Source organism: Glycine soja, chromosome 5 (assembly GCF_004193775.1).
Source record: "Glycine soja cultivar W05 chromosome 5, ASM419377v2, whole genome shotgun sequence".
Classification (NCBI taxonomy): Eukaryota; Viridiplantae; Streptophyta; class Magnoliopsida; order Fabales; family Fabaceae; genus Glycine; species Glycine soja.
This window is the reverse complement of record NC_041006.1, coordinates 6,920,554-7,064,732: the sequence shown is the minus strand read 5'-3', so window position 1 is coordinate 7,064,732 and position 144,179 is coordinate 6,920,554. Positions and strand designations below refer to the sequence as shown.

The 144,179-nt window shown below is 31.4% G+C and overlaps 5 protein-coding genes and 3 long non-coding RNA genes across 9 annotated transcripts; 1 reads left to right on the top strand and 7 right to left on the bottom strand.

The window, feature by feature from the left end:
- Positions 1–16,698: 16,698 nt before the first annotated feature.
- On the bottom strand, positions 16,699–17,479 carry LOC114411462 (putative invertase inhibitor). The gene has a single exon (XM_028375136.1). It carries the CDS (start codon positions 17,343–17,345, stop codon positions 16,794–16,796), a length of 552 nt encoding a protein of 183 aa, XP_028230937.1. The 5' UTR covers positions 17,346–17,479; the 3' UTR covers positions 16,699–16,793.
- A 5,547-nt stretch (positions 17,480–23,026) lies between these two features.
- Positions 23,027–33,501, bottom strand: LOC114412247 (lon protease homolog 2, peroxisomal-like). The gene is made up of 17 exons (XM_028376062.1): positions 33,237–33,501; positions 32,353–32,465; positions 32,004–32,103; positions 31,228–31,397; positions 30,390–30,481; positions 29,945–30,124; positions 29,778–29,861; positions 29,292–29,419; positions 28,913–29,114; positions 28,625–28,831; positions 27,741–27,871; positions 26,936–27,149; positions 26,235–26,537; positions 25,855–26,049; positions 24,639–24,884; positions 24,030–24,131; positions 23,027–23,736 (listed from the first exon to the last, which is right to left on the bottom strand). Exons 1-17 carry the CDS (start codon positions 33,341–33,343, stop codon positions 23,653–23,655), a joined length of 2,658 nt encoding a protein of 885 aa, XP_028231863.1. The 5' UTR covers positions 33,344–33,501; the 3' UTR covers positions 23,027–23,652.
- A 28,155-nt stretch (positions 33,502–61,656) lies between these two features.
- Positions 61,657–63,017, bottom strand: LOC114412246 (FCS-Like Zinc finger 2-like). Its single transcript, XM_028376061.1, has 2 exons — positions 62,469–63,017; positions 61,657–62,343 (listed from the first exon to the last, which is right to left on the bottom strand). The coding sequence occupies exons 1-2, from the start codon at positions 62,783–62,785 to the stop codon at positions 62,145–62,147; spliced, it is 516 nt and encodes a 171-aa protein (XP_028231862.1). The 5' UTR covers positions 62,786–63,017; the 3' UTR covers positions 61,657–62,144.
- Positions 63,018–89,014: 25,997 nt separating this feature from the next.
- On the bottom strand, positions 89,015–89,396 carry LOC114411461. Its single transcript, XR_003666450.1, has 2 exons — positions 89,336–89,396; positions 89,015–89,254 (listed from the first exon to the last, which is right to left on the bottom strand). It is a non-coding gene; the product is annotated as an uncharacterized LOC114411461 (long non-coding RNA).
- Positions 89,397–89,728: 332 nt separating this feature from the next.
- On the bottom strand, positions 89,729–91,043 carry LOC114411460. Its single transcript, XM_028375134.1, has 3 exons — positions 90,110–91,043; positions 89,861–90,028; positions 89,729–89,788 (listed from the first exon to the last, which is right to left on the bottom strand). Exon 1 carries the CDS (start codon positions 90,831–90,833, stop codon positions 90,183–90,185), a length of 651 nt encoding a protein of 216 aa, XP_028230935.1. The 5' UTR covers positions 90,834–91,043; the 3' UTR covers positions 89,729–89,788; positions 89,861–90,028; positions 90,110–90,182.
- A 599-nt stretch (positions 91,044–91,642) lies between these two features.
- On the bottom strand, positions 91,643–94,210 carry LOC114411459. The gene is made up of 4 exons (XR_003666449.1): positions 93,914–94,210; positions 93,722–93,823; positions 92,363–92,440; positions 91,643–91,808 (listed from the first exon to the last, which is right to left on the bottom strand). It is a non-coding gene; the product is annotated as an uncharacterized LOC114411459 (long non-coding RNA).
- A 7,075-nt stretch (positions 94,211–101,285) lies between these two features.
- LOC114411458 lies at positions 101,286–102,011 on the top strand. Its single transcript, XR_003666448.1, has 2 exons — positions 101,286–101,608; positions 101,720–102,011. It is a non-coding gene; the product is annotated as an uncharacterized LOC114411458 (long non-coding RNA).
- A 17,510-nt stretch (positions 102,012–119,521) lies between these two features.
- On the bottom strand, positions 119,522–121,668 carry LOC114412244 (BOI-related E3 ubiquitin-protein ligase 1-like). 2 transcript variants are annotated; one of them, XM_028376059.1, is made up of 4 exons: positions 121,223–121,668; positions 121,020–121,129; positions 120,552–120,919; positions 119,522–120,349 (listed from the first exon to the last, which is right to left on the bottom strand). In XM_028376059.1, exons 1-4 carry the CDS (start codon positions 121,267–121,269, stop codon positions 119,819–119,821), a joined length of 1,056 nt encoding a protein of 351 aa, XP_028231860.1. In that variant the 5' UTR covers positions 121,270–121,668; the 3' UTR covers positions 119,522–119,818. The 2 variants fall into 2 exon arrangements, with proteins under 2 accessions (XP_028231860.1, XP_028231861.1); XM_028376060.1 differs by having other exon boundaries at positions 121,020–121,126; positions 121,223–121,657.
- Positions 121,669–144,179: the final 22,511 nt, after the last annotated feature.

Here is a 144,179-nt window from a genome sequence, read left to right as displayed (position 1 = left end):
GATGAGGGGAGGCAGGTGGAGAAGCCATGATCCTGTTTGATAAGCTTTGCTAAAATAACTTACATCAGCTTTGAAAAAAATCAATTTTTGAAGAGGATAAGTCATAAGTGACTGGCTAATCAGCTTTACACATATACATGTATATATAACAAGTAGTAACAATGTGCTTTACCTGGACTATATATAATGAAATAGCTTCCATAACAACGCCAATGGACAAACCAAGTTCAACTACAACAAACTAATTCAGCTTCACCTGGAGTTGATATAATGAGTAATGGCATTAGAAGAACTGAAAGCCAAACCAATTTCAAGTACAACAAACTAATTCAGCTTTTTCTCAACCAAAGTATGTCAAACTAGTTGTTAGCTATTAAAAGTGTTAGTTATTAATGTGTCTTGACTAATTCAAAAATTTATCCTTCTTAATGTTACTAGATTCAACTAGGCTTTTACTACTAAGTTAAGAAAGTAAAGAACAAAAACAATAACTTAACCAAAAGTAAAAGTGGCAATTAAAAGTACACAGCAGAAATTAAAAAGTGTAGGGAAGAAGAAGACAAACACAAGATTTATACTGGTTCGGCCACAACCTGTGCCTACATCTAGTCCCTAAGCAACCAACGGTTCTTGAGATTTCTTTCAACCTTATAAAATTCTTCACAAGCCAAAGATCCACAAGGGATGTACCCTCCCTTGTTTCTTTGAACAACCAAGTGGATGTATCCTCCACTTGAACTGATCCACAAGAGATGTACCCTCTCTTGTTCTCAGTATAACAACCCAAGTAGATGTACCCTCTACTTGTACCACAAAGGATGTACCCTCCAATGTGTTAGGACAAAGAATTCTTAAGCGGTTAGTCCCTTGAATTCTCTATGAGGGGGATACAAAAGATATCTCAGGCGGTTAGTCCTTTGAAATCTTTTGTATAAAGGGAAATGGAAAAAGATATCTCAGGCGGTTTGTCCTTTGAAATCTTTTGTCAAGAGGGAAAAGGGAAGAAACAAAAGAATTCTCAGGCGGTTAGTCCTTTGAATCTTTTGACAAGAGAAAGAAGTGAATGAAGAAAAAGAATAGCACAAGTTTTTGCTCAATGAAATTTTCTTGAAAGAGAAAGTATTGAACAAAAACTCTTAGAAAGATGAAGAGAAATGAATGAAAGAAATCAGTCTTTTTGAATGAAAGAAATCAGTCTTAGTTGTATTTGAAATTCGTGCCATGGTCACATATTTATAATCATTTGATGACTCAAGTTAAAGTTTGTGACTCTTGCCAATTTCTTTAAAACTAGTCACCTTTTAAAAATTGTGACTCTTTTAAAAACTAGTCACTTAAAAAGTTGTGACTTTTGAAAAAATCTTCAGAAACAAGTCACTTTAAGAATTGTGACTTTTGGAAATTTATTTTTCGAAATCAGTCACTGGTAATCAATTACCATTATAGTGTAATTGATTACACATCAAAAGATGTGACTCTTCTTGTTTAAATTTGAAAAACAAAATGTTTAGAAACACTGGTAATCGATTACAAGTATTGTGTAATCGATTACACAAGTTTAAAATGATTTGAAAATGTTTTATCACTAGTTGTGACTCTTGAAATTTGAAATCTAACGTTTTAAAACATTGGTAATCGATTACATGATTATGGTAATCCATTACAGCTTTGTAAATCAGTTTTGAAAACAATGCTGGCTACAGGTAACCAATTACTACCTTCTGGTAATCGATTACCAGAGAGTAAAACTCTTTGGTAAAAGATTTTGTGAAAAATTCTTGTGCTACTCAATGTTTTGAAAAACTTTTTTAGTACTTATCTTGATTGAGTCTTCTCTTGATTCTTGAATCTTGAGTCTTGAATCTTAATCTTGATTATTCTTGAATCTTGATTCTTGAAACTTGATTATTCTTGAATCTTGATTCTTTGAAACTTGATTCTTGAAGCTTTTTGACTCCTGATTCTTAGGAACCTTCTTAACTCTTGATTCTTTGGCATCATCCAAATAATCTTGGAAGTCATTGCTTCCACAGAATATGCCCCTATAAAAAGAGATGATGAGACAAAAAAAGACATGGTGGAAGACTATTTAGAAGGATGAGGGGTACTAGGGAGACCCTGAACACTTCTTTGATTATACAAATACCAAATGATCATGAATTCAGAAGTCACAATTATTTTTAACCAAATAACATGAAGGAATGAGCAATTGCTAGAAATTTTGTTAGAAATGATCATGGATTCATCAGTTAATTGAGCCTCTACCTCTACAAATTTCTGATCTGGTGCAGAGTAATAATGGAGCAAAGGAGCTGAGCTAAGCCTAAGTGACAAAGGGTGTGCTATTTTGGATTAAGAATAGGTGACTGTCATTTTTCCTAACCTGAAGCGAGTGAGTATTATTTACCCTTAAATAAAAGTTAACAGTTAATACTGCATTGGATTGATAGGCACTTTTAGAGGCAAGGCACATATACAAGTTGTCAACCATCTGCTATCTAACTAAATCATGGACAACTTAGTGAAGGAGTGAACAAAGTCTAGAAATTATTGTAGAAATTAATTAACACCGAAAGAAGTTAGAATCATGACTAACACTGAAAGAAGTTGCAAAGCTAGAAGGAAATATTAGAAGTGAAAACTCAAATAAGCTACTCATTTAGAGTTGATATGTGATGCCACATTTAGTGTTAGTCTGAGTTTTGAAGTACAGGATGTGGGCAAAAGATATTAACCAGTCCTACAACAAAATCCACAACTTGCTTTTTGATAAGCTACTCAGCCTTCCTAACCATGTATTCTAGTGGATATTGCCAAGCCTCCTTAACTAGATACCAGGATAATTACAAAACATTAAGCACTCAGAACAAGTGTTCTCCTTCTACATATTAAAATTTATTATTATTATTATTATTCTTGAGTTAAATTAGGTAAACAAAAATCACTACTTATAATCAAACAATTACGTATACCACTTGAAGACTATTCTACGCAGGACAACAATGCTTGAAAAAGAGGTGGACTTGTGAGCTGCAAAGAAGACTGCAACAGTTCCTGCAACAACAATGTTGTAAAATCTAAGGAGACAAACGAATACAAGAACTGATACGTAAGCAAAATAGGAATTCAATCAAAACTTTGTCTAAGTTAAGAAAATGCCAAATAATTTCCTAACTGTACTTCCTCACTCAAAACCTAAAAAGAGAGAGAGGGAGGGAGAGAGAGAAAGAAATAGTGAGTCCTCTAAAGGATAAACGCCCAAATCTACAGCATCTACTCCTTAGGAAATGCACTTAATGAATACACACAATAACTAGATACAGAATACTAGAGCAAATAAGCTTCAGTAGAACTTCAAGTAGAGAAGGAAAAATCCAATAATAAAGAGCAATTAGTAGCCTCTTTTATCTTCATGAGGAATTACTTCGGGTATAAAGAAATATATATTAACATTGATATTTAGTTACAGCAGGAGCACTACCATTTGTAACCAAGTCTAATTTACCCAAGGTTGTTAAAATCAAGAGGAACAAGGGGATGAAAACCTTTAACTCAAATGATAAGATCCTATAGTCCCCTGCCTAAAATACTTATATATAATACATTTTTTTATTACTGTCATTTAATTTATTATATCACATTATATGCTTTTTTTAGTTTATTATTATTTAGTTATTATATTATATGTTATATGTCATGCTTTAAATAGTTTATTATATTTGTAATACTAATATTTTTTATTACTGTTATTCTTCAGTTTATTATAGTAAATGTTATGTTTTACACAAAAAAAATTAAAAAAAATAAAAAGGAGAAGCTGAATTGAACTCAAGTCGAGGCCCAAGAAATCAAACCAACAAAAGAGAAAACAGAGAGAAACATATGGGGCAATATTCCCATGAAACCCTATGATAGGCCAAGCACGACTCAGACCAAGAACGAAAGACCCAAAAGGCGAACATCACGGGAGGCACAGCCAATGAAATGGGCCATTGGGTTGAGGGTGGCTTTCTACTTAGCTGAAGCTCTAGAATATTGCACTAGCAAAAAGGTATATAATCCAACATGCCAAAACTTGTGTAGGTGAGTACCTTATCAAGAGCCCAGCTTGCTTGTGACAACTAATAAGCCAGAATTGAAGAAATTTCTGCATATATAATTCAAATATATAAATAGAAAATTACATTAGACGATGTTAATTAATTCTCCTTCATCATGATCATTACGATTAGCATGAACGTCGTCAGCTTCTTCTTCTTCGACAACGTTAGGAGTGATTTGTGTGGACAAAGGACAAACATAGGTGTCCATGTATGAATCATCATCTTCTACATTAACACCAATTGTTCTGCCCTGCAGAACCACACACCACCTTTCATCACAAGGGTCTTTCACATAAAATACTTGTCTAGCTTGTTCTGTAATGATGAAAGGGTCATTGTGGTAACCAAGTTTCTTTAGGTCTACCAACGTAAATCCTATATCATCGGTGCGCACACCGGTGTTCCTGTCAACCCATTTACATTTGAAAACACAAACAGTAAATTTCACATAGTTAAGCTCCCAAATTTCATCAATGAACCCAAAGTAAGGGATGAAAGCTACACAGGGATTGGCGTCATGCACACTTGCAAAGTGTTGAGATTCAGCCCTTAGGGTGACCCCGCTGTTCTGCATTGTACTTTTGTCATCTTGTGCTTTTGTGTAAAATGAATACTTGTTCCTGTCGTATCCTTGTCAAGTTACAACATTTCTTTTAGGCCCATCTGATAGCTTTCTTAATGTTTCTGAAGCATTTTCATCTGCAAAGATTGTATCTTTAAACCAATCACAAAAAGTCTTGTTATGCTTTTTCAACACCCAATTCTTTGACATTTTTGGATTATTCTGTTTGACTAAAGCTTCATGCTTAAGTATGTATGGCAAAACTTTATTACTGTTGTTCAAGACATACAAGTGAGCTTGTAACAATTCTTCTAGACTTGGAGTGATCACATGCAGTCCTCTTGAACCCTTACCAACCACTTTGTCATCATGCCGAGACTCAAGAAGGCTAACAGGTTTAGCCTTCTCAATGTATTCTGAACAAAATTCAATGGCTTCTTCTGCAATGTACCTCTTAACAATAGATGCTTCTGGACGATATAGATTCTTTGTATATCCTTTTAAGATCTTCATGTATCGCTCAACCGGGTACATCCACCGCAAATAAACAGGACCACAACATTTGATTTCTCTAACCAGATGCACAATCAAGTGAATCATGATGTCAAAGAAAGCAGGGGAAAATACATCTCCGACCGGCACAGTATAATTGCGGCCTCATTTTCCAGCTCATCAAACTTGACAGGATCAACGACTTTGCTACATATGGCATGGAAGAAAAAGCACAGGCGAGTTATGGCTAACCTGACTTTGTTTAGCAAGATGTCTCGTATAGCCACGGCTAACAATTGTTGCATCAACACGTGACAATCGTGAGACTTTAACCCTACAAGCTTAAGCTCCTTCAACTGCACAAGGCTCTTAATATTTGAAGAGTATCCTTGTGGAACCTTCACTTGATGAAGACACTGACAAAAACTTATCTTCTCCTTTTTGGACAAAGTGTGACAAGCCTGGGGCAAGTAAATTTTCTTCCCATCAGACCTTGGATGCAACTGTGCTCGTATCCCCATGTCAGCTAGATCTTGACGGATATTCAAGCCATCCTTCGTCTTGCCTTGAATGTTTAGGAGCGTCCCAATCACATTATCACATACATTTTTCTCCACATGCATAACATCAATACAATGTCTAACGTCCAGATCAGACCAGTATGGGAGATCAAAGAAAATGGACCTCTTCTTCCATATGCAAGTCTTACTCTTATCCTTCTTTTGGGTCTTTCCAAATACAATATTCAGGTGTTGAACCCGCTGGTATACCTGTTCACCAGTCAACAGTATCGGTGCAATATCGTGCTCTTGACTTCCATTAAAAGCTTTTTTCAGTCGTCTGTAAGGATGATTTGGTGTTAGAAAAGGGTGATGCCTACTGTAGACTATTTTTCTGCCATGTTTTAGTTGTATGTAGCTTGTGTTTTCTTCACAGATAGGGCATGCATGATGACCCTTAACACTGTAACCGCTGAGATTCCCATATGCTGGAAAGTCATTAATGGTACAAAATAGCATTGCACGCATTTCAAATGTCTCTTTGCGAAACGCATCAAACACTAACACCCCCTCGTCCCACAACTTTCTCAGGTCTTTAATACTTGAATTTAAATGTGAGGAAATTTCACTCACAGGGCATATGATATTCATGCTTCAGCTTACAATTTATAGAGTACAAAGCATAAAAGAGAGAAAGGGGGAAAGGACAGCCTAGCCTAGTCAATGTGACAGCCTAGCCTAGCATATGTCTACTGACTTCTAAAACAAGGAAAAAATATTTAGTAATGATGCATACAAATCTAATTCATAAACCCCAAAATATATTCAACACTCCCCATCCGTGGAAGAATAGTACTGGTCACCTAAAAATTCAGTGGAAGAAAAAAGTAAGTGAAATATTTTGCAGATAAATTGATCTATCTAGTTTGGCATAAGTCAAATATTTGCACATGAAATTTTTCTGTTACACACATTAGTATACTAAGTAGTCTTGCAGATAAATTGATCTATCTAGTTTGGCATAAGTAGTTATGATATGACATTGATATATTTTTTCAAAAGTATAGGAAATTAGCTTTGAAATGGTATATATAGTTTACACATACATGGAATAAAAATGTAGTAATAGCTAGCTTACTCAGAATAGAACATCTTGTGAAGTGAGAAAGCAAGAGCAAAGCAAATAAAGAACCTAATAAATTAATTGTAATTCCAATTTGTCCTCAGACACAAAGTAAAGAATAACAAAAATCATCAGTCCCATTTTGCCCCAAAAAACTAACAGCACATAAGCTAAAGTTTCAGTTCTTGTATTGGAGACCGGAAACATGTCCTCTTATATCTCTTCGTCTTGGATTTTTCTTCTTAGCTGTCTTTCCCTTCCCATACTGCCTTATGACCAATTTGGATCCCTTCAATTACATCTTGTGTCTAATATTTTTAACCTTTTTTTAATAGAAGGTTAGTTGTCCATTTTTTTTTACTTCAAAATAGAAAGCATTAACACAAAATACTCTGCAGTCAAAGAAAAAAACAAGAAAACTATCATGACTGACAATTGCAGAATGACATCATTAAATTCTACTAATCTTAACCCCTTTGAACTTCCCTCTTTTATCTCTCATGGCTCTTTTTATATCAAGCATAATTTGGATTACTTGTTTACTGTTGTTTGAAGTATCAACCTCTAAAAAATTGAGTGCCTAAAATATCTAATTTGAGCCTTTTGTTTTGTGATAGAGTGAGACTCAGAAAGACCTCATACTCATAGACTCATAGTCACTCTCACATCTACTTTCCATTTCACACACAAACAAATAGGAAGAACTTTCACCCTTTAATTGAAAGAAATGTACATGCTTTAATAGCGGTATGTTATATATATGCCTCAACCAATTAATTGAATATACAATTATTTTCTTTATCCTACACAAGGACTAAAGACATTGCCGCTAAGTTTATACTGGAAACAGTATCAAGAAGAAAGTTAATAAAAGGAAAAGACATAAAAAGCACTAGACGATAGACATGGTTAATGTGCTCCATGGATAACTAATGCGCATGTTAGAAGCCCTCTTAGAATTGCATCCACCACTAACTCAAAACATTAACTAGCCAAAGGAATTGGAAATTCACAATATAATACTGAATATAACTATATTCACAACTTGACCAACACTTTTGTCAGCCTAAATACCCGAGTAACAACCTGAATGAAGACACAGAATGTGAAGGAAAAGGCCATTTTGATTCCCTTCTCACTTTTTGATTTTAGAAACCGTTCTCTAGAACAATTCCACACTACTCAACAATCAATTTTTCATCCAAAACCTATTTAAGTATTGAAAATTAGTTCCAGAACAAGTGTTCTTAAAAAAAACAGAAACAGCAGGCCACACTCTGTTATTTAGTTGCATTTTGAAAATAAAATTGAAAGACAGCCTAAGTGAAAGGCTATCTCATCCAGGCTCTAGAAATACTGGGTTGCATTAAAGCATTTGAGAAGGATTGTTTTTCATATGAATAAATATGTGCTTCTGAATAAAGAAATAAATAGTCAAGTTGTCAGAAGGAGGAAGATACACACAAACCACAAAGCAAAGAATTTGGAAAGAAACTATACCAAAAGTACATGAGATGAGTGATGTTCCTTTGTAAATTTGTTTAGATTAAATATCTTAAGGCAGTTTGTTATATATAATCATGCTCAAGAATGATAAGAAAAATCATTATGTGAAACCAACATGGACGCAGATGTTGGCCATGTTTAGTGGGCGCAACATAGGTCTTATGGGTATCCATTCATACTCGTGTATTCAATTGTTGTTTCGGCAACAATAATTAATGAATCTATCATGATTAATTAATCAAAAGATTTTGAATTATGGGGGAGCATATACCATCAACATAATTTTTACCAACAGAGTGAATAAAGAGAAAGGGAGAAAAGAAGGAAAGGGAAAGCACCTATTCAAATAGGTTTTAGTATCAAACAACCTTGCAACTTTCTCTTTGAGTCCAAAAAGTTGCATAATTGTCATGAATTTGAGTGCATTCAAGGAAGGGGAGGAATATCTAATCTAAAAAACGAGACACTCACCATATAGAATAAAATATTTGCCTCCAACAAAGAAATATATTAGTTCCTATTCTGCGACTCTAAATTAAGGGAACACAACCCACGAAGCTTAAAGGGAAGAGAGAAAAAAATCACCTTCCAAAAGACTGATAAAGGAGCCTAACAGAGCATAATCTTCTTCTGCTACTATCTTTAATGAAGTGGGTAGGAAGCTAAGAAGATTCTGTTTTACAAGTTAAAATGAACATTCGTTATTTTGGTTGGAAAGCCAGGTGCAGAAACGCCAATTACTATAGGGTCAAACGAGGGTTTTGAAAATTTTTAAAGTTGATTGATTGGATCACGTCTAATTTACTTGATTCCTTGTGGGTTTCACACCAACAAGATGTTACTCATTTTTTTTAGAGGTAATCGTTTAGGAAGCATTTTCAGTTTTGCATGGCTTTTAGTTTTTTGTGTGTGTGTGTCTGTGTCTATTTGTGTGTGTGTGTTTGTCTGTGTGTGTGTGTGTGTCTCTCTCTCTCTCTCTCTTTATATGTGTGTATGTGTCTCTATCTGTGTGTGTGTGTGTGTGTCTTTCTCTGTGTGTGTGTCTCTCTCTCTCTCCGTGTGTGTGTGTGTGTGTGAGTGGGTGTGTGCAACAAATCAGACACAATAAAGGTCAGAAAAGAGATGCTCAATCAAATCTTGCTTAAAAATAAATCTTAGGAGCAAACTCTAAACCAACACATCAGCAAAATTTTATATCTTCAATAAAAGAAAAGAATGGGAAAGGTCAGAAAAGAGATGCTCAATCAATGCAATAGCTCCCATCCATAAATCAGACACAATAGACTTGATAATAAAATGATTTTAAACAAACATATACTTTAGTAACATTCATTGTCAATAAATAATTAGAATAAAGTTCACAGTGACACATTTCATAAAATAGCGAAACAGAAAAATGCTAACCTTGTAAATGACATAATTAATGAGACGTTCAACCAGTTTACGAGTTTCAGAAGCATATAACTCCGTGAAAAACATAGCCTGCAAGTGATAAGAGGTCCCATAAACAGTAATAAATATATTAATTGATAAAAGAAATTAGCAGGATCTATACTATCATGGACACCCTAGCCTACAAGATTACTTAGAAAATAAAGAAGAAAGCAAAAGCAACATAAATTGAACAATGGGTAAATCATTGCTATTACACATTTCTAATATAAAAAATTATAAAAATAAAAAATGTTACCAAATCCTAGGCAGAAAAAGGATTGATTATAATTGACCACCACAATTTTCAGGAACTATATTACACTATCCTATTCTTGTATCAACTAACTAGTCCAAAATAGGAAAAACACCAACAACAACCTAGTTAAGACTTAAGAGCTACTTATATGGGCAACTTTAATTCATTGCATGAATATCATGACATTTTGAGGACTTCCTTGGTGCCTAAAATATGTAAGCCAGCATCCATGATGGGAGAATTTTCATGTTCAGACCATTTTAACTGGAAATATATGGGCTTTTGAAGCTAATAAAGGAATATCTTAAGGATGAATGATTTAAGTAAAAGATAAAAAGTGGTCAGGCATTGGATATGAAGTATAAGCTTAAGGTTAAATTAGACCAACTGTGGGGCAAAATAAAAATAGCAAGGGTTAAAAAATGACTACCATATAAGTAACTCTCCAATTCAATACAACTATTGAAACCCAGAGTATCAGACCTACCTGTTGATCAGCTACATTGCTATTGAAGCTGTTTTTGTCAGGTTCTATTAAAGATGGAAAAAAACCAGTGAGAATAGCAGACAACCTACTTCAAACAAATCAATGAGCTTCTGATTCACATTTTGATTTGTGACAGCTGAATCTAGTATTTCATCACACAAGCAAACTCTGAAAAATAAATTATGAGTAACAATCCAAAGTAAAAGCGAGTAACATTTAGACTATAATTAATACTCATAGATCATCCATGACAACATACATATTAAAACCACAAAAATACTATTAAATTGTGACAGTGCAACAATTAGTATAAAGAGTAAAAGTTTATAAGGATAAATGCAGATATTATTGATGCCATACCAGTAAAAATACACCCATGAAAAATACATTTTAAAATACTTGAAGTTTCAATTATTTCGTTTTTCGAATGAAGTTATAGCTTCATCAACTCTGTATGATTAAACATGAGGAGGCACTGAGGGGGGAATGAACTTTTTTGTGCATCTCCCAACATGAATTTAACCTCAAACACATCTCTCAACAAGTATAGTTCATCCCTCCTACCATGACTTACTGCTAATTTCACAAACTTAGAACAATACTATTCTCCTTTGAACCTTGCTTTATAGATCCAGCATATCTAGATGCTATTACTATTAGTACACATCATGCAACAAAGAGAATTATAACACTCCACCATCAAAGAGAATTATAAGTATCTATAACACTCCACCATCACTGCACTATGAAGGACAAGATGAAAAGGAAACAAATTGATTTGCAGTTTCACCCCTCCTACTTATCATCTTACGATGAAAAGAGCAAACCCACGAAGCCTAGGAATTTCTATGTGGAGAAGTTAGACAGGAAAAGGAGGTGAATGGTCTAATTAAATCCACCCACATGCCAATCTCCACTATGCATGCTCACTTACCATTTCCATTCGTAATTCCAAGTCAAGAACTCCTTCAACAATTAAAGCCACCAACAAGGTTCTCACCCTCTATAATACACCCAAACTTCAAAGCCATCATTTTCTATCACATTCAATTCAACACAACAACTAGTTGACTACTTCACAAGTACCCAACCAGACTATCCGGGCAGGCTGACCAATCATAACACCTAGGTTTAACCGGACAAGATGACATATCCCAGCTTCAATATGCAATCCCTTCAAACAGCACTAATCTTTATAATCCTTATCAATGTTGATTAAACATGTACAAAACTGCACTGGGCTCTTGAACCAAATACATTGAAAACAAAAAGCCAACTAGAGATTAAGTCCAAACAACTTGAACATGTACAAAGGCATAGGGACCAAGCTTACCTCGAAACCAAATAGTGACAATGGCAGTGAGATCTAAAACAATGGCGTGGAGACTTGAAGCTTTCCTCGTACCTCGATTAGGTCACCATGAAATGTACCTAGGGTTAACCGAAACAACACAGACCTAGTAGGTTAGACGAAATGAAGCTTAGACATCAAATAGTTTACCTCACTCAAAATGACACAATGCAAGCAAAAACCTAATCCTTGCAGCGAGCACGACTTCCACAAACCAACTCCTTGCAACACACACAAACAAACATCCTTACAGTGAGCACAAGTTCCCCAAATAAAGAAACAAAGAAGAAGAAGAGGAAGACAACAAAGACTAAGGTCCTTGCGGTTACAAAGAAGAAGAAGTTGTACCTAGGTAACGTGGCTACGTGTCACGGTTGCAAAGAAGCTGTACAAAGAACTTGAAGAAGTTGTACTCACGATCGTGAAGAAGAAGAAGCGAAGAAGAAGAAGAAGAAGAAGCGAAGAACAGAGCGTGAGGAAAGTAGCTAGGGGTTGGGTTCTGAAATTTTAAAATATGAGTCCAACATCGGTTTTCAATAACAAACCAATGTTAACCGAATGATGTTAACGTTAACATCGGTTTTCTGAGAACAACCGTTGTTAACACCATTTCGTTAACATCGATTTTCTGTAAAATTGATGTTAATTAAAAGACATTAACATCGGTTTTCTGAAAAACCGATGTTATCGTATGATATGTTAACATCGGGTTTAAAAAAATCGATGCTAACGAATGGTGTTAACATCGGTTTTACGGAAAACCGATGTTAAGGAATATACATTATTTACAAATATGCCACCGCATTTACCTTAACATCAGTTTTGTATAAAACCGATGTTAATTTGACGATGTTAAACGTGCTTTTTGTAATAGTGTTTCGTTTGGCACTCCTCTGATCTCACTCTTACTACCTACTCACCGTATTTGTGTGGTATGTATTGCTTTCACTCCCACTACTGATAATTACATTGTTATTTATATATAAAATTTGGTTTGTATAACCATTTATGTGCATTGTGAGTAAACCTTAGTTTCCCATTTGAGATTCTATACAGTGATTACTACGGATAGTTTGTATTAATCGCTGTATGGAATCTTGAATTGTCCGTTTGGACAGTTTGAGAAGACTCAATTTTTATACTAGATGAATATGTATATGTTACTTGTGTTTTCTAATATTTGTTAAAATTTCGGTTTACTTCATTTCACTTTGTTCTCTGAGTGCATATACGGTTAAAAGATTATACATCTGTGCAACACTTGTATTCATGAAACATCTGAAGGCAGAGATAAAAGATTCATCACTTATCCCTAATATGATTAAAAGATTTAGTGTGTGGCTTGCTTGTTGAAAAAGGTTACTCAAGAGATTGAGCGACGCATGTCAACTCAAGCAAAACATTTGCGAACTGTATGTTATGTTCATTACATTATTATTTTCAAAAGCTAGTTACTTAGTTACTTTTAGTTTCTCAATCATTTTCTTCATATCACTTTCTTACCCTATGACTTCAGCAAAACAATCTTTTCAAGGCTCGAGAAGAAAAATACCAATCGAGAATAAGAGTACTCAAGGCACTTTCATCTGGAACTATAGATGAGAGTGAGGTATCACAAATAATTTTGTCTAGCTATTTTGCTAGAAGTATACCAATTAACCATAACTATCAAATTTTCCATATTTGTACGAGATTTCTATTTATCAAAGGGAACTTTTGTAACAAATATGTCCTAGCCAGTTTCAGCAGTTGAAGGTAATGGTTTCTTGATTTGCACTATAAACAACATATTGATACACTTTTAATTGAATTATGTTCAAGCTATTTGGGTTTTGGGCTCTCTGTCCATTCAATACAGGGTGAGAAGATCAAAGAGAAAGTAAAGAAGGTAGATGAGAATGAAGTTGTTAGGTTGATATAAAAACCCATTGATTTATATAGAAAAAAATATAAAAGAATATTTAAGGGATCATTTGAATTTTCAGGACAAAAGCATAAATGTGTACTTCAATGGTCTGCTAGGCAAAAGATTGCAGTTGGAGCAGCTCGTGGCTTAAGATACCAAAATTCTCAGGTTGGAAAATTAATTCACATGCATTTTGCCTTTCTAATTGAAATTATCTTAATCTGTTGTAATTAATAGTGAAATTTATTTTCTTAATCTATTGTAATTAATATTAAAATTTAAGTGATAGATTAAATATAAATAATACATAAACCTCTTATTTTTATTTAATCTATCATCTAAATATTTATTTATTAAATAAATTTTACCATTAATATTAATTACAATCATGCTAATATATATTATTCTAAGACAGTGCTTACATCTTAGAATGCTTATTTTCAAAGACGTTGTTGAGGTAAGCACCGTCTTAAGTCTTAAAATTGTTAAGACGATGCTTACCTCAACAACGTCTTTGAAAGTAGGCAGTCAAAGACAGTGCTTATTTCAGCAACGTCTTAGAATGCTTACTTTCAAAGATGTTACTAGTTTGAAAGTTGTTCACTTTTAAAGACGGTATTTTGAGACCCATCATTAAAATTTTTAAGTTTTGATGACGTCACATTCTACGACGGTCGAAAAATATCATTGTATCTCCTATTTGACCATCGTAGAATCACTTTTTTCTAGTAGTGACATTAGTAAGAGGCAAAACCTTAAAGGACTTGCACTTCACGAAAAAAAAAAAATTTCAATGTTTTTATTTATAGTTAATGATTTGGTATTTTACATTTATATATGATAAATATAATTTACTAATTATATATATAGGAGTTTATTAATATACTCTCACCTCTTTTTTAGATAGAGTATCTTAGAAACCTACACCAAGATTAATAGACAAAACATCACATTTTATTTTCCTGAAATTAATGTATCTTAGGGACATTGTAATAATTTAAGCTTTAATTTAATAAAAAAAATAAAAACTAAATTCATTCTCCTCTATTTGGTCTCACCGTCTTTTCTTTGCTCCGTTTTTCTTCTCCGTCTTCTATAACCCACCACCGTAATAGTTGCAACAACACTACAACCCCAAGCACTTCCACCACTTCCTATAATTTTGCACGGCACTCCACATCGAACCAATCAATAAATTGGAAATAGTTCACGCACAAGAGTAGTTGTTGCAAGTGGGAAACAAAGCCAAAATCAAAACCAAGCCACTACTAGCAAATTTACACCAATTAATCAATAAAATAACTAATGTTTTAATTGATCTACAAACAACATCCTCCCAGTCCCCACCTTTTTAATGGAATAGGAATTTTATTCTCTCTTCGCCACAAGCTCTTGTCGACTCCCCCTCCCAAGTTACCTTTCTTCTACATAGACTAGCTGAAGATTGAAAGGAGTTTAGGGTATGCGGTTACAAGGTTTTTTTCCCACTCAACTAACAGTTATTCAGGACTTCTCCCGGTGATTGTGTCCGTCGACAATGGTAAGTGAGAGAAGACAGAAGAGAAAAATGGAGGAAAAAAATACCGTTGGATCAAATAGAGAAGAAAGAATTTAGTTTCTTATTTTTTTTATTAAATTATTATAATATTCCTAAGATACATTAATTACAGGAAAACAAAATGTGATTTTTTTGTCTATCAATTTTGGTGTAGGTTTCTAACATATTTAACTAAAAACGAAGTGAGAATATGTTAACAAACTATATATATATTTTAGATTAATGATATGGAGATAAATTATAAATATTTTATATAATTATATATATTTGGTAATCCTGCATGTCATTCATTTGAGTCTGGATTCACCCTTGGACTCACTGGTTCACCGTGAAAATTACCAACAAACACATGTAGTCATGTACATTGCTAATGCCAAGATGAAGAAAGATTAATTATCCAATTGTTTTTAACTGAAAGTAGCATATATCTATGTTGAAGAAATTTCAACATGAATTTTAAGAAAACAGGAGGGATTAACTTAGATTAATTCTTTCTCTTCATCATTCATTTTCTTTATATTTAATTATGTAGAAATCAATTTTTAAAAAATAGGTTTCCTTTAATATGTTCCGGAAATTATTAATTTTTCGATATGATTTCTTTACATTTAATTTCACTTTTAAAAATAGGTATTATATAGAAATCAATTTTTCCTTTCTTCTCTTTAATATGTTCCGGAAATTTTATAAAAAATTATAAATTAAAATATATATTTATTTTCATGATTCATTAATTATATTATGGTGAGAGATGCCAGAGAAGTGAGATTGTAAATTTTACGTTATGAGAGAAGAGAGTGTTTGAAAAATTTAATAGTGATAGGAGAAGAGAGAGAAATGATTATTTAAATTTAATAGTAAAATATATAACATCCTAGAGTTAAAGTCATTATAATAAAGAATTTCATTAATTTTTATGTCTAAAATTTATGATGTTAATTGTTAATTAATACACTCATATTTAATATATATATATATATATATATATATATATATATATATATATATATATATATATATAAAATGAAGTTAGGGGTGGGGAAAACTGCCGAACCCACGTTAGAAATGGGGTGCATGGTGTGGGGCTAGGAAAAGATCATGGTCTAAGTCACAATCATCCTCCATGAGTCAAATCAAGCTTAACTGTATAACTAGCCCTCACCAATTCCATGAGTCAGGATCACCATCCAAAAAATAATAGAAGGAATAAAAACCCTTATTCCCAATTGTGATCATCAGGCATCAACCAAAACCCAACAAATTAAAAAACAGAACGAATAACAAACTTTCGGGTGTAAAGTGAGAGGAAGGACTTCACTACTTCACAGCCATTCCAACATACGAAGGGCTTTAAATGCACCTCATAATTTCAATCTCAATAAATCATCATCACAAATTAAGAATTCTGCACACACTTCAATTATACGTAATACATGTATATAAATCTTATAAAATTAATTTCATGACTCACACAATTCAGAGTTTATAATTGTATATGACATACTCTAAATTTCCTCAATAATGTTGACGAAACATTTGGATGAAGGCCAGAGATATTACATTGAGTTGGAAGTACACGCGGTTCTCCATTGTTAAAGGAGAAGAAGTTTCACCTTTCTTATCCTTGAATTGATCTTCACATGTAACAGAATTATCGAAGGTAGCGCTCAAGTTTATAGCAGCCGTGTCCAAATCCTTGGACTTGAAAGCAACCACAGCATCATCTAAAGCCGAAAGCGAATCCGAGTAAAGATCAAAGCAATCTTTTAGGCAAGCTTTTGTGTATTGATCAAAACTTTTGTTCTCCAAAAGGTTTGAAATGATGGAAACCATGTTGGTTACGTTGGATTCTGTTAGCTGAATTGACATGCCCACAAGGTCTTCAAAGTTGGTGGGTGGTGGGTGACACTTGGAGGAGGCTTCTTCAAGGGATGCAACACAGAAATCATAGCTCAAATTTGGGTCATGCTTGGAGGCCTCTTTGCATGATTGAGGGATAAGATTGGAACCATTTGAGCAATGAAAGAGAAAGATCAAGAAAATCACTAGGTATGAAGCGAATTTCATTCTTGGTTTTCTATGTTTGTGAGAAATGGGGTTTAATTTAGACTTTATAATGTGATCACCACATTATTATATATTTTATTGAAGTTGGTGTTTCGGTAGGAATCTGATGCTACACGTTAATTAATGGATTGATGAAAACTTTGTCAAGGCTAAATTGAAGCTGAAATTCTGTTGCTTCTGTTTGCACTTCTGTTTTGATTGGGCTCTTTTTGGCAATATTTCTATAAGCGTCGTACTAGAAGCCACTGGAAATTGTCACGTAACGCATGCACAATTTTGTGGGCTCTTATAGTCTTATCATAAAACATCGAAGCCACATGCATAATTATATTAAAATAATGAATTAAAGGTTACGTAAAAGTTAAAATTATATAACGAGTCTGAAAGCTTTAAGACCACATACTTTTGATGAAAAGAGAATGAGTTACTCTACTTATAACATCCGTACGTCGTTTTTGAGCAAAAGAAGGATAATATATAGTATCGTGAAAATTGGGAAGTGGTGAGATGTATATTCTCCTTGCACTAGTGTGATATCGACCGATTGAAGTCCGTTAAAGTGAAGATATATCAAAAGTAAAAAAGTGAGAGCCAACATACATATGTGTGTGTAATTTTTTTAGATATCTCGATCGAAAGATAAAGATTAATTTTGTGATGTATTAAGATTTATTTAAGAGATTAATATGTTTTAGGGAAATATTTTTTCACACACAAGTTAGAGATTAAATTCATGAATGTTTAAGAGACAAGACTATTTTTCAAGCATGTGTATGTTTGGAAATCCAATTCAAAATTACTTTTAAGGCAAAAGTTAGTCTATTAAAGGATCAAAATCCTTACTTTTGCTTTTGTTTTACTTTTATCGATTGGATTTACATTGAAATACGCATCACAATAATTTAACAGTAAACCAAACATGCATTATACCACATTATATTAATAAAAAAATATATCAATTAAAATCATTAGTAAATAAAATTCTTCTTTTTTATTTTACATATTTTTCACTTTAGAAGAGTTAATATGTGATAAGATATATTGTTATTAAATTTCTCATGCAATTTTGGACTAGAGTTAGTTAAATTATTTTTAATTATAAGAAGGTTAAAATATATTTGTAATCCTCATAAATATGAAAATGTTTAAAATTCATTCCTATAAAATTTTTAATCCTCACAAAATGAAATGTGTCAAAATTTGACCCTAGGTCGAGGTAACAAACCTATATCCGAACATAGGTGTAAGCTGGTGTAAAAAAGTCAGGCTTTTAAAATTGCATCGGTTAAAATCATAACCGATGTGGAAATTCTTCTTAAAATCAAACTTTCTACATCAATTAATGCTATAACCGATGTAGCAATTCCTCTTCAAATCGTATGAACCCCATATTGCACCCCATCTGAAATACCCACCTTCGCCTGATGCATGATCATTACTATAATTTGTAATTAGATTGCAAATTAGTTGATAATAGGAGGCTGAAGGAGTTAGTTAGTAGTGCCACGTGTCATTAGGTAGTTAATTCTGTTAGGTTTTCCAATTGGGAAGTTTGTTAGGAGGAAGTTAGTAACAACTTGTTATATATATACCAAGTTGTTGTGAAGGCTCATTTTTTACGTTTTGAAAATCCCAATATCCTTGTAATTCTCTACATTCTTCATTCTATATCAATAATATCAAAATCTCTTCTTGTTTGGGATTCTCTTCTTCATTTCTAGTTCTTCAATTTGATCCAAAATCCTAGTACTATATCAATTGGTATCAGCTTGGCACCTTCCAGATTCATCTTGAAATGGCAGAAAACACCAGAAACCAGTCCCTTCTTCGTGAAGCAAAAGAACATTTAAGCTCGAAGTTGGATGAGAGGTTCATGCAGCTTGCGGGTTCGTTACGGCAAACGCTACGTGAAGACATGGATGAACTTCTGCAACAACAGGCAGCGGGGCATTCTCCTTCTTCCAACGCGGGAATTGCGAAACGTGGTGAGAAATCTTCTACCTATTATTGTTATACACGTCTTGCAAGACTGGATTTCCCTAGGTTTAATGGCAATGAGATTAAGAATTGGTTGGTTCAGTGTGAGACTTTTTTTTAGGTGGATAATACTCCAGAAGATTTCAAAGTTAGGTTGGCTGTGGTACATTTCGAGGGAAAAGCATTGTAATGGCACAATGCTTATGTTAGAACAGTGGGATTGAGAAATTTGCCTTCTTGGAAGGATTATTCCCAAATTTTATTGGATAGATTTGATGAAGTTTGTGAGGATCCTATGGCAGAGTTGATGAGGTTAAGGCAGAAAGGACCTGTGACTAAATTTCATGAACAATTTGATGCAATTGTATCAAAAGTTGAGCTGGCTGAGGAACATCAATTGAGTTGTTTCTTGGGAGGTCTTAAACAGGATGTGCAAATGATGGTGAGGATGTTCCAACCAGATTCAATTAGGAAGGCTTTTTCTTTAGCCAAAATGTATGAATCTGCTATTACTACTCACCCCCAACAAAAACTATTTTCTAAATCAGCCAAGACCATTCACTTCTCGAAACCACCCTTGTTCCCTACACCCCCTAACCCTGCTGAAACATCTAACCCAAAACACAAACTACAATAAATCTTACCTCTACCTATATGAGTGAAAGAAGAGCAAAAGGGTTGTGCTATTTCTGTGATGAGCCCTTTACACCAGAGTTTGACACATAAGAAATTGCAAATACATGTTATAGAGGTTGATGATAATTCAGATTCAAAAAGGGATGTTGTGAGTGAGGAGTTGGTTGTCTCTTCAGCTAGTGAACCACTAATATTAGTAAATGCTCTAACTGGAACTACTAGTTTCAGAACAATGCGAGTCACTGATTATTACAAAAAAAAACCCTTCATATCCTCATTGATAGTGGCAGTACACATAACTTCTTGGATGCACATGCGGCCAAGAAATTAGGATGTAGAATTGAGGTGATTCCCTCTTTAAATGTAGTTGTGGCTGATGGAAATAAGGTACAAATTTCGAATGTGGTTAAGAGTTTTACATGGGTGATTCAAAATACCAGTTTCTCATCTGATATAATGTTGATGCCCCTAGGCTGTTGTGATTTGGTGCTTAGGGTGGAGTGGTTGGTAACTTTGGGTGACATTACTTGGAACTTTGATAAGCTGACTATGGATTTTGTTACACAAGGAAGGAGACATGTGTTGAGAGGGGCTTCTAATGCTAAGCTGAAAACAGTGAAGAAGCAGTAATTGCACAAGGCAGTTTCTTCTGGTGTGCACATTTCTATGTTGCAATTGTGTGAAGGAGAAGAAGACTTATTGTTGAATTCACTTACTACTCATACACCTGCATTTGCCATGCCTACTAGTGTTGCAGAATTGCTATGCAGTTTTGATGATATTTTCTAGGAACCTACCAATCTACCTCCTGTTAGGCCTACCCATGATCACAAGATTCCTCTAGTCTCAGGCATTGTTCCTGTAAATAAAAGGCCATATTGATATTCTAAACACCAGAAAGACATCATTAATGGTCTGGTCAAGGAGTATCTGCATTCAGGCCTAATACAAAACAGTAGTAGTCCCTATTTTAGCCCAGTTGTATTGGTGGGGAAAAAAGATGGCAGTTGGAGGCTTTGTGTGGATTATAGGGAGTTGAATAAGGCTACAGTGAAGAATAGATTCCTAATCCCTCTTGTGGAAGATCTTCTAGATGATTTGCATGGTTCCAAGTGGTTCTCTAAGATAGACCTAAGATCTGGCTACAATCAGGTGAGAATGGATGAAAATGATGTGCACAAAACAACATTTAAGACTCATGCAAGTCACTTTGAATACCTAGTTATGCCCTTTGGTTTAACAAATGCACCAGCTACATTTCAAGGTCTTATGAATGTTGTGTTTCAAGAATATTTGAGGAAGTTTCTGCTAGTATTTTTTGATGATATTCTCATCTATAGTAAGTCATTAGAAGACCATGTGTCTCACTTACATACTATCTTTTCTACAATGAGGTCTAATTCATTGTTTGCAAAAAGGTCTAAATGCTACTTTCCTGTAGCTAGAGTGGAATATCTAGGTCATTTCATTTCAGGTGAGGGTGTTGCAATTGATCCAGCAAAAGTTGAAGCAGTTAAACAGTGGCCTCTGCCCCAATCTTTGAAGCAGCTGAGGGGATTTCTTGGACTTGTAGGGTACTATAGAAGGTTTGTGTTTCGATATGGGAGTGTGGCAAAGCCCCTTAATGACATGCTTAAGAAGGATAACTTCTGCTGGACTCAAGAAGCTAAGTTAGCCTTCCAGAAATTAAAGGATCTATTAGTCTCAACACCTATCCTTGCTCTACCTAATTTTGATAAGGAATTTGTAGTAGAAGCAGATGCCTCAGGTACGGGTATTAGAGTTGTCTTGATGCAAGACAATCATCCCATAGCCTTCATCAGCAGGAGCTTGAATGTGCAGCAATAGTCCCTATCCACTTATGAGAAGGAATTGCTAGTTGTTGTCTTTGCAGTGCAAAAGTGGAGACATTATTTGTTACCTAAGAAGTTTGTAATCAGAACCGATCATAGAAGCCTCAAGTATATTTTGGATCAGAGGTTAGCTACAGCATTCCAGTAGAAATGGTTAGTAAAACTCATGGAATTTTATTTTTGCATAGAATACAAGTAGGGTCAAGAAAATTTGGTGGCTGATGCATTGTCTCGAGGAAGTTTAGTTGAGTGTAATGTTGTTTTTGTGGTTCAACTTGAATCAGATATGCTCACCAGAATTAAAGCTTCTTGACAATCTGATCTAGATGTTCAAAAGCTAATTTCTAAGTTGCAAAGTGATTCAAACTCCCATAAACACTTTTCCTAGGTAAGGGGGGAATTGAGGACGAAAGGAAGGTTAGTAATTGGTAAAGATTTGGAATTAAGGAAAGATATTCTGAAGTGGTTACATTCTTAAGGAAAGATTCTAAAATGTTTTCCAAAATACCCATTTTGTAATACAAGAATGTTGATTTGTATGGCTTCTAAAATTGGTATCCTGGAACACATTTTGACTTTACAATTGTATTGCAGAGTATTCCATAATATACTTGTAAATCCCAAAATTTGTTTCAAAATACCCATTCCAAAAAAGTGTTTTGGATTTTTTTATTTTGGAATAGGTATTCCAAAATACTCATTTTGAAATGTGTGCCAGAATACCCATTATGAATTGCAAGTGTATTACGAAATACCCATTCCAAAACAACATTTGGGATAAGAGAGTGTTGAGACTCATTAAGGGTAATTTTGTACACACAACTTCAATACAAGTTTTTTGTATAGATATTAGTTCTACGAACCAATGCTTGTAAAATGTAAAGTGAAAGAAAGGAATGAGGATAGGTAGTTACATTAGAAAATAACTTTCATTCTTATGAACATTTTACATTCTTCTTTTTTATCAAAGAACATTTTACATAGAAGTCAACGATTCCTAAAAGCCTTATTCTAGTAAATTATAGTGATAGATGTACACATCATATAGCCTGAACATTTTATATGAGAATGCATTGATATCATGTATGAATTTTATTAATTGTATAGTGTTTCATTTTCGCAATTTAGAATTTCATAAAATGATTCAATCATTTATTTCTTATATGATCAATCAATAAATCCCAAGAGATTGGTCGAGTGAAACAAGATAGGATCTCGCGTGTAACATGTCGTGGATTTGAACCCTTACTCATCTCGTTGGAATGAGGTAAATGTAAGTACCTCTGTAATTTAAGTCCAGGTGTGTTGCATGAATAAGGTTAACTATGCAGTTGACACCATATTATGAAACTCGGCCTTACTGACTAAAACGACTAAAACATAAGGAAAAGGATTGGCAGGCAGGAAGAAGGAACCACATTAAAGAGAGGAAGCCCTCTCTTGTTATGATCTATGCGCAATATGTTAAAAGTGTATATATGTGGTGACAGGGTAAATAATTTACAAAAGTGTGACCCGGAGATGTTGTATGGAGAGCACTCAAAGGATGCAGTTGCTCACCTTCCACAATAGTTGGTCTCAAGCTAAAGCATTTACACACTATAATTGAGGTGGAGTGGATTCCCATTGATAAATGTAGATGTCAGCTCAGCTCCCATCCAAATTGTTGGTTTCTTGAGTTTTGCTTAATTACGATCAGTTGAAGTCGAAGTACTCGGACCCGATATCACGATGACAATGATAGATCAGGAGGGGACGGTATGTATGTTGAATTGATATAGAAGCCATTACTGATTGAAAGACAAAGGTTTACTAACTCGTCCTGCAAATCAAGGATGCTGCTATAACTTCGAGTGTTGCCTCCAAGGGCACCCACCATCAAAAGCATGTTCTAACACATCTTCCACTCGTTTAGCAAGCAGGATCTGTAAAGTTAGAAAAGGGAAGTGTGATTTTGTGCTTCATTTCAGTGATGATAAGAGATAATTTTTTTGTTACATTGGTGATAAGAGATACCAAGGAACTGATTGAGCCCCATAAAAATGTAGAAAATGAAAATAGGCCTATACAAGGCATACTGTAGATTTGAAAATATATTAGTTAGGAGTGAAATAGAGATTGAATTTTAAATACCAATTACCAAATACTTGTCTAGATTAGTAGGAAACATGACTATAAAACTGTGTAACAATGCTGCAAAACATGGAAGCAGAATTACCTCCAAATTGGATAGCACAGACGATGGTACTTCAACCAAGTCCTTCAAGTTCCTTTCAGGTAGAATAACTCTCTTAATACCGTAACGATGTGCAGCTAATATCTGTGAAACATTGAAAAAAGTCACTTCATACCACCTTTTACAGTCTTAATCTTTTACTGTCAGAAATATGTTTGATCATATGATTCATACATTAAAAGCCACAAATGACAAACTAACTCTGCAAAAACATTAATTCCATTTGCAATGGCAAACTGGGTTCGTATAATTCTGCTTGGTAATTGGTTAATTTCTTTTGGTAAAATATATATAAGCCTTCCCTTCATATTATCCCATCACAGGTATTTTACTTTTATTTCTTATTTTTCTTGTTAGAATTTCATTTTACTATATTTTCTGTCCTTATTATTATATTACTTAATTTAAGCCTAAGCTCTGAATTCATTCTACAAAAAGTCATTTATCCTGTCTCAAAAAGTTGACAAAGGTTAAAAAGATATATAATTTTACCTTATACTTGACACCACCTAAGCTCTGAATTCATTCTATTAAAAGTCATTTGTCCTGTCTCAAAAAGTTGACAAAGGTTAAAAAGATATAGAATTTTACCTTATCCTTGACACCACCAACAGGTAGAACAAGACCCCTCAATGTCATCTCTCCAGTCATAGCCGTGTCTGATCTCACCCTTTGCTGACTGAAAAGTGATACCAATGCTGTGACCAAAGTCACACCAGCTGAGGGCCCATCTTTAGGTACAGCGCCTGCAGGAAAATGTATGTGTACATCACGGCCCTCCAAAATATTAAATCCCTCTGTAGCACCAAGCCTAAGATCAGTTGTCCTTGCCCTTACCTACAAAATCATCCTTGATAGTAAAAAAGCAAGTAATGGTTCTTGATTTAATCCATGTGTAGAGCATATATAACAGTCAGATGGCATGTATTCAAAAGGATAAACATGACAGCCAATGTATAGTGACAAACATATAATGCAGCCTTGAATGTAAAAGACCAAACTAAGGCTAAAAATAAAAGAAAATGTTACTAGTGCACACCACGAGATAAATTAAAGGATTTTTATTTTATTTTATTTTGTCACACACACACACACTCTTAATGGGTTCCATCTTAAAAGATTAGAGTTACTTTAGACCTATTTCATCTTGTTGTCCTCAAAGGGAACTGATAAGAACCTTAGGAGAACCACATTACAAAAGCTAGTTGTTGTAGTTGAAGAGCCCAAGACCTTATAAACCTCCAGCCAGAATCCCATATTGCTAATGTAGAACTCAAGTCTCATACCTTGCAATTGGATCCTAACATCCCACCACATTCTATAACCCCAGCACCCATGTGGGCTTAACCATGCATTAACCCTTTGACTAGTCTCAACAAACACGGCAATGTTAGCTTCACCACCCATTCCACTCATTTGCAACTCAGAAACATTGTGGAAAGCTCTAAATATGATTGATATGAACATTTGGAGGATCACACCACAAAAGCTAACCATTATAGTTGCAGAGCTCACGACCTTATAAACACACACCTTGTAATTGTTCCATTATACTTGCAGAGCTCATGACCTTACAAACACAACACCTTGTAATTGGATCCAAACAGGAACAAAGCCTCAAGATACAATGCTTATTAGAAAACCACAACCCTAGATAATCTTATACACATAAGATGCTATAGATTTTTTTAATAAGGAACTGTTACACCCCTTATTCCAATGTTCCAATAAAACATGTCGAGATGCTAGTAAGATAAAACTAATCAAGATAGAAGGAGAATTAAGCCACTTAGATTTGAATGCTTACCCATGTTAGTGCAATCTGAGCTGATTCTTTTATTACATCACCAAGTTGTCCAGTGAGATGCAGTTCACCCTTCCCAACCATAGCTGTAGCCTCCACAAACTGAACTTCTCCACCAAAAGCAGTCCAAACTAGCCCAACAGTGACCCCAGGGGTAGCCACACGTTCTGCAGCTTCTCTGCCATCAAATCTTGGGGGCTGCATTAAATTACATCAAATAATTAGGTGTTACTCCTACAAGAGTATATCATCAAATTAATTTTCCTTCAAGATTTGCTTAAGAAAAATCTTTCATGATGACATCAGAACCAAGCCAATTCATTCACATGTAATATATTAAAAAAATTTGTAAACACACATTATAACATATCATTATCAATTACCCCAAGCACTTTTTCAAGCATAGTTTCATCAACAACAAATGGAGAGGCAATCCTAAACGTGTTAGAGATGTCCCGACTATTGACACCCATTGGTATCACTTCCATTTCAACTTCAGTTCCATCAGCAAGTCTGTTTTCCACAAGTGGTGTAGCAAGTCCTTGCATCCCTTTGTTTAATGGAACTACTTGTTCTTGCTCTAAAACTCTTACTGCAGCAGCTCGAGCCAAGGCAGCTAGATTCCTCTCCAAGTTTCGCACACCAGCTTCCCTAGTATATCTCTGAATAACAAGCTTCACCATTGCCTACATACAGTTCTTTATTAAAATTCTATACAAAATAGCTTTCTAAGAACACAAACAGTATAGAAAGTATTTCAGTTGAGACTAATATGCTTCATATGTTTTCATTAGTTTTATAGCATCTCTTTAGAACAATAACATGTAGAAGGAAAGAATGCAATCTTAAAGATTAGTAAAAAGAAAGACTTTTGATGTTCAATCAATATAATGTAAGACCTAACCAAAACACAGAAACCAGTAATTTTCCAAGATTGTGAAGACTGAAAAAAATATTTACAGTTATGGATAATTATAAAATTAATTGCTCACTCATAAATTATTCCATTTTTTTTCAATTTCCCTTAAGGAGCAGAAACTTTTCCGGTTTCTAAACTATTTTTATATAAAAATACATTCAGTACCTCAGGAATCTGAAGAAACTCAGAACTCAATCCATGCTGGTCTAAAACTCTTGGAATCAAATGCCGCATGGCAATTTGGAGCTTTTCCTCAGGTGTATATCCAGGAAGCTCAATTACTTCCATTCTATCACGAAGTGGTGGAGGAATGGGTTGCAACCTATTTGCTGTAGCCACAAAAACTACCTTGGATAGATCAAATGGAACATTCAAATAGCTACATAACATTAAGGAACAACTACAGATTATTTTTTGTTTTTGATTTTACAGTAGAAGAGAAATATTAGTAAATAGTAAAAGGAAAGATTTGATGTCAGTAATAAGGAGGATAAGACATCCTCCTCAGCAATGAGCATTAAAAGGGGGAAAAAAAGAAAAAATGAACAATTCTGGTCAAGTAATTGATATCAGGGTGTATATTAACACAATTCCCTTACTAAAAGAAGTCAACTAAAATTAAGATTAACTTATCCTTGACAATCAAATCATCAAAAAGGCAGATGGCGAAATCTTCACAAAAATAATTTTTTGGTTAGCTAGATCAAGATACTAATGTTGGTTACACTAGTAAAATCTCAAATGTGGGCTAACAACCAGATAGTAAAAATGCGAAACAACAGGTTTCCCCAACCAGGAAATAGCTATTGCATTGTTGATTATTTCAACTCAAGTCTTCGGTGTGTGGCTGGGTGGTGTGTGTATAAAGAGAAATTTATTCATCAGAAAGGATATCTATGTACATATATCATCACATCCAACAGGAGAGAAGAGCAAATTGAGGGAACACATCTTGAAGAATAAAGGATACTGATCATTGAACGATTTATTTTGTTCCGGATCAAGAACCTCTAGTAATGCTGAAGCTGGATCTCCACGAATATCAGAACCTGTCTTGTCAACTTCATCAAGCAACATGACGGGATTGCAAACGGCTACTCTCTGTAGGTCATGTGAAAAACATCAATCGGTCTAAGATTCCATGAGGGAAAAACACAGCAACAACTCTATTATATATATATATTCAATTTTGTCTGTTCCAATCTTAACTCTTGCCCTTAATGACTTCAAGTATGTGTTACAATTTTGTTTCAGCCACATGAATTCACTAACCAGCAATTACAACTGATTGTTAACCTCCGTATCAGCATTTTAATCCTTCAGCTTCAGTGGTCTCTAATATCATTGTTAGATGACGTTGCTTTTGTTTATTAATCTTTCTTTCCTATTGCTACTGCATGTATAAAACTCTAATTTATTCCAAATGAGAATGCATTGAAAGAAGTGAGAATTATCTGATCTAATAATCCAGTCATAATGTCATATGCATCAAATCCTCATAAACGTATTTTTCATTCTGTACAATAGGCCGCTCCAAGGTTTCAATTTAAAAATTACTGAATCTCCTGTTATCTTCTCCCTTTCTATTCTAACTGAATCAGCATTTTCTGTACTACAGTTTTGTATAAGAATTTTGGGAATCTCAGATTTAATCTCTATGGATCCTAATACTGACTCAGTTCTAGTCACATTCACTAGGACAAAATCAAATGACAAAAAGCAAACAAGAAAATGAAAGCATTCCATGTATCAAAATCCAAAATTATCAATAACTTCTCACATGTATTTGCAAATGTCATACAAATCAGAAGCTATTCATACTAGAGATGTTCAAAATTTTCAATGCAATTGAACCTTTAATCCATCTATAAGCCTCCCAGGCATGCTTCCCACATATGTTCTCCTATGTCCTCTAATATCAGCCTCATCCTTCACTCCACCAAGGGATATGCGTACAAATTTTCTTCCCAAAGCAGCAGCAATAGAAGATGCCAATGATGTTTTCCCAACACCTGGTGGTCCAACAAAGCACAACACTGGACCCCTTGCATCTGGTTTAAGCTGTAACGTATACATGCACTTAAATTAGTAACACATTAAATTTAGCAAACACTAGAAATGCATAGTAGCAGGTGTGACAACCTTGCGAACCGCCAGGTATTCAATTATCCGTTGCTTAACCTTCACTAAACCATAGTGATCACTATCCAGTCGCTTCCGTGCAGCTCTTAAGTCCAGATCAATCTCTTCACTGGCCTTCTGCCAGGGCAGATCAGCAAGAAGCTCTAGATAAACCCTTGAACTGTTATACCCTGGTTGCTGAGGCTGCATTTTTTTAAGCCTCCTGAGACAGAAATAATAGTAAAATAAATTGATTGTCTCTCCGAGGCTATAAAATCACTTGAATAATGACAATATCAGTTTGTTTTCCTTTTACAGAACATTTATAGAAAGTAATTCCCTGACAAAGATCCATTATCAGTTCAACACCACATCTAATTATGTTTCCATTGAAAAGTACCTCAACTCTCTGTGTCCATGCTTCCATATATTCTGTGGCATTCCTGCACTTTGCATCTTTCTTTCAAGGGCAGCCAGGTCATCCTCATCATCATCATTATCACCAAGTTCCTCTTTTATAGCCCTCATCTAAAATATATTTTACATTAAACAGATAACAATAACATTTCAATTAGATTAACACACAAACAAAGCAGAAAAATGCTCATCTGTAGCAAAGCCGGCGAAGATTTTCTTAACCCTTGACAAAATATATTGTTATTTACCTACATATCTTATATTACCGCCATTAAGGAAAGACAAAGCATTATCTACTAATGCATATTGTGCACACAGAGTTCATACTTGTCATAATAGTATGGAAAAACTATTGGCTTGAAACATGTTATTGAATTTTAACAAGGTATAACTCTTTTCTCAATTGAACACCTATAGCCTTGCATTTGTATTTGAGAAATATATCACAAAGAGGAGCAAGAAAACTAACCTGCTGGCGCAAAAGAAATTCTTTTTGAGATTTTGACAATTGTCCTTCAACCTTTTGTGTAATTTTCTCAGCTACACGTATTGACTGTTGACATAGACAGACACAAGTAGAATTAGAGATTATACAATACCAGAACCAGATCAAGCATCAGTAACCCTATCACTCACCTGTAAATGCCTGTCAACTAACTCAGTAGCTTTTGAAAGCCTCACTTTGGGGTCAATTAAATCCAGCATAGATAATTGTTCTTCAAAACTTATCTCAAAACTAGCAACAAATATATCAGCCAACTTGTGAACTGGAACGTTGTCCAAAAGGACTTTTGTCCTACCACCAGTTTTTTGTTTCTATAATAAAGCAAGGAAATGTAAGCAACTAATACAAATGCAACACAGAAAGGATGGCATTCCCAAAATCTTAAAAACTATAGTTTATCACTATAAAACAAAAAGTTCATATCTATAACACAAAATATTTTATTCAAACATGGAGTATAATGATATTATCCAACCAATCTTAAAAGAATACTAGAGTTTTTAAAGCTCAATGCTCAAATAGCATGTCATGTTTTTCAGTCAATGTTAGTAGAAGTGTTAAAGGTCAAAGCTTTACCAGCTCCAAAACAGAAATAAGCTCCATTGCAGTAGCTTTAAATTGGCGAGACAACATTATGAAATCTGGGTCTTGCTCCACTTGTTCCAGTTCTAGATTAGAAAAATGGAAGCAAGTCAGTGTCTTCAAAGATAATGAATTAAAGCTTATCAGTGATCGAATCATTAGGAAACTAATCTAAAATTCCCTTTTCCTTTTTTACCATAATGCTAAAATGTCCCAAAGTTGTTAAGCTGAAAACAACAACAAAAACCTTATTCCACTAGGTGTTGTCTACTATATGGATTACACGATGCCATTGGGCACAGTTAAAAACCATATCATTAGAGATATTATTATTTATTCACCATGAGATCCCTTTTAAAAACTTCCTCCAATGTTCTTCTTGGTTTCCCTCTCCCCCCTTCATAGGACTAAAAACCATACAATATACTCTCTCAACTGTTGCTTTCAGTGCCCTTCTTAGTACATGAAAAAATACTTCAAGGCCTTTAAAATTCACATGCCCTTTCCTCATTAGAAAGTATACAATAAAAAGTCAAAACATTGAATGTTCATAGGCAGGCAAAAAAACTGCAATATATAGCATTTACATCAAGAGGAAGGCATAGGTCTACAAATAATCATTCAAATGTTTATAGACAATATCACAATAAAATATCAAATCTTTGGCGGAGCACATCACTATCAGGTATACAACTCTTAAATAATGCGTATTATCATTAATATCCAAACTGCAGTTTTAATTAGTTATTAAATACCAAGAAAACCATAAGGGAATAAAAATATAGATTTCCTATACAAAAGCTAGTGCCAAAGAAAAAGATTAACAACTTACCAGTCTTGGTCATTTCAAGGGAAGTTATCCTCGCAGTATGGTATATTCCTCTCATGCTCAGTTCCTGGACACTAAATCTGCACAAACCTTCAAGAACAACTGTGTATGTGACCCTCCCACTTGGTTTCTCCACTCCCCTTGATAAATGTAATGGTCGAGCAGCTACCCCCCTGGAACCAAAGGTCAATTAAAATCAACCTTAATTTGCAGGGTTTTTTTTGCAAAGTTTGATCAGATAAGCAAGGCTAGTTTGATTTAAGAAAACACTTTTGGTTTTCATTTCCTGATTTCTCTAATAATTACACAAATTCCACCTAGTTTTCAATTTATTTCTTTTTTTAATAATTTGTACAGCAAATGATGAAAACCCCAAAATGTTGGCTACATAATTTTCCATACAAATATTTGAAAACATGAAACAAAGTGAAAATAAAGTGACGTTTTTATAAATATTAGTGAAAAAAGATAACATTTTTCAAACGAAACTGGCCATTATTTCACTTTATAGAATTAGAGAATTATTAGACTTTTATAATTGCGAAATCTGAAGGTAGAAATATAAAAGAAGACATCAGTTCAGCCAAAAAAGAAAAAGACAACAGACTTATGAACCGTTACAATGTATAACATTATTATCAATGTTTGACTAATACAACTTAATACAGATTGTAGATGGACTGATGAAACGTTATAATGTATAACATTATTATATTATTATCAAACAACTTGATCTGAGGTTCTCAAAATGACACAAAAGGTATTCACGAGAGCTATGCCTGTTATGCCAATGAACATCATTCTGCTTCTTTGTATCGAGCTTATGAGAATCCGATGAACCGCTCTGAACTTTTGAGTTCTGGTTTGTTGAATCAGCTCCTGCACATACAAGGAAGTGGAAGAATAAAAATTAGTATAGGCAAGCCAGACTTCTAGTGTATTTGGATAACACCAAGAATCAATTCAACTCTTCAAAATCATGGTGGTACCATGAAAAAGTAGGAGCAATTATTTTGTTGTTTTGCATCCACCATGAAAAATAATTTATTATTTCTCACCATAAATCTAATCCAAACACACTATCCATTTTCAAAAGGAAGAAACAAAAATAGAAGTCGAGTTTATCACCTTCAGATACAGTGGGACCCACTGGCTTAATTTCAGCGGCATCACGCACTGGAAGGATGCCAATCAACCCCTTCTCTTCTCGCTGCCAAAGTTCTTGTTCCACCAACTTCACACTTCAGAAAACCAAGGAAACAGTCACACGTAATGCTTAAAGACATGCAGAAATAAAAAAGGTTTAACTTTTTGGTACAGTCAATGCGTCACCTTTTGAGTAAACAACTATAGCCCAAAAATAAAAACTATAAATGAACTAGTAAATACTAAACACCAAAAAGTCAAAGCAATCCTTAGAAACATAATTTCAATGTCAGTTACATACTCTTCACTGTTACATGAAATTTACTCAAACTCACAAAAGTACTACGAGCTTGTGACAAATTAAATAGGAAGAGGAGCCATAACGTGTTAAAGAGGGACCCATAACTTTGTCAAGGGAGTAACAATAATAACGCGTTAAGGAGTTGAAAAGAGTGCATTGGAAAAAAAATATCTAGCGAATAGTTGTAGTACAATAGTATTTCTCTCATCATCCTGAAAACGGAAACTAAATTCAATCGTCCCTAAATAAATACACATTTATTTCAGTTGGTCAAATTAAAATTTGGAGGCTAATTTCACTATAAAAAAAATTCCTCGGATCATTATAACTTTCAGAGACTGTAAAATTTAACTATTTAGGGTAAATTAACCGGCGAACACCAAAGGAAATCAAATCAACAGAGACAGCAGCAGTTGCAGTTGCAGTTGCAGTTGCTTCAATTCAAAATTTCCACCGCAGATCAAACCAAACAAGAACATAAAACAAGAATCCGAGGTTGGAAATTTTATAATTTCGATTAATTAAAGAGGAATTTTGATGGGAATGAAAGGAGAGAGAGAGGTACCTGGTGGGGGAAGTGCAGCGGATTCTGATGATGGCGCCGGGCAAGAGGACCTTGTTCCTGAACGGGAGAATCGCCAAGCGACTCGGAAGCTCCACCGATTCGGCCATGGTCGGAACTCGGTGGGTGATTGATGAATTCGGAGAGAAGAGAAGGGTGAAAAAGAAGACGGGAACGAGGGGAAATAAATATAGAGAATCCAATTCGAAACAGACAAAGGAGTGGAACTAACTGCCTCTGTTTTCTTCCCACTTTTCCATTTGTTCTCTTTTTTAAGAGGTACTACTATATACTATATTATCTGTATCAGTCTTATACAAATATTAATTAATTAAATTTCAATATTTTAAAAAATTTATTTTACTCGTTCAATCACAACTTCACATAATTTTTAAATATCATCAAATTTTAATAAATTTATTATAAATGATGAACTGTCATAAAAGAATGATATAAAATAATTTTATACTAATATAACGTATTTTTTCTAATCAAATTAGTGTTTTAGTGTGTAAATGTTACTTGCATTAGATACTAAAAAAAGAAAGTTTTGTTGCCTATACCCGTTTTATCTAACTTTTGGCTTCAGCAGAATTACTTTCCTATTAAAGATGCTAATGGTATATTTATAACTATTAATAATAAAAAATATCTAATTTGGTGTATATATTTTTTAAACAGTTTTACTTTCTATCAATTTATTTATTTTTTAATAACTGTCTCACTATTTTTTTTTTGTTAGTAACTTCCTTTTCTTACTTTTTTTTTTTAACTTCTAAATCTTTCTTCTATTTTATTTTATTTAAAATATATAAGTTCCCCTGGTATTGTTATGAAGAAAAGTGTTGTTATGCCTTACTTCTAAAGGATTTATAATATTATTGATTCGATTCCAAAGACACCAACCGAAAATCGAACAAATTGATTTACTAAAAAATCAAATATAATCCAAAAAAATAATTTGCTTAAAATTTTGATTTTTTGAATATATTTTTATCAATTTGGATTTGAATACTTTCATTTACAATTAAATCCCTCTATCATGTGTGGTTAATGCATATGTTGACTTTACATTGACATGTTGTAGTGTGTTGACTTGACAAGTAAAAATAGTGCAAAATTTCTCAAAATCACTTTAATGGGTTCAAATGCTTTACCTCAAGTGAACAAACAACACTACAATCATTAGGCTAGTGAATTTGTTTGGTATGTAATTGCAAATTAGAATATAATATACATCCAAAAAATTGAATATATATAACTTAAACAATAAATCAAAATTTCTCATATTATTTAGCATTACAAAATTAAAAAGTATTTTACATTGGCATGACTATTAAACTCTTAAATAAATTAATAATATAAGTTACTAAGGATACACTAATAATATTAAAATTAATATTCATAAATACATACTAAATGTATAATATTATTATTAAAAATAATAAATATCAAATATATATACTCCTAATAATAAAACTAATATTATTCATAAATACTAATAATATATGCCAGTAATAACAACAAATTAAAATTAAAGAGTAAATAAATTATTAAATTTACAATGATAGTATTAGTTAATATTAATAAATTTAAATTACTAATATATACTAAATATCAAAATATACTAATTTATACATAGTAATATAGTTTTTTTCAGTATTCTTCTAGTCTGTCTGTTTTATATATTGTATTAAATTCTTTTGATCACACATCTTTCTTATGTGATTATCAACTTGCACGTGACTGTCACTGATACTTTTAAAAGGGTAGGATTGTTGCAGAGGCTCTCGTAAAATTTATATTTAGGGATCGAATTTAAAATATATAGTTTATTAATCATCTATTTCGTAGGAAAGAAAATGAGAGAAAAAAAATAAAAAAGAAAAAACACACAACTAATAAAAAAAATTGTTTGATTGAAAAAAATGGAACAAAAATAAAAGAAAAAGATGACTTATAAAAACAAAAGTTTAAATTTTTTCTTTCTTTCATTTTCTTTTTAATTTAAATTTAATTTTTTTTCTTTTTTCTTTATTTTCTTTTCACTCAATCAAACAGAACATAAATGTTACTTTATTTTTGTTATGATCCTAAAATCTAAAATTATTATAAAAAATTTATAATTTATTAATTTATCTTGTCTACCCAGTTCAAAATCCATCATTATTTTTTTTTATTAAATTTCCTTTGCCTCAGTCTTCCACGACAGTCGACAAAGCCTCACTGACATATAGGCCATGTGACTTTTACCTGATATTTGAAGCTTACCTCAACTCATTGTCGTCATCAGTGACATCGTCAATCAATACAAAAGAAAAGATAGTCCGAAAACTAAAAAAAAAAATTGGTCAAATTAAACATATTTTTATATGAAGTGATGTTTGGATTATCAGTAAAATTGTTGCTCACCTACCTTAATATAAATTCAACGGATAAAATAAAATAAAAATTATATTTTAATAAAATTGTTTTTGTCTCAAAAATATTTTTTTATCAATTTTCAAATAAAAACAAAATGTTTCAAATTATTTCCTACAATTGATTTTTTTTAGTAAAGTTTCTATGGTCTGGGGTAGTTACAAATTACAACACCATTGCCATCTGTTCATCTTGTGCAACTCACGAATTATAACCTGATTTCCAATTTATCTCTGATTAATTGTGTTATAGAATCTTTTTATCATGTTGATTTTAATTTTTAAATATGATACGTAGATGATTTATTTTTTTTTTTTGTATCATTCACTCTTTGTTTCCTGTAATTGGGATTAGTTAAATGAGAAAAATTAATATTATTTTTATCCATTATGGTTGTAAAAAGTAAAAGCATAGATCCGAATGAGCTAAAAACAAAAAAAAAACAAAACTCTATGCTTACTACTTACGTTGGGCAATATTAAAAAAAGTTCGATAATCACATCCTATGATTGATATTCATACGTTATTCAACCAAAACAATAGAAAGAAATAAAGAATGAAAAAGGTTGGTGATCATAGATGATGAGTTTTTGTCTCTTAGCTTGAAAATAAGCTCTTAATAGTCAATGGCACCAAATTTGAGTGGCATTGGCTTGTTAGGGTGGGCAAGGTGGAGTTGGCTCAAAGCAAATTTTTTTATAATTTAATTAATTGATTTGATTTAAATCGATATTTGTCTAGTTTGGATTTACAATTCAATCCAAGTCAATTTGATTATGATTATATTATATTGGATTAGGTTATCAAATTTATCATTAAAATAATCAAAAAAAATTGATGAAAAAAAGGAAGATGATTCTGATATTATGTAACTTTATATATTTAACTCTAAATTATTCTTCAACTATTAGTCAATATAGAACCTGTTTAATTTTCAGTTAAAATTGAATCATGTTTTACATTACAATTATAATAACCATTTATTAGTAGTTTTAAATAAAAAATAATAATAACAAAATTGGGTCGAACTAGAAAGCTAAAACTTTAAAAAGTTTAAAAAAAAAAACATACTAGTAAGTAACGGTGGATCTAATTGGATTCTCATAATTTAAATTTGAGATTCGATATAAGGTTATCATATTTGCATTTTTTTTTTTCAACTTAACCTGTATCAATGATGTAAATCAATCTGAATTTTCTAGTTTGAATTGATTTGAATTCACCACATTCATAAACACCCCTAATATCCGTATATTACTCATGTACGGGAGCATTTTCTAGTTCATCGCCAGTGGCATCCCATCACCTCTTCCATCCTATTAATACCTGCATGTTATAAGAAAATATATGAATACATAATACATGTATTTTTATGTTGTCAATTATTTATAAATTTTATATACGATAAATTTATTAATTTTTATAGTAAGTATCTTAAAAGTTATATTAAAAATAATTTATTATTGATAATATAAATTTTTTTTACATTGATAATGCATAACTATAAAACTTAAAATATATTTATTATTGATTAAAAATTAGTTATGAGTATACGTATATTACAATTACATTCAGCAAAAAAAATAAGTATTGTAATTAATTATTCATCATCTGTGACTATTTTTATTTTCCTACTGATATTCTTTATAATAGTGACCGAATTATTAATTATCACAATAATTTCATCATTAATAAAAAAAGTTAACCACTTCATAGTTTATTATATACGTACTAGATGTTGAAGTTTTGACCATGCATTGTACGGGTAATTGGTAAACAAGATATTTAACTTTATTTGAATTTTGTATACATATAATTTGTTAAATTTTTGTCTTTATATCTTCATAAAAAATATTCATTCTCATTATTATCCTTTTTCATATTTTACATGTTCGTAAAATAAAATGTTCAATAAATTATTTAAATCAGGAAAGAGAAAATCATAAAAATTAGATGTAAATTAAAATTATAATAAAAAAATATAAACTTATAATAATAATTTAGATATTAATGTGATTATCGACAAATTATTCATCTGTGAATTAAGTGAAAAAATTTACTTGCTTATGCTTTTATATATATATATATATATATAAAGCAAGACTATGTGTTATATTTTATATGTAATTTTTATTTTATATATTGGCATATGCATTTCAATGTATTAAAGAAAATTAAAATTTTTCTAGATAAAATAAAATCATGAATAATTTATTTGCTTAAAAATTAATTTAGACACTAATTTTGTGTGTAGAAAATCATAGTAATTATGTTTATTTATTTTGATTTTTTTATCTAATTAAATAAATATTAATTATGTAAAGTAAATTTAAACTTTGATTGGACCAAAAATCTTAATAAAAAAAATGTATTCCTTTCAATTTAGGGTAAATTTGTCTACCTGATTTTATATATAAAAAAAAAATATTCATCCATGTGTGTTGTATTTTATATTATTAGTCAAGTATAAATTTCTCTTTATACTTTCATGAAAAATATTCATCATCATTTGCTATATTTTTTAATAATTTCCATGTTTGTAAAACAAAATATTTAATAGAGTATTTAAGTTAAGAAATAAACAACCATAAAAAATAATTTTAAATTAAAATTATTATAATAAAAAATTCAACATATTAATTTAAATATTAATGTAACTTTAAGTAAATTTTTATTCCCTTGAATTAAGTGAAAATAAATATGTGTTATATTTTGTATATAATTTTTACTTTTAATTAGTGGAAACACAAGTGATATTGCACATATGTGTCCACATTTTTTCACTAAAATTGTAATATTTTTAGAATTTATTTCATAATTGGGGTGTACATAGTAATATTAGTTTAATATGATTTTTTATATTGTATGCATCCCAATAGTATATGATAGAAACAACTCGGTGTTGCGCTAATTCTTTTTTATTTGGCAAAATTGTAAAATTGGTCTCCCACTTTATTTTCAATTACGGGTTTGGTCCCCCTATAATTTAATTTACAAATTTGGTCTCCCAGTTTTATAAATCCCTGCAAAATTGGTCCTGGAAGCCCAATTTAGACATTGACCGTTAACCTCAGACGTTGACTGTCACGTGTCAATGTCATGTGTAACTGTCACGTGTTAATGTCATGTGTGGTTGTCACGTGTCAATGCCACGTGTCAAAGTCTGAGTGATTCCTTATAAAGGCTTCATTTTTTGTAGGTAAAGTTGTACTTTTGGTCCCTCAGTTTTACTCCAATTTCGATTTTGGTCCCCATATAATTTAATTCACACATTTGGTCCCTCAGTTTTATAAATCCCTTTTTCAGACCCAAGTTGGGATTCATGTGTCACTCTCCCAAGTTGAACAACCCCGGAAGTGGGAGAGAGACAAAGTGATTTTTCTCTGGATTCCAAGTGAGTGAAAAACTTGCAATGAAAAAGAAGTGTGAGATTTATCAAGACCTACCATGTCTCTAGCATCAATGGCTAAACCATTCAAAAGACCAATTCTGTAGAAACAATTTATAAAGGGATTTATAAAACTGGGGGGCCAAATGTGTGAATTAAATTATAAGGGGACCAAAATCGAAATTAGAGTAAAACTGGGGACCGAAAGTGCAATTTTACCTACAAAAAAATGAAACTTTTATAAGGAACCACTCAAACGTTGACACGTGGCATTGACATGTGACAGTCAACGTCTGAGGTTAATGGTCAACATCCAAATCAGACTTCCAGGACCAATTTTGCAAGAATTTATAAAACTTGGGAACTCAATTTGTGACTTAAATTATAGGAGGACCAAATCCGAAAGGGAACCAAAAGTGTATAATTTTTCCTTTTTATTTTGCGTTTAAATTCAAATCGATTCAAACTAAAAATTGAAAAGGATTAAAAAAACGAAAAACTAAATTAAATTGATTTTTTTATGTTTTTGAAACCAATCCAAATCACAACACTTGTACTAACACTTATATTATTTTATTTTTTATGTGTGTATCATTTGAGTTTCACAATATTTTAAAGTGTTATGTATAGGAAACTTATATAATATATATTATTTTCTTTTTTATATGATCATTTTAAGATATGTTTGGTTTAAAATAAATAAAATTTTATATATTTTTATTGCAGAAGATCTAACATATTAAATAAGTTTAGTAGATTATTATCAACAATTTTTTTAATATAATTTTATTTAAAATATGAAAAGAAAATATATAAAGTTTAATGAAATAATATTTTAATAAACGCTACAATAATCAAACCAAACCAAAAGTGTAAAATATTGATTTAATTTGAATTTTATTTTAAATGAAAATAAAATCGAACCGCATGTATTTTTAAATTTTTGTTTGGATCATTTTTCGAGAAAAATCAAACCAAACTGAACCACCAATACATCTGATTTTGGTTTTATATTTTTTTCTAAATACATGTTTATACATACACATTTTTTCAACTCTGTATGCCTCTATAGCTTATGGTAACTATTGGCTGTACAAGTGTAAACATACATAAAAAAAAGGATGAAAATAAATTAACCTAAAAAAGATTAAAATAAAATCTGATTCATGTATTGTTCGTTTTTTTTTTAATTTTAAAACTCAGTTTTATTATTATGAGAATGTAAAATCGAAAAAAAAAAAGTTGAATTTGATAACTGTAAATTGCGGGTAACTGCAGACTCATAAAGATACGGGGGTAACCTCATAATCACTCTCCGATCATATCACAATATTTTGTAACAGCACACTCTCCGATCATATCACAATATTTTGTAACAGCACACTCTCCGATTTATACGGTATTATTAAATTGTTTTTGTAGGCAGGCAACAAAGTTTTTAAAAGTGAATATTATAATTTTAAAAATTCCATATTTGGAGAAGATATTGAAAAAGATTGGACACTTTTTTAAAAATAATTATTTCTTTTTAAAAGTCAGTCTGGTTTTACAAAAGTCAGTTGCTTTTAAAAGTGAATATTATGATTTTAAAAATTCCATATTTGGAGAAGTTAAAATAAAAAAGATTGGACACTTTTTTAAAATACTGATTTCTTTAAAAATAGCTAAAAAATAATAAAAATTTGGCATTCACAATTTCAAGTTTTAAAATTTGGTATCATAAAATTAAATTTTAATTTTATTTTATTTTTTTAATTTTAGAAGTCAGTTTGGTTTTACAATTTTTTTAATAAAAGTCAGTTTTTTATTGCCAGGTAAGCTTTTAACTATCAATACATACATTAAGAACAAAACATTAAGCATGGGAAATTGGAAATAAAAAACCTAAAAAGAATAACCATGGAAACAACAATTATTTTAAGATTAAAATAATTAAAGAACTCTTCTCTAAACTCTAAACACAGATCAATTAGTTTACTCACAAAAGATAATAAAAAGCATATTAACCAAATCAAATTAAGAATGACATAAGATCATATGTTTGTCAACCTGATAAAAACATAAATTTTTTCTCCATTGAGAAGCAAAAATTGTTTGAGCATACTCCATTGATGTTGGTAATTGTAACACCCCAAATTTTGATTACTAGTAATATACTATAAGAAGAACTTTTATTAGGACTCTTATGTTATATTTTCTATAAATATTTGTTAATATTATTTTTGTATTATTTATTTTGTCCTAAGCATGTACTTATTTACGATAGTATGTGTTCATATACACATGTGTATTTTGTGTATATCATCATCATCATCATCATCATTATTATTATTGTTATTGTTGTTGTTGTTATTGTTATTTTATTATATTATATTATATTTGGTAATAGAAAAGTATTAGATTAACTTCTTATAGTTAAAAAATGCTTAGTGTTAATTTTATGATGACAATCCTAGATAGACCACGTCATATCTTGATTTATAGTTGTCCATTTGAGGTATTTTTTTGCGTAATTGGGAAACTTGCTGAAAAAGCTACAATTCATTCATACACCTTAGAAACCAAAATCAGCTTCTATCTTAGAGAAGATCGGCTCCAAAGTAGGTAGTTGGATTATGAAAAACACTCTAAGTCTCACATTAAACAAAATAATCTCATAAACTCATTTCTTCCCTTATATATAGAGGAGACCAACAAGTCTTATATGCACCAAAGAATTAAGTGGGCTTAGCGTTAGGCGTGGAGTCCCTCAGTCAATATTTTTATATTTCCCTTTGAGTTTTCAAACTCGGGGAATTTAGGCCATTTGAGATTGTATTTTAAATCACAACCAAATTTTTGACATAATAAGAGTTGTCATAGAGATCATGGTGGACAAAGTCATTGGGTAATGCATTCTTGGGAGTGGTCACGAGATCATCTTCCTTTTCCTTGTTGAGGAATTGCTTCATTTAAGGTCAGAGGGAGTGAGTTCTCTCTTTTTCTTTTGTTGTAACTAAGAGTGGTAATAAGTCACAAGTAGATTGTATGATCTTAGATTTATGATTATAGCAAATTTAGTTTCTTGGATGAGTTTTGAATACCTTGAAGCACTTTGTTTTGTTATGATTTGGGTGAATTCAATTGTGGGATGTTTTGATGTTTTTCCATTTTGATATTCTTGAAATTGAATTTGATAATTGATATTGGATGCAGATGTTGATTTTCTAATAGAAAATGTTAACTTAGAACATCAAAACATGTACCTAAATGATAGAATTAGACTCTGTGTTCTTCATAAGAGTTGTAACCTCAGATGCTATCTAGCTAAGGGATTTGATTTCACTCAAAAAAAATTATATAACTCTAGATATTGCAATTTTAGTGAGTAAAGATTAAGCTATCAGAATTATGCGGCCAGTTTGTATATTTCCTAATTTTAGGTTTCTAAATGATTGAAAGGGATTTTGAGGTTAACATAGAAGTTGTAGATAACTATCGTATCTTTCTAATGAGATAAGAACCAACTTAATAGGATTAATACAGCTCTAGACATGATTATCATACTCTATGAAGGTCATAGTAACGTAGGAGGAAAAATGAATGTGCAATATTGATATCATAATGAGTGGTAGTACGATATATGACGTTTATACTTATGATTTGACGAATGAGGTGATATGATAATATTGTTATGTAAATGAGTGAATGTGCTCATTATTGATATTGTGACTGAATGCATGATGTCAATGAGTATATGTGAAAGTAATATGCCATGGTATGCAAATGTGTTGCGAAAAATGTTAGCAGAACCTAATCCCCACGGGATAGGAATCTCCAAGGGAATTCGAAAATAAACTATGTACATATTGTCTATGAACCATGCATCATGTGTGCATATGTGTTTTAAAGTGAATGACATTTATGAATCTAACCGAGGAGGTCATGAATGAGTTAACGTATAACTCTGACCTTAGGGATACAATGGTTTGGAATCTTCTTTAAGCTCATGTTGATCACATGTGTTGGAGTATCCTTGCAAGGCTAAAACACCCTAATGCGCCACCGACAATATCATCTCGGTAAGAGCGATAGTGTCAGGTTGCCCATTGTGTGACAATTCATTGACTACATGGACTCACATAGGCTACATTCACAATGTTTTCCAAAATGGTACCACATGTATACGAGTCTATGAGTCCAATGTGCATCACATTTCGTGTGTGACTTTATGTATGGAATGTTTGATTTGGATAAGACATGCTTATGTTGTGAGATGTAACTATTTATAAATGTATCCTATATTTTTATGAATTCCTTAATATTTTAAATTTATTGGGAGATGTATCTCACCCCCATCTGTTTGTCTTGTTTGTGTTTGGGTTGAATGTCACTCTTGCAGGTGAGTCTTTGTAAGGTTATGATGATGATGCTATATGAAAAGCTTAGGTCTCCACTTTATATTACTATTAATTTTAGGGTTATGAATGTTCTGAAGCAATATAACATTGGGTCACAAGTTTTATTCATTTATCTAAGGATTAAATTAATGAGTAGTTTTTTTTATAATATTTTATTTAATATAGTTTGTATGGACTTTGGAGCGCCAAGGTTTGTTTAACATGGAGTTATGCTTTTTTATTAATCTGTTTTCTTTAAGTTTATAAATATTTGGCATGTAATACACTTACCATGACGAATGTATTTAGAAAATATTACAAGTATGTGTCTTGGGATAGAAGGGTGTTACAAAATGTTGGTTGGTGTGTTAAAAACAAAAAAAAAAAACAGAAAATTCTTTTACTAAATTGGAATTAACCTTTATTCTTTTATCCTTTTCACCTTTTGAGAAGGATCCTTGAGTGTAACATAGAGTCTATGTGTATGTATTTACAAAGATATCATGCTTCTAGCAACTTTCTGATCATTCACAAAATTATTCATACTTGTTAAATTTTTCATAGTTCTTATTATCAATGGTTAGTTAAAGATTAAAATAGAAAATCCAACTTGAAAGATGTCTTGCGCGTTCATGCTTTTATCCAAAACACACCAATGAGAACCTCTTCAATCAATTGTTGATACGAAAATTGTTCCTGCCGAGTTCAAGTATTACATAAATTATTTTCCTCAACATCACAATCCTTCAAGTGAACATTCTTTAGCCTTAATACTTACGATCAGGGTAGGCTTAATTCACACAAAAATCAAGAAGAGGGTAGGCTTAATGAATTTTGTATTTATACTTCTTTATGATTTGTAAAATTTGCATACTCATTTTGTAGATGTAACACAACAGCTTTATCATCTCATAAGATTCTCATCTCTTGTCTATTGCAAAGTCTGCAATGTTTTGACATCACCAGAAGTATAAAAATTAATTGTATCATGTGTCAAAAGGAAAGTTCCCATAGGGCATCATATGATCATAGAAAGGATACACATATACTTGTTATACATATGTGCAAACTCCACCTCCTTCTGAATTCAAACTTAATTTCTCATCAACTATATGTTGATACACTTTTTGTCATTAAAATATAAAGGAAAAACACACCAAGAAGATAAAGCCTCAATACAAATTACTTCCCTAAAAAGACAACTTCAATAATGAAAATGAAAAAAAAAATCTAATGCAAATAAAACTGACCGTGTTAGAGAGTGTGTTGTTATAAAAGAAGCAATTACTTCAAAGATATGTCATTTTCTTATTTTTCAAATTTGTAAGAATGTCAAAGTTTCTTGCACACAGACTGCAATCTCTTTCTCTCCATGCCATGAAGGTCCATCTCTATTACTGTATCTATTTTGAATAAACAATTACACAACAAACACCATGCAATTAAATTCCAACGCTGAAACAAACTTGGAATGAGGATTCTCTACCATAGATAAAGCAATCAATATAAGAATTAACTAAAATAAGAATGATTGTTACATAATTATAAAAACTTTAAATAAATATAGAAACTAACGACTGTTACATCAATAGATGAAAGATAGTGAACACTAATGAAGAACTATGTGATTCACCATTTGCATTTTCGTCCTTCATTCTCTCTATTTCTCTCAAGCCTACTTGAAACAAAAATAATGATTATATAATGTAAGACCCAAAATGTTGCATAAAGATCAAGAGATATATAGGATAGAATATTCCATGCTTTTGAAGGCAACATGGTTTTTACATTATCAATCTCATACCCAACAATTGATCAACCAAAATATATGAAATTAAAGAGGCTTCCATTGGCATGGGAAAAGGGAGAGAAAGTGAAAATTAACATGATGACTAGAATTGAAGAAGACAAAATGACAATGAAACTGCGAAAAAAACACAAAAAGAGAAAGAAAGAAATTAAAGAAGACAAAAGAGATAAAAAGAATAAAGAGATTCTGTAAACTTAAGTAATAACCGACATCAAATGATAACATTAAATAAACATCAATGCAAACCTTAGCAAGAACAGATTGAAGAAGTCAGAGTGGCAAAGTGCATATCGAAATTAAGGATTGGGGCAATGGATGGTAGTAGTTCGATTAAGGAATATAAATTGTCTTCGAGTGTATCTTTTGTATTGTTACATGATAGGAAAAAACGTGAATGACCATGTTGGAGCAGTTACATCTTCAAGTATGAAATAAAAAGAAAAAAAAAATATGTAAAGGAGTTGCTTAGCAATTGAGGGGTAGAACTCCGGAACTAATAGACAAATTCAATATTCAGAGAAAGGGTGAAAGGAATGAGATAATAGTAAATTTTCTAATTACACGAGTAGTTGTAAGGCAAGAATAATATATGGTATTTTTCTGGTTAATTTAAGGCAAAAAAGTGAAATGAAATGTGTACACAAAAAAAGAATATTCCTTTATATATTGTTCTAGATTATAGATATATTGGCATATACATATCATTGTCTAATAGAAAATTAAAGTCTCTACAGGTAGAAACAAATCATGAATAATTAATTTATATGAGAAGATAATAAATAAATGAATAATTTTGTGTGAAAAAAATCATAGTCATTAATTGATTATGTTGATTTGATTTGTTTTTTTTTGCATGCATTATATATTAATCATGTAAAAAAAAATAACTTTAATAAACTTTTGTACTTATTTGTTTTGCTCTCCGAGATACTACTTGTTTGTGTGGATGCGAAGTCTACTGGCAAGTGCACTGAGTCGTCAAGTAAATAATTAAAACGGTGTGAACCGAGTATCAAACTCAGGGAACTTGTTCATTTGGTAAAGGTTTGTTCAATAAGCATGCATTTGCAAATAGAAATCATGATTGTGAATGAAAGTAAAAGTATGTTCTATTCTAATTACAAAGCAATAAACGTGAGCAAGTAAGTGTGAAAACAGATATCTAAAGGCATTGGGTCCTCTTACTGAGCAAATTGATGTAATTAAAGATGTTTCTCTAATTAAAGATGTTTTTGTGTTCTATGTTGAAGGCTCAAGTACTAAACACCGATGTTTCCTGAGTTTAGCCTAATTCTAATTAAACTTCGTTCGCAGATGTCTCTTGTTGAACTTAGCTTAATTGAACAACTTTATGATCACAACATAATAAAAACTTAATTATCGCACTCCGTGTCTAGACATACGGTGACCTAATCCTGCTCTATCAAGTTCTAAGGAGACAATACATCTTTCAATGCTAAAACCCCTAACAGTACACACATATGGGTGATCAAGCCACAAGCATGCAATAATAAAGTACTGATATAAACAATGAACACATAAAAGCAATCTTAATTAGATAGGGAAAGAGTTTACATCAATTACTCAGCAAGAATCCCTAACTAAGGGTTTAGCCTTCCATAGCAAGGAAGCTCCTTTTACAATGAAGAAAAAGAATTAAGAGAAATTGCTTGCTTACAAAGGAATGAGGATGTCTCCTCCACCTCTAGGAATCTCACAATCACTCAAAAACTCACAAATCTTCCTAAAAGATCAAAACTTGGCTCCTTTGCTCTGTTCTTTGCCTCTGTGTATTTCACTCTTCAAGCTTTGATGGCTATTCAGCGCTATCTTTCAGACCCTTTTTCATTCTCTGCAAGTTAGGCTTAAAAAAAGGGCTTCCAGTCCGCCTTCTCGTGCTAAGCGCGAGTAAGTGAGATTTGGCTTAGCACCAATCTCGAGCTTAGCACAGAAGAGACAATCGTCTCGCTTAGCGAGTTGCATACATGCTGGGTGCGTGCTGGCGTGGAAAAACTCTCTTCAGGCTTGTTCTCAGTCGCTAAGCCACTGTTGTCTCGCTTAGCGGTTTGGTCTCGTTAAGCGCATGGTTCAGGCTTAATGAGACAACAACTTTTGCACCTTCATAATTTTCTTCTTTTTACCTGAAATTAAGGTGAAATTTACATTAAATTCATAAGGAAGGATTCTACTAAGCACATATGAAAACTAAACTAGAAATATTTACAATCCTACTAAAAATAACCATAAATTGGGATATTTATATACATTTTGTAAAAGTTTTCTATACAAAAGTTAGTCGTATAAGACGACTAACACTTATTGCTTTAAAAAAATTCAACCCAATGTACTTTTGTTTATATATAACTTCTTATTTTAATATATTGGTATATACATATCAATCTATAAAAGAAATTTAAAATTTGTTTAGGTGAAATAAAATCTTGAATAATTTATTTAGGTAATAATAAATAAAAATGAATAATTATTTGCATAAAATTAATTTTAAAACTATATTTATGCGAAGAAAATAATAATGATTAAGTTGATTTAATTTGATCTTTTTTATGTATAGTTAAATATATATTAGTTATGCAAAAGAAATTTGAATATTGATTGGATAAAAATCTTATCAAAATTCAAAATTATTTTCCATAGACTAATGTTCATACATTGCCTATAGACATTTTTAAACAATTGTCATTAATTCCTATTTCCTAATCAAAAATATTTTCCTACTCATTAATTTTGGTTTGGTTAGTTTTTTTTTCCAGTCAAGTAAAGCTCATTGTTTTTTTTTTCACATCATTATTGCAAACTATTTTTTCAAAACTAGCCCACCCACTTCCTTTTTTATATATAAAGACAAAGATACAAAGAGAAAAAATAAAATAGATAGAAAAATAAAAATGACAACGACGCTCCAAACCTACTTACTTATATATAAAAAGATACAAAGAGAACTTAAAATAATTTAAAATTAGAACAAACATGAAAAATAGCATATTATCATATGATTACAATAATTAAAAATAAAAAACCAATTAATTATATAAAAAATACCTATAGATCCATGACGTACGTATAAGTGAAATTTTATCTAATTTTGTTCTTATAATGATCCTACACTTGTCATTGTATCGCAATTGGTTCAAAATTGACTAAATGAAAAAAACATAATGATGATAAGTTACATGAATTGATTCCTTATTTAGAGTGATAATCAAAAGATATATGAAAACGAAATCACATGCATTAATTGTCTACTCATTAAAAAGAAAATGTAAAACTTCAAATTGTTTAATTTTATATTCTTAAATTCATTTAATTGCCCATAGACATTTTTAGATAATTATCATTAATTCCTAATTTCTAATAAAAAATATTTTTCTACTCATTAATTTTGGTTTGATTAGCTTTGTTCCAATCAAGATTCATGAGGTACGTATATGTAAAATTTTGTCTAATTTTGTACTTTAGATAATGATCCTACACTCATCATTGTATCGCAATTGGTTCAAAATCAACGAAATGAAAAAAACATAATGATGATAGGTTACATGAATTGATTCTCTATTTATAGTGATAATAAAAAGGTATATGAAAAGAAAATCACATGCATTAATTGTCTACTCATTAAAAAGAAAATGTAAAAATTCAAATTGTTTAATTTAAAATGATATTTTTAACTTCATTTAATTGCCCATAGACATTTTTAGACAATTGTCATTAATTCCTAATTTCTAATAAAAAAATATTTTTCTACTCATTAATTTTGGTTTGATTAGTTTTTGTTCCAATCAACTAAAGCCCAATTTTTTTTCACATCATTGTTGCAAACTATTTTTCCAAAACTGTCCCCCACATACTTTCTTTTATATATATAAAGATGCAAAGAGAAAAATGAAAATAGATAAAAATAAATAAAAATGACAAAGATACCCCATACCTGCTTACTTTTATATAGATGATGGGTTACATGAATTGATTCTTTATTTATAGTGATAATCAAAAGGTATATAAAAAGAAAATTGTATGCACTAACCGTTGATTCATTAAAAAGAAAATGTAAAACTTCAAATTTTTAATTTGAAATGACGTTTTTTTAACTCCATTTAATTACCTAAAGACATTTTTAAAGAATTGTCATTAATTCCTAATAAAAATATTTTTCTACTCATTAATTTTGGTTTGATTAGTTTATTTTTTTCAATCAATTAAAGTCCATTATTTTTTTGCACATCATTTTTGTAAATTATTTTTCCAAAACTACCTTCACCTACTTCCCTTATATATATATATATATAGAGAGAGAGAGAGAGAGAGAGAGAAAGAGAAAGAGATTAAGATACATATTTTATGATTTATTACCATGTAATTTTTAATTAATAATTATATTTAATATTATATCTTCTACTTTTTGTAACTCTTACTTTAGGATTGATATTGGTCCTTACCAGCACCTCCAAAAGTCTAGAATACCCTTTCCTCCTTCTCACCTCCAATATTGACATCCATCCCACCCTTTCTTCCTATTTCCCTCTCTTCCTTCCTTCCTTTCTTCTTTCTCTATCTCTCTCTTTCCTCGTTCCCTTATAAACCCCTTCCCTTCCTAGGTATTTTTTTTTTGCTTCTAACAACACAAGGAAATCATAATTCTGTTGTGTTGTATAATTTATAGTGCAATGGAAATATGATTCTGTTGTGTTGCAAAATCTATCAAACCTATAAAAAAACAAAAAAAAAAGTACAATGGAAGTTTGATTTTATTGCATAATGTACAATGGAGTCATACTTTTGTTGTACTTTTTTTCCTAAAAAAAATGTACAACAGAAGTGTGATTTTGTTGTACATTATGCAACAAAATCATATTTCCGTTGAACATGCTTAATTGACCCCTAGTTGCACAATAAAATTGTGATTCCGTTGTGCACATTTTCCACACACCCAGTAGCACAACGGAATTATGATTCCGTTACACAAGTGGGGGTGCGAAAAAAAGTGCAACAGAATCATGTGCTTTATGTGGAGTATATTTTTGGAATGTTGGTAGGGGCCAATAACAATCCCCCTCACTTTATTGTATGTCAACTGGGCCTAAGCGCAAGACAAAGCCACATAGGCCAAATCCAATTAAAACTACCATAGATTCCCCATCTTCATGGGCCCCATCTTTCTTGCTCCACGTTATTGTTATTTGCATGAAAATTGTTATTTACACCTTTTAACTTGATTAATATATCCGTGTAAAAACTTTAACATTTTGGAAAGTATTTTATGGAAGTGAAAGTGTTAAAAGTTTTACATGATGGAAAATACTTTCTAGAAGTGTTAAAATTTAAACATTTCAAAAATTACTTTCCAAAAGCCAATTCTTAGAAGAAAAAAATGGGCACCAATTGAAATGAAATTATAAGATTTTGGAAGCAATTGTAGAAATATGAATCCGATGGATGCATCGTCACTCCAATCACAATGATGCCAAATCTTCCAAGTGAAATAATTATTAAAATCATATCCTGTTTGATGAAGTCACTCCTCCGATTGAGAAGTTAAATTTTCACGACAACGAGAAGCACAATCAATTGCCCAGGTTCTTTGTGACTACAACATCTCCGTCATGGACTATCCCAAAACTATGTAAAGGTTACCCCCTAAAGGCAATTTGGTGTCATTTCCCCCCTAAAAATTAGCTTTCGAAAAGTATTTTCCATAATATTAAAATTTTAACACCTATGGAAAGTATCATCCATAATATGTTAAGTTTTTAACACTTTTAGAAAATACTTTTTGGAATGTTAAAATTTATACACTTTCTGGAAGTACTTTCCAGAAAAGAATATTTGGGTAGGAGATATAAAAATGAGGTATATTAGTAAAGTTGAGAGGTGTAAATAACAATTGTTTATTTACATTGTAACTTTGTAATAAAAGAAAGGCTTAAGTAGGTTTTTAATCCCTCAAATTTAGGTCACTAATGAAAGCAAATTTAAATTTGGGGTATCAACAAAATAATGACCTAAATTTGAGGGCATATTTAAGCCTAAAATAACAGATCACCTATTCACGGAGCTGAAGACGATTATGCAATTGATGAACGATTATTTTCTCTCAATGAATGTTTTTTTTCTTTTCCTTGTTTTGTTGGGGTTTTGATACTAGTTTTTTTTAGGGTGATTGGGAGTGGATGTTTTGTGTTATTTTGGTTAGTTTTGTGGTATATTTGTACTGATATAACATTATCAGCCATTAGTGTTTTAGATTATGTATGGGGTTGTTGGGATGGTGGTGGGTTTGTTCGTGAAGTCGTTGTTCAAGGTGATAGGGGAGCATAACAAGGGGGTTCAAGGTGGGTTGACAATGTGCATAGCCAAGATGGAGTGTGCCAGTAGTTGCGGAGGGGAGGCGTTGATGGTGGCATTCTAGAAGTTGTAACGTCCCTAATTATTGACGTCTCGACGGTTTACATTCTACGATACTTCACACAGTAACACTTCACTCAACTTTCTTGTTGGTCGAACCCTCCATTGATCATAATCATTTGTAGATAGCCATTTTTGAGACCTTTACAATTTGCTTCAACTACTTTCAGGATCAATGATTATTCCCATAAACCGACATGAAACTTTTCAGCATGCTTTGTTCTCACTCACATGTTTTTTTAGAAACTTCCAAGAAGGTCACATGTCCTATAACTATTTTAAGTCAAACATGCTTAACTGTAAAGTTCTTAAGTGATAGACTATCAAAAAGTATATATATCTTGTTGTTATAAGTAATACCAATTAATTAATTTTAGTCATCATCAACTATATAATTTCATATATGCACAAACTTTCGATCTCTCTCATTCTAGGGTGATTCGTCTATGGTGTTACATAAATCGTGTCTAACAATCTAGAAGTTGCCCAACAATGTCCAGATTTTGAAGGCAGTATGAATTAATGAAGCGTGCAAAAATGAATGATAATATATGATAAAAAAAAAGGGTAATTATAAATCCATTTTGGAAGACAATAATGTTGAATTATGAAGTTGTGATTGGCATTCAAGAAACATGCAATTACTAATAATATGAATAAAAAATGCAATTACAAATACATTCTGACCAGGAAAAATAAAAATAAATGTCAATATAAAGAGTAAAATAGTATTTTCTTAAATAAATTTTTTTTTTCATTTCTTACCAACCAAATAACTTAATTCAAATATTTTTCTCCTATTTTACTCTAGTTCTCTTCAACCAAAAATCTCAGGTACCGCACTATTTCTCAATTTTTTTTCTTTTTTTTTCCTTTTCTGTTCCTATCCATTCTCTTCTATTCCCTCTCTTTCCTTCCTCACATCCAAACAAAGGCTTAATTTCCGATATGGTGACAGCATACTTGTGGCATATTTTTAGCTGTTCAGTAACAAGAGAGACTAAATGCATGGAAGCAATTGAAGTTGCATAGTATATGTTGGAGTGTTGCTAGGTGCACCCAGCATTATTGCTGGTGCACCCAGCAAAGCTATTAAATGCCAAAATTGCCCCTACTTGTTTTTCTTCTTACACACTTACGGATCAACTTGATCCGTAAGTGTTTTACGGATCAAGTGCGAATTACCTTGATCCGTAAGAATAAAAACAATTTATTAATTAGTTTGTTATATATAGAAATCTATTTTTTTAGTTGAGATTCTTGTAATTGAAAACGATTATGCAATACATGAATTCAAACAGTACATTAACTTCAACATAGTCGAACGAAATTAAATTTCCATCAAATACTACAACTAACTAACTCATGCTAATTTTGCGACAAGGACGACTCGTCTTCCATTTGCGGTAAAGGTTTACTAAAAACAGTTAAAATTTTTATTGGCCCAATCTTTTTCTAGTAGTTAGACTCAATGAGCACCTTCATCACGTCCTCGTTGGTTTTGAGTTCAATTATTTCAAATTTTATAACTTTTTCTGAATACTCATGGTGACTTGGTTTCCGAAAAAACAATCGCGTTACCATTTGTGTTTCATCAACACCATAAGGGGGAATCCCACGAGGCGCAACTTGTTTGATCAAATCCTTCAGTTCATCCATGGTACATCCGGTGGGAATGTCAAAGTTTTTGAGATTTTTTCCTGTGAACGAGTAACCAACAAACTCATTTTGGCATGACTTGTTTCACCTCCCATTGTAATATAGCAGGGCATCATGAGTAGGGGTTATAGTAGTTTCAAGTAAGTTTAAAATACCATCTGGGGTTCTAGCAATGCTACATAAGAACTCAATCGGGCCAACAAATGAAAATTCATGATTACACATTAACATTGTGTTAACATCAGCATCATCTTTCAGTTGCATACATTGAAACCGAAATTGATTACTTGCATACGTGAAAGGCTGCCGGTAGTAAATTTCATCCAAAAATTGCTTGTCGGTTAGCTTAAGGGTATTGTGTATTCTGGTTTTTAACGTTTGAAAATCACACTCGTTAAGTACTCGAATGGGAACTGGAGTGGAAGCTTGGAAGGAAACACCACTGTCGTTGTGAACAATGGATCCATTTGGAAAAATAAAACCTAATGTGGAGTTCACAACTGTCTGACTGCTTGTCTCTCCCAAGAATGCCATAGTTTTTTGTAAGACTTGGGTTGATACTGAAACTTGTGCTTTCTTACAAGGTTAAGTTGTGCCATATATATAGATGAGTTTTAATATTAGTGCTGCATTTTTTAAAGATTGAAAATACGCATGCGCATGCTTTCTGTATGTGTTGTCAACTACACGAATGACATGACATGCTTTAGCTTGCATCAGATTTGCATGTGTAGTCATGCTGTGCAGGGTCCTTTCACGCGCTTTATGTTAATGCAGACAACAACTTATCATACACGGTTTTCCACAATGTGTAGTCAAGTCAGACAACGATATATCATACATGTTTTTTTAGAATTAAGTAATAATTTTGTTGTGGACGTAACAAATAAATTACATGTTCAAAACGATCAGGCATTTATAAATTACATGTTCAATCATCATTTATGTCAACATAATCTCTCTTGAACATCACGAAGCTCTTGTAATGCTGCATTATGCTAATATATGGATTTGGCCATGACTTCGCCTGCAGATGACAATTGCTAGACCATAACAATGATATAGGCAGTAAGGGACAACGTTCTTTTAAATAAACCTGTTGTGTATGCGAAAAAAATGTTAACTCAATCCTACAAAACTCATTGCATAACCATAAAAAAAAACACTTCATATCTACAATGTACCTCAACAAAATGATTGTCATATACATGACCGATACAAATTATACGATGCAATGAAGAATTTGTCAGCGGTTGACTTCTAAGGGGAAAGAATGTCATGCTTTGTTGTTTAGACAAGGATACAACGATTACGTTATACCTTGATGCAATGACATGTCCCATATCCGTTATATCCATCCACTTATCCGTTGTCACCCGAATAAAACAAATATACACGTCAAACTTAATTTCAAACTAAAGTCTTAAAAATCAAATTCATAAATTACATACCTTGGTTAACCCATCAACAAGTAGTGACATCCTTAATTCCTCAAATTTCTCCGTGCCACCAAAGAGCTTGATATAGTCTTCTGAGAAATTGGCAAGTTCTTTAAGCAGATGGTTGCGGACCATCGACCAAGAGTCTTGACTCATACCTAATAAACCGGCAATCGACCGATATCCACAGTTACCATCACCTTTGACATCAACAATCTTATCAATGAAGTCGTGCATAAATGGCCGAAACTAGTCCAACATGGACATCATCGTTCTTCGATTCGGTTGCTCAGAGGATGATGCAGTACGTCTCACCGACGAATTGCTATTTTGTTGTGATTCAAAGGCATCTACATACTCCCAGTAAGATGGATCGTGCTTTGTTGACCTTGGGTTCCTACTCATAGTTTGTTTCGGTGCCCCCTTTATGTTAACCTTTGCTGGAGGAGGACATATCAAATTTTGATCAGGGTGTGCAATTTCCCAAAGTTTACTTCTTAGAGTAAACTTGCCACAAACATCAAGTTCTTCGAATTTTTGGTATATTGTTTCGATTACGTCCTTGATGCCCACCTCGGGCTCAGATAACCCTTGGTTTGAAAAACTAAGTCTCCTCCAGAACATATGGATTGAATCAAGTGGGATGCAACCACCAACATATTTGGATAGCTCACAAGCACAAGGAAGACCAAGCGTGGTTCTCACCACGCAACCATAACTTGAGGGATTCTTGCCAGCATAGTGAACACGCTCTAATTTAGCAGCAATCTGATTTAAAACATACCTTGAAACCATTCCAAGCAGCCTCCTGTATAAGGTTTTTTGGAACACATGTCCAATGACATGTGTACTTGTTTCAAATGATGCTTTAATCTGTGTGTGCTGCAACGTAATCATGTTGTTCACGGCATCCCACACACTGCATAAGTCTCCAATGCTATTTTGTAACAGTCTTTTTAAAGATGAGTGAGCAGATTCAACCCTACATTTCAAATACACAAATAAAAAAAAACATATACAATAATACAATTCCATAAATTTTTCAACGTTAATAGAAATAGTTGAACAGTTTCATACCTGTTTGTTGTTGTGTTTTCTAAGTGCATCACCTTATTAGTCCAGGCGGAAACAAATTTTTCCTTGTGTGGTATTATCCATTTTTCCTTGACATAGTCAACAAATATTGGCCAAGGTGCGCAAGCTACTTCGAACTTCTTCAGGCATTCATCAAACTGCTGTTCTGAAGGACAATCAGTCAGAGATCCCCAGCAATCCATGACATAATCCCAAGCATTTTTTTGCGCAATTAGTGATTTACATTTAGCCTTCACATTCTTGTTTATGTGAAAGATGCACAACAAATTTGTGCATTCAGGGAATACATCTTTCACTGCATTCATCAATGTTTGGTCTCTGCCAGTGACAATAACTCCAGGGAGGACATCACGCTTTAAAAAAAGGCCTCGGAAGCGTTGTAAAGCCCATACCAAATAATTAACGCGTTCACCCTCCACATATGCAAAACCGGCAGAGAATGTCATCCCAGTCGGTGTCATCCCAACAAAATCGAGCAATGAGAGTTTATACCGATTTGTTTTGTAGGTGTTGTCTATCAAAAACACCAAATTACATGCGTTGACTAACTTCACTGAATCAGGGTGATACCAAAAGATATCACGAACCACGTCTTCATCCTTTATTCTGTGCCAATAAATATATTGATCACGTTCAAGAAGCTTCATCAGATGTTGCATTTCAAGATCGTTTCCTCTTATGGAAGAACAGAATGCACTTCTTGCATTGTATATCTGTTTAATAGTCGTACATCTATTGGCATTGTGTTCCTTCAGAGTTAGCAGAATGTTTCTTGGCTTCACCATGGACTTCGTCATATCAGCAATAAGTGTTTTTTCAGCTTTAGTCAATCGCCCCGCATATGGATGTCCAACTAATGACTTGACCAATTCATGATTATGCACTCCACAAATCAACTTCACCATCCAGCCTTCTCCTCCAACCACTGGCTTGCAACGAAGCTTGAAGGGACACCCATATTTCCTAGTCCCAGTGTCTCTTCTGATAAATTCTTTTTTCCTACACTTATACTCGTCACTCCTTTCACAGCCAATTAACACAAACGTAGTCCTTCCTCTACTACCTGTCTTTGTGTCCGACCTTAAAATCACCGTCACAAATCCGTTTTCATGAGCCACGGATCAAGCCCACCGCAAAACATCCTCTCGGCACTCAAACACCTACAAAATCCACATGATTTAAGTTTTCTACCAGTATTCATTTTATTAAATATGTGACAAACCTTAACATTATAACCTGAGAAGTCTTGAACGCATCCGAATAATCAACATGTGGTTCATTCGCACCACATGATTCTACATTTTCATAATCCATATCCGCTCATTCAGACATTATTTCATACATCCACTCATCTTCGTCCATCCAACCAAATCAAACAAAAAATGGCCATACAAAAAAAATTAGTAATTTAAAAGAAAAAAGGAAAATAAATGCAAAAACAACAAATACAAAAAAAAAATACACTTACGGATCAACTTGATCCGTATCTTCCAGATCAAGTTGATCCGTAACATCCTTCCGGAACAAGTTGATCCGTAAGTGTTTTACGGATCAACTTGATCCGGAAGTATGTCTGTACGTCTGCGACAGATACCACCATCTGCGTACCTCGTTTGCCGCCACCGACCACCGCAACGCTCGACGCCGGTACCTTCACCTTCACCGCTGTGCTCAACGCTGCTACCCTCACGAACAAGACGCAATGCCGCACGAAAAAGAAAAAACGAGAGAAAGCACAGCGAACAAAAATGGAGGTTCTGCGCCTTTCTTAAAAAAAATCATTTTTAAGGAAGAAAGAAGCTAGGGGCATTTTTGTCATCTAAAAACTTTGTTGGGTGCACCTAGCAACACTCTATATGTTGACATTGATGCAAGAACCGAATTGGCCAAGGTAATTACACATGGCCAGCCCTATTAAGGATAGACCCTTTCCATGAGCCATGAGCCAAGTTGAAACCCAAATAGCTAGCGGCGCAAATTGGTTGTGAAGCTAATATTGGAAATATGAGTCAGCTTCCTCTTGCCATGGTTTGTAGAGAAATAGTAGAAAGAAAAAAAAATGATGAACCTGAAACACTCTTGGATTATAGAGATTAAAAATAAAAAGTTATTTTAGCTTTTTTTTACAAAATTTCTCTTATTAAAATAATTAAACATAATTAAAAATGTATTTAAGTATTTAAATAAGATGCCTATATATCAAAATGAATATAAAAAGTTATTAATACTTTTTATTTTTCCAAAATAATAACAATTATTTAGAAACAAATTAAAGCACTATAAAAACATACCATATGCAACGAATAGAGTGGCTTATCCAAGTTCAGAGCATTTGCCATATGTGTACACAAATATAAGACCAAGGAACATATTCTCCAGTCACAGTAGAATTATGGGAATTCATAATTGACATGTCTCTTTCAATTTTTTTTCTTTCCTTTTTTGCATTTTAAACACTCACCGGAAGGGCTTGCGATTCGAGCAAGTTCCCCACCCTTCAGCCTAGCATGATTTTCAAGTTGTTAAATACTTGGATTGCAGGAAAAGGTTGTAATGCTAAAGAAAAGTGCATGACCAATTACAGAACGAGAGAGGGATGTATATGTTAGGACGATGTTCTTGACTATTGAATTATGGTTACTTGTGGTTGAAGGGAGAAAAAAAGAGATCATGAATTCGAATTCTTTTTTAACAAAAATTAACAAACTAATAAGTAATTAAGTGCATGTTTGTTTAAACATTTTAAACGGACTTTGTATCATTCCAAGGCATAAAACACAAGAGATACAACTTTATTACTTATGTGTTTCATTCATTGAAAAGGATGAAATTTGATTGTAACGTGCAAATTAACAAACACATCTTAATATTTGTTGATAAAAAAACTCGACACCGTATGTTGCAAGTAGGGTAAAATTAGTATAATAGTAAGTCTTGGGAGATAGAAAACCTTTTGGACCATTTGCTGTATGAAAACAAAATAATCAAGATAGGGCGTTATGTTTTTTTTCCTTTAATAGAAATTAAAGAACTATATCATTTAATTCATAATAAGATTAAATTTAAGTTATTTTTAGATTATATATATATATATATATAAAAGAATATTTGTATAAGTTGAAAGGAGTAAATTAGAACCATATAATTATATATAGTAGATGGATAGAATTAAAAAAGACTTTAGAAATATTTTTGGTTAATAATAAATATTTATTTTTTGCGTTTGGTCCCTGATAAATTTTTCCTTCGAATCGGGTCCCTAATATTTGAAAATTTTTGTTTGAGATCCTTGTCGTTATTTGAAATCCGTTACGTAACTGTTAACCGGTCACACAGACATATCACGTGTGCGTCACATATGTATTGTGTGTAATTTTTGTCTGAGTGAGATTATACAGGATTTTTTTTAAAAGTAAAGAACGTTGTCATTCTGGTTCCTCCAACCTCTTTCTTCCATCCCTTTAATTTCAGTCGTGAAATGAGAGCCAGACTAAGCACCATCCAACAAACCCTAATGTTGAAGGCGGCCAACATTCTCAACCACTCAATCGTGGAAGCCGGCCGAAGAAACCATGGCCAAACCACACCGCTCCACATGGCGGCGAGGCTCCTGCCTCTCCCTCGGGCTTCCTTCGCCAGGCCTGCATAAAAATCGCACCTTAATTCCTCCCACCACCCTCTTTCCCCGCCACTCCTCAGAGTGAAAGTGGAGTTGGAACAACTAATCATATCCATTCTCAACGACCCCAGCGTGAGCAAGGTCATGAGAGAAGCTAGTGTCTCAAGCCCCACCGTCAAAGTCACCATCGAACAGTCCCTCAACGTTGTCCCCTCCATCGCTAATTTCAGATAGGGATTCTAGCCAAGCGCAGTGGCTCCGATGAATTCTGCCCTAGGGCAAAATTTGTATCTTAACCCGCGCCTACAAAAGTAGTAGCAGAAAGGGAGTGCTACACAACATAGGGGTGACGAAGTTAAACAAAGATTGAGGAGGTGATAAAGAAGACTAAGAACAAGGAATTGGAAGAAAGGGCTTTCACGAATGCTCACGTGATTCATCTAAAGAAGGAGTTTCCGAGTGATAAGGCTTGTGGGGTTTGGGGTTTCCGGTGGTTTGGGTAACATGCAATCACTTAAAAACCCCCACTTTAACCATCGCTAGTCAACTCAAACAAAAATTACACGTGACACACATGTGTACACACGTGACATGCCTGCGTGGTCGGTTAACGACCACGTAAGCATATAACGGATTTCGATAAATGACAGGAATCTCGGACAAAATTTTTCAAATATTAAAAACCTGATTCAAAAGAAAAATTTATCAAGGACCGCAAAAAATGAATATTTATCAAGGACTAAAAATATATTCAAGCTTTTAAAAAATATTTAATAATGATCATATAAATTATTTAATAATTATATGATCCTTTAAAAACAGTCACATAGATGTGTTTAGCGTGTAAACCTAGTTTATAAATTATCCGAAAACATAGAAGAAAGTTGAAGTTTATAAGTTATAGGTTATGAGTTGAAAATTTTAAGACTTTATTAATTTGACAAAATTGCATTTTTGATCCCCTATTTATCTTCAATTTCGGATTTGGTCTCCCAGTAATTTAATTCACGAATTGGGTTTTCCTATTTTGTGAAATCGTGCAATGTTGGTCCCTTAGACCACAATTGGACGTTGACCGTTAAGCAGTAATGTTGACTGCCATGTGTCACGTTCTTATTGGATGATAACTGTCACGATATTTTGATTGATTAATAAAAACAATGCATTTCATCTTTCATGGAGTTGACATTCAATCAGAACATACGTGATAGTCAACGTCACTGCTTAACGGTCAACGTCCAATTATAAAATAGGGGACCAAATTTGTGAATTAAATTATCGGGAGACTAAATGCCAAATTGGAACTAAAGTGGGAGACCAAAAGTGTAATTTTGCCTACTAATTTTTATAATAATTACTTAAATGTTATATCATTAATAATTTATGATGGTATGAAAATGTAAAAGTGAAAAACCATTAAACTTAAAAAATAATGTAATACTTTATTTTTTAAGAAAGAAAGTTAACATATTTCTTTAGTTATAGAAAGAATTAAATCTATAACCTTAAATAAAACCTAACCGTTTATCAACAAATAATATATTGATTATATAACTTTATAATATTATTTTTCAATCACAAATCATTACTAATAAATAATAATAAATTTATTAACTTTTATATATAATAATTACTTTAAAATAATTCATAAAGTCTAAAAAAAATTACTAGTACGTATCTATTAAACTTTTATAATACATTTACTTGAGTGGAAAGAAAATAAAAAATATAGATAAGGGTGTTTGCTTCTTCTGTTTAGTCAAAGTAAAAAAAAAACTAACTTTTAAAAACAAAAATTCAAACAATTTCTTCTTTCTACTATTTTGCTAATTTAAATTTTAAACTTTTCTTTTATTTTTTTCCATCTACACAACCGAATGTTCACACACACACACACAAATCTATCCAACCGAACATATATCCTTAGGGGCTATATCCGAAAATTATAATTCTTGAGAATGAAAAAAGTACATTTAAAAATTTATTTATCCCCATATGTTATGACAACTTTAAATAAAACAATTTTGATCGAGGTTATATCAGAAAAATAAACCTAATAGAGACCTAATGTTTTGGAAATAAAAAAAGACCCGGTAAAGAGACGGCCAAGTCATCTAACCTAATTAAAATCAAAGAAGACCCAATTAACACAAAAATTAAAATCCCAGAAAAAAGGATAAAGAACATCGGAGAAAGGCCGAAGTTGAGAAAATTTCCATTGTATTCAGTTTCCTTGTTTTGAAAAAACTGAAACTATTGGCACAACCATTATAACTCAACGAGGTAGGGTAATATACAAAAGGAAACAAAACCAAATTTGATTCCCATAAAAAAGAAAGAAAGAAGAAAAGGCAAACCCGAAAATCTGAGTCATTTGGCAGAGAGGATCACCCACTGTTGTAAGCACACACACTTTTCCACACGTATACCATTTACAGCTACATTCACAAAAATTTCCCTGTTCTCTCTTGAGACCCTTTGTTGGTGGAAAGAAAAAAAAAAGTAAACCAAAGCTCGCCACTTAACTTCCCTTTGTTACTTTCCTTTTCGGTTACACTTTTTTTTTCTTCTTTTCTAAAACTGTTTTCTTTCCTTTTCCGGAAACACTGTCCTCAGTTCCGTTCGTTAATTTGTTGGTTCCTCGAGAGATCTCGAGAAATCCTATGTTGTACTTGTACCGCCTACGCCGCCGCAACTGCCCCCGTACGGAACGAGTAATCTTGTTGCGCCTTGTTTGGCGACGTGGATCTATTATTATTTCTCTGCTCCTTGTTCCTCAAAGCCTTCATCGATGAAGAAAGGTTCCTATTCTTCTCTTTGGCTTCGTCTATCTCAATCTGCTCTTGCCTACACTCTTCGCTACAAAATGGCGTGTCCCCTCTGCAACAAACAAACAATTCAAGCCCACATCAGATCTATAATTCATAACCAAAAGGGTCTCTTTAAAAAACATAAAGAAAGTTTTTTTTATGAATTTTTGCGTTGTTGTGGGTGGCTGATCTGACCTATACATGAAGATGTCTCTATTGTCCCCGAGTGGTTTTTTGCAGAGAAAACAAGCGGAGAGGAAGTGGGGGTGTTGTTGATCTTCGAATCTGGCGTCGTAGAATCTCCCAGATCTTGGTGAAGAAACCGAAACGTTGTTGTTGTTCCTTAAACTGGTTCTGTTGTAGGAGGTGGCGTAACCCATGGTCATGGACCTTGAGACAAAGTTGTTGGCACGGTTATGACACCTATCCATGTCTTTTAAGGAAGCCAAGCCGTGGGCTTGTTCCAAGTAGGAAGGTCTTGGTGCACTGCTGGTAGAACCGGAGGAGCACATGAATTTATAATTAGGGTTTCTTACTGAGGTGTGTTTGTTAATGGTTTAGTTTAGTTTAGTTTGTTTGGGGCAAGAGAGGAAGAGGGAGTGGAAAAGAAAGTGGGAAGAGATGGTTTTATATACAAGGAGGTTAGGAGGAGGAAGAAACGGTTTGTTAATTGGAATGGAAGACTGGAGAGAGAGAGAGAGAGAGAGAGAGAGAGAAACAATCAGCGGCAGGTTTGGTTCAAGGAATCCGTGAGAGTGAATCTATTGGCTGAAACTACCTGCATTAAGACCGTTCAAAGTAATGTTATTTTTTTTAGGAACTGCATGGTTGGGGGGATAGGTAGTTGCCACCAAGATTAGAGGAAATTACAAATATGACATTTAGAGAAAAAATAGTAAGCGCCTCTTTGGATGAAATTTGATCAAAATTAATTTGGAATAGAAACAATTCTAAAGTAATGAAATTTATGTTTGAATTTTTTAATTATTTTGTATATTTATCATTCCTAATTTATCTTTAACTATTTTTTTATCACTACCTATTCGAAAAAGAAAAGCAATATATATATATATTATTACTCTCAAAATGTGGACAATATACTTAATTGTCTCACTATCACATGAACCACTCTATAAACATTGAGACACCAAGTGCCTCATTTGCCTTTTGATTATTATAAAAAAAATTAATTTTTTGAGTTTAACTCTCAATTACATGCAATCCTACAAAAACTACTAAAAATTATTTCAACTCAAAATTAATTATGAATTCAAAATAAATACTCAAAAATATCCTTAAATTCTTCTATGACTTCAAACTAGATTAATTTGGTTTGCTAAAATGTACTATAGGATAAATATTTTTATTTCAGGTTTGATTTGAAAAATATTATGAAACTATATAAATTAATCAAACATCGATGTGATACAAATTTAACGTACAGACATATTTTTTTCTGTTTGTCTGTGGTAAATACACATACCCCTACCTCTTTCTTAAGCATTATTTATTAATTACAACAACACTCGTATTATTGTATGTATTTTAAATTTCTATTATCTATTAGCAACAAAATTTTTATTATTTTATTTATTTTAAATTCATATTATCTACTTGTTATGAATATGTGGAAATTTATTTAAAATCAATTTTAAACTTTAAATCAATTATCCAACGTAAACTCAAATATATATCAATAGTTTCACGTCATCATTAATCTTTACCTAATATATAGTATATTAGAGTATTATTAACTTTTTTCTTAATTTTTTTAATATGTCATAAAAATTGAATGCAATTATAGATACATAATTTAGAATTACCTATAAATGACTAGTATTTTAACATGTATAACACACAAAATAAATATTTATTTTATATAAATAAAATTCATAATTGTTGTATGAGAATGTTTTTATTTGTCATTCTTCAAGATAACATTTTCAATTATTTTTTCAACAGAAATATTTTTTTATAAATTTTTCTTAACGTCTTATCTTCTTCAATTTATCATTTTTAATATTTTTAGTAATAACTTAAATTTTAATAATTTTTAAAATAAATGACTAATATATAAATTATATAAATTTATGATAAATAATTTATATGTTTGATAATATTTTAACAAAAAATTAAAAAATATTCTCATTATTTTAAGAAGTTATTTTAATTTATTAAAAATAGTAATATTTTTTTCAAGAAGGATATGAATGGTTTTTTATCCTAGAACTAGAAAGAAAAGATCTTCCCCAGTCCGAAGTGGTAGGTCCTATTTTGGACCAAAGCAGCATCTCAGTCTCACTCGCCTTCTCCTTTGTGCGTGGTGCGTCAAAATTGATGTGGGAAGGTAAGAAAAGTGCAATGCGCTTAATAGTTCTCACAAGGACGTTAATGAGTTCCACAATTTTAAATTCAAGAGCATCAAAAAGTTCAATCTTTTTTTATTTTAACAAAACCGTGTTATCTAGGTGAATTGCATTTGTTTTATTTGGTGAATAGTATGGATTCTGCAGTAGTAATTCATATTCACTGTATACAGGTCCATTATCGTTGTTTTAAAGAATTTATTTACGATTCAGTTTTTAATTGTTTTATTTATTATTTATCTTTAATACTACGCGTTAGAATTTACTCGTATCAGGCACACTATTTATTACTAGTTATTTACTACATACAAATTTTATTGCTATAAAATTGGTGTAAGATGAGTAACTAACGTGATTGCATAATTTTCCTAATATAAGTATAGTAATTAACTGAATTTAAATCTTTTTAAGAGAATAAATATAAAAAAGATAAAAAAATCACATTTCATGTTAATTTGAAATTAGTTAAACTTAGGAGGTACTACTTTAATTTAAATTAACAATGAATATCACTTTAAATAATTAGACCTTAACTAACCTAAAGTTATTCAGATTTAGTTAAGGATCACATAACTCTTGTTTTATTGTCCAGTTTAATGCGGGTTGTGAATACCGATAATTTTAGTTAAGGTTAGTTAAGGATCACATAACTCTGATATTAAGATTTTGTTAACCATTGCAATTAGGATTTTTAGTTATTAAATAAGATTAAGATATTTTCATCAATTTCGATTATATGAATCAATTATAAGAGTAATTTTTAATTTAGGATATAATTACATTTAAAGCTTTTTGTTTATCTATAACAATGTATTAGGTAAAAATCAAACTTAAATATTCTCCTACAAACTTAATATGTATTATGAACTGAAATATAGTTATATTTAGATCTTTTATTAAGCATTTGGTTGTTTATGACCGGGATCATCTTTTAGTCCTAAGAATTCATTTTCATGAGCGGCTTGGTATCTGAAATGGAAATAACATTAAGTGAATGAAAATAAATTGGTAGAGCTCAATTCAATGGATTTAGAAAGAAAATAATTTTGAAATTAGTATAACGTATTGTACTACTTTTTATTTACTCATCTTTGTATTTCTATTCTCGATTTTTCTTCAATAAAAAATCTTTGATTTCTTTCCACCAATATTTGTTTCTTTTTCTTTAAAAAAATATTAAACTTCTACTTTATTTCTCCCATATCTCGATGCATCCATGTCATATTCATTAACTATATTTCTCTCTTTTCTACCAAACCAGGCGTCATAGTTTTGTCATTCTAAAATTTTAATCTCTAGATAAGTTGTTCACAGACTATATTAAATTAAGTCAGTTTTATAGAGAAAAGTTATCCAATATAATTATTGTAGACTTTTTAATTCATTATTTAATTAATTTAATTTAAATTTTAGATATGATAGCATCCAATCCAATCTAAAGCAATTTGAATATCTATTTTAATCTTATTTTTATTTTTCTTTCAATAAAGATTAAATAAAAGTATTACTAAAACAAATATTGAACATAATAAAAAGCAGTTTGAAATTTAAAATATCTCATTTATAAGTCATTATATATATTTAATTAAAAATATTTTTTTATATTACGTGATAATCTTACAAATATATAATGAGTATTTTTAGGGATTTTTAATCTCTTATATCTTTTAATTTCCATAATTTTTAGTTTTAACTTGAATTTTAATATTTTATAAAAAAATATCAACAATTAAAAATTACCTTATATCACAATATAAATTTATTATTGGACTAGTTATCGAATTCAAATTTGATATCTGGTTCAATCTAATAAATAATATGATTTTTTTAATTTTCAATTTTTTGACACCTTTTCACTTTTATTTTGAATGGATTGATTTATGAACACCCTTACTTATTACAATTAAAGTTAATTTTAAATTACAATTTATTACTTTTTATAACAATAAATCATCAGAATATAATATAAAAATTTTTTAATTTTAATTTTAGATATAAAAAATAATTTATAATAAAATTAAAAGATTCCACACGTGCCTTAAAAATATTATAATAAAAAAAATGCTTTCAAATTTAGACAAAAAAATACGAAGCTGCTAAAAATTAACTTTAAGTGTTTAACATATGAAAATAGCATAACCTGATACTATTCAACAAAACATTTTTTATAAAGTTAAATAATATTTGAATTAATAATATATGTACTCTCATCTAATCATATCCATTATAAATAATAATTTCCATACTTTTATAATAATTATTTAAAATTGCTTAATAATTTTTAATTAATTAATAATATAAAAAAGTTTTTCTAAAAATGCATGTCTATTATAAGATTATATATATAATATTTCATCCAATATTTTTAACTTTATATATTAATTAATTTTAGATTCAAATATTTAATATCACAGAAAGATTTATTTAAAATTCCATTGCGACCAGACAAGTATTTATCAGAAAAAAGTACTTTTTACACTATTATTAATCACACGTTCCAATGTATAGTGATTTTGTTTATCTTCTCGATAATAATCACCTTAAAATTCACGTTAAAATTAATTTTTAATTCGTTATTAAAGTAATTTTTTACATTGATAATATGGTATACATCTATCAAACTTAATATATTTAATTGAGCGGATCTATTTCAATTAATTAATAACATGCCTGAGTTATTATATATTTTATAATATATGTCTTTGATTTTTATAAATAAAAAATTAATATGCATTATTAAAAAAATCAACGAATAAATTTATTAAATTTAATATAACTAAATAATATTAACGTAAAAAAATTACACTATTAATTTTTCTGATATTTTTTTGCTTATCATATGTTTGCTGGTAAAGAAAACAGAAGAAAAAAAAATAAAATTAAAATTAGAAAAGAAATAAGAGAAAAAAATTTAAATTTTATTTCTAAAAGTAAATTATTGTCTTTAGTATTATTTTACTTTTCTTCAACCAAACAATTAAACAAAAAACATCATATACATATTTTTGTTTCTTTCATTTTGACTTTCACTGCTATCAAACATCTTAAAATTACAGTAAAACTGACTAAAGACTGGGACTATTAACGGTTAAGGCGTGTGGTAACGCGCTCTGGATGCAAGTGGGAAGGCGTTAAAAGGAGTATTCTTTTCCCACTCGACCAAAACCTGCGGTTTCGCCTTTTCCCTAAACCTTGCTTCTCACTCCAGGGCTTTGATTTGACGTCATAAATTCCTTTTACTTTTTTTTTTATACGAGACTCTTTTGTCGTTTTCTTTCACGTGGGCCCACTCTGCAATACCATTGAAGCTTTGGGCCCCATGTCCCATCATGTTGATGATGATGCATGTCGTGGCTTGTTCCATGGTTTTATGGATTTTTCGCGAATCCTCAATTTTATTAATTATTAAATAAAACTATGTTATTTATTACACACGCAAAGGACAAACTAGAGAGAGCACTTTTCCCGAAGAATAGTGCAAGTGCAGCCCACTCTACCCGTGCCAGCTGCTCCCATTGTTTCAACTCTCTACACGTGTGCTTCGCGTACGTGCCATCAGCCAACACATGTATTTCTCTTTTTACTGCCACGTGCCTCAACTTATGCTCTTGAGTTCACTACACATTTCTAAAATCTCATGTCAGCTGCCTCAAATTCATAAATTTACTGTTACTTCTTTATTAGTATTTCTCTTTTAAAACAAGTGTCTTGATAATAAGTATGTTTATAATATTGATTAAGGAAAAAAATATTTATTATAAAGATTATAGAAGAGCTTAATTTTGTGTATTTTTATAAAAAAAAATTGTTTTAATTACCTAATCAATGTTTTAAGAACATTAATTAATATTTTTCTTAAAATAATGTCTAAAGTTTCTTTAAAAAGGTTTGAATATATTTATGGATAGTTTTGGAGTATCTTTAAAAAGATTTAAATATATTTATGAATAGTTTGGTTCAAAAGAAAACACGTCAGCTTGATATTTATTATATGACACTTTAGACGTTAATTATATAAATTAATAAAATAATTAATTAGTTAATTTTATTGATTTTTTTAAAAATGTTATTAATGTATTTTTTTTTGGTATCAAAACATGGATTTTTTTGTTTTTTATTTTATTTTTGTTCCAAAATAATAGTTCTTTTAAATTTTTTAAACTATTTTTTTTATTAATACCCGTAGACATAATTAAGAAGATTAATTAATACTTTGAAAAGAGAGACATTTGACCTAAAAATAAGTTGGTAGATACTACTTCCTTGTCCTATTATAATTATGGTGTAAAAGAAAAAAAATTATCTCAAAATAATTATCATTTTAGTTTTTGAATATAATATTATTATCTTTTCACTTATATATCTTATAATATTAATTGTGAACAAAAAAAATTATAAATACATTAATGATAATACAAAGTTAATTTTGTAAAAAAATTATTTTCTTTCATTTATTAATTGTTTTTTATATGTGTAAAACGATCTAGAATGATTATTATTTTGGGATGAAGGGAGTAGAAAGTATTGGTAGGGGTGGTTAATGAGATAATTTATGACAAAAAATAGTTAAAATTTTTGAGATATTTCTGTGTATCAATTAAATATTTCTTAATCAATGTGTTATAACCTTAAAAGACCATTATTTTGAAATGAAAGGAGTACCAATTAGGCCTTTATTAATAATTATTAACTTGTTATGAGTGATTAAAAATGTTAAAGTTAAAGAATATTATGCATCACTATCAATAAAAAATACAAATACTTAGAATATTTTAAAAAATAATGAAAAACATGTTATATCCTTCATAAAAATTCTGAAATGTCTTAAAAAAACCCATTAATTTCTTTTAAATTATGTCTTATAATAAAGATCAGAGAAGGTAATAAAAAAGAGAAGATCGGAAGGGAAAAAGGGTAAAATTTTGATAAAGTATTATGTTTGGTTGAGAGGAAAAGAGAAAAGAGAAAAAAAAAATTAAATGGAGAGGAGATGGATTTTAAAATAATTTTCATTTTGTATCGTTATAATTTTAAATTTTATAATATAACTAGAGATGTTTTAATTATTTTAATTGAAATATTTTAAATCTCTTTTTCCTCCCTTTTAATTTCTTTTAAATTATGTCTTATAATAAAGATCAGAAAAAATAATAAAGAAGGGAAGATTGAAAGGAAAAAAGAGTAAAATTTTGATAAAGTATTATGTTTGGTTGAGAGAAAAAGAGAGAAGAGAAAAAAAAATTAAATGGAGGGGAGATGAATTTTAAAACAACTTTACTTTTTGTATCGTTATAATTTTAAAAAATTACTCCCCTTTCCTTCCGTCCCCTCCATTCCCTTAAAACCAAACATTATGTTGTTATAAAATATTTTATCCATTTTTAATCATACGACATCATAAACTAATTCATGGATATTAAAAAAGTTAGTTAACTTAATAATTAACATCAAATTTTTATGTAATTATAATATTTTTTTTAAAGTCTTCTTAAATAATTAATGTATAGAGAAAGAATAATAATAATGAAGTTTTTTTTTTTTTTTTTTCATTCTCCAATCCTCTCATAAGAGTAAGAAAGAGATAATTTATAGAGGGTGTTTGTTTTATGAAATCTTATTAGATTCTCAAAAATATGGACTTGGGATTTTAATATTATTATGTTTGTTATAAGTAAGAAAAGATTTTTGGATATTATTGAATCTCGAGAATGTTATAATTTTTTTTATCATTTTTTCAACATTTATATTCCGAGGAGGAGGTGAAAAAGTGATATTCCATGGGAACGTGAGAATTTATTGTATAACACACTGAAACTTCATTTTTTATTTTAATTTAAAAATTATTTTCAAGAATATTAAAATGTAATAAAACATATTTTTTAAGAATACCTGAAAATGATATTTACATGTTATATTTATGAAAAATAAACGATTTATGGACTACAATAATTAAGAGTATTTTGGTGGAAAAAAAATGAATACAAGAGACAATTAAAAAACAATCTTATATAAAAGGACAAAAAAAAATTCAAAACAATGTCTTATAAAAATAAACAAAGGGAGCAAATGAATCTTGGCTTTGAATTTGATCATTCTATTTGTTTGTTGTTACTCAGCATTGATTAGAAGGATTTAGACTATTGTCAATGACTCAATATATATGGCTTTGGAGACCAAGAGCTACATCAAGTGAAAAATATACAACGAGTTAATATTAATTTTAATTTTATAGAAAGAATCAATATTAAGTACAGTTTAAATTAATTCCAACAATTTATATAAAATCAACTAATTAAGACTGGTTTCTCGTCTAATACACTTGGTGGTGACTAAGCTTTGTTCTTTGTATGTCCCGATTCGTTGCACATGAACAGCCATAAATAAACTATGCTATTGCTTTTTTAAATTAATGAAAGATTTCCTAATTTTAATTCAAACGAATATATTCCATGAAGATTCTAGACAAGCATTAGAAAAAGTAACATAAGGACATAGAGAAGCTACCGAAGAAAATTAGAATTAGAAAAGGAACCTGATGACAAGTATTGAAAGAAACAATTAAACAAATAAGTACTGAGAAAAACGATGAGCTCGCGACAATTGAAAGAGATAGATGATTTAACATAATTAAAATACTTTTACACACTCAATATAATTTTGTGGTGTTGTTAGATAACAGTTGGGCTTTGATGGTGATATCTTGACGAATTTTGGGGAAGATAGATAAATTAGATTATGCTTGTCGATATAAAATAATTTTAAGTATCTCAGGATTCCTCATTAACATATGTTATGGTAAATATTCATCCGTTCTCTTTTATACAAAAATAGTTAATTTTTATTAAATTGTGTTATTTTTAATTAATAAAATAATTTTTTTAAACTATCGTTCATTACAACTTGATATTAAATATAAATTCTCTGTTAAAATAAATGATATTAAGTAAAAATAATCAAAATATTTGCTTATAAATTTTTTTCTTGGAGCGTAGGGAGTAATGAAATTATTGGGATTTGGAAGTTCAACAAGGGTTGCTTTTACAGTAGTAAATTTCCCCTCTGCTGCAGTGACGCTTTTCACCGAGTTCCTTTTGCAACACCATTGTAGTTTTTTAAAGCTTAACCAATTACTATCATCGGTTATTTTGCAACACCATTGAAGTTTTTTAAGGCTCTACCAATTACTATCATCGGTTATTTTTCAACACCATTGAAGTTTTTAAAGGCTTAACCAATTACTATCATCGGTTATTAAAAGCTATGCTTTTGCCGTTGGCCTTCTTATAATCTACTACTCTAGAAAAGATAATTTTAATGGTCCATTGGTCCCTAGCGATTCAAACAACATTTACTTCTCTAGCAAACACTTTAACCATAACCCTTGCATTTATTTATTTTCCTGATTTTTTAAACTTTTTATTATCATAAGAAGAGTACTAGATTTTTAGCATGCTTTTTCTAATACATTTTCTGTTATTAATTAAAATATATTACAAACTATAAAATTATGGGTGAAATCCATTAAATATAAAGTTAGTCTCATAAAATTAGTTTCATTATTCTATTGGTCTTCTAATCTATTTAGTAGTATCAACTTATTTTCTTTATTTTTGAAAGATTCAATTAAGTTTCTTAATTTTTAAAATAGGTTCAATTTAATCTTTTATCTAAATTGAGACTAATTTGTTAATTTTGTTTATTTTTTGTTGACTCGTGACCCTATTGCATAAACGTTGTTAGTCTAAATTTGGTAAAAAAGAATCAAATTAAACCTTTTTTAAAATTTAAGAGACTTAATTGAATATTTTAAAAATAAAAAGATCAAATTAAATCTAATAAATAAATTATAAGACAAAAAATTATTAAACTCAATAGAATTTGTGATTTATGATAAATTTCATTCAATAGTAGATAATGTATTCAAAATGTTAAAAAAATGTATTACTAGAATTTCTGTTATTGAAATTACGTTTGACTAAGAGATTGGTGGTGTTCTATCTCAAGATGACCATCCAATTTCTTACCTTTCGAAGATCCCTCTCCTTAAATGCAATAACAATATACTTTGTCCATGATTTCAATGCCATCACTGAGGTAGTGACTAAGTTTCACCATTATTACTTTTTTTGAACACACTTCATTACTCAGACTTTCTCGAAGAAGTTGTCTTCATGGAAGCGAAAACATCTATCCTTTGTTGGAAGGGTGTGCCTCATTAATTGGTCTTAATCACATTACCTTTGTTTTTCATGTTTTCTTTTAAGATGCCACAAGCTGTGCTTAGGAGGATTAAAAGCATTCAAAGAAAAATATTGTGGGGTGAAGTTGATGACCATAAGAAGATTCCTTGGAATTGCTGGGTAAAAATGTATAGTCCCAAGAGTCATGGAGGTTTAGGCATTAAAGACATCTCCATTTTCAATGATGCTCTAATTGCAAAGTGTAGATAGAGCCTTTTTCATCAAAATGGTTTTTTGTGGAAAAAGGTGTTGGAGTCAAAATATAGAGGTTGGAGAAGTTTAATTGGAGAGTAAGGGGGTTCAAATACTTTGATTTGGTGGAGGGACTTACGGAAAATTTGGGGTAGTGATGATCAAATGAAGTGGTTTTATAGAATAATGAGATGGAATTTGGGAGATGGTGGAGTAACAAAATTTTGTTTCGATGGGTGGGGAATGCTTCGCCAAAAAATCTGGTAGTGTTCTTAAACTTGGAGCAGTAAGATGCGGTTATTGAAAAGATGGGAATATGGGAAGGGCAAAATTGGATATGGGACTTTAGGTGGCACAAAATTGGTTCCAATGGGAAAATCTGATTAATTTGGTGGAAAATTTCAATAAAAAATTGTTACATATGAACTTAAAATATGGTTCGAATAAGTGGATTTAGATGGAAGATCCCTCAGGTAATTACATTGTCAATTCAGTTTCTAAGGCATAGTATAGTTTGAGGTTCGAAAGTTAGTTTGAGGTGCTATTTTTTGAAGTATGGAAGATCATTGTACCATCAAAGGCAATCCACTTCATTTAAAGGGTATTTAGAGATAAGGTGCCCACAAGACAAAATTTAAGAAAAAGTAATGTCACATTGGTCGATGGTAACTACATGTGTCCTTTCTGCAACCAAAAGAAAAGTTAGGAGCACATATTTTGTTCTCATGCAAATTGGTATATGATATTTGTAAAGAATGCTTATAATGGTTTAAAGTGGATATAGTTTTACCAGAGGATCTTATTCTTCATTTTTGGCAGCATATGCATGACATGGTTTCCAAGAGTAAGACGGAAAAATGGAAGGTGGTCTGGAGTGTAATAGTCTGGTGTGTTTGGAATCATAGAAACACTTGTGTTTTCAGGGAAGGGTCTTTTGAGAAAATTTTGATTATGCAGAATATTTTATTCATTGCATGGACATGGTTGAAGAAATTTGGATACGAGTTCAATTACTCATTCACACAATGGTTAACTAATCTGGATTTATGTTTGGTGTAAGTGTCATTGTTTTGCTGGTTGCGGTGTAACTAGTTTCATAGAACCAATTTTAAGATGCATTGGGAAGTTTGGATGATATTAGGTAAGTGCAGGTCAGATGGTGGCATTGTTTTGGACTTTTGGTGATGACAGCTTGGTAGTTTAGCAAGGTATGCTCAATGATATTCATAAATTCATCAGGCATTGTCAACGTGTTTAATCTTTACAAACTCAGACTTGTAAGATGCATGTTGACAAAGGGGCGTTCACGATTTGATTTGGATTCGTTGAAAAATGAAATCCAAACTAATCAATTTCCATTGGTCTGAATTAGTTTGGTTCACCTATATTTCTAAAAAAAAAAATGCGCAGTTTGAACCAAACTAATTTGATTACAAATGAGTTGGTTTGGTTCAAAATCAATTGGGTCCTTTATTATGCAAATATTCGAAATTTTGTTTCAAGAAAAAGAAAAAAAGGTTGAATATCTCTTTGGACCCTAAACTTCTTGCAAATTTCACTATTAGTCCTTAAACAAGTTTTTGTACAACTTTTTTGTTCTTATATTTTTCCTCTATTAATCATTTTAATCCTTGCTATCATGCAATATTTTTTTTTATGGAATAACCATCACTTTAGCAATCTAGTGACTTGTCGTGTAATCAAAGAGTATGATAGAGACAACCACGTGTAATTGTTTTTTGGTAACTTAGTGTTATCATACTCAACTCAGTCTCACCGGTAAAACTAGTTGAGAAAAATCAATCATATGTTCAGTTTGAGTTGATTATTTGATTGGATCTGAATGTAACTTGATTTGACTCAACCGATTTTAAAAGAAATCAATGACTTGATGATTTTTAGTAGACTGGTCGGGTCATGCAGATGAAAACTCCTTTATGGTAGTGACACATTCCGATGGCTAATAATCACGGTAACTTCCCACAAAATCGTTCATATATCGGGATGGAGGAGGAGGAAATAGTGTAAAAAGAGAGAATGTGAAAGAAACAATAGAAAAAAGTGAATAGAAGATTAATATTAAACTTGGGGTGGTGGAGAAGAGAAAATGTGAAAAACAATAATAAAAAAGGTGATGAGAAGATGAATATTAAACCTGGAATGAAGGAGGTGAAAGAGAAATAACATACTCTATTTTTTTTTTCAATAGGATTATGTAAAATCCTAACAAGTTTTCATTTAAGATGAAGAAAAGGTGAGGTTACAAGCTATCATGTTTATTCCTATTTATAAGACTCAATTATCTAATTTAGTTGATAATAATAAATTTATCCTGAATTTATATATTTTTCCATAAATACTATTGTCATTAATTTATAAGACTCAATTACCAAAATTATTATATATATATATATATATATATATATATATATATATATATATATATATATATATATATATATAATTTTGACCTACATGATGTATGGGAACAATTTTTTTGTGTGAGTATGTTGAATTTGATATTTTATTGTTTTGATAAATATATTCTATAGGAATGCAAAAATATAGAAATTTAAGTGTATGAATTATATTATTAATTTTTTATCTCTAGTATAATGTTGGCTTTATCAATTGTTAAAAACTAAAATCGTGTGTCAACTATAAATGTATATGTAGAAAATTTTGATGCTTACTAAAACAATTATTTCTTCTTTTTTAAGGTGCTAAAGGTATTGAGAACAAAAATTATGGAATTCAAAGGAGATTTTTGTGGGGGAGGGGATGTAACATTGAAAAAAATAATCCAATAATTATTTAGATAAAGATATCTAAATATATCTTTTAGTAAATGAAAAAAATATATTAAATTATTTTAATATATTAGATTGTTATTTTTATTTTGAAAAGATAGTATAATAATATATTAGATTGATTAAAGATAATTATAATTAAAGAATATAAATAATAGATAAAGAAAGATCTGTTAAACAAATTTTGAATTACTTATAGTTCTTATATAAGAGTATATAATTCATTCTCTTGGAATCACATACATAAATGAAGAGGAAAAAAAAGATAGTGGAAAAATTCTTTTGATGCAATTGGTAGAAGATAAAATGAATGACGAAGAATACAAATTTCTTGCTTCAAGCTAGAGGTGAGTAAAGTACTTATCTTTAAAAACTTTCATGGTATAATTCTTAAAGAATGAATTTTGTATTCTGATATAAAATTTGAGATCAATAAAATTTTAGGTATTACAATAGATTTCAAATATTTCCTATTACAACTGAGTTACCTTTTTAGCACGATTTGGTTGTCATGATAATTTTTTGCTGCTACTTCTTGCACACGAATTGTTGGCAAAAGAAGTATGAGTTTTTCTTGTTATATATACAAATAGTTTGGTGAAAGGGAAATCGTATAGTACTAGTCAATTCTTTAAAATTTGGCATGAAGTCCTTTGCTTTTAAATCCTTATGTTGTCTTGTGGATAAATACATGTATGGATGCATTTGACTTATATTAGGTTATATTCCTAAGCTTACAAATTGCATGACATTAGTTAAAGAAAGAATGACATTTACATGTATATATAACTGGATTTACTTTGAGCGGACTATGTATTACATTTGAGTGAGTTGTTATATGTATCATTTTTATATTTATATTTTTTTATATAATCTTAGATAGGTAGAATGCATTGTTCATACAATTAACTTATGCTTATGAGGACATTGTATGATATTGATATATATGACAAAAATTCAATAACTTTGATACACATGAAGTGTTTGAAAATTTATTTGATAATTATTTAGAAAAATAGTTGATAGTTATGTGTGAGTTAGACATTATTTTCTGAGAAGTTGTGATTGTGTATTATGTTATGAGAATTGAACAGGAGTGATACCTACATTTGGGACGAAGATGCGATTTGTTATAGATACCTCCATCTGAGATGGAGAATAGATTTTGGATACTTACATTTACGATGGGAAAACAGTGAGACACCATTGCATGAAATATAAGTTCATAGATTCTTTGAAAAATATGAGATATATACTAGTTATGGGAACCTGATAATTGAGTCTTGTGATTCTAGGAATCACTAAGTTGTGTTTGTTATATTTATTTGGATTCGTTGAGGTGTTGTCGTTTATTTAAATATTTTATTTATTCAAAATTTCATGAATTGTGATTGTTTTAATATGGTTTTTATTAGTTTGTAAATATATGCATATATAATCTTATTTTAAATTCGTTACGAATATCATGGTTGATCTTCTGGATTATCGCACCAGCTGAGAACAATACTATTTGCGAACTCCTGTTAATTGTTTTATTCATTAAAATTACCATCTTATTATAAGTGTTCGAGAAGAAGTTGTTGAGTTTGAAGAGACCTCAAGACATACTTTTGTTAGTTATATTTATTTCATAAAGTTATGTTTGATTCTCATATGTAATATTTCCTTAGACTAACGATAATCACGTATTACAAGTGAGATTAATCTTGAGCCTAACAAATTAAAAATATATTTGATCTTTGACTCATGACAAAAAAAAATATAAATGATTTATATATATATATATATATATATATATATATATATATATTATCATTTAATAATAATTTATTATTTATATTTAGTTTATTAACTTTTACAATAATTATTTTAAAATTATATTAATCATAACTTTTAATTGATTAATTTTGTATATGATATTGATAATAGTGTGGTATTAATAGTTTAATATTTAAATAATAAATTATTTTATAGGCTCTAACCAAGCCTTGAAATGACAATCAACTTATATTAATGTGCACTTTTTTAAGTGGGTATTTTCTTAATTATTACTTTATGACATGCCCGTAAAGAGAAAGAAAGAATAAAAGATAGTCTCTCGTATTTTTAGGACAGCTAGTTGATATAATAATTGCTATCATTGTTTCCTTTTCACCCGTGGATACAACGAGTGTTAAACAACACCTGTTTTTCTTAATCTATTTAAAAGGAAATTCTAATCATTGCACTTAAGATACTGTTCAAGTAAACAAACAAGAAAAGATATATATTATCGTAAAATTATTGAAGCAAATTAAAATTAGTTTCTTATTTGTTAAATAATTTAAAACGTTCAATACACAACATTTAGGTAAAGATAAATTTTTAATTAAAAAGTATTCAAATCGAAACTAGTTGCACTTATAAGTTGTCAATTATCATTATGTCTCTTATGATCCATGAGAAATTAGTGACCAAACATTATTTACTTTTGACAAATATAATTTGACTGGTTCAACTTCAACACGACTCCATAATGCGCCCCCGGATTCCCCCCCAAACTTCTAATTTAACGGAGAACACATTATTCTAATTCTTGAAATTTCAAATTTCGAGCATAAAAAGTTTTGGGTGACTTACTACTTTTACTTTTCTTCTTTAATGAAACAACATACACTTAGGGGTAGATTAATTATGTTTAATATTATAAATTTACAATAATACGAATAACCTATGACACTATTACAAATAAATAAAAAAAGATAAAAACATCAATTAATAAAAATTATGTTATTCATATGACATTCTTATATCACCCTTTCTATAATACTATTTTTTTCTTCTTTATTTTTCTCCATTGGACCATTTATTTATCGCATTGTTAGTTTTGTCCTCTTGCTATCTTCTCTTTTTTCTATATAAAAAAAATGTACAATTATACTTTTTAATTAGTTATATATGCTTCCTTCTCACCAGCATGTCACGCAACATGAAACCACTCATGGGCTCACAACGTGGTGGTTCTTGCTTAGGGTCCCATTCTTTTTTTTTTTCTTTCTTTCTTCGCCACCTGTTCTTTGTTCCAAATATATTTTTAACCTTGCATTTCCTTCTTCCCAGTACTATGAAATAAAATATCACACACAAAAAAAATTCCTTGCGTTTCTTCGAGGCTTGCAGCTCTAGGATTAGCTAGGTAGCATCTAAGGTTTGTTTATTCTCGGAAATTAATTACTAAGTCAGTGACTAATGATGCAATTTTGGCCTTTAAGTTAAATGAAGATTCTGTTGAGTTCATCATATCCTCAATTTTAAAACAGTGGAAGAAGATTCCACGCAGCATCATAGAGACACGTGTGGTCCGTGTGAAGAAAAGCAGTACACGTTTTAGATGACATGTGAGGTGTATAAGATAAATTATTAATCATATTAAGGTTGTGTTAAGATACATACCTTATGGCTCTCGCTAAACGTGTAGAAGTATTTGTTTTCTAGGACCTTAGTTCTTCTTATTCTATGTGTGTTCTCACCACTCATACCTCTATCCTAGCGCTGGGTTTATCGACTTACATCCGTGAATCTGACGAATAATGTGTTTTTTTTTTAATCTGTATAATTATATTGAATTTTTGTGTATCTAATAACTTTTATCAATAAACTGGTGGACTTCTCGCATAAATATTATTAATTTGTTATGTTATAATTTTTATTTTTATTTTAAGTTGTTATTGTTAATTTGATATATTTAAAATATTGACGTATTTTAGTGTGATAGATTTTAATTTAAAAGTAAAATTAATTTTTTTCTTTTAATTTTATACATTTTAACCTTTTTTATAAAAAAATCTATCATATATTTTTTTTTAAAATTATTATTTGAGTTTTCGATTTGATCCATTTATCTGTGGACTTTTACGGACCAAAATACAAACTTTAGAAAAACTACCATTTATTTTATGAACCAAATTTGTTTGATCATGAACTTGGTGAACTAAACCTTGACTGAACGAATCCGTATAATCACCCCTCCTAGCTATCTTCTTTCCCCTTATAAAAGAAGAATATAAAATAGAAAATTTTTTATAACTTAAAATTGATCTATGCATTCTAACTAAAAAGTTTCTTCTATTTAATTTTACAAATTTAGGTACATAAATTAATTTTAAATTTTTGATTTATTTTTAATTTTCATTTCATCTTTTTTATTGCTTTTCTTTTATTGTAACTATTTGTTGAAGTATTTTAAATTGATCTATGATTTCTTTTCTTGTAACTAGTTAAACTATCTAAACATATTTTACAGTAACTTTTGCCTCCATTGATTATTAATTTGATTGTACTTGCTAGCTTCATCCACTTCTGCATAAGTCGTTGGTCCTCCTCACATAGAGTTTCGTTCTAGAGAATAGCCTCTTCCTCTCTCTCTTCTTCTTAAACAGAAAGTGATTGCATCACCGATCTAAACATGACCAAAAAAAAAGAGAGAAAAAAATCCGATATAAATTGAGGAATCATTATAAAGATACGAAAAATCATTATATATACTTGGATATATACGTGTATCAAACAAGTGACCAGCATGAAAGCTGATTGCAAATCCACGGCGACAACCGTACACATTACAAGATTTTGTTATTAATTATTTGATGAGTTCATATCTTAGGTTATATATATGTGATACTCAGTTAATAAAGGTAATAAAGCACAATGCTTAATCAATATATTTTTGTCTGGCTTTTTTCTGTTCATGTAGACTTTGTAGTATTAATTTATGGGACAACAATGACATACGGAATAAGACAGCCTTAAAGGCTTAAACACATTGATCTCAAGACACATGGCTAACTACATCCTGATAAATATCAAATCTCAACTTGAGTTTCTACTATTATATAGACATAGTTTGATTCCCAAATCTATTCCAAACACAACTACGAATCTTCAAAAGCATTTAAGCCACAACTAGTCAATTTCGGATTTCCCTGGATTGAGAAGAAAACCCGGGATTCAAAAAGAAAAGTAGAGACAAAAAATGAATTAATTGAAGGTTCAATGAACCTGCCTAATCTCATATATCTATGCTAAGACATGCCTTAGACATATTCTGCGTTCATGTCTTTCTAAATATATGTCATTACAAGCGTGATTACGTTGAAGTTTTAAAATCTATTTCCCCTTGATCATTGAATTAAAAGCTCAAGCAATAACTAATTATTTTATTAGATTAAAAATTTATAGTCGATTAAATTTTCATCCACAAAATATCACATTTTTTTTTATTTAACCCCTCATCATTTTTTATATGCAGTTGATACAATAATTTTTATTACTAAATTGTCCCTTCTATTCTTTTTTAAGAATAAATTACACATGCACTTTTATGTTTCATGTGAACTATCTTATATCTCTTCACTATTTAACATTACTTTTACTACCATTGTGTTGTACTACTGATAATGATTGTATTGTTAACAAAGGGCATCGGGTGTCAAAAAAATTTGTCATAAAAAATCTAGACTTTCATAACTATAATTTTTTTGTTATTATATATTATATTGGACAGGTACTTGGTCAAAATACCTAGGTCTCTAAATACTTGATGGTTATACCCAAATATGTATTTGGCCAACATACATACATGTATCTAAGTCCTAGTAAGACACACTTAATAGAGTATGGTGGATTAAGTTTCCTAATCACCTTTAGATCAAATTACTTGAGATTGTAACTATCCTAAAAGCCCATAGGCTCAAAGTCCAATAAGATTTGTATAAACAAAAGTAAAATTCTCGAGGTAAAGTGATCCTATTCATTCTCATTTTATTATTGATATTTGTTGCTTTGAGCTGAAACTTTACTTGGGCAGCAAAATATCTTTTGCATGTATTTCACACTCTGATAGATCGTGAGATCAAATACAAGGAAGAATCTAAAGAAGGATGTTACACAAAGAAGACTAAGCTTGAGATTGAGATAAGAACATACATATTTTAAATATTTTTACATTACCGTATATCACACCATATAGTCTTTCAATTGATGTATTGTGTGAATTTGGTTCATTTTAAAGTAAAAGGAATGTATTTTAGAGAATATAAAATACTAATAATTATTATTAATTCAAAACTAATGATTAAGATTATATAATTAATTATAAAATTTATTATATTTCTATTTAAATTTCTCTGAAATCATAATCGTTAATTTTTTTTACCATAATCATAATTAAAATTAATTATTAGAAGTATAATTTATTTTTTAAAGTGCTTGTATACTTTTGACTATAAAATTCTACTAGTTTCTGTTTGTTTTCGTCGTATTTAGCACAAAAACGAAGGGCCTGTATTACGTCAAAGCCCACAAGTTACAGTTAATTTGTAAAGATACCCCTTTAACGAGGTCCATGTTTTTTTCACACTCTTTTTGTTATTCTTGCACTTTTTATTTTTTATAGAAGACAAGTTACAGTTTATCTTTGATGAAAACAAGTTTCTATTGCGTTACTCTCTTTTTTGAAAAATTTAACACAACAAAAACATGTTCCGTTTTGGTGGAGAAGAAGCAAACAAAGGTGCACACTTGCTTTCTATCTTGTTCTCTGTAGCGTCCATGTTTGCTCGCCTTTTTAGAACATAATACCCATATTTGGGGACAACGGGTGGAACGACCTCTCGATCTACTTACTGCAGCCCAAGAAATTTTGTATAAAAATTAATGCAACAAAAATATATTCTAGTTGTATTTTTTTTTTAAATACAAAACGAAAACATATTTTTATTGCGTATAGATATAGAACAAGGATAAGTTTCCGTCAAATCAGCGATAAGCAAAAGCATGTAAGAGAGGTGAAGAACAAAATGAGAGACATAGATGAGTGCAATTTGAGGCGAAAATGAACACTAGAATGAGAACGAGGGCTAGAATAATGAGTATGGGGTGAAGAAGAAAATAGGATTGGGTGTGTACGAAAAAGGGTGACAGAATGGATTGGACCCGTTCAAACAACCCATTTTGCCTTTATTATTTTTTTTGTGGGAGAGGTTGAAGTTTTCCACCCACCAATTCAACCAGCTTTAGACTTGCCCTATCCGACCCTATATTATTAATAAATTTTTATCTAAATAAATTATTATTCAAATTCTAAGGTAAAACATTTAATTTTTCAATAGTTTTTTTATTAGTACTTTACTAAATATATAAATCAATTTTTTTTTTTAAATTAGTGGTTTGACCTACCAACCTACAACTCATTTTCATTTTTTATGGTTTTTAGTGAACCATCCTGCCAACTCGAGCATAAAAGGAACATGATGAAAGTTTCCATCACTTTTTCTATGCGGGTCAACCTGCCTAGACCCAATTGGGTGGTGCGAGTTGGTCTGCTTTACCACAATTAGTGTGCGAGAGAGCATGCAATGGAAGGAGAGTCACAAGTAGAAAGAGAAAGAGAAAGTGAGTGGGAGGGGGAGGAAGTGAGGGAAAGGAGGAGTTTTTATTTATTTATGAAAACAACATATTTGGGGTGTGAACTTAAGGGAGGTAAGAATGACATGGGCCCTTAACGATTGTTAAAAGGAAAGTATGAGAGTTCCACGATAAAATAATTGGGCTAAGAGTATTTGTTTTGAGCCATTGTGTGACAAAGAAGTCTATTTTGATTGGATCCCGCCAAAAATAGAGCCGGAGAGCCAGAGAGAAAGTGAAATGTTGATGAACAAATAAAAAAAAGAGAGCGGAAGAAGACTCTACTTGCTCTATTTACTTAATGATCGATACACATTGACATATATAAAAATATAAATTAGAGTTACTTTTAACATTGAGTTAATCTCTTTATATGTTTGTTTACCGAAATAATGTCTTTTATGTTAAAATTCTCGGCCGAAAACTTCCATGGGGGGCATTATTACTTTTTCCTTTTCTTATTAAACTAATTTTAAAATAGTATACTATAAATTAACATTTTTTTATAAGAAAAAGTAAATATTTATTTTTGTTCTTGAACTTATCAGACGCTACTGAAAGGGAGAAAATAAAAATTTTGTTTCCAAATATGCAAAAAGTGCTATAAAATCATATCATTAATTTTTTCGTTAACTCAAACGGATATGCTTACATGGTACTTTTAGTAATAACGTGATGGACGGTTGTCACATGTTATATGATTGTCATGTGTCAAAAAATTAGTTTTGAATTTGATCCTTGGACTTAATAACTCGTTGTTCTTTTAGACCATGAACTTAATCACTTATTGTTAGTTTGGTCCTTGAATCTAACTAAGTAGTATCATTTTTGGTCTATGAGAGCACTTTTGAATTTTTAATTAAGTATCACACAACATATAAATTGTTAGCATGATGATGATAAATGACATTTGTTTATAGTGATAACAAATATTTATGGTGATGAAAATTGAGTGAAAAATAATTATCAGAAATATTATATTTTATATTTGAAGTCATTATTAATTTATTTATTATATTTTATTAAGTTAAAATTCTAACAAATAACATTATAAAAGTGACAAACAACAATATAACTTGAATTGAAAATAAATAAAGATATGAAAATTAAATTAGCTTTTCATATGAATCAAATTAAAAATGTGTATTATGTAAATATATAGATACCCATAAATAATTTATTTTTAAAAGTTAATATATTTATTTAATTAAGGAGGAAATTAAAAAGTCAAGAAATACAAAATTGATCATTTTATTAGACCAAAATTTAAGACAAAATTAGATATTTTTATTTTTTTCCACCTTTTATTGTATTTTTTTATTTTGTATACTCCTATCTGACTATGATAAGAGATGAACTATATTTTATATTTAGTTTTGTATGTCATATATATTATATACTCCAACATGACAAATTAATACTACCTTCTTCGTTTAGAGTATAATGAGTGAATTATATTTTATGCTCAATTTTATAGAAGTATATATTATATACTCTAACATTCAAAACATGTTACTAGCTTATAAAGGACCAAAATGACAAAATGCTTTAAGCTGAGGGACCAAAATATCAGTAAGTGATTAAGTTCAGGGATTAAAATGATAACAAGTTACTAGGTTCATAGATCAAATTAAAAAGTTAATTTTTGACATGTGGCATCCACGTAAATGACATGTGACAATCATTAACTGCCACGTCTTTACCGAAAGTGCTATGTATACACAATTATTTGAGGTAATAGAAAAAACTAACAGTAAGACTAAATTGTTGCATTTTTTACAAATTTGAAAATAAAATTTTTATTTTTCAACTTTTAGGAATGTAACTGTCAACGCTTAACAAGTTCAAACATAAAAATAAGTATTTACCTAATAAAAAAAAGTAATAGATCATTCTTAATTTCTACTCTTTTAGGTTATGGAACTACAGGTTCAAATAATTAATTATACTTATGTTTTTTTAATAAATTTGAACATTTAGAAATATTTATATTTATACTTGCACATTACATTATTTAATCATATTATGAGCATCGTTTCTGAATTCTGGGACACTAGAAAGTAATACTACAATAGAAACATGAGAACGCTAATAATAGATGGGATCTGAAAACATGTCAAATAATTAGGAGCAAGGAGCGTGTGTTATCTTTATCTAGGATGCCTATATTCGAGCTTTCCTTTTCTGTAGTGGGTGTATGCCTTTGATCACTGGCTCACTGCTGTAACCGATCCACCACCCCATCAAATATCCACGTCTTTACCAATTCGTTGGCACTTCCCAAATGCCAAATGCTAATTAAAGAACAAACCAATTAATGCAAAATCATATTGTTATACAGCTAGCTAGCTACCCAGTAGCACCCACGACAAAAACAAAACTGTACTATACAGCTTCCTATACATAACTCCTGTTTTAGTTAGTTAATTAGTTTCATATTATCAACCATATCGCTACTTCTAAAATCAGTTTTGGACCGGTTGGCTTGGTTCAACACCTTTCATGTTCAACGTTTGAGGGATTGTGAATTATTTGATCATGTAGGTTGACCGAGAATAATGAACCTATCATAATGAGATAATTGAACCTTTAATATTAGGTCTCAAACCTTTGATGAGTCACATTCTATATATAGATAAAGATAAAAGTGTTTCCTCTTTTGTCAACCCAAGATTCACACACACTCTAAGGTTTTGCTGGGAACTTTAGAGTTTTTGGGATCTCAACGTGTGAACAATTTTCCTAACAATTTTTTCTTACATTAAAAGGTGTTGTTACTTTCTTATTTGAATACATATTATTGAATTTAATTAAGTGGACATATTATATGGAACATAATATATGACTCGATTAATTCATTTTCATGTGTCATCATCAACGGACAACGGCCCCTTTGTAGTTTCTTCTCCGTTGGGGTTCTGAAGTCGCGTATTCCAAGTTTTGCAATTAATGAGTTTTGTTATTGAATTCCCTCATGAAAGCAAACCATATAAAAAGGAAGAAAAGAAAGAGCACAAAATGACATCCAATGAAACATGGGGGCAGATTTCAATCTTTATTGCCATGCTATATTATTAATAAGACTTGGGGGTGTGTGGCCCATTACCATGATGCATTGAGAAACCTGTTTGTTTGAATTTCGCGTGCACTATTCCGAGTAATTGACCCTCATGAAAGAGAAGTGTAGTAGAATAGAGTCAGTTAGACCTAAAAATGCCATTAATTGCCAACTTTTTTATACACGACAGTGTCCTTTGGTACTACGCCAATACTCTTGCCGTTGAAACGAGGACGCACCCACACCCTGACCCTGATATTTGACTTGCTTTATTAGTATCACTTCCATTTCAGCCATAAATGCACACCCTTCAAAAGTCTTCTTAATTGAGAGATATCAAACCATGCCACTAACTACCAATTACCCGAAAATTATTATGGTTGAGGAGGGTACGTTCTTTTGGTAGGAAGCACAGTAGTAGTGTTAATAAGTACTCGTGACCACACTCACGCATGGTCCTAGTGTCAATTTCTTACAAGAATACGATAAATCAAAAGTTAACACCAACAATAAGATGTAATTCACTTCATGACATTTTGAATTATGAACCTTTTAATTAATTTGTACTAATGTACTAATGTGACAAGTGTAATTATTTACTGTGTGTCTAATGAAATAATTTTGCTAGGGTTGTGTGTGGTGGTGACCGGTGGGGGTATCTATCAATTTTTAATATAGCAGTTGTGTACATTTGATATGAGTCACCCCACACCATGGCACAATTTCTCTCTACCTACACACACTACACAAGCACTATTTTTGTGTGAGAATACCACTTTGGGGCTCATGCACTAGTAACAAAGAGATATGAGTAATAGGTGAATTCTCAAATTCTTATTAATGGATAATGAGGAGATACAATGTTATATATAAGGTGTTTTAATCAGCTTAACTGATAATAGTAACTAACTTCCTATGCCAGTTATTCTAACTAATTACCAGCTATTCTAACTAACTTCCATCCCTTTATACAACCGTAATAACTAACTTCCTATGCCAGCTATTCTAACTAACTTCCATCCCTTTGTACAACTAGAATACCCCCCTTAAGTTGGAGAGTAAATGTTAATGAGATTTCACATGAACAAGCTTGAGGATGTTGGATTGCACTAACTCACGAATGAAGTGATAATCAATATCAATGTATTTTGGTCGTTCATGGTGAGCTGGATTGGATGCTAGATCTATGACAGATTTGCTATCACAGAAAAACATGATAGAAGGAATAGTAATCTCAAAGTGCAGTAAAAGTCTTCTTAGCCAAATCACTTCACTAGATATTGAGGAGAGTGCCCGATATTCTGCCTCAACAGAAGACTTAGACAGAATGGGTTGTTTTTTTTATTTCCATGATATTAGGGTATCTCCTAAAAACACACAAGAACCAGATGTTGATCTGCGTGTGTCCAAGCACTTCCCCAATCAGCATCTGCATAGGCAGACAAGTTGAAGGAATTGCTTGTTGGAAAATGAAGACCCTGACCTGGAGTACCTTTGATGTATTGGAGGAGATGATGCACAACATCTAGATGAGGTGTTCTTGGATTCTGCATGTACTGACTCAGTTTGTTAACAACAAATGTAATATCTGGCCTTGAAATAGTTAGATACATTAGATGACCAAGTAAACGCCTATACATTGAGGGATCAGTCAGTAACTCACCATTAAGCATGCTGAGCTTTAAATTTGGATACATTGGAAGAGAAGATGGTTTGCAGCCAAGGAAGCCAGTATCTTCTAATAAGGAAAGAGCATATTTTCGTTGAGTCAGTACAATGCCCTTGCTGGACTTTGCAATTTCACTATTAGAAAATATGCTTTCTACATCGGTTATTTATGACTTTCAACATCGGTTTTTCAACCGATGTTGAAAGTACCGACGTTGATAATATTATCGTTAACATCGGTTTTTCAAAAACCGATGTTAAAGTAAAATTACCAACATCGGTTATATAAATAACCGATGTTGCTAATATGAATTACACCCAGAAAATGTATATTAATATTGAATGTTAACATCGGTTTTTACAAAAAACCGATGTTAACGAATGTGTTACTGTTGACAGTTAACATCGGTTTTTTACAGAAAACCGATGTTAACGTTCGTTAACATCGGTTTTTATAAAAAACCGATGTTAACGAATGTGTTACTGTTGACAGTTAACATCGGTTTTTATAAAAAACCGATGTTAACGAATGTGTTACTATTCACAGTTAACATCGGTTTTTATGAAAACCGATGTTAACGTGGGTTAACATCGGTTTTTTCAAAAAACCGATGTTAACCCACGTTAACATCGGTTTTTATAAAAAACCGATGTTAACGAATGTGTTATTATTGAATTTTAACATCGGTTTTTTACAGAAAACCGATGTTAACGAATGTGTTATTGTTGACAGTTAACATCGGTTTTTTTAAAAAACCGATGTTAACGAATGTGTTGCTATTGACAGTTAACATCGGTTTTTATAAAAAACCCGATGTTAACCCACGTTAACATCGGTTTTTATAAAAAACCGATGTTGTTTTCAGGAATTTTTTTTATATAATGTCTTTGTTTTTACAAAAAACCAAAATTTAACCTGTAAATTTAAAATCAGACCACACAGCACACAACATATATCATTTGTATTCAGTTTTCAAATAGATTTTAGCAAAAAACTAGCTATCAACAAAGGTTGTTCAATGTTAAGATGAAACAACAATTGTAAAAAATATAATGCAAAGTACGTAAACTAATTTATTAACCTAAAGTTACATAGTTGCCTAACATCCTATGTTTGATTTCTAACTTTTAGATAATATTGTGCCCACTGTATGCGAAGTGCCTTAAATCTCTCTGCTTCCAATGGTCTAACTTCATTAAAATACTGCATGATGAAATAAAAAAATAAATTAATAATGTAATAACAATTATAAAAAAACCAAATTTGTTTGTAATAAACAATTACCGTCTCCCAATTATTCCTGAAAGATCCTAAGATTATCGTGGACATCCAGTGCATCACGTAGTAGCCACATTCAGTGATTCCTTTTTGTCTATTACACTAAATACATAATGAAATTTGGATATTAATTAAACGTTAACTACAATTAGTGTACACACACATAAAATATATATAAGTAGAACTTTTATTTAAATCACGTACCTTAACAACAATCCACCTAGCAGCAGCCTTGGATTTCGGTTGTGGAGTATCATCAAGTCCTTTCAAAGCACTAGTGTTGAATATAAGGAACATTAAAATATTGATGTTGTTGAGTTATGCCAATGAAAATGTATTGAAAACAATACTGACCTGTTAATTATTCCCTTAAGGTAGTTGTCTGGCCTGTTATGCAAAGAACAAAACCAGACAACTAGGTTTTCCTTAGGTAGAATGACGACCATTTGCCAGTGTCCACTGCAGTAGAGACGAATATAGTTTATTGTAGTAGTATAGATTATTTAAATTCAATTATTGTGTTTGACTTACCTATTCAGATAGGCTCCAAGGTAAACATCTCGTTTTGAACTCTGTATCCAACTCTTGATGTAACTTTCGGATTCAAATTGTGATTGTCCAGATCTCTGAATGGACTGTGGCTCGAGGAATCCATACACATCAGAATTCCCCGCTCGCACACTTGTCTCAGTCAGATGGCTGTGTTGTTAAGTCAAAGTTAATTATGTATGAATTTAAAACAATTACTTTGGTAATTAATAGTAATCTAAAATGACTTACAGAATCCACAACTGTATAACTGATATGCTGAGACATTGACCACCATGTGCAATTTCAGAGAGATCTTCGTGCTTTATATACAACGGGAAGTTTTGATTAAACACCCCGAATATGGCTGTGCTTTATTCTGAGACATTGCCTCTGTATCTTTAACCTCCTCAACACCAACCTTGACTTGGCCATGCAACAACGGGATGTTGTGAACTGTTGTGGATCCCTCGTAAAGTCTTCCTAGGGCAACCAAGCGGGAAGGATTTTCTTCAATATATAGGCCGCACTTGTCTGAGTCACCCATCCCTGGATTGTTCCCTGAGGGAGCAACACAACTCTCCTTTGTACTGACACGAGGACCTGAGGGACCAACCTCTGGCTCTGGAGGTAGTGCAATTCCCTGTGATTGCATCTGAGACTGAAACTGCGACTGCATCTGGCTGAAGGATTCCATCATCTTTCGAGTCACTTTTTCTGTGATTGACTCCTCCAGTTGGTCTCTGATTTGTTGGGTCAGCTGTTCTAGGTCTTCAAGAGGCATGGAGGAAGAACTGCGGGATGTTCGTGAAGCTGATCCAAAGTATTGCTTTATGGTGACACCGACTCCAACAGCACGAACACGGCCAGGGTGCTCTGGTCGCCCAATGGCAGCAGTCAGGATATCCTGACGTCCATGGGGGACAAACGATCCCTGTGACGCCTGCTCGTCCAAAGAATCCTGTACCGAACACATATTTGTCCAAGGAATTCACAAAATACACAAAGATAATTACAATTATTAATTAAAAATGACTTACAATCCATTGGGATACAAACTATCAATCTTCCTCCATTGGGAGCAATCAGCTGGATGACGGATCATTCCATCAGATTTTCTCCCATTTGCATGCCAGGTAAGATCTTTTGCGTCGTCCTCATTAGCAAATAAACGCTTAAACCTTGGAATGATGGAAAGATACCACAACACCTTCGCTGGAGGGCCCTTCTTTGAGTTTTCATCAGAACTGCAATCCTCATCATCCTTCACCTTGTACCGTGACGCCCCACACCTAGGGCATTTTGACATTTCTTCAAATTCATGTCTGTACAGTATGCAATCATTAGGGCAAGCATGAATCTTCTGATACTCCATACCCATCAGACACAATATCTTCTTTGCCTGATAGTAGCTTTTAGGCAATGTGTTATCCTGTGGAAGCAGATCGTGCACTATTTGAAGCAATGAAGTAAAGCTTTTGTCACTCCATCCATATCTGGCCTTGACATTAACCAGACTTAACACCGCCAACAATAGCGTCAAGGAATTGTTGCACCCCGGATACAAAGGCTTCTTTGAGTCACCCTGCAATCTTTCATACACAGGGGCATGTGCTTGCTGGAAAGACTCTTGTCCAAGGTCACGAATCATATCCTCCAAGCGATCTCCCATTTCTACATCAAACGGTTCGGATTGTTGCCCACTCTGCATGTCTGTCATTTCACCATGCCATATCCACGTTGTATAATTTCTCTTAATTCCATCACACAACAGATGCTCTCGTATGTCATCCAGTATTTGTCGTCTTTCGTTCAAACAATTGATGCAAGGACAATAATATTTTCCATCTTCATCCGGTTGACCTCTTTGTGAAGCAAATTGTAAGAATTGCTCGACGCCTTCCTCATATTCTGGGCTGATGCGACTTTCATTCATCCAACTTCGATCCATCTAAGTAATAACTCGGTCATACTCTCATAGTTATTCGATGCATGAAAATCTCACTTTTTTATTAAAGGTGTGACCCTATCCCATTCAGGAAGACCGTCTTTTATGGTAGCTTCATACATCAGGGTTAATTCTATTTTGTTAAATTTGACAAAATTTTGGCAGCATTTCGCATTGGTCTCCAAGTACACGACATGAAATCAGTGAAATTAACTTCCCGATAATCAAGTATGCACTCAGAGAACAACTAGAAATGCATTACCGAAATTTCATCAAATTAAACAAAATAATTTTAACCTTAACACATGAATCTACTATAAAAATATCAGTCTCCCCAAACTGTCCAAACGGACAATTCAAGATTGAATACAATGATTAATGCAAACTGTCCGCAAGAATCATTGCATCCAATCTCAAACGGGAATCTAAGGTTCACTCATCATGAACACAATTTGTATAGCATATATCAATTGTCATTAATGGCAGTGAACACGTAATAAAAATATTCATTGGTAACAAGACAAAGTGGTGACTTTGGTGTGAATTAGAAGGAATACCAGGATTCCGTTTCAGTATAGCTGCATGGAGTGGAGAGTTTCCAAAGCACAGTGGAAGCTAGCTTCTCAACAGATAGCCTGTTTAACCAAGTATGATTAATTAATTAATTAATTAATCAATTTTTGTTCGTTGGAATAACTATAAAAAATAAAATAAAAAATTGTTACATAGCAATCGTGAGCCACGATCAAAGGCCAACCAAGTCCTTGTATACAAGACAAAAAATTAAAATAAATATTCTCATTTCCATGTACCAAAAAAATGAAAATTCAATATAAAATATTCTTCACCGTCTTAGAAATATCCATATTCCAAGTGAATTTTGCTAATTGCCAGCTCTAGTGGTAAAGAGTGTGTTTGTTGCTCTTATGAATTAGTAAGTAATTGGTTCTCTATATACACCGAGTAGAACCTTAGTTAAGATAGCTTTCAAAAAGAGACCTTAGAATTGAAACTTATTCCCGAAAAAGGATAACCAAAATGTTAAAAAATCTGGTTCTTCTTCATATTACAAGCAGAACACCAAAAATTGAGACAACCATATGCAGAAAAAATGACAAAAATTGGATGTGAACAAATTAGAATCCGAGTATTGGTGCAAATTTATAAATTAATTATTAAAATGAATTCTTTTAAAACATATTCTTAATCTGAGGTTATTTTTACTACATTAGCATAAAAATCACAACCCAATAAAAAGCAATTTTTAAAACATATATAAAAATCACAGTAGACAAATAGCAATTTTTTAAGCATATTAGTTATTTTTACTAATTAGTTTTATAGATAACTTAATTGGTATCAGTACCTCTTGTGTAATATGCTCATGTTGGCTCAAGGCACAACTTGTGCTTTGAGTTGGTTCAAATAAATATATACACTTTGCTTATAAAAAAAATGGTACTAGTAGTTTAGTTCAAATCACCGCATACAAATAAACGAACAAATATTGAGGAAACGTTTTTTCACGAAATAATATTACATTCTTAGGAATATGATAATTAAATATATTAATTTTTAGTATATTTAAAAACATGTTTAATTACGTTTTAATATTCTTAGCGTAATCAAGAAAGTCAATTAAGTGCTGGTAAAGAGTAAATGAATGTTAAAGTAGATGAGGATTTGAATATATTTAAGTTTCAGTTAAAGAGGATATCGTTAATATCGTATTGATGGTGTGGTTTATTATTGTGTTTTGCCTGCATCATGCATTCTTCTAATTTGAAAAAAGAGAAAGAAAAAAAAATCCAAGCACAGTCAACTACTGGACATTTTGAACAAAGGGATTTGCTAATATTGGATTTCTTCATCGCCTAGTTAAGGAATTAAATTAAAAGTAATAAAATATTTAATACCTTAAAATTCCTTCAAACAAAGTCACTAATGAAATAATCAGCAACTGCCATTTGAACATCTTCCATGATTACCAAACCATTCTGTAAGGCGTCCGTTTGGTCCTGAAAAGTGAAAACGCAAAGGGTTAGGGTTAGGGTTAGGGTGAGTCAAGATTTGAAGAGAAAACAAGGAAAGAGAAAGAGAGAGAGTACCCGGCGCCATTTTTTGAAGAGCTTACGTTTGCGTTTTCCGGAAATTTGTGAAGCTGTCTTTTCTTCTCTGCTATTGGAGCTTGCGTTTGGGTCCTTTTTCTTTCTCTGCAATATTGCGTTTGAGAGAGTACCCCTTTTTCTCACACAAGTCAAAGAGAGAGTATCCCTTTTTCTCAGATCTTTTGAAGATGTACGAAACCCCTTTTTCTTTCTCGGAACCTTTTCCAACTTTCTCAATTATAAGAAGCCACAAGTCAAAGAAAAATAAGTGTGAAATATTATGAAAAAATTACACGAGAAACTTTGGTAGCTTAATTTATTGATTAAAAATGCTCTAATGAGTGCAGATCTGTTCCTATATATAAAAATAAAGTGATCTTAACTAACTAACTCGGCGTCACAGTTCACAAATACTACTATAAATTTGGGTAGCTAAAAACTTGGGGTTTTGTACTGTAAGAAGCGATTGATAGAAGGAATGGATGTTTTTTTTTTCTTTCCACAAGTCTCAATTTAAACGTACACTTTTGATTCATGTCTGAGATTTCAAAGAATAAAATAAAATTTGAAAATTTTTATTATTGATTTTAAGATTTTATTAAACACGACTTTCACTTTAATTATGAATTTTTTTGAGGCACCGGATTCCTCTAAACTGAAAAAGGGCAAATTATATAATATTTATAGCTATTTTTTCATTAATAATTAAAAATTACTACTTTTTTTTTGAAATATTTTTAAATTTAGAGCAATCGAATTGTTCATGACAGTGACAAAAACAATAGCACTAGAAAACTTAATTATTGATTGACGTCGAATAAACTAAAACTGAACCAAATTCAAACCCCTCCAAAAACTAGAGTTGAATTTTCTAACCTCTCCAAAACGTAAAGTTGAATTTACTGTAACAAAATTCTATCCCCTCCAAATAGTAGAGTTATTCATCACTCTGTTTATATCTATATATACCTTTAACTTCAAACGTAGTATGCAATACTAATATCTAGCAGCATCAAGGCATTGCAACGAACTGATCAAATGGCACAGAGTGTGCAAATTCCGAGAAAAATAAGACTATAATTCGGGAACTATTCTCGTATGCTGTCAAAGATTGAAAAATAAATACCACTCATATTCAATTATACTTATGATATCCAATTTTCTTATACAAATTGGCTTTAACCCAATTCGTAATCTTGTTAATCTTTTCTTTAAAAATCGTAATCTTGATAATCTAAGTGATAAATATTTACATTAAAAAATAAAATAGATTATTCAGATGAAATTATATTTAGTTTTTGTTGATATAAAAAATATTACTACTGTATAAAATTGTTGTATAAACACTTGTCAAAAACATAATTTATTGTCTTTCAGAATTCACTAAATTACCCGAGAGTTACTCTCTTTATTTGAAGAATCTCAATTACTACGTAGTACGTACAATTATGTGATTTTAATATTAAATTTATTAGAAATAGTATTGTACTACTATACTAATTAAATAGAAATAATAGTAACACTTTGTACTTTTTGAGAGATGGCATGTTTGGTAATCGGCAATTTTTTAATTTGGGAGTGAGAGATGTTGCTTATTTAATTATTATAATTTTTTATTTTTATAATAATTAAATAAAAATATATTAATAATAAATTTTAATTTTTTTACAATATAACTATTTTTACCAAAATTCTATAAAAATTCTATAAAAGTTAAACTTTATTATTAAAAACAATTTTTTTTTCAAAATAACTAATATCAAATAATTTATATAAATGTGTGTTATATTTAAATGATAATCATGAAATAATAAAATTAAAATTATGAAATTAATTTTAAAAATTTAGATTAATTTTTAAATGCTTACCTTTTGAATTTATAATTGTTTATTAATTATTATATTTTTTTAATTAAAATATAATTAATAACGCAATATATGGTTTTTTTAAAATATATAAATAATTAAAAAAAAGTTTATATTAACATCGGTTTTTCCAGAAAACCGATGTTAACAACATTAGCTAACATCAATTTTTGAAAACCCGATGTTAACGTGTATGCATTAACATCAGTTTTTTGGAAAACCGATGTTAACATATCATACGTTAACATCTGTTTTTTCAAAACCGATGTTAACATCATTAGTTAACATCGGTTTTTGAAAAACCGATGTTAACGTGTATGCATTAACATCGGTTTTTTGGAAAACCGATGTTAACATATCATACGTTAACATCTGTTTTTTCAAAACCGATGTTAACGTGTATGCATTAACATCGGTTTTTTGGAAAACCGATGTTAACATATCATACGTTAACATCGGTTTTTCCAAAACCGATGTTAACTAAAGTTGTTAACATCGGTTTTGGAAAAATCGATGTTAACGTGTATGCATTAACATCGGTTGTTTGTAAAACCGATGTTAACATCATTAGTTAACATCGGTTTTTTTGGAAAATCGATGTTAAGAAGGATACTTTATTTACAAATATGCCACCGCATTTAACTTAACATCGATTTTGTCCAAAACCGATGTTAATAAGCCGATGTTAAAACTGCTTTTTGTAGTAGTGTTTCTAGTCCCAGAAAGTACTTTAAGGGACCAAGGATCCTTAGTTTGAACAGAGCTTGAAGTTTGGCCTGAACAGAATGAACACATGCAACACTTGGGCCAACAAGTAGAATATCGTCTACATATACTAACAAGATAACCAAGGAAGCACCTTTGCCAATGGTAAAGAGAGAATAGTCATTCTTTGACTGAGAGAAACCATTAGCAATTAATGTTGTTGAGAATTTACAAAACCATTATCTAGAAGCTTGTCTAAGGCCATAAAGGGATTTGTTGAGTATGCAAACAAGAGTTTTATCAATTGAATTGTACCCTTTTGGAAGTTCCATATATACTTCCTCAAATAGATCGCCATTAAGGAAAACATTATCCACATCAAGTTGTAAGATGGACCAATTTTTAACAACTGCAACATCCAAAAGAACTCTAACTGATGTAAGTTTAGCAATTGGGGAGAAAGTATCAGAAAAGTCGATGCCAGCCTGCTATGTGTAGCCTTTAGCTACCAATCTGGCTTTGTGGTGATCCATAGTGCCATCAGGTTTGAATTTCACCTTATACACCCATCTGCAGCCAATGCATTGTTTTCCAGCTGGAAAGGGAACCAAGGTCCATGTGTTATCAGATTCTAAAGCTTTGATCTCGGTTGTTATGGCTTGGTGCCATTCTGGAAAAAGGACAGCTTGATGATAAAATTGTGGCTCATAAGTAGTGGAAACTTGAGCAATGAAGTCCTTATAAACAGGGTTGAGATGGACTAGAGAGCAATGGTCCTGGATAGGATGAGATCTTTGTCTAGGTTGCGGTCTAATATAGTCAGAAAGATAAGGTGGATGGTTTGATGTTCTAAATGATCTTCTTAAGGGAGGAGAAGACAATGTAGATGATGCACCAATGGTAGTATCAACTGTAGAATCAGATAACTGAATAGGCAGATCACTTGTGTTAGGGGGAATAGGGTGATCAGTTTCAGAAGTATTGGGTTCAATGGCTCTAGGTTGAATGTTTGAGGTTATAGGTTCAGGAATGGGTAAGGAAATAGCTAATTCACTAAGGAAATCAGGTTCTTAAGATGAGTTGGGTAAAGTTTGAAAAGGGAAAATGCTTTCATGAAAGACTAAATCCCTTGAAACATAAAACTTCCTAGTATGCGAGTTATACAACCTGTACCCCTTGACTCCTTGTGGATAACCAACAAACACAAAGGGAACTGCTCTTGGAGAGAATTTGTTCCTCTCAAAAGCTAAAGTAGCTCCAAAGGCAAGGCAACCAAAAGATCTCAAAATGGAATAATCAGGTGCAAAACCATGAAGAACTTGATATGGAGTATTTTGTTTCAGCAATGGTGAAGGCAATCTGTTGATAAGGAAAGCAGCAGTAACAACACACTCTCCCCAAAAAGTAATAGGCACCTTGGACTGAAAAAATAATACTCTAGCAACATTAAGTAAATATTGATGTTTCCTCTAAATGACAAAATTTTGTTGAGGTCTTTTAACACATGAGAATTGATTTAAGGTCCCTTGAGATGCTAGGAAGTCTGTAAGAGCTAACTCCTTGGCATGATCTGATCTTAGACATTTGATTGAAGCTGCAAATTGAGTCTTTACCATTGCAAAAAATCGCATGATCACGGTTGGTGCTTCAGATTTATTTTTGAGCAAAAAAATTCATGTAAATCGTGAACAATCATCCACAATTGTTAGGAAGTAACAATTATTATCATAAGTTGAATGCTTATAAGGTCCCCAAATATCACAATGAATCAAATCAAATGGCTTATCAGAAACATTATTAACAGAAGGAAAAGATAATCTATGAAACTTAGCAATAGGACACACATAACAACTCTTTGTGGAAAACTCATTAGGAATGGAAAAAGGAATTTCATTACTCAGAACTTTCAAAACACTGTCTGATAATGGCCAAAGCGATTATGCCAATTAATAGCTTGAGTACAAGTATTGGAAACAACATTTATACAGGAATTAGAAACAAAAACATTGCAAGTGGAATGAGATCCTTGAGGTTCAAAACATAAAGTCCTTGAAGGAGATCCCCTCTACCAATCTTCTAGCAATGAGGCATTTCCTGTATGATAAATTGATTTGAAGAGAAACAAACAAAGTAAGCTGAATTGGTAAGGGGTGCACTGACTAAAAGGAGATTGAAGGAAAAATTGGGAATAAAAGACATGGACATTATGCAAAGTTAAAGAAGGAGATAAATGCACAGTACCAACTGCAATGGCTGAAACTGTTGCATTATTAGGCAATTTAGCTATATGATTTGACACATATTAATAGGAATCAAAGAGATCAATGGAACAAACAATGTGAGTGCTCGCACTTGAATCAACAATCCAAAATTTTTGAGGAAACTTAGTTAAAGGAGCAGACAAGACCATACAAGTGTTAGAAGACTCAATATTGGGAATAACAACATTTGAAGTTTGTGCTTGAAGCAAACTCATGAGTTGGCCATATTGTTGGGCTGTGAGATGAAAATCAGGAACATAAATGGGTGTTGAGACTTGATTCACTGTTTTGCTTTCAGTATTAGAAGAAGAAGGCTTATTCTTCTTGTAATTTGGGGGAAAACCATGTAACTTGAAGCACTTATCTTGAGTATGGCGAAGTCGACCACAATGTGCATAGAGGGGTTGATTCTTGGAATTAGCATTAAACTTGTGATCAGATTGATATTTGGAGTCCTTGGCAGCAAAGGCATGAGACTGTGAAGCATCATTTGTGGAGTTGAAAGTAGAAACAGAAGCACCAATTTCTCTCTGTTTTTCTTCTTGAACCACTAGAGAAAAAATGAGAGTAATAGAGGGGAAAGGGTCTATAGAAAGAATCTGACCTCGAATTGAACCATAGGATTCATTGAGGCCCATCAAGAAATGCATGGCATACTCCATCTGCACATAGTCGTGCCAATGACAGATGCCGTTGCAGGTCCATGAATGTCTAGGCTTTAATTCAGAAATCGATTCCCAAATTGATCGCAACATGGAATAATAGGATGAGACGGACATAGAACCTTGTTGCAAGGTTGCTAGTTCATGTTTCAACTAGAAAATCAAGGAACCATTTCTCTATTCAAATCTTTCTTTAAGATCATTCCAAATGGCTTGAGCAGTGGAACAATGAAGAATGCTTATCTGTATCTCTTTTGTAAGAGAATTGAGAAGCCAAGATGCAACGATGCTATCATTTCACTACCATAAAGCATGACTGGAGTGCTCCAATGGAGGTTCGAGAATGGAACCATCCATAAAACCAAACTTATTCTTGCCAAGAAATGCCATCTTGATGGCTTTCTTCCAAGAATTATAATTCTTGCTAGATAGAGGATGAGTCATAGGACTCAATCCAGGATTATCACTGGGTTGTATGAGAAAAGGATTGGAATCATCCATGGCACCCATGGAGGAACTTCGAAGAACCAAAGAATAGGAGAAGAAGAGCTAGAAAGGGATAAGAGAAAGCATAAAGGGTTTATTTCTGCTGATACCATAATAACAAAGAGATATAAATAATAGGTAAATTCTCAAATTCTTATTAATGGGTAATGAGGAGATACAAGGTTATATACAAGGTGTTTTAACCAGCTTAACTGATAATAGTAACTAACTTCCTATGCCAGCTATTCTAACTAACTTCCATCCCTTTATACAATTGTAATAACTAACTTCCTATGCTAGCTATTCTAACTAACTTCCATCCCTTTATACAACTGTAATATGCACAGTGAGGATGGGCCTGAGGGTGAATGAATAAAGGGGGTGAAGTGAAGTGGACTTTCTTTGTCGGTGGTGAATCCAAGAAAGTTTGTTGCAAATCGTCAGAGAAGGTCATAACTCAGGGCGTGGTGTGGTGTCAAGTGTGACTCTTTTGCTGGTGACATCAATTGGATGAGTGATGCAATTTGCAAATTTGTACTTAACTTTTTCATGTGGTTGTTGCCACAATGAAACAAGTTTGGTATGGTTAAGCATGACCATGATTTATGGATGTCTGGATATATGAAATAATCTCCATTCAACTTAACACGTTTATAAACAGTTTTGACCGATTAAAATGGTTACATTTAACAAAATTTAATGGTTTCTGCAATTCGAATCGTTAAGAATGTAGATGTATTCAAATTGAGTAAGAAGAAACCTTATCACTCATAATGGTTGTGCATAAAATGGATTAGTCACCGGATACCAATATCTTAGAGAGAAAAAAGGAATTATTGGTATTTTTTTATTATTTATTTAGCCATAGAAAACTATTGATATTGTTTTTGCTTAAAGATGATGTCAAACGGGCTTTTTCATGTATGTTGATATAGTACAAAGTAATGAATGTTTTTTTCCCTAGGTTTGTAGATTCAAGTTGGTTTTGTTGGATTTGAAAACTTCTATTACATAATAGGATTAACTCTATCAGTGGGAATGTTTTTATTTTTATACACAAATGTTAATCTTAGGAAAATTAGTTATGTGTATACCATTTAAACCAATCATATGTTGGTAACGTTATATTGTTCCTTTAAAATCTGTTTTTTTTTTTAAAGAAAGATAATTATATCATTTCATTAATTAAGGATAGTAGTGAATACAAATTGTGGAATACAAATGAAATCATGAGAGCTAACAGGGAACCTTCATGCTCTAGCAAGTTTGTGGACCACAAGGTTGACTTGCCTCTTACTAAACTCGCACAGGATTTTTTTTTTTTTTACCGAATTTAGCTGTAGAAAGAGTGTCTTGGATCATTATACAATCACTTTTAAATACAACATGCCAATTAGAAGTGGGAGCAACATGCCAATCACTTTTACTGCTGAGTCCAATTACGAGCTCGTTGAAGTGCAAAAGGCTCTGCTTCTTGAGGTTGAGGCATACCTGGGTGTAACTCAGTTCTAGCCTTGATGAAAGAACCATGATCATATCTCAAACAGAACCCATTAATGCCAAATGCATTTTGATCTTTGAATATGCCAGCATCAAGGTTACATTTTATGGAGCCCGATAATGGAGGAGACCACGATATGGTTGATGGTGTTGAGTAAGAAACACGAGTAGAAGTGGGAGCACGTGCAGACAACCATTCAGAGAAGGCAAACCAAGGTCAGTTACTATATTAGGGTTTGTATCAACTTGATCCCAGACTTTGCTGTTTCTATTTCGCTATATGCTCCAAAGGGTAACATCTAGCTTCTGAACTTCATGTTGTTGAAGATGATTGAGAAGGTCGAAAGAAGATCCTTAAAACCTTCCGCAGAACCAGCCTTTGGATGAATGAGATGCCAAAGCCCAGCAGCTTGCCACACTTCTTTAGCTTTATCACAAGCAAAAAATATATGCCACTCGTTTTCATAAGATTGCGAACAGAAATAACAGTGTAAAGGGCACTCCACTCCCTTCGTGATTAGCCTTGCACGAGTGGGTAAACATTGACGAAGGACTCGCCATAGAAAATGGTTGATCTTGGGCGAAATGATATTGTAAAAAGTAATCATGTTCTATTTTATTCTAAGATTATAGGCATTTTTATAGAACTTAATATTGTTCCAATAAAAAATGTTTACAGCATGATACGGTTAGTTCTCCTTATAGGATTTTTATTCTCATATTCAAGACCTTACTTATACAATGAGTTTATCTCATATCTCACATATAACATACATGAAGAGAGAGAGAGAGAGCAACAATTTAACGGTGAAGTAATAAAGTTCTTTGTTGTGAATATTTTGTTGCAAAGAATCATCTTTTAGTTTTTTTTTTAAAACATCACATTAAATACAAAAAATTCCAATATTGTTCACATAGTATATTTGTTTATGAATAATAGCCAATAAAAGCTAATTATTTAGTAAAAAGATCTAAATTTTCAGAATGTAATGAATTATAATATGGATTTATCTATTGGTGAAGTAATCAGGTTCTTTGTTGTGAATATTTGTTTTCCTTTTGCAAAAATCTACCTTTAACTATTCTTTTCAAGTATGTTCATTATAGATGATAATCTTTTTTACAAATGATTAACTTTTTGGCTTAATTGAACTTTTTACTCACCACTTTTAAATTTATAAGTTTCTTATAAATTGGAGATAAAATGCCCCCATTAAAAGATTTGGTTTATCATATTTTGTGAGACTAGCCTCTTTTATTAGATAGAATACAACTCCCATTGAAAGATATATTGGTTAGTGTAGACTCATAAACCTATTGGGTTGGTCTAGTAATTGGCTTAGTGATGGAAATTAAGATAGATTGCACAAGATCTTAAGTTTTTACCTTGTTGTTATTTTAAAAAATTGTAATATCTAAATTAAAAGTTTAATTTAGATTAGTTTAATTTCTATAAAAAAATATTTTAACAAAAACTAATTTAAATTAAATTTTTAATATTTTTTACTTATTATATTATAGGTACGAAATATCCACTAATTTTATTGATGAATACTTTGTCATAAAATATGATAGACTACCTACTTAACTTTAAATAAACTTTTAATATATGACATTTTGCCATCCATTTATTTTTGAAATATAATATGCTAAATTTACATATGAACTTTAATTAAAAACATTAGCATATATTAATGCATATTTATAAATAATTCAACATGAAGTAAGAGTGTGAATGACAAGGGTTGATCTCACCCATAGAATTATTATTTAAATATATTCATACGCAGTCCCTTAAATGTGACAACACAAAGCTTACAATTTATTTTTTATGAATAGGAATCAAAGACAAATATTACAAGATTTATAATAACTCACGCATCATGTTCAATCAATTAAACAAAACCTGCTTGCTACACTTTTGTTTCATGTGAGACAATGCTTTGTTGATCGTATTATACATTTACAAATTTGTAATTAAATATAAAATATAAAATTTAAATATAATTAATTTTATTTAAAATGTTAATATGACTCTAATACATAAAGGGTGTTTATATATATTTTTTTAGAATATGAACATTGAAGTTTAAACCTAGAATCTCTCACTACTAGGTTAGTTTGTTTTATACTTTCTTCGAGCTTGCCATGTAATCCATGATCCAAAACAACTATACAATCGCTTCACTTGTCAACTACTACTTTATAAGCCTATAGGTATGAATCTAAGCTCACTTTAAACATCTCTTATGCTCTCTGACTTTGGCATCTGAGTATCCATGTAGATTTCACTCTTCATTGGAAGTTATTGCTTCCCGAAATTTTTGCCGAAATCCCCTCAACATCCACCATGCTCGGAAACAGTCTTAAACAGCTTCTAGTAAAGTCTTAAAATACAACTAGTTTAATGATGACGTTCTAACCATGTAAGTCATTTAATAACAAATTATCCTTAATACTTTTTAAGATAATTTTGTAAATTAACAAATTTATCATAAACAATAACTTTTGATTGAATAATAGTATAATTTTTTTTTTTTACTGTCATTACAAAAATATTCTTCTCAAATACAATAACTCACAAAGTAAGGAAAACACTAAAATTTCTCAACAAATATGTAAAATACAATTGGGATCGGTTTTAGAATTTGAATCCATAACCATTCAACTTGTTAATATTTTTCCATACTATTTTTCAGTTAAGTTTTATTCTGATTAAATTTGCTCGATTTTAATTAAACACCTTTTAGTTAAAATGGTTCAAGTGCCCGATCCCAAAAAGTCATCATACTAACAATGATCAAATTGGATTGTATTGTATTGACCACCTAGCTGCCATATAATGTAGACCATAGATCCTAATTAATTAGATGCCATAGCTAAAATAAATCGGTGTCCGTTCCTCAAAAGAAGGTTACTTACTACATACAAATGGCGTCGTGTTCTTATCATAAAAATGGGATGAAACAGTGACATGAGTAATCATAACAAGACGACGTTCAATCCATCTGTCCTCAACTTCCACTGATGGTAAAGTTGCTAGTGTGGGAAAGAACATCCTAAGGAGGAGAGAGTTTCTCTCTTTTCCCTTTTTCATTTAAAAAAAAAAATCACATTTCCTTGTTCCCTATAGCTAGCAAATCTATGATCAGTAACTTAATATATATGGCTCTTCAATTCCCACTCTCACCAGTGACAATTCTACGTCAAAGAAAGCAATGAACCACCCCTTATCATTATTACCCTTTTTTCTTCTCTGATCAGTTTTTTTGTCCTTATCATTCTGGCTTCCTTTCAATTTTAGCATGCTTTAATACTTATTTTTTACCACTTTAGTTTGGTCATATCCATGCATACAATTCTATCTATGCTGCCTAACGAAGTTGCAAACGTCCTTATTATGACAACTTCTGGCCTGCTGATTCATCTGTTAGAATTAATGTCTCATGTGAGAGATATGTGACTTATGTAAGGACTAATAAATAAATAATTAACGATTAAGGGCTAAATTGTAATTGGGCTTAATAGGAGAAGTTTCTAGGTTAACTGCTACTTGATGGGAGTAGTGGTTATAAAAGGGGCTTAATACCCACTAACGTGAAATAAGGTCCCCTTCCTGACCAGAAAAGTGTTCTCTCTCACTGATAGCCATCACTAACGGAGAGAGGCAGAAAAGAAAGGCCAAAGGAAGTGAAATCTTATTTCTCTCCTCTTTCAAGGAAATCAAAGTGCACCGGAGAGAAGTTCCTATGGAGAAAGTTACAAGTCTTCCTATGGAGAAAGGTACACATCATTATCTATTGTTGTTTATTGATTGTTTGTGAGAATCATAGGTTTTAAGATCCTGTTGTTTCCTATCATTGATAGTCTAGGAAACCCCTTAAGAAATTTTTACATGTGGTATCAGAGCATGTGTTATGAAATTTATGATTCTCCAAGAATGATTTAATTTCTCCCAATTATGCATAAACCCTAATTATGAAATTTAGGGATAATTTAATTTCTTCAAATTATGCATCAAACCTAATTATGAAATTTAGGATTTTTAATTTGTGTTACATGTATTTTTAATTAATGTTTTAATAGCGTGCCTTTCGCGTTAATTATATTTTCCGCTGCAAAGTATGAAATTATGTATATCATGAGAAAGCTTCTGCGGTGCCATTAATGGACGTTAAGCATTTAACTAGAATGAGAGTAGAGAAAGCCATTAATTTATTTCTAATGGAGAAAGGCTAATTCAAATGTTTTGGAGAAAGCTGCGTGACCGTAAAGTAGGTTCCTTTTAATTCCAAATCATGGAAAAGGCTGCTGCACGAGGTTCCTGACAGGGGAAGAAGAAAGGAAATATTTTTGAAATTTCTATTTGCAAATCCCTTTTTGCTATTTCCAATCCCACTTGTGATTTTTTTTATAAAAATGATTATTAAACGTAATTAAAGGATTGAAAGTTTATATTCTTTAATTAAATTAACGTGACTGTTTTGCAATTATTGGTAGCAGTAAATATATGTATATGCTACATAGCTTGAACGTGTTTGAATGCAAAAAAATAAATAAATGCAAATATTATTTTATGGCCTGGAATGAAATTAATAGAATGGCTATGAATTGTTAATAACAATAAGTATGTGCAGGCCATATATATTTGGTTGGAATTAAACGTATGTTGAATTTGTTAGTCACCAAAGTGGCCAAATTTGTAAGGTTATTTAATTCCAAAATTAATGATTATTTTGATTACTCATAGAATAATGGATGCTAAATTATATGGTTATTGGTTTATGGGTAATTGAAATTCATTGTTATAAGACATTTATGGATCGCCCAAAGGTTGATTAGTTGTTCTTATAATTAATGAATATAATTGTAGGCGATTTGTATGTATCATTAGTTTTATTTATATGCCTAAAGGAAATAGATACTACTAATTGGTGCATATTTAATTGCCAAATAATGTTAAAATTTTATTAGCATCATTATGTTTGTATGTTATGTGTTGGTGTATCACCCAAAGGAGAACATCAATATACATTGACCGTTATCTGAATGAATCATATGTATGACATGTATTTTATGTCTCAAAACACTTATGTGAATTTTATTATGTAATACATGTTTTGAATTCATTGGATTCTTATGTATCATCTGTGTCAATTTTAATGGGCTTAACTTCTCTGACTAAAATGAGCAAGTCCAATTTCACCTCGGTGTTTTGGATCATAATCTTGCTATGTTGGAAGAAAAGTTTGTTACTATTATTGATGCTAGTAGCAATGCAAAGAAAGTTCATTATAAAGCTTGGGAAAGATCTAACAGACTCAGCCTAATGTTGATGAGAATGACTGTTGCAGGCAGTATTAAGACAACTCTCCCTAAAATCGAAAGTGCTAAAAGGTTTATGGGATTAGTGGGAGAGTGTTCTCAAACAGCTGATAAGTTTGTTGTTGGGACATTAATGAGTACATTGACCATCATAAAGTTTGATGGTTCACGTACTTTGTATGAACATGTCATTGAGATGACAAACATTGCAGCAAGACTTAAGACCTTGGAAATATAATGGCTGTGAATGAGAACTTTCTTGTTCAGTTTATTCTAAACTCATTATCGTCTGAGTTTGGCCTGTTCTAAATGAACTATAATACCATGAAAGATAAATGGAATGTGCATGAATTGCACAGTATGTTAGTTCATGAAGAAATGAGGCTTAAGAATCAAGGAAGTTACTCAGTTCATTATGTAAGCCACCAAGAAAATCAAGGAGCTTGAAAAGAAATTTATGAAGAAGCATGATAAAGGCAAAGGGTCATTAAAGAACAATGACGACTCTTTGCAAATCCAGAAGAAGGGTATCAAAGGGAAATAATTGTTAATTTTGTAGGAAATCCGAACATTTCCATAAGGATTACCTAAAGTGCAAGTCTTGGTTCGAAAAGAAAAGTGAGCTTAATGCTCGTGTATGTTTTGAATCAAACTTAACTAAAGTTTTCCATGATACATGATGGATTAATTCTGGATGTATGACTCATGTTTCTAACATTATGCAGAGATTCCTTACAATCCAAACCATAAGCCCAAATGAGAAGTTCATTTTCATGGGGAATAGAGTGAAACTCCAATGTAAGCAGTCGAGACTTATTGCGTAAAACTCGACACTGGACATCATTTAGATTTACTAGAAACTCTTTATGTACCTAGTTTATCTAGTAATTTAGTTTCATTATCTAAACTTGATGTTACTGGATACTCTTTTAATTTGGTAATGAATGTTTCAATTTATTTAAGCATAATCATCTCATTGGTACTGGTATTCTTGTGATGGTTTATATAAATTGGAAATAAACAGTTTGTATGCTGAAACTGTTTTAACTCTGCATCATAATGTTGGCACTAAGCATAGTTTAGTGAATGAACGATCTGCTTTCTTGTGGCATAAATGTTTAGGTCACATTTCTAGAGAAAGGATGGAAAGATTAATAAAAAATGAAATTCTTCCTTATCTAGATTTTACGGATCTAAATATTTGTGTGGGTTGTATTAAAGGAAAACAAACAAAACATACAAAGAAAGGAGCTACAAGAAGCACTCAGCTTCTTGAAATTGTGCATACTGATATTTGTGGACCTTTTGATGTTAGTTCTTTCAGAAAGGAATGATACTTTATCATCATTATTGATGATTATTCACGTTACAGTTATGTCTACTTACTTCCCGAGATTTCTTAGGCAATGGATGCCTTAGAAATTTACTACAATGAAGTAAAAGGGCAATTAGACATAAATGTGAAAATTATTAGATATGATAGAGGTGATGAGTATTACGGAAGATATGATGAAACTGGGCAACACCCAGGTCCATTTGCTAAGCTTGTTCAGAAACGTGCATTTGTGTGCAATACACAATTCCCGGTACACCACAACAAAATGGTGTATCAGAAAGGCGGAATAGAACTTTAATGGATATGGTTAGGAGTATGTTAATCAATTAGACTTTATCCGTATCCTTGTGGATGTATACCTTGAAAACTACCATGTAGTTGTTGAACAGGGTTCCTAGTAAGGTAGTTCCAAAGACACCTTTTAAACTGTGGACAAATAGGATACCTAGTATAAGGCACCTGCATGTTTGGGGTTGTCAGGCAGAAATAAGGATTTATAATCCGCAAGAAAGAAAATTGGATGCAAGAACAATCAGTGGATATTTCATTGGTTATCCAAAAAAGTTAAAAGGGTATATGTATTATTGTTCTAATCATAGTATGAGAATTGTCAAAACTGGAAATGCAAGGTTCATTGGAAATGATGAAATCAGTGGGAGTATAGTTCCACGAGAAATGGAAATTAAAGAAGTTAGAGTGTAAGTCCTTTTAGCTTATGCCTCTAACAGTAACGTGATTGCTCCTTCAGTTATTGCTACAAAATTAATGAAGAGGAGCAACACAATAATGAACCCATGATGTATAATGAACCTATTATGGAGGAACCACAAGAAGTAGCATTAAGAAGGTCTCAAAGAGAAAAGGAGACCAGCTATTTCGAATGATTATGTGGTATACCTACATGAAACAAAAACAAACTTAAGCATTAATGATAATGATCCAGTTTTGTTTTCACAAGTTGTAAGTTGTGATAGTTCTGAGAAGTGGTTAAATGTCATGAAAGAAGAGATAGATTCCATGGAACATAATTTGAGACCTTGTAGAATTACCAAAGGGTTGTAAGAGAGTTGGTTGTAAGTGGGTCTTCAAGACTAAATGTGACTCTCATGGCAACCTTGAACGTTACAAGGCTAGACTTGTTGCTAAGGGATTTACTCAGAAAGATGACATTGATTATAAAGAGACGTTTTCACCATCTCACGAAAGGATTCTTTCAGGATTATTATGGCATTAGTAGCCCATTATGACTTGGAGCTACATCAGATGGATGTGAAAACAGCCTTTCTTAATGGAGATTTAGAGAAGAATGTTTGTATGGACCAACCAATGGGGTTCTCAGTTGAAGGAAATGAACACATGGTGTGCATACTAAAGAAATCAATATACAGTCTTAAAGCAAGCTTCCCACCAATGGTATTTGAGGTTTAATGATACCATTATTTCCTTTAGATTTAAGGAAAATATTGTTTATCGGTGTATGTATCTGAAGGTCAGTGGGAGTAAGGTTATTTTCTAATTTTGTATATTGATGATATCTTGCTTGTAGCTAACGATCTTGGTCTTCTTCATGAGACTAAGAAATTTCTCTCTAGAAACTTTGAAGTGAAAGATATGGGTGAGGTAAGCTATGTGATAGGGATAGAAATATTCCATAATAGATCACAAGGATTGTCAGACTTATCTCAGAAAGTATATATATCGATAAAGTACTAGAGAGATTCAAGATGGAAAGGTATTTAACATCACCTATTCTAATTTAGAAGGGAGACTAATTTAGTCTCGCAGAATGTCCTAGAAATGATATGGAACGAAAATAAATGAAAGCTATTTTGTATGCATCAATTGTTGTTGCATCTGAAAGCTGAATTTGTAGTATATTTTGAGGCTACAGTTCAGATTAATTGGTTGCGGAAATTTATTTCAGGGCTTGGAATTGTCGACAGTATTGCTAGGCCGCTAAAAATGTATTGTGATAACTCCGCAACAATATTTTTTTGTAAGAACGACAAGTACTCTAAGGGTGCTAAGCATATAAAATTGAGGTACTTTGTCGTGAAGGAAGGAGTTCAGAAACAAAGAGTGTCAATAGAACATATTAGCACAAACCTTATGATAGTTGACCCTTTGAATAAAGGATTATTGCCCAAGACATTATAGAACATGTTGAAAGTATGGACATTATTGTTATTGATGATCATTAAGTGTAATTTACCTTATGTAATTTTGCTGACACTCTGAGCTCAATTATGATATGTTTCTGATTACCTGTTCTCTATGTTTGCATGCATGTTTGTGTTAGAGTAATGTTAACAGGTTTTGTCTTGAATGAAGACATTATGTTGGACCAATTATGTACTCCTAACTAATGGTCACATTAAGGAGAAGACTAATTTGTAGTACATGGAAGGGACTATGTCGATTAGATGATGTACAACCACCATGACTCAAATTGGTTCCTATTCTTAATCATGAAATTATGATGTACCCAATGTATAGAACAATTTAGTCAATTTTAATGCGCATTATGTTAGTTAATCTATTTATTTATTTAGTCCATAATGTTTATTAATGTCACATGAGCCAAGTGGGAGAATGTTAGAATTAATGTCTCATGTGAGAGATATGTGACTTATGTAAGGACTAATAAATAAATAATTAACGATTAAGGGCTAAATTGTAATTGGGCTTAATAGGAGAAGTTTCTAGGTTAACTGCTACTTGATGGGAGTAGTGGTTATAAAAGGGGCTTAATACCCACTAACGTGAAATAAGGTCCCCTTCCTGACCAGAAAAGTGTTCTCTCTCACTGATAGTCATCACTAACGGAGAGAGGCAGAAAAGAAAGGCCAAAGGAAGTGAAATCTTATTTCTCTCCTCTTTCAAGGAAATCAAAGTGCACCGGAGAGAAGTTCCTATGGAGAAAGTTACAAGTCTTCCTATGGAGAAAGGTACACATCATTATCTATTGTTGTTTATTGATTGTTTGTGAGAACCATAGGTTTCAAGATCCTGTTGTTTCCTATCATTGATAGTCTAGGAAACCCCTTAAGAAATTTTTACATCATCTACATAATTATTAACCTCATTAATTTTTGTAATTTAATTATCTATTTGGTACTATATTGTTGGCATGAAAATAGTGACAGATGACTATATTTTATACACACACCACTATATATATATATACACGAGATCACTTATAAGTCATTGATGAGAATGATATTAGATTTCCTAAGTAAATTCTCAAATTCAAGTCTTTGTAGATGGAAAGAAACATGACTAAGAGGGAAGAATCCTACTAAAGCTTGTTAGATTTTTCGATGAAGATTAATATTGACAAAATCAATACTTCATACCAATAATATGGTTTATATATATATATATAGACACACACACAAGCGATCACTCATAAATCATTGGTCTGAATGATACTGAACTTGATTCACTTAAGCAAATTCTCAAGTTCAAGTCTTGTGGATGAAAAAAACGTAATTAGAAAAGAAGAACTCTATTAAAGGTTGTTAAGTTCTCCGACGGATATTAATCTCGACAAAATCAATGGATACTTTATAACAATATTCAATAATTGTTTATCTCATTTAAGTAATTAGTTGGCCACGTATAAAAAACTATTGATTGCTATATTATACGGAATACTAATTTAATTCCATTCATGTATTAGTTCCTTTCCATGCCACGTTCTGGATAAGCTCAAGTGTGCCATTCATTCACCAACCCAGAGGAAGAGTCTGACAAATTAGCTAGGGATATTAATTAATTAATTGAATATACCTTTTCCTTAAGAAAGTTTGTTTATTAGTTGATTAACACGATTCAGATTTGAAAGCAATCATCAATATCAAGAACACACAAACTTTGCAAAAGTGAGTCATGATCGTCCTTGAATGAAATTATAGCAATCTATAGCGTGCTTTTTATTCCATCCATCCATGACAGCTCAAACTTGTTTGATCTGCAAACCTTTTTTACCCCATACCAGCAAATTTCATGTTACTCTAGCAGAAATCACAAGCTCTTATTGTCCTTTTCCACTGTATTTTGTAGTCTTCTTTTCTTTTTCTGCTTCAAAATAAATTGGTTTTCTTTGCTCTCATGGAAATGAAAAGTCAGAGAGTACATAGAATATAACAGAAGTGTAGACAAAGTGAAGTAAGGTCACATGAGGAGACAATCTGATATATATATATAATATAAATATGTGTGTGGACAATACAATCTGATATCTATATATATCTTAATATCTATATGTGTGTTTAAAGGAATAATGATACTAAGTTTGAACATAATACATTCAATAACTTTTTTTATCAAAATAATCTTTATCAATTTAACCATTACAATTCAAGTTTTTATAAAATAAGTTCAAAAAAATTATTTGATATTTCATTATTCCATTTTATTTTAGCATGTGATGTGATTTTTAAAATTTAAGGAAATAGTTACGGCTTAGAATGTGTTTGGATTCTCATTCGCACCAAGTTTAATACTTTGTAATGTGAAAGGAAAAAATTCGCCGGTTAACATTGAACGTAATTTTTAACATAAATCTAATACACATTTACATATGTGCAAATGTTCATATCATGTAAAATTTTGGTTTAATTATATTTTTTTGTCTCCAAAGTTTTACAATCTCTCGTATTGTCTCAAGATGATTTTTCTTAAAATTTTGTTTCCCAATTTATAAAATATCCAAAATTTTGTTCGACGTAAGTGAAAAACTGTCAAAAATAAAATATTTTGTGATGGTTTTCCTTTAAACCACCACAATTAACACAAATTTGTGGCAATTTCCCTTTAAACGGTCACGATTAAGACAAATTGCAACTCTTTGTAAATTAGAAGACAAAAAAAAAAAACTTTAAGGACAAAATTTATGAGATTGTAAAAACTTCGCGACTAAGATGCAATAAAACCTAAAATTTTGTACACATGATCATCACATTCTATAATATCACATGATTATTGATTAAATTTAATTGTAGCAGAGTGTTAAATTTGACATTTAATATCAACTAATCTTGGTTATATATATAAAAGCAGTCTCACAAGAAAGGATGAGTAGTTGATAGGTACAATAGCGTATAAAAGAAATCAGACCTGTTTTTATTTGATTTCTAATTAAAAGTTGAAAACTATTATTGTTTGGTTAAAAGTAAGGTTTGAATTGACTGCATTTCAAAGGAGAAACCAAGCACACATTTATTGTATTCCAAGTCTTTAATAGTAGTGACCCCTCTGTTTCTCTCCGTTACTTGTCTCACTTGTTTGATAGCCCTGATTTTGGCTAAATTGTTATCAGTTTGTCTTTGAATTGAGTTCCACCACTTTGATAATTGAACTTCAAGGAGAAGACTTCACATCAGATGATGATGCCTCTAGTCTTGTCCAATTTCTTGTTTGCTTCCTCTATATTTTCTTCATGACACAGGGACAACAAAGTTGTAGTAGTCTTTTATTTTTTTCAAACTGTCCTTGCTTCTTTTTATTATTATTTTTTTTTAAAAAAAAGAAGCTTGTTTCTTGTGGAATAAAGGGACTATTTTGTTTTCTTTCTACTGACCGTGGTCTATGCAATGCATGAATTTAATTCATATACGGAGAATAGTCAATAAATACATAAAATAAAATCTAGTAAATTAACAAAGATGAAGGGCATTCACATTTTCTTTTTCTTGGGAATCAATTGAACTGGCTTTGTTGGCAGTGTCCTACCATTCTCGATGAACTTAAAAAGGATCATTAGGCTGCTTCACTTTGAAGAGCCAATACATCTGACTCCTCCTGATGCCTATATTTTTTGCACAATCAGAATTTTACACTTTAATTCAGAATTGGGTTTTGGAAGAAGTATGGAAAAGGCAAACAAACAGGCATCAAAGTACATGATACTTATACATACATTTACATATTTCGTACATAATCGTTTGCAAGAAATTAAGTATGTGTTTGAGGTAGCGACACGATGAAAAAAAAATAATCGTGTCTAATCCTATGGTAGAGCCACATCACATTGATGCTTCTCAAAATTTACAGTAATACCATTATTTTTTATCTTAAAATCGATTCTTTGCCGTAGTCAAACACAAACTAAATAAGAACTTGGATTGAAATAATTCTCTTAATAGTCCAAATTATATAAATATATCCTATAACGAAGGTGTTATTTTCACAAAAGTAGGCATGACAACGGAACTCGCATCAAATCCGTCCTGATTTTAACTGGAAAAAATCGAGTTGATTGGGTTTGGATTCGATTTTTCTCTGCATTTCAAATTCGGGGTCACAGTCAATTTTGGTAATGTTGATATTCATCTTGTCCCCGCAACTATTAAATTACAAAAATACTCTTTATATATATATAGATTTTTTTTATGATTGTGAAGTCTGACTCCTCTCTTCCTTGTGGATTAATTTGTTTATGTAATTCTTATGACCTTCTTTGTTGGATTATTAAATTTTTCCTTTATTTCAATGAATTTTTGGGAACAGGGGCGGGGGCGGGGGACAATTTTTTGGCTCCATTGATTTTTGAGACGAGACAGGGGAGGGTTTTGAGATTCAGGAATGAGGGCGGAATAAGTAAATACGGTCCCCTTGTCATGCCTACACAAAAGAGATTTGGAAAGAAAAAGAACAATGAATGTGAGTCTTGATCAAGAAATGTTACATTGGGCTTTAAGTGTACTTATTATAAGTTGCTTGGTATTGGGCTTTGATGATGTTGCCTCTTATATTATTTCATTTTAGGGATTGAAGTAATTTTCCAAATTATTAAAATTAAAAGACAAATATAAAGACCACCTATACTAAAAAAAAAAAAAAAATACCGAAGAAGAAAAATATTTTTTTTTGTTAGTTTTTTTTCTTCTTTTGGTGAGTAGAAGAAAAACATGTTAAAGCTCTCATCTACCTCTTCCTATTCTGTTTTGGTTAATTTCCCCCCTCATTTATTTCGGTTCATGTATAACGAAGATTGAAAAATGCCATTATATGGTACAATTATTTGCAGGTACAACCAGTATTCAATAATTCTGAATTCTTAAGTTGTTCAATTTTTCTCATTAAATTCATATATAACCAACCTGTCGTACTAACAATTATTAGAATAATTATATATATATTTATCTATTTATCTTTCTACTTATTAAATAAATAATATTAAATAGTTTAATTTTTTTAAAAATATTTATTAAATTTTATATTAAATATTTTCTTACTGAATATTATTAAAATCATCAGAAAGATGTTATAAAAGGATCTTGTACTCTTCTAATACAAATGATATTCTAAATTCAATTATATCATCTTTTATTATTCCTCCTTTTTCTGAATCGCATTATATGTTATTTAAAAATATTTTTCACTTTAGCAAAATTAAGTAAGTATTAATTATTTTTTTTCAGTAATATTCTTACGTATTGATATCTCACTTATATTCTTAAATGGATTTACAACTAGTTTTTTATACCATGGTCAACAAAAAAAAGGATTTACAACTATATTAAAACACTTTTAATAAAGGTATTTTTCTTCCAAATTTTATTTTATTTTAAGATTTTGTGAAATTAATAATTTTCTTAAGAAGTATGCATATACCTTAAAAAATAAGTAAAAGGAGTAAATTAAAATGTATAAAATACTCTTTATATTTTCAAGAAATTGAATGCATTTATATTTTATTTGTTACATAGTTTCTTAATAAAGTATTACAAATATTAATAGTTTTTTTTGCTAACATATTGATATGGAGTTGTCCTCTTAGAAAATAATGACAATTGTTCATGGAGGATGATGAGTGTACACAAAATGTGTATTCTTTTTTTAATACGATTTATTCCATATCTAATGATTAATTAAAATTTAAATCTTATATTACTTAATTAAGAAATATAAATTACTAGTACTTATGTAAACCGTTAATAATATTAATAGGTAACCGTTAATAATATTAATAGGTAAGTATTATAGAAAGATATAATATTACACAATTAAAATATATATATATATATATATATATATATATATATATATATATATATATATATATATATATATATATATAAAAGTTTTCTTAAGAATAATTCTAAATCCTCTTCATCTTCTTCTCATTGATTTTCCTATTTCCTCAATGAACAATCATTAAATATTTTTAGGATATTAAATATATTTATTTATTTTTATTTTTCTTATAAGATATAAAAGGATTTAATAAGTAAATACTCCTTAAATCCTTCTAATATCTTGTAAACAAAACAAAATAAAAAAGTAAATATATTAAATTTCTTAAAGATCATGCTAATGCGAACCTGGTTAAAGAATATTTAACCCATCATATTAAATGCTTTTTTTTTAACGTAATTTGTATTTTTGTTTTCAGTAAATACTTTACTTTTCATTAGATTCTTGTTAACATTCTCCTTTTAAGTTTAACTTTAATATATTATTAGTATAATTTTTTATAATGTCAACCAATTAAAAATCTTTCTTGGTATATAACTTCTAAAATAAACATTATAAAATCAATAATTTTCAATTATATAAAAATTGATGATTAAATGAAAATGTAAAAAGTCCTTACACTTTTTTTTAAAATTAATTTAAATATATTGACAATAATTTAATTGTAGATTATAATGTAGGGTAGGATTATTAAGTTTTATAAAAATAATTTCAAAAGCCATACCTAAAATGAATTATAAAGAATTAACACTGTTAAAAAAATACTAACAATGTATAAAAATTAGACCAAAATAAAATTTTGTTTTCTTATTTACATTTTAAATCTTGTAAGTTTAAAAAATTTTCAGTTGCTCTCTTATAATGTCCCTATTAGACTAAATTGGCTTTTATGTTAGTTTTTAACACTAATTGTATAAACTAAAGTAATATTTTTCACAATTTGTCACATCTAATTAAATTGACTAAATTAGCGTGACAAACTAATGAAAAAGATCAATTTGATATTTTTTTTGTAAAGAGACCAGTTTGGTCTAACAAAGAAAATTTAAGGGATCAAACGAAAACCTAAAATATAGATAAATGATCAAAATTCTATTTTAGTCTAAAAATCATTTTTTTTAAATGATAACATCAAAGCAATTCAACGCGTGTTTTAATCACATTAGGGTTAGCCTAATGACGAGGGCTTTGAGCAGCTAGCATGGTATATTATGTTTGAACTTCATTGTTGTTATTGTACACACAAAAAAGATAGGAAATAAATTATATTTTTAGTTCTTATATTTTTTATAGAACATTTTGGTTCATAAACTTTTTAAATTAATGTTTTTAGTCCCTTAGGACAAATGTGACATAGGAAATTGTATTGTCCTTGTATATTCCGAAGGATTAACTTATTTTTAAAAGTTTAAGAATCAAAATTAAAAGGTAAATAACAAGGAATAAAATCAATCATTTTGCTAAGTATAGAAACTAAAAAATATTTTTCCAAAACAATATGACACTATTCTGGACAAAAAACATGAATTGTGTTTTATTTTTTCATAAGTATCATTTTTTAGAAGCAATCGTGTTCAAAATGTTACTGGACATTAAATGTGGGGAGGCTGATCCAACCAGTATTTAACCCTTAGTGTAGCATGTTGTGGTAAACTAACTCTTTGATAAGCTCAACTCTCATTGGTCAGATCTAAGACAATTAATTGTTACTAGTACAAATTCACTTAGGACTTGAAATCCAAATTTGTATCAATTGTAAGTATCTCAAATAAAAGAGGGCTAACAACATAATTTTTAGGCTTGGTTCCAAATTATTTTAAAAGATTTAATTTAATTTTTAATTTTTTTAAAAGATTTAATTTAGTCTTTAAATTTTTTTAAACGCATCAATTTAGTCCTTTTTGTTGAATTGGATTATAATCTTGAGGATCAAATTGAATTGATTTTAAAAAACTTGAAGACCAAATTAAATATTATAAAATAATTAAATTGATGCATTTTTTAAAAACTTAAGGACCAAATTGAATATTTTTAAATAATTTGGGGAGCAAATTGATAATTAAGTCTAATTTTTAACATACTTTACCACATTTTTTTATTATTAGTTAAAATTTATAAAATTATGAATAAGACTTATTTAATAAGTAATAAAACTGGATACCAGGAGAAATTTCAGAAGAATACCAGGGGAATAAGTAATAAAACTCATAAAATTTTGGTTAAAAAAAAACTCATAAAAATTTGTAATTTTCAAATAAAAAAAGTTACAGTAAAAAAATAAGTATATTACCTATATTTCTCATCTCAAACGTGAATCTATTCTTGTGGTGATAATCTTGCTATTGATATAGAATCTTAGGTATTATGCTTCTATGATAGTACCATTTCCTAAACGTAATATGGAGATCTCCTTTTCCTAAATAAAGAGTAATAGAGTCTCCTATTCTTAAACAATTACCAAACACACGCATTTCTTGATTCATAGTGACTTTTCCTCATAACCTATAATTACCCGATTTTTCTTGATGACCTTAACTTACTTGAACGTTGGGGCATTTTTTTTTAGGTATACCAATTTGTCATTGCAACAACCTTCAGCAACTCACAAGTATTACCAACTTAAGAATTAATTCAGATCACAGCCCTATTTTGAAATGCATCAAGAAAACATCCTACAATTTTTAAATTTGTAAATTATTAACATTTTAATATATTTTACAGCAAAATAAAATGCAGATATAATCAAGTAAATTAAGGATGCACTAGCTAGCAAGTATCAGTTGCTTCGTTTAATTTAAAAAGCAATTTGAAAATTACATCCCTAATTCTATCAAAACAAGATCAAGACTTTGCTTGGTTGAAAATATACACACACAAAAGATCAACCTAATATTCACTTTCTTTTAGGAATATTTTCTCTTTCATCAATTATACATTAAGAATGAAAGAATTACTATCCTTTGTCAATTACACATGGAATCATCAACAGACATGATAAAAGAAAGAAAAAGCACCCAAGAGCCTTAGCAAGCAAATTTATGCTTTATTGAAATTAATAATATGCATGCGCAATGCACCATTCCTACCCGATAGTGGAAGACTTTGGGAATATTTCGAGTCAGTTTCAAAATAATTTCACTGCCACAGAATAAAAACCATTTGCTACGCACCTTGTAACGCGGTTCCCCGAACCTAAATGCAACAAATTCCACGTTTCTAATGCTTTCCAAGTTAAAGAAAAAAAATGTTACCTGAATATGCACGCATGCACAATACCCCTCAAATTGACAACTGAAAAACCATTTTACCTGAGCCATGCCCCTCATGCAATTAATGAAAAAAAAAAACAGAAAAATAAACCACAAATTAACACGCAACTTTGCTAATCCTAGTGAAACCAAACATCACTAACCAACAAACCTTCTGAAAACAACATTGACATATTTTAAAACTGCAAAGCCATAAAGGCAAAAGCAAAAAAGCACTTATCCAATAAAAGAATATTATATATTAATTATGCAATAGAAATTTCAGGAGAAGAAAGAGATAATAACCAAAAAGTAAAAAAAAAAATGCCACTTCTAGCCACGTGGCCATGTACATCACCAGAAGGTAAACTTAATTTTAACTATACCGAAATCAAACTTTCACCTTGGCCATGTCAATTCAAGAGAGAAACAAAAATGTAATTTATTTATAGTTTTATGAGAAAATTTTTCCTTTGGTATGGACAAGAAAGAAAAAGGAAGGGGAGGGGCAATTGGGTAAATTTAGGAGGGTTGTTAAGAGAGAAAAACTTCAACGGTTGAATTCTTTGGGGTGAGACAAACTGGGCACGCTCGGAAATGCGCATCGCATTCTGTACAGACGCACAAGTGCCGACACGGCAAAACGACCACCGAGGCCACGCGCTTTGCGCACCCTCGGCATTTGGGACGCGCCGCCGTGGCAGCCACCACGCGGTCGGGGTCGATGTAGGCGGACTCCGCGTCCTCCGCCTGTCCCTCTACAGCAGCAGATGAAACGCCCACGACAGCAGGATCTTCGCCGCCGTGGGACAGTATCGTCTGCTGCAGTTTGGTCTGGAGGGAGACTGCCGTAGCCTCTTGGGCCCGGGCCTTAGCCTGCCACACCTGGGCCTCCACGCTCAGCTTGGCCGCGCGTGCTTCCAACTCCGCGTTCTTGCGCGTGGCCATTTCCACTTCCGCTTCCTTCTCTCTGAGCTGTCGCGCCACCGCCTCCTCCGCCGCGCTCAGCAGCGCGCGGTAATGTCTCTGCCTCTTCTCCGCCAATGCCCGCCGCAGTTGCTCTCCCTGATATATATATATATTCCCTCACAACTGTCATCATTCTTTTCATTCTGAGTTACCTTTTTAACAAAATTAACGTTTATCCATAAAGAAATTCACTCCTTAAAAACCTTAAATTTCTAATGAAAAAAAGAATTCCATTTTTTTTGTGTCACTCTTTCTTTATTTTATTGAATTGAAATTCGAAAGGTGGAAAATTTGGTACCTGGGCATGGAGCAATTGATCAATCTCATCGCGCTGTTGTTTGATTTGAGAACCCAAGCCTTGGGATAATAGAGATAAGAAAGCAGAAGAGTGGGACCTATGTTGTTGAGATTCATTTTGATGAAGTTGTAGTCTTTGTTGTTGTTGAAAGTGTTGGTCATCGAAGGATAAGCGAAGGCCAGTGGACACCACATTATTTTGTTGTTGGTGGTGATTGTGGAGCTGAGAGAGATGAACAAGTTGCGGAGGCTGAGATTGTAAAGAGAATTGATCGATAACATTAGAAGCTGCAGTGATTGTGTTGTTGCCAACACCCGGGTCTTCTCTACCTCTCTTCCGAGAATTGGTATTGTTGTTGTTATTGTTACCTGCGACGATGTCATGACATGATATGTTGTTGTTGTTGTTGTTGTTAAATTGTGAACTAGAATAATAACCATAGAGAGAGGTGTTACAAAATAAACATACTTCCATTGTCATTGATGTTGTATAACATGTGAGGCTGATTCAAGAGTACAACTCCTCCTGGTTGTGGTTGCAATGAAGAATACTCATGCTCTTCTTGCCCGTTTCTGCTGCTAGAATTAAACACACACACAAGATTGTGAATTGCTGATTGATTGATTGATTGATTCAATACATGCATAAGAGGAAAAGAAGAAATGTTGAACCTGTTTAGAAGAAGGACATTGGATGGATATTGAGCTTGAACGGCCATGAACCAAAAATAAATAACTATGTTCTTTTTTTTCTGTGTTAATTAAGGGTGGGAGAGAAGGAAGAGAAAAGAGGTAGATAGATAAATGAATGAGTAGTAGAGAATAGAGATGCGATTGAACCGAATCAGTCCAAGAGAGACACCTTATTCTGCTCGCTCTTCTCTCTCTCCTTTGCTAATTTCTCTTCTTCTTCGCTCGCGTGGAGTCGGCTTTTTCTTTAGAAGTAATCTCGTGTTGTTTTTTTTATCGTTCCTTGCACACACACCCCCATATTATTTAAATACTTTCTCCACTATTCTTAACTACGTAATTCGCGTTTCCCCTGCCTCATAGTGGTCAATTAAAAATCATGGTAAATCCATAATAACGCTTTCCATTTCCATTTCATTTTTTTTTTTACTATAATCGGAGGAGAGACGCAAAAGTGATGAGTAACATTATAGAAAAATAATATTAAATTAAATTAATAGTAATAATTTTAATTTGGTTAAGTGAGAGAAAGTGTGCATGAAAAATTGTGTGTGTGTAAATCAAGATTCTAAGAGGCGTTGCTAAAGGGGTGATGTATTGTTGTTGTAGTCGTTCGTTGCTGCTGTTGAGGTTATTTATGCAGGTTTCTGCCGCTACCGCTAAACACTAATTGTTTGTATGTATATATGGTCCATGCTTCTCTCGCTTCCTTTGCAACCTCTTTTTCTTCCGCGTTTTTCTAACATTTTTTTCTTTCCTCTCTAAACCCGATGAATATTATTATTATTATTATTATAGGCACATACTTGCCACTTAATAATATGAAAAATTCAATTAATACACTCCTTTTTTTTTTATTTATAATGGAAACGTCTCAGAAGTTCGCAGACAATCGTGCACTTCCACGTGGATTAATAGCTTTACTATATAGGGATCAAATTTATTCACTTGCACTACCTTTTGTCATTTACCTTGCATAAATTGGATGAAACTCCTCAAACTCTTCAGTTAAATAATTAAATTATATTTCTTACTAATTAATCATGATTTTATTTTTTATAAAATAATAAGTATTCAATGATGATATAATAAAAAATACTCTATTTTTTCATGCTTAGTTTTTTGACTTTCAAGATTTTGGTACAGAATTAGGTTTGATAAAATTAGATGAAAAATTAGTTGAGAGTTCATCAGTAGTTGATAGTTGAAAAAAAATTAATTTATTAAATTATAAATATTTGGTAAGACTAATTATTGAAATAACTAAAAAGTATAAAATGATAAAAAAATAAAAAAATTATAATTTATTTTAAAAGAATAATCAAGAAATTAGATAAATATATTAAGGATAAAAATAGAAAAAAATATAAAAAATTAGAAATTAATTTTAAAAAAAACACTTCTTCAAGTAGCGTTTAAAAATATTAGAAACAAATTTTTTTTAATAAAAAAAAGTTCAAAAAAACTAAAATACCTTGTCCAATATAGCCTTAAGAAATGTGATTGATATTTTAGATTTCATAACATTTAGTGTACAATTTCTTAATGTATTTTTATCTTCAAATTGATTAGATCCTTTCTCTTTTATATTTTTTTTTCTCAACCTACAATACATTTTTAAAGATATAATAGGAAAATATTAATTATTTCATTGATATTCTAAAATAATAACCAAAATGATTTTTTTTTTTACTAAAAGTCAAACAAAATGGGACATAAGAAGTAATTCAAAGTGTCAACAGTAGCATCATAAAAAAATTATAATTTTATTCAAGTTTGGCACCCAATTAAATTTTATCCTCTTAATTATTTAATGAATTTATGTAATTTTATCTAATCCTCTTAATATCAAAATGCTTAATTTGGTAGTTTTCTTTAATTTTTTTTATCTAAAAAGATAAAATAAAATAAAATATAAATAAATCATATTAAGTATTGTGATTTTAATAAAAGGAATGCATTACCAGTAAAAAAAAAAAAAAGGAATACATTAAAAGTATTGAAAATTTGTAGCTTGGAGAAATAGTACTCCTCAATGGATACTGAGTTGTCCAATCTTAACTAACAACCACGAGTGTAAATTTTAAATATTTAATTATATTAATATTAGGTTCATTTTATTTCACCGTTTAAATTATAAGACTTTTATTATACAAATAAAAGTTATCTGATAATTTTTCAACATAATATTATATAAATATGAATTGTTATCTGATAACTTATTTACACAAATACTTGATATTATAAATATGTTAGATATATTTTTATCTGATACATTTTAGTAGTATTAGGTATTAAGAAGATTATTATCACCATCAGTCTCTTCGCATATAAAGAATGAAAAGTTTTTGTTTTAGGGAAGAATGAAAAGTTTGAGAGCACGACGTTTTGAATTTGGTTATCATATTTCCATATATTACCTAAATGCACAATTTAATGAATAAATTAAGAACTTTGATAAAAAAAAATGATGCTTAATATTAATCCAGTATTGTATGAAACACGTCATATTAGGATTAATTTGTAACTGACTCCAATTTGAACTCAATTTAGTCCCCCCCTCCCCACCACCACTGATATATTTGCCATTTTTCTTACTACTAATTAAATCGTAAAAGCAAAATTACTGGTAAAGCAAAGTTTTATTTTTACTGGATCCTGAATGTTCAAGCTCTTAACACTTAACAGCTGTGTTTCCTCATAATTCTTTTCTTAGAAAACTATGAGTAGATTAAAGTATTCCGGATCTAGATGCATGGTTGGAAGAGCTATGTTGAGTTCTTCTTTGCTACTTTCCTTATTGTTTGAAAGGGATTTGCTAATTAAAAGGATTTCACACAGGACTATTTCAAATGACCCAAAGCTAACCTAGCAAAATTTAAACCCATCAGTATCCCCAGCAGTAAGATAAGAAACTTTCAAACATGGCATAATTTAATTAGTTACAAAAAAATTGACTATTTTAGTCTATACCAATAAAAACCAACGTTTTCTCTGTTTGTAATTTTGTTTTTATTTGCTAATATATTGTATCTTAACTAAATCATCAATGTTTTCCTCATGTCCACAATTTCCCCCCCTTCATTATTTAGGTCTGCATGTTCCCTTTACGACACGGTTACATAATTCCTTGACTGTTATCTATATAAAATTAAAATAGGGCAATTGAACAAGAAAAAGTTCGGATATGTAGCTGGGGTAGAATGAATGTAATTTTACACTTTTATCCATAATTTAATTTTCATCATTTTGAGGGCCCTGGGAGTGTTATATTTATACTATCCACCAAAGTAATTTTATAATTACAATATTAAGATAAACGAATTTTAAGAAAAATAAGTAAAGCAGCATTTAAAAGCAAATACAAAATTAAATTGAAAGAACAGCTAGCAGTTTTGTTGGGTTACAAGTGTGAAGTGAAGTCCCACATCGGGTAGAAGTGGAAAGGTTGAACACCATATAAGTGAGGAGAAGACCCATAAACCTGAGCCTTAAAGTTTTGGGTTAGAGTGTGGTGTCAACAAGTTTTCCTCAAGCTCCTCAAACAAACTGTGCATACAATAAATACACCAAACAAATTTGTTAAAAATAATGTTAATAACAAATTCTTTTACACACACATATTTAGCATAAGATTCTTATGATTTCGTTTGTGACAATAAATTTCTATAGTACTCGTGATTTAGGCGAGTATAATCTCTCATTTTGAATGTTTACTAAACATTTATGACTTTGCAATATTTTTTGTATTCACTAAACATTCGTGTAAAATTTTGTATTTATCTACATAAAATATCAAATATAGTGAGTTTTATTATAAATTGCGAATATTTATATATAAAAAGATAAATAATTTTTATAACTTAAACAGGTCTTATAAAAATTAAAAAAGAGGTTTCATTCTCATGGTTAAAGAGGAATTTGATTCCTCTAAAGTGAGAAAAGGTAAACCGAAGAATATCGTCAATGAAAAAAATCAACTAATGATATAATAATGCATACATGGGTCTAACTCAGTTATTATTGAGATTATTTACTTTATACTTTAAAGTGACTTATTTAAGATCTATATTTCATTTAGTAAATGAATAAACCATCAATTTAGTACTTTTATTGCTACCCTCTTTTTTAAGTGATCTCTAAAATACTAAACTATTTAAATAATATTTGAAGTATTGAATATCTATCACTTTAATTTCAAAATTGATATATGTTCATAAAATTTAAGGGCTCATTTGAAGAATTTTTTTTAATATTTGAGGTCTACTAAAATTGTCTGTGAAAAAAAAGGTCTGTTTAAAATGATTTCCAATATTTCTAAGATTACTTGAATAGTTTTTTTTATACCTAAAATTGTCTGTGGAAAAAAGGTCTGTTCACATAAAGATTATCATCACTCTAAACATGCATCTTGTGAAAAATAAATAAATTCAATGAACACCAAAATTTATAAGGAGTAATTACAGATCCTCAACAAGTTGGTCGGCTAGATCCTCATAAAAACATATGGGTAGGTTAAGATTAAGATTTCAAATAGAAGTTATGATTAATTGATGCAATCATATAATTGAAGAGTTGTTTTTATGTATAAATAAATTAAAGGAAAAAAAGTTTAGAATTGACGGTGATTTGATTCCATGATTGCTGGTTTTAAAATTTAGAAACGATAAACATTAGTCATTGTTTTTCTACATTTCTTTCACTTAACAAAAAAATGATTGAATGAAATGGACTATTGATTTGGTACCAAATTGGGTGTCGGTGAAAAATAAGTTGTTGTAGTATAATTCAAGATTAGTGAGTGAAAATCCCACAAAGAAGAAAAGATTAACGAAGCCGGCGTCGTTGGGTGATCTTCCCCAAAAAACCAAGAAGGATTTCCATCTTTAATTAATGGAGGAGAGTGACAAAGAAAGAGAGAAGCCACTAAAAAAAAGATAGAAGAAAAGGAAAGCAAATAGAGGAAATGTGAAAGAGAGTGCTTGGAATGGCATCACACAATTTGTCTTTGCTTAGGTCCCAATAAGAGGGTCGGCTAGCCATCAATTATCTATCTTATTATCCTTCATCCCCCATTTTCTCATTACTATATTATCTTAATTTTTAATTAGTCTTTTTATGCTAATATTACAACCCTGCACGGCAAATATATATGACCCTCTCTCTCTCTCTATTAGACATTGTTTTCTTAACCCTCTTAATCAGATATAGCCCCACTTTTTTCCACCTGCGCACTGCTTTGTTTGTTTATTGTTTCAGTACATAATGTTGGTGCTTATACAGTTAATAGGACAACAACCTGTCTGGCCTTGCCTTGTTTCCTTCATAAATCCTAATGCATGAATATGAATGAACACACACTCCTCTCTCGTCTCTTCTTTTATTTTCATTACTTTATCGATCTTTTGGTCCACCAACGGCATGGAGCAACCCATTCATTGATTAAGCTTAGCTAGCTCCATAATAATAACTCCTCCTCCTCAATTACATATCAATTGCCGGATGGAAAATAATATAAATGATATATATATAGAAGATATATAATTAATGGATTTTTTAAAATTATAAAGCTAGCTAGATTCTAGTATTAGATGTGTAGATTTGACAATTATTACCCGGAATTATGGAAACTGTTGTCCTAAAAACAAGATTGGACCAACACCCTCGTTGGTTGACCTCATACACTAATAATCTTGTGTTCAAAACGGGTCGACTAGAAATTATCAATTGCTATAGGTTAGGTAAAGTGAAAGGTTTAATATCGTATATATCCATATTCAGCGATAAAAAAATAAAAAATCGTATCCATATATATAATCCAATGTTGCGTCTAGGAAAGCCGTGGATCCAGAGTGAAATGTGGTGTTTGGCTTGAAAACGAAAGGAACTCACTAACATTTCAAATGGATTAATTGAATTAGACCGAGGAGCTATAGATTGTTAGTTTCTACCAACATTATGTAAGTTGTTCGAGTCGAATTTGAGTTGGATCTTTTAAGTAAAACTTTGGATTTAAGTATAAGAGAAAATATGAATGAAAATAGAGATTCTAATATAAATGATTATTACTTCAAATCTTTTTAAGTATGATTTTAAATTTAAGTCTTATAGATGGATCAAAATGAAAAAACATGAATGAAAACAGATATTCTAATATAAATGGTTAACTAGGCTTTAAGAAACTAAACTAATCATGAATAAAGCAGATAAATTTTATACATGGTAAAACAAAATTTGGTAAAATAATTAGATGGTTGATTACCAGTGTCCACAAATAGTGTGTGAAATGTTTTATCTATATTAAATATTAATATTGATATTAATGATGGAGTCAATGCATGAAGGGCCTGGTCAAACGGGTTGGTTTCTTACGGTAAAATTTAAAGGTATGCTGAGACAGATGAGTTATCATTATGCTAGCTAGACAATATGCCCATTGGGAGCTTTTTTTGGTTTTGGTCTCTTGATGGTGGTGAATTTGTTCTTGGGGTTTGGGTTAAAAAAGAAGTTATATATATATATATATATATATATATATATATATATATATATATATATATATATATATATATATATATATATATATATATATATATATATATATATATATCGTAAGTTTGCTGAGAGATTTTGAGATTCGCAGGGATTGGAAAAGCAATTCATCAATATCTATCACAAATTTTCTTTCTCTTCGCTGTCTGCCCGTGCCGAGCCAAAATGTTTCTTGACTTCTACTTCTGTATTCTTTGAACTTTGATTATTATTAACAATTAAAACAACAATTTGGTCACATCATAATATCGTATGCTTTACAAAAGTCTACACACGTTCTGGATTTAGCAACAATCTTTAAAAAATAAATTGGAAACTACAATTCATAATTATCTCCTCCACGAAAAAAATATAATAACATGATGAAACTCCAGAAAGAAGTAAACTATTGTATTTTTTTTTTTATATAACAACGAGCTTATTAAGAGATTAATTAGGTGCTGATATGAGTCACCATCTTCAAGAAATGTCATGAAGCTAGCGTAGCGCATTTCCCTGGGTGAAAACAACAACTTTGCTTAACACAGTTCTTTTGTCCTTGTCCAGCCAATAACCCCGATTTCTTTGACCCACACATTTCCAACCCAAACTAAACTCCTTTCATTTTCTAGGGTTTTCCATCGGCAAATTTACAAAAGTGGGGTATTTTTAAAAAAAAAATTACAAAAATAGGTAGATTTTGAAAATATTACATACCATGGGTAAGTTTTATTTTAAAACATGATTTTATATAAGTTGCATTTTAAAACACGACTTTAAAATTGTAATTTTTTTTTAAAAAATGAAGTTTTATTTTAGATCACTGATGTCAACTGATTTATATATATATTTTTAAAAATACTGGCATATTTTGGATTATGACTTTAAATATTTTATATTTTTTTTAAAAAAATTATGACATTCTAAAGTCTTATTTTAAAACAGTCTTATTGATAACCTGTAATATTTTTAAAATCTATTTATTCGTGTAATCTTTTTAAAAAATTACCCCACTCTTATAAATTTTACATTTTCCGTCACTTTTTCTTTTTTACCATTTCTTTGCATCAAAATTTATATTAATTTTTCTGGGGTTTCTTTGGTTACATGGCACCAACTTGTTCACCACCCCCACCACTTCTCCACAGTCTAATCCACTACGTACCTATATATTCGGTTATGCCTTTTTCTTTAACATTTTCCTTTTTTATTTTATCATTTTTTTAACAATATTTTTCTCTTGTCCTTCCCTTCCAAGACCACCTAGGTCCTCACTCCATTATCACAAGCCAAGTGGTAGTGTTACCATCAAACTTTCAACGATTTCCATTTTTCTTATCTACAATTTTTTATGTATTTCTTGTCACGATACAACTAATAATATGTATTTGCACTTAAACACGTGATTATATCACTAGTTGACATTAACTGATATCTTATCGTAATTATAAAGAAGAAAAAAATACTGCGCGGATCCCATGTGCTTTTATAAAGATTAGTGACACGCATTTGTTTATGCCCTACATATATAGTGAAGTGAACTATCACCTAAACCAACCAAATCACCAATCACGTTCAACAAATATAATAGGCTCCCCCAGTTGCTTCTCGTGGATGAACGCATCCTCTACGCGTCTTGGCTTTTACTTTGTTTGTTTTCTTTTTTTGAAATCTCATAGTGGGGTGGTATAGCTTGTGAAAGATAATAATGTCTACTATGGTTCTTAAAATTTCGTATTTGGCTTGAGTTACCCCCCAAAAAAGTAACATGAATTAGGAAGCATACGTGCAAGAGCAAAGAACCAATTAACGTAAATATACAATACATATAGTAAATGAAACATGTGTATTATTATTATTATTATTGAGATCTTGAATTCTGATTTAATGGTAAAAATTTATGGGTTGTTGTAAGGTAATACACACCTACCGCACATGATGTAAAACCGTAAGAAATAAAGCAAATCTGAAGGGCAAGGTCTTATGTTAACCCCTTTTGAGTAATGCATGTAGTCTTGTCGTGCTAAGTAATCCCACTAAACTATTCCGTGTGAAAAAACGACTAATGTTTTTTATTTTATTTTTAAATCAGTTATTTTTTACACTACTGATTAAGCAGAAGAATCTCATATTAGTTAATTCAGGCGCAAGACGATTCTAATGTTTTTTAATTATAAGAAATAACATATATAAGTTGGTTTCATATATTTATTTGAGATTTAATTAACATGTTACGAATGGAATCAAAACTAGCAAGGTACTGACTGATCCACCTCGAAAGGGCCTACAAGATAAATAAAAATGTTGATATATAAAATTGGTAGGGAATTAATTATTAATGGGGAATTGTCAGTGTTGGTAGGATGGGGAGGGGGTGGGTGGTGCTATAATTTATGAGGCAGTGGTGTGTTAGTGTGCATTGGCTTCCGTTTTCTGATGATGATGATAATGGCAGTCACAAGAAGAAGCAGTGAGAGCAGATAGACAGAGAGAGCCAGTGAGAGAGAAAAGAAGGCAAATAAAAAGGGACTCGTGAGAGGTAATGAGGAAACAACATCAAGGTGTGGGGGATGTGGTGGTGGGTCTCTCTCTCTTTGTTTGTACATATTTGCTGCAAAAGAATCAAAAGACTATAGCTAGCTTAGCTATCTCACTCTGTAACCCAACCCCTACTACTTACTACATACACATTCATTAGTGGGCACAACTTTTATATATTTTGACTCTTCTTCCTCTTCACACCCCATGATATAGGCCCCATGCATGCACCCGATATGCTTCAGAATTGAGATATTGTGCTGCATGTATAATTAACCACATTGCTTCTAATTTTAGTTGGTTGAGAAATTAATTAATTAACTAGTCATTCTTTCGTTGAATTATTGAAATTTAGCTAGCTAGCTTCCTTTCAGATGTGTATGATTGAAGAATGGTTGCGTTGCGTGAACTTGTACACGTTTGAATTCAGTGCCTTTATTTATTACCGGTTTTAATTAAATATTAATCAGTGATATTAAGCTTTGGCAACATAATTTAAAAAAAGATTTTATGAAGAAAAAAAACCTATAAAATTTCTGGAACATTTAGTTATTTTATTGAACTTGAAGTCTGACATAGTCTAAGCAATAAATTGAGATATATAGATCCTTTTCCTTGTTCACAAATTTTAAAAAATAATTATAATTTTATTTATCCAACTTGGCAATTTAAATTGTGAAATTAGCTATATCAACTAGTTGTTGGTCCTCTCGTGGTACTAGAATTTCTTTTAAGTAAGATCTGGAACTAAATCTTGTGAATGAAAAAGGAAACGCCAAGTGAAATACAAAAGAAAGTTGATCCGTCATATGAGAAGGAACTCTCGCAGCATTAGAATTTCATTAAATAATCCAAAATTATGAATCACTTTCGGTCTGTTACCTTCACAAACGATAAAGAAATCACTGCAAGCTTTAGGTATGGTAAGAGGACGGATTGGAACCGGGTTTTGTTTATCCCACTCCCACTCCCCATTTCTCTTCCCTTCCCTTCCCTTCCCGCCCCAAAACTGACGGGTGTATATTTACACCCCATCTCAGTTCCTGACGGTCGGATTTTTCCCGTCCCGCTTCAAATATTTTTATAAAATTTTATTAAAAAATATAATTTTTCATAAAATAAAAAATATAATTTTAAATAAAACATAAAATTCAATCAAACACTAACATAAAATTCATTCAAATAGTTTCATATTTCAATGTGTTATATATATTAATTATTAACGGGATGGGTTTGGGGTCCGGTTCGGGACGGATAGTGAGAATCTCATTCCCAACCCCGAACCCAAATTTTACGATCGGGAAAACCCGACCCCGACCCCTGATCCCAATCAACTCGAATTTTTTTTGTCAAAATCAGGACGGATCCGGGACGGACCCCATGGGTTCGAGCCCCATTACCATGCCTAGGAAGCTCCCAAAATCCCATACCAGAGTGAGTATGGAGCAAAAGCAACTTGTGTTTTGGTTAAGACTTGAGAACAAATTTTACTGAATAGAATACCGTACGGGACAGTGGTCCCCTAATCCAACGGTTGGAAGCACAGGTACCATATTGATAATAATAGTACTGTGCCCATCACATGATGCATGACTCTGTTCATTTTCATTATTAGGTGAATTTTTTTAGACTTGGTGGCACAAAAACTTTCCTCATATATATGCATACCAGTAGGATCTCTTACTAATACAAGCCACCCCTTGTTTTTGCCCTACCGACCAGGGACACAGAACCAGTAACCTAATTAACTGCAATGGTATCTACAACAGCTTAATTAAAGAAGAACCGTTTTTAATTGAACTGGCTGGTTGTACCATTATTTATAGAGACTTGTTCATTTTATTAGATAATAAAAAATGATTATGTAAATATATTTTTTATTATCATATTAATACGAAGTATTTACCGCTGAAAGTAAGGACGGATCCACTTGAAACACAATGGAGACAATAGTCCCCACAAACTTTTAAAACTCTCTTAATGTAATATATAAATGTAATTATAATTTTTTTTAATATGAAATTCATTATAAAAATTTAATTTATAATATATGTATTGTCCCACAAAATTTTGTATTCTAACAACGTAATATTTATGAATTCGTCGGTGGCCGAAAGCAGTGATTATGTAAATAATTAGTTTGCATATGGTTGATTATTAACTGTGACTCAAATAAATTTCATTTTAAAGTTATTATAAAATTCGACATGTAATATTAAAACTCCATTTATGACTAACTAACAATAAAAATCATGCTGTGAAAAAAAAAATCGGTCCATTTTTTTTTTACTAAAGCTAAATAGAATCTTATTTCTAACAAATTAAATTGTAAGTTTTAGTTGACACAGGGATAAGGTAAAACTTAATTTCCTTAATTACTTCAGATTTGAGCACCATCCTATGACCTTAAAATTTTGTCTACAAAATAGAAAAGTCTGTTTATCACAACTTAATTTTGTAAAATTACTTGTTAGTAAAATTGATTCCAATGCCTTCTAACCTTTGAAATTTTGTTTTTGCAGTTTGGTAAAGGAAAACTTAAATTTTGCTGGCGCCGCACAAGAGGAATTTCGGGCGCTAAATGCGATTGTGACATCTAACATCTAAAATAAACACATACTTAGCAAATTAGTAGAATATGAGATTAAAACATTTATTATACATAATAGCTTAAGTGAATTGTTTATTTTAAATTTGCCAGTCTTAAAATATTACAAATTTAAAAATTTTATACAAAAATTCACTTTAATTTATCTAAAGTTGTTAAAGTAAGTATTTAATTTAATTTAATTTTTTTTCTAATTCCTGACATTGAAAGTATCTTAATTTTTTATTGATAAAAAATTAATTAGATAATGTTGCTTATATAAGTAATGATGTTTGTATAAAAAATATCACGTCAAATACTTTAATAACAAATTTTATCAAACAAACACATCATATTTTTAAATAACTCATATAAAAAATCTCAATATAGGTATTGTTAATTGAATTAGCTACATTTTCTTTTGAAGACCCGTACACTATATGTGTTGGAATTGTATATTGATTCGTGTAGATACTGACAATGTCATTCTTAACTCCACTGATCATATATACTTAATTTTTATTGTTTCAGCAGACTTGTCCATTAGTCTTTCTTTTTTTCCCACTCTTTCCACATAATTCGTCACCCAATTTGAATATTTAGTGTACGTGATATTCTCCGAATAAGATCTAGTAAATAACCATATTTTGTTATCAGTAAGAAAGATAAAAGACAACTAAAGACGAAACATCTGCAAGGAGGTTAAGATTCAACCCAAGAAGAAAAATTATCTGAAGAATCAGATCCTAACTTAGCCAACCAATCCGCACAATGATTGGCCTCTCTAAGCAGATGGTGCAAACTTAAAATCCAATTACGCCTCCGAAGCTCATGAATTTTGCTGATAAGAACAGCATACGGATGGTAGTTGTTGTAATCCTCCTTCGGCAAATTTACGAAGGAGGGTTGGTTTTAGAAACAATTTACGCAATGAGATCTCATCTATAACAAATTACAGAGGGGGTTCGTTTCTTACGTGGGTGCCGCCATTGACACTGGCGGGAAGCTTGAACCGCCAGTGCCAATGGCGGGATAGGGGCTGACTAGGAGAGAGGGGGAGGGGTGCCGCCATTGCTGTTGGCGGGATGGGAAGAGATAGGAGAGAGAGAGAGTGTCCCGCCCTTGGAGCTGGCGGGATAAGAGAGAGAGAGGGTGTCCCGCCCTTGGAGCTGGCGGGATAGGAAAGAGAGGGTGTTGCGGGAGGTGGTACCGCCAGTGGGTGTTGTGGGACAGGGGGAGAGAGGGATGCCGCCACTGGCTTCTGCGGGATAGGCTTCTGTGGGTTCATGTGTTCAAGCTTTGCACCCATGGTTCGCGTGTTAGCTTTGTTTCAGTTCTGAAAAGCCTAAGCCTGCACCTAGGGTTCACGTTGAAGGCTTTCATGGTCTGCACCTTGCAATATGTTTAGCTTTCAGGTTCTGAAAAGGCTATACTATATAGCATATTAACGTTAAAAAAATTTGAACGTTGGGGTTGGGGTTTAAGTTTTCAGCTATAAAAAAAAATGTTGAACTCGTTCTTTACGCTTACACAACTTACTTTGCTTTCTCTTTCTTTCTTCTTCTTGAGTTTGAGAGATGATTGTGTTTGTGTTGTTCTGTGCTTTCATCCTTCAAGTGTCCTTCAAGTGCCCTTCAAGTGCTCTTAAATTCCTGGTATGTATTTTCAAAGTAAATATGCTAATATATATTATAAGTTTAAGTTAGTTAGTATTAGTATTAACAAATATTCTAAGTTAGTTAGTATGTAAATAGTAGGTTAGTTATTATTAACAAAAGTTCTAAGTTTAAATTAGTTCGTATGAGTAGCTATTGTGTTATTATTTTTTACTTATTAATAAATATTCCAATGTTAGGTTAGTTAGTATGAAAATATTATTTGGTTAGGTTAGTTAGTATGAAAATATTATTTGGTTAGTAAGAATTAAAATTTTATTTAGTTATTGTTATTGTATATATTGTTAGATGTTATTTGGTTATTGTATATAATATTTTAGTATTAGTAGTAATTACCGCATAGCATAGAATATTATTATTAATTTTTTTTATCAAAGAATGAGAATTTTATTATGAATTCTAGAAATATCTGTAAAATAAAATATATTCTAACTCAAGAAATATAAAGTTTTCTAAAATAATTATTCTTTCTTATCAACTTGTTTCAATTATTTTTCTAAATTTATTTTATTTGTATACTACATATGTTGTATAGAATCTAAATTAATTCTATTCTTAATTATTCGTAGAATTAAAATATATGATGCAGGGGTTGACAAACTAATTATTCTTATGAGTTTTAAATAAGAAATTATTTTATAACTTAATCTCTCGTAAAAAAATTGTATGAGTAAGTATAATTGAAAAGAATATTATATATTTGTTTAGTTAGTATAAAAATATTACGTGTATATATATTTAGTTGTTGTGTATATTCTTAAATTTTATACATGTGATATTAGCTTTGTAGTATTAGGTATATATTTAGACGGATGATAGTTTAGTCTAATAAATATATATACATGCATGATACTTTAGGATGAGATAAGTAATATTAGATTTTTTAGTATTAGGCACAAGTTAATATTAGCTTTAGGTATATATTTATAAATTTTAGACACACCTAAATTTTTAGTTTTTGTAATATTAAATATTTGACACTTAAATAAATAATTGTAATATTAGACACTTGACACACGTAAATTTATCTTTTTAGTATTATAATTTTGTATTTTAAATAAATGAGTTGATAATTTAATATTATTTGAGTTAATTATTTTTTAGTTAGAATGGTATATATATTATTTGTTAGTTTTAATTTGTACGTTAATATTATTTGTTTTAGAAAATTTAAGTGATTAAATATATGATACATTGTACATTATTATTATTATTATTGTATATATATTATTGAAATGATTTTTTGCATTTCAATATTTGTTTGTATTATAAATAATTTGTTAGTCCATATTTTATTCAATTATTTATTTGTTAATTGTAGAAAAAAAATTACTAATAAATTAAAGTTTTCTTCACATGTATTTTAATTTATGTATAGAATATATTATAAATTGCCCAGTTTGATTTTTTACAAATTTATTGTTATATATTTAAAGTTTACTAATAAATTAAAGTTTTCTTCACATAATTTAATATTATTTTATTTTGCAGCAGCAATGGCATCTTCATCATCATCTTCATCACATTAACATTAAATCTTGCCCCATCGATACTGATGTATTATGGATGCAACCTAAGCATGTTTCAGAACATGTTTGGAATGGGGAAGAAGAAAAGAAATTACATATCAGACGAGCTGTCCCCACGTATTAAGGGGAAGAACAAATTCCAGAACAAATTTTTCCTTTTCTTCAACAATCTGGTTTCGGGTGGATTATCAAGATGGGATACTTAAAAATAAATGCCTCACTAATTAGTGCTCTGATAGAAAGATGGAGGCCGAAAACACATACGTTTCACATGAGATGCGGAGAGTGTACTATCACTCTACAAGACGTCTCTGTGTTGTTAGGTATAAGTGTGGATGGTTTACCATTAATCGGTCCAACAAATCTTGATTGGGCTGATTTATGTGAGGAATTATTGGGAGTCAGACCACAAGAAGGTGAAATTAAAGGTAATGTGGTTAAATTAAGTTGGTTGGCTCACCATTTTGATCAAATTAATAATGACGACGACGAAGAACAAGTACGAAGGTTTGCCCGTGCATGGATACTAAGATTTATTGGAGGTGTCTTGTTCGTTGACAAAACCAGTAACAGAGTTTCGGTAAGGTACCTTCAATTTTTACGTGACTTTGAAGAATGTGGCAGATATGCATGGGGAGCTGCCGTACTTAGTTTTCTATACAGAGAGATGTGCAGTGCCACCGATTATAAAACTAAATCAATCGGAGGTATGTGCATCTTACTACAATTGTGGGCATGGGAACGATGTCCCACCTTGGCTCCAAAGAGGACTCCTTCCCAAATAGAAAATACACCACTAGGGCACAGGTCAGTCATTTTTAACAGCGTCTTTCATTTTAATATAATAAATGGTTTTAGGGTATATTAAATTTTATTCTTTGTAGGTGGCTGCGACGTGAAAACCAACATATCGACAATGATGATGTGAAAGTTTTTCGTCGCAAGTTCGATATTATGAAACGTCATGAGGTAAGAACCATGCTATTGTATTTGTAAAATAAAAAATTATATGTCTTATTTTACTACAATGTTCACAACTATGTTGTTATATGCAGTTTGTGTGGGAGCCTTACCCATCAACCGTTATGTCATTGTTGCCTCCCGTTTGTTTAGTCGGAAGTCTCGCGTGGTACGCGGTGGTGCCACTAATTTGTTTCCAAGTTATTGAGTGGCACCAACCGGACAGAGTCTTGAGACAATTTGGGATGCAGCAACCAGTTCCAGAGTCTCCTTCACAACCCCTAAACATTCATGGCATAACATTAAAGGGGAAACATGACGAAAATTGGGGGCAATTGTTCGCCCCAATGATTCAGCGGTGGAATAATCGCCATGCATTTAGGGTCGACGCTTATCCCCGACAAGAAGGCCTATTGAGTTTTAACTCTGACTACATGGTCTGGTATAGGTGAAAGACAAAGATGTTTGTTGACCCAGAAAATGCAAAGACGGCTACATTGGTATTTTTTTAATTTTTTTCAAATTTTAACTTGAACTTTTATTTAATGATGGCCATTAATTTTCTTACCCTTATAAATGCAGGGTGAAGTTGCGGAGGCATTACAATACATGGTGTCTCCTCAAGGGAGGAATACATGCACATTTGATGATCTCGTGCCTTATATGGAAAAAATTACAATTTTATCCGAAGAGCAAGAGAGAGTTACTGAGCCAGTGTCACATGGTCCCGCATCAGAGCGTCAATTTCCCGCACAATAGTTTCACATGCTTCAGTCAAGTATTGAAACTCAGGGGATAGACAGAAGAAGGGACACTGTTGAAGCGGAAGAATATTCCCAACAAATGGCGAAGCGTGGCCATGGAATGTATTACACGCCACAAACATTTGCTGAGTATCCGACACAGATGTATCAGTATCCTTTTCAGGGTCATCACACTGATACTTCTACAACCCAGCAATCGTTCGGTGGTTTTGCGGAAACACAAGCTCATTTTTCATGGCCCACAATGACCCCTTCACAACAATATCATGGGCCAATTCCAACACCTAATGCCCCGTTAGGAACACAATGGAATGTACCGGGACAAATACCTAATACGGGTGACTTATTCGGTGTTGATTTGTGTCACGCATTTTCTGCGGAGGCTGACGAAGAAGAAGCGGGGAGGCATCGGGGCAGAAGAAATCCTGATCGCCAAGCACGAAGATGGGATCGACCATGTGGCACATCCTCACGGCATCACAGACACCAAAATGAATGATTTGCATGTCTCCGTTGGTTAAGGCTTTGTTGTATATTTGTAATTTGACATTCATGGCGTAATGTATGATATTCAGTTTATTAAGGCTTACTTATGGATAGAATTTATGTCGTGTATCAAACTTTAATAATCAATGAACCCTAAACCAAATAACAAAGGTAGCCAAAAGGAAAAAACTAATGTTTTTAAGTAACGATGAACTTCAATGTGAACTAAACCCTAACCCATAAAACATAAAAAGTAACCCATAACCCTTAAATATGAAACACTAACCCTAACCTATAAAATATAAGCACTTAGCCCTAAACTGTTCCGAACTAAACCCTAATCCTAAAATAAAAAACCTCACCCTAACCCCTAACAATTAGCCCTGACCCTAAAATGTTCAGCCCTAAACCCTAACCCTAAAATAGAAAAACCTAACCCTAAAATAGAAAACCCTAACCCTAACCCTTAAAAATTAGCCCTAGCACCAAAATGTTCAGAACTAAACCCTACCCCTAAGATAGAAAAACCTAACCCTAACCCCTAAACATTAGACCTAAGCCAAAAATGTTAAGAACTAAATCCTAAACCCTAAAATAAAAAAACCTAACCCTAACCCCTCAAAATTAGCCCTAACCCTAAAATTTTCATAACTAAACCCTAACCATAAAATAAAAAAACTAAGCCTAACCCTAAAAAATAGGAACTAAACCCTTACCCTTAAAAAAAGTAATTTTATTTCAACTTCTAAATGTAATTTTATTTCATTAGAAGTACACATTCAAAAAAAAGTAATTTTATTTCAACTTCTAAATGTAATTTTATTTCCCTAACAAATAAGAACTAACCCCTAACCCCTAAAAAAATAAGAAGTAACCCTAACAATTCAAATAAAAAAATTAACCCCAACCCTAAAATAAAAAAAAACTTAGCCCTAACCCCTAACAAATAAGAACTAATCCCTAACCCCTAAAAAAATAAGAACTAACCCTAACCCTTCAAATAAAAAACTTAACCCTAACCCCTAAAATAAAAAAATTACCCCTAAACCCTAAAATAAAAAAACTTAGCCCTAACCCCTACAAAATAAGCACTCAACCCTAACCCCTACAAAATAAGCACACAACCCTAACCCCTCAAAATTAAGAACTAAACCCTAACACTTCAACTAAAAAACCTAACCCTAACCCCTACAAAATAAGCACACAACCCTAACCCCTCAAAATTAAGAACTAAACCCTAACACTTATAAAAAAGTTAGCCCTAACCACTAAAATAAAAAAAGTAACCCTAAACCCTAAAATAAAAAGAACTTAACACTAACCCCTAAAAAATAAGCACTAAACCCTAAAATAAAAAATAAGAACTAAACCCTAACCCCTAAAAAAACTTAGCCCTGACCCCTAACAAATAAGAACTAACCCCTAACCCCTAAAAAAATAAGAAGTAACCCTAACCATTCAAATAAAAAAATTAACCCCAACCCTAAAATAAAAAAAAACTTAGCCCTGACCCCTAACAAATAAGAACTAATCCCTAACCCCTAAAAAAATAAGAACTAAGCCTAACCCTTCAAATAAAAAACTAAGCCCTACCCCTACCCCTAAAATAAAAAAAAACTAAACCCTGACCCTTAAAATAAAAAAACTAAACCCTAACACTTAAAACATAAAGCGTAAACCCTACTCCCATAGTTCTAAACACTAAAACCTAAGGCTTAGACCCTAAACACTAAACCAAAATACTTAGACACTAAACCATAATGACTAAGTCCATAGTTTGTCATTGTAGATAGTTAAAAAAAACTAAGGTAGACAAAATACTTAGACACTAACGTTTCTAACTAACGATCAACACCAATGTCACTCAACCTCGATTGATCCACTCCATTTATTTCAACTTCTAAATGTAATTTTATTTCATTAGAAGCACACATTCAACGAAAAGTAACTGACGATTTCATTGAAGACCAACAAGTAAATACATTGAACAAAACCTAAAGCAATACAAGTCACTCATGTAACATACATAAATCAATTAAATGAATTACTCCCACGGTCAGATTGCATTGGATATCGGCGCCTATTGTGCCCTTCAGCTCCACATCTACTACATTTTTGTCGGTGGTCAGATGGTTCGACCCAATCCATCTCATTCCTTATCCTTGTTGATTTTGGCCGACCTTTCGCATGAATTGTAGTTAGGTCAGGGATTAGTGTCCATGCCTCATCAGAAGGAGGATTTGCCACTTCATTCCCAAGAGGCCACCACTGTGCGGAGTATGCTTTTAAGATGTGTTCATTGGTGTAAACAACATCTATATATTGGTAGTAGTTCATGCTCACGTAACCAGAAGCTGCAATAATGTGTGAACATGGATAGTGAAGCGCAGAATACCTTCCGCATTGACAATAATGGTCATTCAAGTTAACTGCCCATTTTTGTCCGCCACGTTGCGTTATAGGATTGAAGGTCTCCTCTACTTCAAACCTTGTCGAGTGGATATCATACACGCGAACGATGTGCAAACAAGATTGTTCTTGATTTTTCCTAAGTTCTGTAACAAGCTTAGAACAATAAACTTGGCCTTCTCTTAATTGTCTTTGGGCTTGGCGACCACGATCAACAAAGTACTTTCGGCACCTACTATATGTTGACTTGACCAACGCTGTTATTGGAATGCTGCGACAATCTTTCAACACCTTATTCACACATTCTGATAGGTTGGTTGTCATGTGACCATATCGTCGTCCAGATGTATCGTAAGCCATGCTTCATTTTTCCTTTGAAATGCGATCAATCCATCATGCTATGGCTGGACTCAGTTGACGAAATTTTTCTAAGTTTTGATCAAACACATGCTTGCAAGGAGTGCACGCTGCATCAAATTTGTTATCATCAAAAGTTGTACGTAGACATCAAACTCAAATTAAATTAATGTATAAAATAAACCTTACCCAATTTCTTGAACATCTCTTTTTGTTTCGCGTTGTTGAATTTGTGATTGAAATTGCTGGCTATGTGTCGCACGCAGTACACATGATAACCGTGGGGAGGTTGCCAACCAAGATGTTCGTTAGCGACAACAGACTTTATACTCGCGTGACGATCAAATATTAGACAAATTTCATTCTTATCTGTGACGTGTTCACGCAAGTGGGCCAAAAACCATGACCATGCTGCTAGCGTCTCGCCTTCGACCACGGCGAATGCTAGAGGAAGAACACCACCATTTCCATCTTGCGATGTGGCCATTAACAGGGTCCCACGGTATTTGCCGTATAAATGTGTGCCGTCAACTTGTATGATTGGCTTACAGTACTTAAAAGCCTCTTTGCATTGACCAAATGTCCAAAATACTCGATGAAACTGACGATGTTCGCGACTTACCCTATTACCAACAATAAAATCGTCATGTAGTATTTGAAAGTAAGAGCCATGAGAATGATTTTGCATGTGTGTTAGCCATGACGAGAGTTTCGCATACGACTCTTCCCAATTGCCATATTCAATTGCAATCGCCTTTTGTTTGGCCATCCATGCTTTTCTGTATGAAACCTTATAGGAAAATTCACTATTTATCCTTTCTTGAATGAAAGAAATTTTTATTGATGGATCTTGTCTGATCATGCCTGTAATTCAAATAATAAAATCAAATTACAAATTAAAATAACAAATAACACAAAAGTAGGATAATATGAACATAAAAAACGTACCTACTACGCAAGTCGCAATTAAATTTGAATCAAGCTTCTCATGGTCTTGTGTCATAGTCATATTTAGACATGTGTGCGGTCCACCCCATTGTGTCACTTTCCATGCATCAGTTTTTTTTGGATAAAATTGCCCTCATATAAAAAGGGCAAGGAGACTCTTCGGTGTTGTTGGGGGCAACAAACGATATATTTGTGTGATTTCGTTTCAACAACCTTAAAAGTTTGATGCACCTTCATCACATATTGTTTAGTGCATTTTTTACCGCATCTTTACTGTCAAAATCCATGCCAACATATAATTCTTGTCCAACATTAAAAGTCGTTGGTATGTCCAGATCACAAATGTCCTCCTCGTCCGGATGACTCCAATTGATATTATTATAATGCATAGCATCATTCCAAAATGGATTTTGAATTTGTGGTACACCTAATAATTAAAAAAAAATCATGTCAACAAACTACTCCTATTTAGTTACCATTAAATACAATTCTCATAAAAAGATAGATGTATAAACCCTAATTTTGTATTTCACAAACATTTACCTTCGCTTGGGTGAACAATTGAAACTGGTTCAACGATGTCAGTGACTTCATCGTCTGTATCAGATATTCCATCATCACTATCATCTTCATCGAAAGACTCTTCAACGTATGAGTTAGAATCATCATCTTCATCATCATGTAAATTACTTATATTTCTTGGTAGTTCCGACTCATGATGAGATACATTACGTCCACATGACGTAACAGAATTTGCAGCATGAAACATCGAACCACCTGCAACATCCATTTCTACGTACAATTCCAGAACTGACATTTGTTGTTGTTGTTGAAAACTTTCGATCATAGTTTCAACATCTTCGTCATCACAAATTTGCAACGCAACATATTTTCCTGAAACTAAAAATCTACAACTTATAGTAGAAATAATTTCATTATTTTCTAACTTTACCTTATCTCCAATTTTTTTTTTCAAAGCATTGAAACTAATTCCGCGTTTAATCTGAATGACCTTTTTACTGCCTTCAAATATTACACCATCATTATCTTCATATACTCTTCCGTTGAAATACAACACTGTAATAATTGAATTCATGATATACCTACATCATCAAAATTAAAAATAATTAATCATAACAATAGTAGTTTTAAAATAAATAATTACTCATACTAATTTTATAATAAAAATTCTAATTAAAAAAATTAATTCACTTAAACTTTAGCTTCAAATATTAGTCTAACAAATAAAATCATTACTTCAATTAAATATAAAATATTTATTTGCTTCCTCTATTAAACTTAAACTACACATTCATACTTTATTCTAAAAAAAAGTACTCTAATTAAATAATTTATGGAAAATTCCTCAACTTCAAAAAAATTCCAGACAGACACAAAATGGAAGGGTTATAAATGAAAGGATTACACTTAAAAAAATTTCAGACGGCACATGGCCAACACGCCTAGGCGCCCCTATATTTGTATCTTCGAAGTCGTTTTTCAGTACTAATTAACGAGAACAACTTACTTTACTTAACTCAAATGACATATATTCGGTAATGAAGGATATATCATATATATACATATGAGAAAATTAGTAGGAAAGTATATTGTTTATATATAGGAGTGGAGGAGACAGACAAATAAGGGCGTAATTTTTTTTCCTCCATCTCCACTTAATAGTCTCAATGGTTAATTAATTAAATTACATGCACGTATATGTAAGGCAAAAAATACTCGGTGAACAACTAATTTGAAACTTAGTGAGACAAGGAGATAAAAGAAATATATACAATTCAAGTATAATAACTAATATGATATATGTGATAAAAACAAAGAGATACAAAATTAGTGACTGTTAAAGAATTAATTCAACTATATTTTTTAATTTTCTGCACTAGTGATTGCTTGGAGAGATAAAATATTCACCTATTATTTTTCGAAAACTTGACAAGTATTAGAACTGATCTAGTATAAAATAATCTAAAAATCCAAGTAAACTTCTTTTAAGATTATTAAAAATCAATAAATTACTAATAAATATAGTAACGAAAAATTGTTATTCCCATGTTAGTAAATTTAAATGACGGGACTTTTAAAATTGGTAATATTTTTGTTATTGTTTTTATAATTAAAATTAAAATTTCTTTTTGT

What these genes read in the sequence shown, in the direction of transcription:
- LOC114411462 (XM_028375136.1), bottom strand. Translation starts at nt 17,345, where the DNA reads ATGAAATTCGCTTCATACCTAGTGATTTTCTTGATCTTTCTCTTTCAT.
- LOC114412247 (XM_028376062.1), bottom strand. Translation starts at nt 33,343, where the DNA reads ATGGCCGAATCGGTGGAGCTTCCGAGTCGCTTGGCGATTCTCCCGTTC. An exon ending in GGCTTATAGATGGATTAAAG is followed by an intron (nt 27,872 to 28,624) that starts GTTCAATTGCAT and finishes CATGACCTACAG; the next exon opens with AGAGTAGCCGTTTGCAATCC. An exon ending in TGCTTGAAAAAGTGCTTGGG is followed by an intron (nt 26,050 to 26,234) that starts GTAATTGATAAT and finishes AATTTAATGCAG; the next exon opens with CCCCCAAGATTTGATGGCAG.
- LOC114412246 (XM_028376061.1), bottom strand. Translation starts at nt 62,785, where the DNA reads ATGTGCTCCTCCGGTTCTACCAGCAGTGCACCAAGACCTTCCTACTTG. An exon ending in AGAGACATCTTCATGTATAG is followed by an intron (nt 62,344 to 62,468) that starts GTCAGATCAGCC and finishes TGTTTGTTGCAG; the next exon opens with AGGGGACACGCCATTTTGTA.
- LOC114411460 (XM_028375134.1), bottom strand. Translation starts at nt 90,833, where the DNA reads ATGTGTTCGGTACAGGATTCTTTGGACGAGCAGGCGTCACAGGGATCG.
- LOC114412244 (XM_028376059.1), bottom strand. Translation starts at nt 121,269, where the DNA reads ATGGCCGTTCAAGCTCAATATCCATCCAATGTCCTTCTTCTAAACAG. An exon ending in CAACATCAATGACAATGGAA is followed by an intron (nt 120,920 to 121,019) that starts GTATGTTTATTT and finishes ACATCGTCGCAG; the next exon opens with GTAACAATAACAACAACAAT. An exon ending in ATCAATTGCTCCATGCCCAG is followed by an intron (nt 120,350 to 120,551) that starts GTACCAAATTTT and finishes TATATATATCAG; the next exon opens with GGAGAGCAACTGCGGCGGGC.